General features: G+C 40.8%; 2 protein-coding genes and 1 non-coding gene across 3 annotated transcripts; 2 read left to right on the top strand and 1 right to left on the bottom strand.

Moving 5' to 3' along the window:
• The first annotated feature begins 48,587 nt into the window (after positions 1–48,587).
• LOC143398210 (prolow-density lipoprotein receptor-related protein 1-like) lies at positions 48,588–94,620 on the top strand. Its single transcript, XM_076855269.1, has 33 exons — positions 48,588–48,603; positions 51,250–51,363; positions 54,055–54,174; positions 54,593–54,835; positions 55,656–55,769; positions 57,353–57,472; positions 59,609–59,734; positions 60,272–60,475; positions 61,784–61,952; positions 62,270–62,438; positions 63,790–64,015; positions 64,731–64,856; positions 66,315–66,539; positions 72,423–72,734; positions 73,709–73,921; positions 76,513–76,704; positions 77,199–77,414; positions 79,283–79,521; positions 80,760–80,889; positions 81,129–81,313; positions 82,105–82,291; positions 82,817–83,035; positions 83,418–83,601; positions 84,567–84,768; positions 84,859–85,023; positions 85,499–85,699; positions 86,643–87,192; positions 87,580–87,705; positions 88,925–89,035; positions 90,055–90,291; positions 91,785–92,262; positions 93,798–93,900; positions 94,591–94,620. The coding sequence occupies exons 1-33, from the start codon at positions 48,588–48,590 to the stop codon at positions 94,618–94,620; spliced, it is 6,252 nt and encodes a 2,083-aa protein (XP_076711384.1).
• Trnaa-ggc (transfer RNA alanine (anticodon GGC)) lies at positions 93,173–93,244 on the top strand. The gene has a single exon. It is a non-coding gene; the product is annotated as a tRNA-Ala (tRNA).
• Positions 94,621–100,587: 5,967 nt separating the features above from the next.
• On the bottom strand, positions 100,588–102,639 carry Cldn23 (claudin 23). Its single transcript, XM_076852451.1, has one exon. It carries the CDS (start codon positions 102,250–102,252, stop codon positions 101,368–101,370), a length of 885 nt encoding a protein of 294 aa, XP_076708566.1. The 5' UTR covers positions 102,253–102,639; the 3' UTR covers positions 100,588–101,367.
• Positions 102,640–144,179: the final 41,540 nt, after the last annotated feature.

Genomic DNA, 144,179 nt, shown 5'->3' with positions numbered 1-144,179 from the left:
TGTACCAGAATTTATTAATTATTCACTTATCCATTGGCATAAAATTTTCCATTATCTTTTTTTGAATACTTATTCTATGGAAGTAAACATTTTGTTCTATGAGATCAAATAAGGATATAAGATCTATAAGGATACATAGTAAAGTATGACTTACATTTTCAAAAAATTAGCAGTTGTCTATATGTCCAACAATAAGAGATAATTAGATAATCATAATCATTCTATTCAATAAAATGCAGCATTTAAAAACAAATTTTCAGAGAAGTTTTATCAACAATCATCTTTATGTTAATTTATTTACCTAGCAGTACTGAGGATCAAAATTGGGGCATTAGAGAGGTTAGGCAAACACGCTACCACAGAGCCACATCCCCAGCCTATACTGTTAATTTAAAAAGATAAGATATGAAATTTATAATCAGAATTTTGCAAAAAAGAGACCACAGAAATATGGGCAAATTCTAATATCATGTACATGTAAGGAATGGCTTTTCAGTGACTTAAAAATCAAAAGCAAAACAGAGAAGAAGAAATGATTGATATATATGTCTATACAAAAATTTTTTAAAATTACAAAAAACTAAAATATAACTGTTAAACTGGGAGATGATATTTATAATATTTATCACAGATGAAAGACTAATACTCCTAATGCATAAAGAACTCTTTAAAGTGGAGGGAAACTAGACCAAAAACTAGATAGTTCAAAGGTAAAAGCCACATATAAAATTCACAAAACAAAATAAAAAAAAATTTCAAAACCATGGGAAAAGATACTTATTCCTACTCAGAATTAGGAAAATGCAAATTATAACCTCCCTGAGATGCCATTTCTCACCTATCAGATTTGTGAACATTGAAAGTTGACAACACCGTCTATTAGGGAACAGACAGGCAACCCTTGTATACTATTGACTGGAATGACAATGGAACAGCACCTTGGCAAGGGATGCTCACAACATCTAATAAGTACATGTCTATTTAAAATAACTTTTGACCCAGCGATCCTACTTCTACAAATTTACCCTAATTATACAACTCAAACAAAACTAAATATATGTGCACAAAATTTCCATTGCAGTAATGCTTGTAGCTTCAAAATATTGGAAATAACTTGAGTGTGTGAATATAAGAAAGGGTTAAATCAGCAATGATATATACACACAATGATATATTCACACAATGGAATACTATGCAGCTCTAAAAATGAGGAAGATGTCTGTGAACTGATAAGGAGTAATTTCTGTTAAATTTTAAGAAAGTGAGGTTCAAAGAATATCTCTTGTACCATATTTTTGTGTAGTAAAAAGTGGGGAAATAAGAACGTAGACCTATATTCTTATCTGTGCAAAAACAAGCACAGGAAAGATATTCCAGAAATAAATGAGATTGGTTACCTTCAGGGCAGGTAACAGGGGCCAGAGTAGAATGGATGAAGGAATGAGAAAGATTTTGGGTAGTTCTGAATTTCAATACCATGTTTATGTGTTAAATTCTTAAAGAATAAATACATGTCTTAATAAAAAGAATCAGCATGTGGGGAAAACTGTAAATAAATTATAAACAGAAATAAATATTCCTAACAACATTTACACAACAACCATTACAAATGAACTAACCAAATATTTCAAATTTTTGATTTTACATTCTTGGGAAAAACAAAAACCATAAGCAATTACTATATCCAGTAGGGTTTCTTTTTTCACAGTGGTATGTGTTAGCAATTCTGAAAGTGCATTTTCTAAGACTGAGCAAATAGTGGGATTCAGGCTCTTTACTCTCAGAGAATGGAACTGTAAATAAACAATTGGAGAAAGCTAAAATGCATCCCGTGGTGTTCAACTGAAATTGGAGGTATTGGAATAAACACATGGTTTTAAATATACAGATATAGAAATCAAGATGACTCTCAGGACAGACTATGGAATATGCATATTTTGCATATCCCTGGCTCTGTTTGCTGGGAGTGTTGGAAAGCAATGATACAGTCCTAAGGGTGTATTTAGCACACAAAGCTGATTTTTAAATACCATCCTCCATTAAAAGGAACTAGAACTCCTTGGACAATTGACTCCGGGGTTGGAGGATTATAAGAAAAGTAAGGAACTGTTCAAAGAATTTTTGGGGAGATATATATATATATATAATTTTAAAGACACAGAAGCCAGACTGAAAAAAGGGTCCTATTGATCAACTCAGGATAATATGAGCATCAAAATAAAGAGAGCAACAGATAATATAATTCATAGAAAACAATTAGAATCTGCATAGATACTGATAAAAGCAAAAAATGAATAAATTAATGGAACACACAAAAAGTGCTTTGCTATACTAAAAAAAAAACCTAATAAATGAAATTAGAAAGTCACTTTTTGGTAACTATCATAATAATTGACTCAGGCAAGAATCATCAAGCGACTGAACATAGCAGGTAAAATATTATTAGGATTATTAGGATACTTTGTATCAAATGATACTTTGTATCTAATGATTCCCTGCTAGGTAACTTTTCCTCACAAAGGATAAAATAGTAACCTTTCCAGTAGAGCATGTTGGCAGACACCACCTTCAATGACCAGAGTCAGTACTGTGTCTAACTTAGCCTGTGTCTCCTGGTGGGAGACACCAAGAAAAAGATGACATCATTTCTGTGATATTCGTGCCACCCAGGCAAAACACGAATCCAATCCTGAGAAAATCCCCCAAACTCCACTACAAAATGATTGTTCTATACTCTTCAAAAATTTCAGATTCACTCAAAGAGGGCTGAAAAAAAAAATACATATGATAAAGAATTAGTGAGAGAATTGGTAAAATCAAATCAATTCTGTAGATGCAACAATAGTATCAATGTTAACATTCTGATTTCGATAAATAGGCTACAAATATGTGTAAGCTGGGTCTTTGTTTTAGGAAAGGCACACGAAATATTTAGAGAGATGGAGGCATCAGGGTAGGAATTTACCATCGGTTGATTCCAAAGAAAAACATATGGGTATATGGGGGGTGGGGGGAGGCAGGTAAATGTGATATGACATTGATATTTGAAGAAGCAGGGTGGAGGACTATTAAACTCCTTTTTTTTTTTTTTTTGCCATTTTTGCAACTTTTCTGTAATTTTAGAATTATTTCAAAATAAATGGTAGTGATTTAAAAAAAAGAAAAAATCACTCTACACAAACAGATACACACACATAAATGTGACTGATGATATTCTGCAAAGGTGTTACTAGTACTTTTATCTATTGTGGGCTTGATTACAAATGAATGAAGATATGTTATTTAAAATAAACTTCTTGGGGCTGAGATTGTGGCTCAGCGGTAGAGCGCTCCCCCAGCATGGGTGGGACCTGGGTTTGATCCTCAGCACCACATGCAAATAAAGGCATTGTGTTGTGTCCATCTACACCTAAAAAATAAATGTTTAAAAAATAAATAAATAAAATAAGATAAACTTCTTTACAGTTTTCTACTTTACACCTGCTTAGCCATGAACATCTATCTATCTATATCTATCTATCTATCTATCTATCTATCTATCTAACTATCTATCTATTTAGTACTGGGGATTGAATTGAGAGATGCTTCACCGCTGAGCTACACCCTCAGTTCCTTTTATTTTTTTATTTTAAGATAGGACCTCACTCCGTTGCTGAGGCTGGCCTCAAATTTTTGATCCTCACATCTCAGCCTCCTACTTGCTGGGATTACAGGCACCACCTGTGAACAGGGATCACAGTGCATCTCCAAGCTTGCAAGTATTTTTCTTTATAAACCACATTTATTTAAATGTTAAAAGCCCTCCAGGGTCTGTGACCATTGGTCCCCCTGTCATGGACACCTTTTCAGAGTTAGCTGTCCCATTTCTGCTTGCTCCTGCTGGGATACGCCCATCTGGTTTCACCAGCAGCTGTGGCGGTGCCAAAATAGTTCTGAATGGGATCATGACAGCAGGACAGCTGTAGTCTCAAATGACTTGAGAGTGTCACATGCCCGTCCCCTGCAGTGCTGAGTATACCCTGTGACAGAAGGAATTCTAAAAATGGCAGTATGCGTACTTCTCTGTGCAGGAGCACTCTGTCACTTTCTCTTAGCCTAAGAGTTCCGGATCCTGGAGCACTGAGTCTGCGCTGTCACGCTGTCTTCTTTTGTTTTTTTCTTTAAAAGAGACTTAGTTTTAATTACACATTGATGGAACTTGTCCTCATACATAGTGTCTTGGAAAGCTATTCCTTTCCCTTTAGGTATGGTTCCTGAAAGAAAAAGCGAGTTCCAAGCCAGCCTCAGCAAAAAGAAGGAGGCGCTAAGCAACTCACTGAGACCCTGTCTCTAAAGAAAGTACAAAATAGGTCTGGGATGTGGCTCAGTGGTCGAGTGCCCCTGAGTTCAATCCCCAGTACCAATAAATAAAAAGATAAATAAATAAATAAAATTTCAAACAACACTTCTCGGAGTTTACTAATATTTACAAAAACATTAAAGGAAAGAAGATTAAAGTCATTAGAACTGAACCCTGTAAATTCTTAATTTACTTCCCAAATATTGGAAATGTAAAATATGGTAGCAAACATTTTTTGTTCTGTTAATACAGAATAATAAATCTAGCACCGTCTTTAGTCTTTTTCCAGAAAATAAATTTAAATCATGATGTGAAATTAAATGTAAAAATATAACAAGATTGGCATATGGGTTTAAGGTCTTAGAATTCAAATGTGTCTCTGCTGTTTGCATATTTGTGACTTCTGAATTACTGGTGCTAATAATTCCTTTTCCTTTTAGTAATAATAATAGTTAACATATGTATCTATTTAAGGTGACAAACGTATTAATTCATTTAATCCTTACAATAACCTTATTGTAAGGATTAAATGAGGTAGATACTATATCCTTACAGGTGCAGAAAATTGATTGCCTAAGATATACAGTAATAAATCAGATTATTGATTCAAATTCAAAGTCCTGACTGAAGTCCAAGTTTTTAGCCACCGAATTTTGCTGTGTCTGAATTATTATGAGAGACCTTTTTTTTTTTTTTTTTTTTTGGTATCAGGGATTGAACCCAGAGGTGCTCTATCACTGAGCCACATCCCCAGTCCTTTTTTGGTTTTTATTTTGAGAGATGATCTTGCTAAATTGCTCAGGGCCATGTAAGTTGCTGAAGCTGGCTTTGAACTTGTGATCCTCTGCCTCAGCCTTCCAAACCTCTGGGATTACAGGCGTGCACCACCGTGCCATGCATGAGAAGCAAATTTTAAGTTCCAAACTTTTCCTTTTGTTTCCCAGTATGATTTATTGGTCAGCTTCCTATATTTCTCACTCCGTGATATTCAGGAAATGTTTAATAACCAGCCCTCTTCAGAACTGATTTGTAGTATTTTCCATTTGCTTTGGTGTCGATATTCCTCCCATGGCCAATTCCAAGTTACCAACTCCATGGCACTGAATGTGGAGTTGAGATGTGCAACATTATGTAGTAGTATTTATATCACACACACAGCCTCAAGAGCATAGAAAATAGTAAATGATGAATCTCAAGTATTGATTACCTTTATCTTAAATATAATTTAGTCAATTATTTATCATATAAGTGCAGTTGATAGAATTTCATTCTAATTTAATTTTTTAAAAATTATTTATGGAAATTTAGCAATTGGCTCTTAAGAGCCCGTCCCATCTAATAATTCATTTCCTGGAAGTCTTTTTAAGTGCAAAATTGGAACAAGGTGAAATTAAGTTCCCGGCTTACAGTCTCAATGGTGTGTGACTGAGCCCTCCTCCAGGCAAACTTCTGGGGTTACCAAACATGGGACAAAACAGCCAGATTATGTCCTTGTCTGAGTGCTCTTGAGTCTTGCATTCTACTCTGCCACCTGGTGGTTATAATTTGCAATTGCTATAGTCCCTGCTGCTGTCTTGCATTAGGACTTTAGTTAGGTCTCTTACAGAGATGTTGAGCATTCTTTACCCACTAGTATTTTTAGCTACTAATGAAGCGTCCACTGGATAATTGGACTCTTTTACTTTATAGTCCACAATACAAAGTCCTTTAAATTCTCAGACATTGAACTAAAGGGTACTTGAGTAAAGAATTTCTCCATGGAAATCAGAACCCCAACTCCTCAGTAGTAGGGAGCCTCACCAGGCTTAGCTCAGAAAGGCCAACAAGAGTAGCTATCATCCTAACAAATATCCCAAAGTTCATTTGGTTACTATTTTCTTTTTATTTTTTATTTATTTTTTTAATTTAAATATTTTTTAATTTTTATTTTTCAGTTGTAGTTGGACCCAATACCTTTATTTTTATTTATTTACTTTTATGTGGTGCTGAGGATCGAACCCTCACACTTGCTAGGTGAGCGCTCTACTGCTGAGCCACAACCCCAGCCCCTCTTTTTTTTTTTTTTTTTAAATATTTTATTAGTGGGGATTGAACCCAGAGATGCTTAACCCCTAAACCACATCCCCAGCCCTTTTTTGTATTTAATTTAGAGACAGGGTCTCACTGAGTTGCTTAGGGCCTTGCTAAGTTGCTGAGGCTGGCTTTGAACTTTTGATCTTCCTGTCTCCTGAGCTGCTGTGATTACAAGCATGCATCACCCTGCCCAATTTTCTTATTACTATTCCTAAGAGGCTCTTAGCAGCAGTTCTTCAACTATTCCATGTTGATATGTCATAATTCCAAAAACTGAAGGCATAACCCAGTCCTCCTCTGTCCCCTAATCCTACAATTCCATCACAAAGCCTCCTTCACTGCATAGTTTTAAGGTGGGAGGGAGAGATGTCATTGGAGTTTAATTGTTAATTATGCTAATTCACGTTACTAATGTTCTCTTTAGTGCCTATAATTGAGGATTAATACTGTATTCAAGAGGAGTATTAAACCCATCTTCACATCTTCCTTGTTTGTTTAACACCCACCAAGTACTGATTCATTCACACAATAAATATCTTGGGTACACGCTGGGCTGGTCATTTGGCTGGGGATGCAGACAAGTAGATGGATGAGGCCCAGGTCAAGACCTTGCATTTGAAGGGCTCAGCATGTTTGCAGGAGAGATTAGGAAATATTTTTGGAAGCATCAGACAAAGCAAGATTCTAACCAGAAGATTTGGGAAGGCTTCTTGGAGGGGTGTTAAAGTTTCTTGAAGTGTACATAAACTTTAGACAGTAGAATATAGGAAAACATGAACCAAGGAATAAAATCAAAGAATTTTTAGCAGAACCATTAGAACACTTTGTCTGGAAGGTCCATAAAGAAGATGTAAGGAGAAATGACACTAGAAAGTAGGCTAAGGACAGGTCTTGGATGGTCTTGATTACAATGGCAAGAGGTGTGGCCTTCCTGCTGTTAGTAATAAAAGGTTAGCTCTTCAGAGTTTTTAAGCAAAGGAGTAAGAGAGTTGGGTCCACTTGAAGAAGTTATCCATGAAGGCTTTGTTGGGCCCCTTGTGCCAAACATGGGTTTGTTTTCTACCCAGAGATGTGGAACAATTTGGGATCCGAACAAAATCATAATAAGAAGGTGGGCATTAAAAAAAAAAAAAAAAAGAGAGAGAGGGATAAAGAATGTTGCCGTCTACAGTAACCAGTTCCAAGAAGCTGCAGCTCATGAAATCACTGGTCACTCTTTTTTTTTTTTTTTTTTGGTACTAGGCCTTGAATCCAGTAGCACTAACCTAACCCTGGAAGTTTTTGTATCTTACTTTGAGACAGGGCCTCACTGAATTTCTTAGGGCCTTCCTTGATTACTGAGGCTGACTTTGAACTGGGAGTCTATGTGAATGCCACCATGCCCAGTGTGGCCATTCATTTAAAAGGAGGAAAAAGTCGCATAAGAAATGGAGAAAACAAAAAATATTACAAGAAAAATATCAGCCTAACTAAAGAGGAGGAAGAGGAGAAAAGAGAAGGAGGAGGGGGAGAGAAGAGTCAGTCTGAGGAATTGCAGAACTGGACCTGCGGGCAGGGAGGTCTAAGAACAACCCACCTGGAGGATGACTTTCTTCTAACCAGACCAGCGGGAAAGGAGATTTTTGGAAGTAGAATTGATAGCTTTGGTTGATATGGAGTTTGAGGAGCTGGTGAATTTAAAATGATTCAGAGAGCATTTTTTTCTTTTTTTAAAAAAAATATTTTAAAATTGTAGACAGACAATACCTTGATTTTATTTATTTTTATGTGGTGCTGAGGATCGAATCCAGTGCCCCACACATGCCAGGGGAGCACTCTATCACTGAGCCACAACCCCAGCCCCACCCCCACACAGAAAGGATTTTTGGAAATCCATTAATTTCCAGAATTTGATAAAACATCACCAAAACATCACTTAAATGTTCTTACCAACTGATCTATAATTTTTGTCCTAGAAGTTTATCCAGAAAACAATCTCAGATAAGCAAAAAATCTGTGTATAATATGCTTACTACACAGTATTGTATAGTAGAAAATAAACTAGAAAAATCAATCAATTTTGATTATGTCCAAAAGAAGGGATAGATTAAAAAAATCATGTTTATCAAAAATATTTAATGACATAGTTAACTGCTTTCATAGATACAGTCATATGAAGTTAAAAAAAATACCAGGAGAGGGGAGGGAAAAGGAAAATATTGGCCAAATGATATTGTTATGTTGCATGCCCATCTGAATATGTAACAACAAATCCCACCATTAGGTACTACTACAATGGATGAATAAAAAAAAAAGCTGCCAGGATTCTCAATGAATAGTATGATTTCAAACTAGTATGTTTTATAAAGAAACTTCATATGAGTAGAAAATGAAGAAAAGAAACAAAATATTAAAATTTTAACTGTGGCTGTTTCTGAATGGTAAGATTACAGATTTATTTATTTATTTATTTATTTTAGTTTTCGGCGGACACAACATCTTTGTTTGTATGCAGTGCTGAGGATCAAACCCGGGCCGAACGCATGCAGGGTGAGTGCACTACCACTTGAGCCACATCCCCAGCCCTAGATTTATTCTTTATACTTTATCAAGCATCCTTAAAATTTTATGAAATTAACATATTTTAATATATTATTTATTTATTATCACATTAATATTTTAACATTATTTATAATTAATATATTCTAATAAACAAAATATTAAATGTAATAAAATATGAAAAAGAAGTGACAGACTTCTGGACTAATTTATAGGAATTCTCATCAAAGATTTAGATTTAAATACAGTTAAGGTACAAACAATAAAATTAAAAAATGAAGTAAAAAGTCAGAATTGATAAAAATGAGACTATGCCTCTTTTAATTATAAGGTTTAACATAATTGCTGCGATTAAATTAGCTTAAGAGCTTCTGGCAGTTAGAGAAAAATGGAAAACCAGGATCAGCTCAATTTTAATTACAATGTGTAACTGAGTCTCATAGTAGACTTGCAAAGGAAACACTGTGTTTCTAAGCCTTGCCTTCTAAATCATTTAGCTAGTATTATGATAGGGGAGACTTAGTAATAAAAATAGCGAAATACACTATGACATTTTAATAAGCTGGTGAAATAATGGTGTCATGTATACTTGTGTTTCATAATGACTTTTACAAAATCTTAGTTCATAGGATGAAAACTTAGTAGAGGTAACAGTGGCCAAAAGATATAGAGAAACATTCATCCTTCTGATGGTTCAAGCTAGATCCAGACATTAGAACTAATATCTTCAAGAACAAATATTTCTGAAGTGTGCTTAAGAAATACCCAAGTTGCTGGGCATGGTGGCCCTCCTCAGTGATCTCAGTGACTTTGGAGGCTGAGGCAGGAGGATTGCAAGTTCAAGACCAGCCTCAGCAACTCAGTGAGACCCTAAGAAACTTAGTAAGAAGACCCTGGGTCCAAATAAAACATAAAAAGAACTGGGGATATGGCTGAGTGGTTCAGCAACTCGGGGTTCTATCTCCAGTACAAAACAAACAAATGAACAAACAAAACAAAATCACAAGAGAACTGAAACAAAACAAAAAACCCAAAAGCAAAAAAACCAACACATGGGTTGTGTTTACATCACTCTTTTTGCTGCTTTGACCAAAAGATCTGAAAAGAACAATTTTAAGGAGGAAGAGTTTATTTGGGGCTTATTATTTTAGAGGTCTCAGTTCATAGACAGCTGACTCCATTGATTGAGATATCAATCTCAGCTTGTTTGTATTTTTCTCCCATAATTCTGCTACTGTAACAGTGGTCCCTTCACCTCCTGAATGTAGCCCTCGTTTCCCTAAAGCTTATGTATTTATTTAAATTTTTTTTAGATTTAATGAACCTTTATTTTATTCATTTATTTATATGCAAGGCCTCACACATGCTAGGCAAGTGCTCTATCACTGAGCCACCACCCCAGCCCTCTAAGGCTTATTTAAAAAAACAAACAAAAAAAATTTTTTTTTCCTCTCTTCTCCCCTTTCCCCCTCTCCTAACAAGATTAGGGAGACAGTGTTATTTTTTTCCCCCTAGTTAATTGCCCTTGAATATACCCACTAGGGGAAGGAGATGCCTGCTGAGGATCTGGGGAGTGAATACCTCTCAAATTAACAAGGGAATCCTAACATGCCATCAGGGTGCCCTGGTGCTCTCTACCAGAGCACCCCTGGAATGTAACCCTTGAAGTTCTTTTAAAAGCCCCCTGTCCCTCCTGATCCAGAGAGTCACAGCCTTTGGGACAGGAATCCCCTGTGTTTCTCCTTTGCTAGCAACACAATAAAACTTCTTTTCCCTTTTTTTTCCTCAAAACCATGTCCTTATTATTAAATCGGCATTGATTGGCATTGGGGACAAGGACCAAGCTTTCGGTTACACCAGTTTTAGTACATGCATGCATCAGAGATAGAACTCCATTCTCTGGTGGGGCACCAGGGAGGTAAACAGTGGCTTACACAATAGGAGGCTGCCTAGTCACACAATGGCTATTTGCAGGCTGGAGAGCCCAGAAACCAGTAGCTGCTTAGTCCAAGAAGCTGGAGTCTCAGAATGAGAGGGAACAGTGGTGCAGCCCCAGCTTGAGGCTGAAGACCTGGAAGTTCCCAGGAGAGTTGCTGCATCATGCTGCAGCGCAGCTATACCAGGGCAGTGTGACAGGTTGCCAAGGGACCAAAGAAAATGCCTGGATAGGGAGAAATGCCTGGAGGGAGGGTCTAGTGGTGATAGGCCAAAGAGGTAGCACCTCTGTCCAGTGGTGGCCAGTTGAGTGAGTGGCACATATCCCTTTCACAGTGCCCTCAGTTTTGCACCAGTCCCCACTCAGAGAGGAGCCTATATCTTAGGCTGCAGAAATAGTGACATCATGAGCATTAGCTTGCTTACATGGCCAGCATTCCAAGGTGCAAGTCTCCATGCAAAAGAGCAGTTTTCTACAGGTAACAGTAACTTGTCCTAGTCTCCCGTATGCATAAGAGAAAGCCAGTGTCCTTCAATTAATATGTATCTGGACTTTCTGGCCCAGGCCCGCTTTCAATTTTTCCTTAACTTCTAAGTCTTTAAGAATAGAAAGGGGATATTCAAGGACCTGGTGTTTTACTGTCTCCTTGTTCTTTTTTTTTTTTTTTTGGTACCAGGGATTGATCTCAGGGATTGATCGGAGCCACATCCCCAGCCCTATTTTGGATTTTATTTTGAGACAGGGTCTCACTGAATTGCTTGCTTAGCACCTTACTTTTGCTGAGGCTGGCTTTGAACTCTCAATCCTCCTGCCTCAGCCTCCTGAGCCCTTGCCCCTGTTCTTTAAGGCTAATAGATGCAGGTGTGAGTCCACGTGAAGAGCTGAAGAAGCCGGAGTCTGATATTCACAAGCAAAGGCAGCAGCAAAAAGGGTCCCTGCTCAAGAAGAAAGGCTTGCAGTGCTGCGATTCCTCCTCCCCCTGCTTTTGTTCCATCTGGGCCCCGAGCCTATTGGGTGCTGCTGCTGAAATTCAGGGAGGGCCTTACCCACCTGCCAATCTTCTCTGGAAGCACCCTTGCAGACACATCCAGGAATGTGCTTACCCACTACCTCCACATCTCTCAGTCTAGTCAAGATGCCAACCAAGATTAACCATCACACTGCTCCATTAATATTTATCCTCAGAGATGTGTAAAATTCAGTCATGATATATAAGAAAAAAATCAATAAAATGAATATATTATGGACAACTGCTTAAACACTTGTCAACAGCAATTATTTATAACCAATGAAACTGAAAGTCTCGTGTCAGAAGAAAGACAAAGTGTTTAGAAATCATTTTCAGTGACACAATGTCAAGCACTGGCAAATAAAAGTGACTTGGCATCTTCTGATTATTGAAATTAGAATTGGAAGTGACTCGATCACTTGTGGTCTCGAGTGTGTGTGTGTGTGTGTGTGTGTGTGTGTGTGTGTGTTTCCTGGGGACTGAACACAGGGGCACTCTACCACTGAGCTACCTCCCCAGTTTTTTTTTATTTTTCATTTTGAGAAAAGATTTCACTAAGTTGCCCAGGCTGTCCTCAAACTTACAATCCTCCTGCATCAGCACCCTGTGGATGTACAGGTGTGTACCGTCATTCCTGGCTCTTCAATAACTCTTAAAATGATCGGTTAGGAGAGCTACAATGGACGTTAGAATCTGTGTGGTTTCCTTTCCTCTCCTTTGCAGAGAAGAGAAGTAAGGTTCAGAGTGGTAAAAGTAAGTTGATTTTTCCTCACAATTAAATCTCACATTCTCTTTGACAACACAGGTGTTTTTAAGGGCGTCTCTGCAGTAATCATACCCTGTCTTCTGTGTTTCTAGCCCTGGAGTGCACGGTGTGATATTAGGAAGACGACAGCTAGCCTTGGGTACTTGCCAAAGCTTGCAGTTCATCTGACAGAAGACAGGGCTCTGCATTCCACAGTGGGGGATCAGGCTTCAAGAGCAAATTCCTGAGCTGCTGTCATCACCTTCACTCCCTGTCACTCTTCTGACAAAAGCCCTTCCACAGGCTCCCACCGCCTGCTCCATGGAGCCTGGCCTCACTAATCTTCTGCAATTCGATCCCTACCTTGGGCAAACAATTCAGAGCCAGTGTCCACACCTCTCAGCTCAGCCACCTGTAAGACCCTTTGTCCCCCATTGGACTTCTCCACTAAAGCTGACTGGGTCCTTTTGGTCCCACAGGGACTGCCAGGTCGAGGACTCTTATAGAACCTGGTCCTCTGTGAAGATGATACCAATATGGGATTAGACTTGCAAGAGATTGATGGGGTCGGGAGGATCCCTGTGAAGGATGAAGGAGATGGGCAGGAAATGCAGGCGGACTCCTCTGGGGGAGAGCAGGAAGGAGTGAGGGTGGGGCGGAATTTGAACAGCAGTGCAGCAGGGGCATCCTGGCTGGGCTGGAGGGGCGTTCCTGAGCCAAGGGGCCCACAGAAGAATCCCAGACTGCAGGAATGGGTTGGCATCACTCTATAGGAAGGAGCTGCTGGGACCATCAGCCACCTAGTTCTCTGCAGCAGAGGCTAGGGCGGTGCATCTCTAGGGCTGTCAGGCTTTGCAACCATTCACCACTTGTGACACCCTTACCTCACTGAATTGTACGTATTTAAGCTTGATGGTTATTGACGATAATCATCAATGTTGATGGAAGATTTGCTGTATATCAGGTGCTGTGCTAGGTTCCATGTGTAACAGATATCAATTTCTTAGGTCTCAACATGAACTTAAGAGATTATTTTTTATACCTGAATTTACATTTTGGGCCCATGTTTTCCAGATATTGGAAATGTAATCTTAGCCAATTCAGGTTTTCTCCAGTTAATAGGAGTTCTTATCTCTTTGGCATTGCAAAAAGGACAGAGTTAGTGTCAAAGAATGGAACACAGTATCTGGACTCAGTTCTTGCACCTCCTGCTGAGTCCTGGTTCCCAATGGCCCATCTGCATCTATGCCCACCAGTGCATGGAGGATTCCCCAAGTTGATCTGCTTTTCTATGGTAAGGTCCATAGAACACCCCTGCCCCCATTTGCACCCCGAGGTCTCTGAGACTGCTGGCTTCTTAGCACCTCTGTGCCTGTGTTGATGCCCACCTGTGCCACTGGGTCTGGAGAACCTCTCAAGAGCTGTCCCAGGTGCCCTCTTAGTGACTCTACGCTGCCATTTCTGCCTCACCTCTGTGGCATCTCCCTCACCTAAACTGGGTCCTGCTGCTTTCCCAGGGGACTACCCAGGAGGTAAGGTACAGGCTACTCGTGTTTGCAGAAGCCCAGTTTGTCTGAGTGTTCTATTCTACCAACATACTCTAACAGAATGGGCTGTGGGCTCGGAGTCCCAGGCTCTGGCTCACTCAGTCACATATAATGGTTGATTGTCTTTTGCCTTTTCTCTGTCCAGCCAAGATAATCATCTCTTCTGGGGTAGAAAACTGGATCCACAGTATGTTCCTAAAATCTGTTATTTATGCATATTTTTTTTTGCCAAGTGCTTTGCATGTATTATCTCAATTCTTATAGTAAGAAGTTTATAATATAGATGGAAGTTCAGAGAGTTAACCAGCTTGCCCATCAATGCACAGCCTGCAGGCATAGTGCTGGGATTTGGATGCCCTTGATCAGAATTCAGTTTGCCCCTGGAATCTTCATGACCTTTACAGATTTTAGGAATAGAAGATCTAACCAACATTTGCCCTGTAGAATTTGTTTAAATAGAAGCTAGAGACAGTTTTTAGAATTGAGAAAACATCTTTGGCTGGGTGTGGTGGCTCATGCCTGTAATCACAGCAGCTGGAGAGGCTGAGGCAGGAGAACTGCAAGTTCAAAGCCAGCCTCAGCCACTTAAAGAGACCCTAAGCAACTTAGCAAGAACCTGTCTCAAAATAAAAAGGGCTGGGGATGTGGCTTAGTAGTAGAGCATCTCTGGGTTCAATCTCTGGTACAGAAAGCAAAAATGAACCAACACGGGATCCAACATGGCGGCCGGCGAGGAAGCAGCACTTTCAATATCTCCACATTAACGGGATCAGAAACACCCATTAAAACAGCTACATTCTACCTACTGAGGATCTTCTAGCAAAATTCTGTTGAAAGGAGACCTGCCGAGAATTAGTAAGTTTATTAGACGTGACAGTTTGCCCCAGACAAGTGAAACTTGACCGGCAGCGCGGGCTCAGAGTCCAATCCCGCAGCCACCGGCCGCTTCTGCAAGCGGCAGGCGGCCCAGAGCAGCGCGGCAGAAGGGTCCCCGCCCGGCCAGCAGACAGCTCCCGCCATCCCGGCTACCCTGGCGGCCCTGCTCTCGCTCGGCGAACAGCCACCCCGCCCGCCTGGTTCTTAGCCACGCGGCTGCAGTCACCCGGCTTTACAAGCGCCCCCGGCGGCCCTGCTCGGCGAGAAGGGTCCCCGCCCGGCCGGCAGACAGCTCCCGCCATTCTGCTCTTGTTCTGCAAATAGCCACCCCGCCCGCCTGGTTCTTAGCCACGAGGCTGCAGCCGCCCGGCTTTACAAGCGCCCCCGGCGGCCCTGCTCGGCGAGAAGGGTCCCTGCCCGGCCGACAGACAGCTGCCGCCATCCCGGCTACCCTGGCGGCCCCGCTCTTGCCCTGCAAACAGCCACCCCGCCCGCCTGGGTCTTAGCCACGCGGCTGCAGCCACCCAGCTTTACAAGCGCCCCCGGCGGCCCTGCTCGGCGAGAAGGGTCCCCGCCCAGCCGGCAGACAGCTCCAGCCATCCCGCTCTTGCTCTGCAAACAGCCACCCCGCCCACCTGGTTCTTAGCCACGAGGCTGCAGCCGCCCGGCTTTACAAGCACCCCCGGCGGCCCTGCTCGGTGAGAAGGGTCCCCGCCAGGCCGGCAGACAGCTCCAGCCATCCCGCTCTTGCTCTGCAAACAGCCACCCCGCCCGCCTGGTTCTTAGCCACGAGGCTGCAGCCGCCCGGCTTTACAAGCGCCCCCGGTGGCCCTGGTCATCGAGAAGGGTCCCTGCCCGGCCGGCAGACAGCTCCCACCATCCCGGCACTCCTGGCGGCCCGCCCGCTCTGCGAAGGGTCACCCCGCCCGGCTCTTAGCCACACGGGCGCCGTCTGCCTGGCTCTGTGGGCGCCCCCGGCGGCCCAGCGCAGCCAGAAGGGTCCCCGCCTGGCCCGACAGAAGGCCCGTGCCCTTCCGGCTCTGCTAACGGCCCTGCTCACCCGGGAAAGGGCTCCCCCCCTTGAGAGGACGGGAAGGAAATCTAACCAAGCTTCTATGAATTAGCGAACTGGGATCTAAAACCAGAGATTGTGTCAGACAAGAGACAAGCCAGTTCCACCTCTCCCTTCGGTCACTCCTGCAAGGAGCCAGGGGCCCGCCATAGCAGAGAGGGGAAGTCACCAAAGATCGGCCAAAGAGATTCCTTCGCAGCGGATTCTAAATTAGCAGGAGCGGCGCGGGAGCCGGCCGGAGCTGGCGGGAACCGCGGCAGCAGCACGGGAACCGGCGGGAGCCGAGGCGGCGCTGACGCAGGAGCCGGCTGGAGCCGCGCGGCGCAGGTCTCCCAGCTACCGCTCCCACCAGTGCTGACAACTGAGATCTCTTGCACCAGATACGGGGGCGTGGCTACCAGAAGGTAAGCAAATTTGCTGGGGGTTCTCAGCCCCAAGCTCTACAAACTTAAGGCCTGAGGGAGGCAAACAAGGAGAGTATGCCCAGGCACTAATGAAACAGCTGCTCCACGCGTGTGCAAGGTAGGCGGAACTGTGACCACCGACAAAACAGGCCCAGTGGACCGCCAGACACATCGCTCCAGTTGGGGGAGGGGCAGAGCCGCCGGGCGCCTGCAAGGTAGGCGGACCCACTACCCACCAGCAGAACAGGCACAGCAATACACAGAGCGGCAGAGCCACCCCCCGAGCCTACAAGGTAGGCAGACCTGCGACCCACCGGCAGGTCAGGCCCAAAAACCTGCGGAGGGGCACAGCTGCCCCACGTGCCTGCTAGGTAGGCTGAACTGTGACCACCAACAGAACAGGCCCAACGGCCGGCCAGACACATCGCCCCGCCCCGGTTGGGGGAGGGGCAGAGCCACCGGGCGCCTGCAAGGTAGGCAGACCTGCGACTCACCAGCAGATCAGGCCCAGTGACCCGCGGAACGGCAGAGCCACCCCTGCGCCTGCAAGGTAGGTGCACTTGCCACCCACCGGCAGGTCAGGCCCAGCAACTCTCGGAGGGACACAGCTGCTCCACGCGCGTGCAAGGTAGACGGAACCGTGACCACCGACAAAACAGGCCCAGTGGCCCGCCAGATACATCGCCCCGGTCGGGGGAGGGGCAGAGCCGCCACCAGCGCCCTTTAGGTAGACAGACCTGCAACCGACAGACAGAACAGGCCTAGTGGCCAGCGGAGGGGCAAAGCCGCTGCTCACGCCTGCAAGGTAGGCGGACCTGTGACCACCGAAAGAACAGGCCCATCGAAAGTACAGGTACAGCGGCCTCCTGGCATGGTAGGCACATTGCCTCAATTGGAGGAGGGGCAGAGCCACCGCCAAAGCCTGCGAGGGAGACTTTGCAGCTATACAAGAGCAATATAAATATATAGGGGGAAAAATCAATAACACAACAGTTTCACCAAGCAGAAAAAAACGCGATCAGTATGAAAAGACAAGGAAAGAAAGGACCACAAGCAATGCAGGTCAACTCAACTTTAGAAGAGGTAATATCTGCAGCAGATGGAATGTCAGATAAAGAATTCAGGATATACATGCTTCAGATGATCTGGAGTCTCAAGGAAGACATTAGACAGCAAAATCAGACAATGAAAGACCACTTCGACCACTTTGACAATCAATTACATAAACAAATCCAAGAAGCTAAAGATCAATTATACAGGGAGATAGAGGTTATAAAAAACAAACAAACAGAAATCCTGGAAATGCAGGAAACAATAAACCAACTTAAAAACTCAATTGAGAATACTACCAGCAGAGTAGAACACTTAGAAGATAGAACATCAGACAATGAAGACAAAGTATTTCAACTGGAGAAGAACATAGACAGCTCAGCAAAGCTGTTAAGAAACCATGAGCAGAACATTCAAGAAATATGGGATAACATAAAGAGACCCAACTTAAGAGTCATGGGGATACAGGAAGGTATTGAGGTCCAAACCAAAGGAATGAGCAATCTATTCAACAAAATAATACGAGAAAACTTCCCAGACGTGAAGAATGAGACAGAATCCCAAATCCTAGAAGCCTACAGGACACCGAATGTGCAAAATCATAAGAGATCCACACCTAGACACATTATAATGAAGATGCCCAACATACAGAATAAGGAGAGAATTTTAAAAGCTACAAGAGAAAGGAAGCAGATTACATTTAGGGGTAAACCAATCAGGATAACAGCTGATCTTTCAACACAGACTCTGAAAGCTAGAAGATCCTGGAATAACATATTTCAAACACTGAAAGAAAATGGGTTCCAACCAAGAATTGTGTATCCCACGAAATTAAGCTTCAGGATGGAAGATGAAATTAAAACCTTCCATGATAAACAAAAGTTAAAAGAATTTGCAGCTAGAAAACCATCTCTTCAAAACATCCTCGGCAAAATATTACAGGAAGAGGAAATGGAAAATATCAATGAAAACCAACAGTGGGAGGTAGTACAGTAAAGGTGGGGGGGAATAATCAAAGAGGAAAACAAACCATGTTTAGTAACATAAATAAACAAATATGGCTGGAAGAACAACCCATATCTCAATAATAACTCTGAATGTTAATGGCTTAAACTCACCAATTAAGAGACACAGGCTAGCAGAATGGATCACTAAACAAGACCCAACAATATGCTGCCTTCAGGAGACGCATTTGATAGGAAAAGACATACATAGACTGAAGGTGAAAGGTTGGGAAAAATCATATCACTCATATGGACTTCGGAAACAAGCAGGAGTGTCCATACTCATATCAAATAAAATAGATTTCAAGCCAAAGTTAATCAAAAGGGATGAAGAGGGACACTACATACTTCTCAAGGGAACCATACACCAACAAGACATAACAATCATAAATATATATGCCCCAAACAATGGTGCAGCTATGTTCATCAAACAAACTCTTCTCAAGTTCAAGAGTCTAATAGACCACCATACAATAATCATGGGAGACTTCAACACACCTCTCTCACCACTGGACAGATCTTCCAAACAAAAGTTGAATAAGGAAACTATAGAGCTCAATAACACAATTAATAACCTAGACTTAATTGACATATATAGAATATACCACCCAACATCAAGCAGTTACACTTTTTTCTCAGCAGCACATGGATCCTTCTCAAAAATAGATCATATATTATGTCACAGGGCAACTCTTAGACAATATAAAGGAGTAGAGATAATACCATGCATCTTATCTGATCATAATGGAATGAAATTGAAAATTAACGATAAAAGAAGTAAGGAAAAATCATGCATCACTTGGAGAATGAACAATAGGTTACTGAATGATCAATGGGTTATAGAAGACATCAAGGAGGAAATTAAAAAATTCTTAGAGATAAATGAAAACACAGACACAACATATCGGAATCTATGGGACACATTGAAAGCAGTTCTAAGAGGAAAATTTATTGCTTGGAGTTCATTCCTTAAAAAAAGAAAAAACCAACAAATAAATGATCTAATACTTCAACTCAAAATCCTAGAAAAAGAAGAGCAAAACAACAGCAAAAGAAGTAGAAGACAAGAAATAATTAAAATCAGAGCTGAAATTAATGAAATCGAAACGAAAGAAACAATTGAAAAAATTGACAAAACTAAAAGTTGGTTCTTTGAAAAAATAAATAAAATCGACAGACCCTTAGCCACGCTAACAAAGAGAAGAAGAGAGAGAACTCAAATTACCAGCATACGGGATGAAAAAGGCAATATCACAACAGACACTTCAGAAATACAGAAGATTATCAGAAATTATTTTGAATCCTTATACTCCAGTAAAATAGAAGATAGTGAAGGCATCGATAAATTTCTTAAGTCATATGATTGGCCCAGATTGAGTCAGGAAGATATTGACAACCTAAACAGACCAATATCAATTGAGGAAATAGAAGATACCATCAAAAGACTACCAACTAAGAAAAGCCCAGGACCGGATGGGTATACAGCAGAGTTTTTCAAAACCTTTAAAGAGGAACTAATACCAATACTTTTCAAGCTATTTCAGGAAATAGAAAAAGAGGGAGAACTTCCAAATTCATTCTATGAGGCCAACATCACCCTGATTCCTAAACCAGACAAAGACACTTCAAAGAAAGAAAACTACAGACCAATATCTCTAATGAACCTAGATGCAAAAATCCTCAATAAACTTCTGGCGAACCGGATACAAAAACATATCAAAAAAATTGTGCACCATGATCAGGTAGGATTTATCCCTGGGATGCAAGGTTGGTTCAATATACGGAAATCAATAAATGTTATTCACCACATCAACAGGCTTAAAAATAAGAACCATATGGTCATCTCGATAGATGCGGAAAAAGCATTCGACAAAGTACAGCATCCCTTTATGTTCAAAACTCTAGAAAAACTAGGGATAACAGGAACATACCTCAACATTGTAAAAGCAATCTATGCTAAACCTCAGGCTAGCATCATTCTGAATGGAGAAAAACTGAAGGCATTCCCTCTAAAATCTGGAACAAGACAGGGATGCCCTCTCTCACCACTTCTGTTCAACATAGTTCTTGAATCACTGGCCAGAGCAATTAGACAGACGAAAGAAATTCAAGGCATAAAAATAGGAAAAGAAGAACTCAAATTATCACTATTTGCAGATAACATGATTCTATACCTAGCAGACCCAAAAGGGTCTACAAAGAAACTATTAGAGCTAATAAATGAATTCAGCAAAGTGGCAGGCTATAAAATCAACACGCATAAATCAAAGGCATTCCTGTATATCAGCGACAAATCCTCTGAAATGGAAATGAGGACAACCACCCCATTCACAATATCCTCAAAGAAAATAAAATACTTGGGAATCAACCTAACAGAAGAGGTGAAAGACTTATACAATGAAAACTACAGAACCCTAAAGAGAGAAATAGAAGAAGATCTTAGAAGATGGAAAAATATACCCTGTTCATGGATAGGTAGAAGTAACATCATCAAAATGGCGATATTACCAAAAGTTCTCTATAGGTTTAATGCAATGCCAATCAAAATCCCAACGGCATTTCTTGTAGAAATAGAGAAAGCAATCATGAAATTCATATGGAAAAATAAAAGACCCAGAATAGCAAAAACAATTCTAAGCAGGAAATGTGAATCAGGCGGTATAGCTATACCAGACTTCAAACTATACTACAGAGCAATAGTAACAAAAACAGCATGGTACTGGTACCAAAACAGGCAGGTGGACCAATGGTACAGAATAGAGGACACAGAAACCAATCCACAAAACTACAACTATCTTATATTTGATAAAGGGGCTAAAAGCATGCAATGGAAGAAGGATAGCATCTTCAACAAATGGTGTTGGGAAAACTGGAAATCCATATGCAACAAAATGAAACTGAATCCCTTTCTCTCGCCATGCACAAAAGTTAACTCAAAGTGGATCAAGGAACTTGATATCAAATCAGAGACATGGCGTCTGATAGAAGAAAAAGTTGGCTATGATCTACATACTGTGGGGTCGGGCTCCAAATTCCTCAATAGGACACCCATAGCACAACAGTTAATAACTAGAATCAACAAATGGGACTTACTCAAACTAAAAAGTTTTTTCTCAGCAAAAGAAACAATAAGAGAGGTAAATAGGGAGCCTACGTCCTGGGAACAAATCTTTACTCCTCACACTTCAGACAGAGCCCTAATATCCAGAATATACAAAGAACTAAAAAAATTAGACAATGAGATAACGAATAACCCAATCAACAAATGGGCCAAGGACCTGAACAGAAATTTCTCAGAGGAGGACATACAATCAATCAACAAGTATATGAAAAAATGCTCACCATCTCTAGCAGTCAGAGAAATGCAAATCAAAACCACCCTAAGATACCATCTCACTCCAGTAAGATTGGCAGCCATTAGGAAGTCAAACAGCAACAAGTGCTGGCGAGGATGTGGGGAAAAGGGTACTCTTGTACATTGCTGGTGGGACTGCAAATTGGTGCGGCCAATTTGGAAAGCAGTATGGAGATTTCTTGGAAAGCTCGGAATGGAACCACCATTTGATCCAGCTATTCCACTACTCGGTCTATTCCCCAAAGACCTAAAAAGAGCACACTATAGGGACACTGCTACATCCATGTTCATAGCAGCACAATTCACAATAGCAAGACTGTGGAACCAACCTAGATGCCCTTCAATAGACGAATGGATAAAAAAAATGTGGCATTTATACACAATGGAGTATTACTCTGCATTAAGAAATGACAAAATCATAGAATTTGGAGGGAAATGGATGGCATTAGAGCAGATTATGCTAAGTGAAGCTAGCCAATCCCTTAAAAACAAATGCCAAATGTCTTCTTTGATATAAGGAGAGTAACTAAGAACAGAGTAGGGACGAAGAGCATGAGAAGAAGATTAACATTAAACAGGGATGAGGGGTGGGAGGGAAAGGGAGAGAGAAGGGAAATTGCATGTAAATGGAAGGAGACCCTCAGGGGTATACAAAATTACATACAAGAGGAAGTGAGGGGAAAGGAGGGAAAATATAAGGGGGAGAAATGAATTACAGTAGAGGGGGTAGAGAGAGAAGAGGGGAGGGGAGGGGGGAGGGGGGATAGTAGAGGATAGGAAAGGCACAGAATACAACAGACTCCAGAATGGCAATATGTAAATCAATGGTTGTGCAACTGAAGTGATTCTGCAATCTGTATATGGGGTAAAAATGGGAGCTCATATCCCACTTGAATCAAAGTGTGAAATATGATATATCAAGAACTATGTAATGTTTTGAACAACCTACAATAAAAATTAAAAAAAAAAAATGAACCAACACACACACACACACACACACACACACACACACACACACCCCACCACCACCACCACCACCACCATAGTCTGACTTGGAGGCTTTGTCAGTTTCTTGCCATGAGGCAGAGGTTGAAGCAAGCAAGCTCTGGGTCTTTCCAGCTGAGTCTGTGGATGCTAAGTGGCCAAGAGATAACAATCAAATGACAGTCTTGAAAACTGCATAGGTACACACAGAAAGAGGGGTTTCTTGTGGCTTCCCTCCCCAAATGTGTATATAGTTTATATCCCTGCAAGTCATTGCATAAGCAACATACAACACAAAATAAAATACTTGAAATGTGTATCAAGGAGAAAACGGCACTGAAAATTCCCAGTTATGCATGCAATGATTAGATTAATGCGTAAAGTAATATAATTTAAATGAAAAACAAGAAAACAAACTCTGACAATAAAAGCGTAGAAAGAGAAAAAGCAACAACCAAAAAAAATAAAAGAAAGAAAGATAGAAAACAAATTTTGAAACAAATACAAATAGCAATAAAAAGGTTTGTGTCAACATGGGTATGTACTTTGTCATTTTGGTGAAAAAGGGTTTTGATGAAGAAAAAGAAAAAAAAAAAGAAACCAACTTCAGATTAGCAATGTAGGTGACAACATACATTGCTTGCTAGGTGCACCTCATACTCTACTGATGCAGCCACCACATTTGCATTGTGGTTTGGTTTACATGGTTAGTAGTTCCAAGAGCATGTTGGGAATAATGAATGAATGAACGAACAAATGGACAGATGGAAGTCCCCCAGAAAAAGGCTCACTGAAGCTAGTATGACTATCCTACTAATTTTTCTTCCCAAGAATTTAGCGGTTTCATATGGCCAGTGGCTCTGGAGTTTTTGAGATCGGACACTGATGCCATCAGGAAAATACGATACCGGTAAGTATCGCCATGAAGTAACACATTTTATTCTTCTAGTGGGGAGGCTGTCAAAGTTGCTTTGCTGTTGAATTGATTTTCCCATGTGCTAGTCAGTTGTTCATTTCCATGACCGGAATACTTGACAAGAACAACTAAGAGGGGCAGAAGTTTATTTTGGCTCACAGTTCCTGAAATTTAGTCCATGGTCAGTGGAATCCTTTGCCCTGGGCCCAAGGCAGAACATCATGGTGGAAGGGTGTGGTGGAGAAGGCTGCTGTACTCAAAGTAGCCAGGGAGTGGCTTGGGGACTCAGGGAAGGGGAGGGGTCACAAGGAAGATGCAACCTTCCAGGGCATACAACCCAGTGACCCACCTCCTCTAGCCATACCCCACCTGCCTACAGTTACCACCCAGTCTATTCCAACTAGAATGAACTGATGAGGTTACAGCTGTCACAACCCAGGAACACTCCTGAATTAACACAGGAGCTTCTGGGGGACACCTCATATCCAAACCATAACACATGGACTTAAAGTCAAGCATGCCATACTGCAAAGCACAGTCAACTTTGAACAGATTTAGGTGTAAGCCTAGAACCTACTACTGATTAGTTGCATTCTTTTTTGCAGAAGCTATTTGATTTATCTGAACCTTAGTTTGTTTCTTTGTAAGAAAGGGGATGAGAATCACTCTCCCAGAATATTGTTGTGAAGAGTAAATGAGATGATGCATGGGTAAAGGATTCCTGGGCCATAGGAAGTGTGAAATAGACACTGGCATTTATTGTGATTATCACTATTATTTTTTTTTCACATGGAAATAACATCTTATTCTCCAGTGTGAGCTGTAAGGGTGCATTTTTGGACCTTGAGAATTCAGGAGGGAGGAGCAGAGTTGACTGAGTTTATGTGCTGCACTTCCAGACTCGGAAGATTGTGTGATCCTGAGATTCAGGGCCTGGCCAGAGGTGCTCCTGGAGTGAATTAATCATTTCACTGCTCTCACATGTGTTGATGTGTGTCCACAGTTACTGTATGGAGATGCCTTCGGTGTGGAGACTGTGTGGAAACTGGACCCTCACTTTGCTGCATGTGCAACACACATTGCATACAATATTGAAGGGACCCTTTAGTATATGAGAGAAGTGCTGTGTCAAGAGTCGGCCTGTAGGTGGCAGCAAAAACTCAGTCGTGGAAAAAGCAGCTAACAGGCTGGACAGGTGTTCTCTATCACTCTCTTTGGTGTCTCAACAGGAAAGACCTGGAAGTTTTAAGCAGCTGTGAATTTATTGGATTCAACACACCACTTAAGGCAATCCAATCCTTTCTTTGGTGTGATTGAAGATATCCTAAGTCATTAATACTAACTTCAAATACCATGTATTCATTTCATATATATATATAAAGAACCAGGATTTGGCAATCAATTATTATTAGGCTCAGTTAATGAGGGATAGCCTCCAGATGGCTTATGACAGCCATCATCAGTGTTATTTATGCTGGAACAAATGCATCCTTTTTGACTGGGTTGGTAAGGAAGGAATCATGTCCTTGGGTTTGGGGGAAAAGGGTGGGGTATCACATGGTTCCTTACAACTTATAAACCCATCCTGGCTCACCTATAAACAATATCAAAGTTATTGCTGAATTTCAGTTTATTTAATATATTTGATTTGCCTATTTTTGATTTATTTTTTACCTATCCCTTAAATTCCAAATTTTCTATGAAAATAAGCCTGTCTTCTGTAGAAAGCATAGAGTCTGACATTTCCCTTAACCCAATCTGAGATTCCTTGTTATTTGATACTGGCGTTCCGCCCATTCATACTTCTCACAGTATCCCATAGATTTGATTTCACATCTTTCTCCTTTTTATTTTGCTACTTATTGTATCTGTTGTTGTCTGTGGTTTTCTTGTTTTCAAATTTGTTTTGGCTTAAACAGGGCATTCATTTTAAAGTTCTCCTTGCCCTCTGTTCTATCAAACAATACAAATTTCAGGATATATCTCAGGGGTGTGTGAGTGTGTGCGCGCCACTAGGGATAAAACTCAAAGTTGCTTAACCACTGAGCCATATCCCCAGATCTTTTCATTTTTTATTTTGAGACAGGATCTTGCTAAGTTGTGTAAGCCCTTGCTGAGTGCTGAGGCTGGCTTTGAACTCATGATCCTCTTGCCTCAGCCTCCTGAGTTACTGGAATTACAGGCATAAGCAACCACAACTGTTCCTTCTATATTTTAAGTTGCACTTAAAGCTAGAATCTTCTATGAATATACTAAAATCTAACAGTCACTGTGACTCCCTAAGTTCTTAACCCCTACCACCTTCACCAGCCAAGTCACTTAGAATGCTTTGGTCTTCCTACCTATTTTCCCATTCCTAACCTCTAGATTGTGTTAATAAAATTAATAATTCATCATCATGGATAGTTTTTATAACTTTTTGAAAACAATTTTATAATTAGGGAAAATAAAATAGTTTAAAGAATATGCATAGTACTCTTAGATTTACCAATGATTAACATTTTACTCCATTTGATATAGTCATTTGCTTCTTTCTTACACACACACACACGCACACACACACACACACACACACACAGTTGTATAATTGTTTTCTGAGCCATTTGGGAGTAAACTATATATACCGTGGCTCTTATCCCTAAATGTTTCAGTGTGTATTTCTAAAGAAGAGTGATCTTATCTTACATATCCATAGCACAGTGATGTATTTCATAAATTTATAATGATATAACTTATGATGGTCCCCATATTTGGTCAGATGGCCTAGTAATGTCTATCACAGCATTGGCCACCTCTCTCCAGTGCAGGATTGAGTGCTGGGGTAAGTGTCCTAGTTATCCGCATTAGTTGTCATGTCTCTTTAACTCCTTTAATCTGGAGAGGACAGTCCTCCCTGGTATTTTAAAAAACAGAATGAGTTTCTTCTATGCTTTTCTGATTCCTCCATTGTGATTAGATTCAGGTTCTACATCCCCAGCTCCTTCTCATTGAGAAACTTGTGTCTTCCTCAGGATACCCCATCTTTGGGCATGCAATATCTGCCATCCTTCATTGGTGATGTGACATTTGAGCACCTACGTAAGTTGTTATCTGATTTCTCCACTCTACAATCATGGTTTTATTTTTCTCCTTTGCAAGGAGTTAGCAGTCTGGAGTGATTTGCCTTATACCATGCAAATATCCTGTGTACTATTTTGTTTCTAGATACCAGATATATTGTTTTCAGATAGCCACCTGTTATAAGATTTGTTAATTTAATTCCTGTGTATCGGAGAGAAAACTTGGTATGACTTGAATCCTTTTAAATTTATTATGTTTTGGTTTATTGCCCAGCGGAGACATTAGGGGTTTATTTTAGTCAGTGTCCCAAAGTGCACCTGATAGAATATGTATCCTGCTGCTGTTGAGTGGCATATTCTACAAATGTTAACTTTATAAAGGTGGTTTATAGTACGCTCAAGTTTTCTATACATTAACTGGTTATCTGGCTACCTGTTACAAATTGTTGAGAGAGGGATGTTGGAATCTCCGACTAATTGTGGATTTTTCTTTCTAGTTCTTGCAGGTTTGGGCTCATATATTTAGAAGCTTTGTTAAGTGCATATACATTCAGAACTGTTCATAGGTTAAAAATAAAAGGATTGAAAAAGATAATCATGTGAGGACTAATTAAAGCACAAATGGCTCTATGTTTATTAGATAAGAAAGGTATCAGAACAATGAAAATTATCAGGGATAAACAGAAAGGTTAGCATCAATTTCATTTTATTTAAAGTGGATTTTTTTATGGAGAATATATAACTGGGTATTTTAAAAATCAGATTTCATCAATCTCTGTCTTTTCATTAGTGTGATTGGATCACATCTTAGAGATGCTATGACAAAATACCATGATGTGGCTGGCTTATGAATAACACATTTACCCTCTGGAGGTTGGAAAGGCCAAGATCAAGGTGCCCGCAAGATTCAGTATGTCTGGCTTACATGACTGAAGGGACAAGGCAGCTCCTACAGGCTTCTTTTAAAAGGGCACTAATCCCATTCAGGAAGCTGCACGTTCATGACTGAATCACTTTCTAATGGCCCCACCTCCTAGAACTATATCATTAGTGATAAGGGTACAACCTATGAATTAGGTGGAGATGCAAACATTCAACCCAAAGCAGATCACTGCAATTGAATTTTTATTATTTATATGGTTCCATCTAGATCTACCATTTCATTATTTGTTTTCTCTGAAAAAAAGAAAAAAACCCCGTAGGGGTATGAGTTGATAATTCCTCCACTACACATGCCCCCTGTAATTGAACAGTTACGTAAATGCACAGCAGATGGTGGAAGCCGGTTTTCTCACTGTTGGAGTGGGAGGTTACAGATAAGCAAGGGAAGATGCTAGAATGATGCATAGGGAAATAGACTGAAGTTGGAGGTGTAACATCAGTATGAACTAATTTTAGTTTCATTTAGATACAGAAAGTCATCGACAGAAATATTTATAGCTACTGTGTGTGCACATAGCTGGTGTACACACATACATTTTCTTGCTGTATCGGCTGAGACAGCCTAGAAGCTACAACTCCCAATGGCGATGAGCCCACTTAGCATCCAGATCTTGACCTCTAATTACCATTCTCTGGTAGGAACCAGGGCTCCTTGAGAGAGGGCTCATGTTAGGGCTGGAGCTGCAAGTAGACTAGATGAGCCTAGAGCATCTTGCAGTGCCAGAAATTGAGGAAGCACTCAAAAACCACGACCTCCACACCGATGGAAATACGTCAAGAGATCACAGAAGACAGACAAAAGAGCCCCCAAGGTCAGGGTGGAACAATCCGAGCAACATAAACTTCAAAAAGTACTACTGGGTTATAACAAAAGCATCAAGTAAATAGCTATGAGTTTGTATTGATGTAAGTAAATGCTTTAATAAAACAAATAAACAGATTAGAATGGCTTGGTAGGTACTTTGCCCTCAACAAGGTGAAGCACAAATCTAGTTTTGGATGTTCGTGGGCCCACTTTAAACCTCATCCTGATTCTTCCTGCTGTCCCAATCTGGGCAAGTTTAGAAGAAAATGTTCTTCTCTGGTGGCTGCAGGACGATTGAACCCTCAACCTGGCCCCTAGTCATCATAAATAACTTGCTTTTCAAAGTCCCCAGGTAATGGCTTTGTCGTGTCTGGGGTTTTTAGTTGTGTGGAAATGATAGGGTATTGTGGGTGTCCTTCATTTCATCAGGAACTGGAAACTTCCTTCCTGCTCTTACTGATTTTACGCTTGAACATGTCAACATGCTTTCAAAAGGAAGACCTACAGAAAACAGTTCACTTAGAAGCTGGGCATGGACACCTATGATCCCAGTGACTCAGGAGGCTGAGGCTGGAGGATCTCATGTTCAAGGCTAGCCTGGGCAGTTTAGAGACTCTGTCTCAAAATAAAAATAAATAAGGGCTGGGTATGTGGCTCAGTGGTAGAGTGCCCCTAGGTTTAACTCCCAGTCTCTCTCTCTCTCTCTCTCTCTCTCACACACACACACACACACACATACACACACTCACATACACAATACCCTTAGAATAGTGCTATCTCCTCCCTGGTCCCTTCCCCATTTCCCACTCCATCTACCCCTTGTATATGCTCTTTTTTTTTTTAATAGTGTTGGGATTAAACCGAGGTCCTTAAACTTGAACATGCTAGGCAAGTGCTGTGCTACTGAGCTACATTCCCAGCTGTACCCCCCCACACACAGTTATCACCTACTTCAGGTCATCTTAAGGTTTCTCTTGCAGTTTTTTCCCCTCCTGTTTCAAAAGCACTTATTAACACTTATAGAGTTCTATCAGTTAGGACCCCAATAGGGTACAGATGGAACACTCAACTTTGGATAACCTGTCAGGTTTGATGGCCCACACCTCTAATCCCAGGCATTTGGGAGGCTGAGGCAGGAAGATCTCAAGTTCGAGGCCAGCCTCAGCAACTTAGCAAGATCCTAAGCAACTGAATGAGAGCCTGTCTCAAAATAAAAAAATAAAAAGGGCTGGGATGTAATTCAGTGATTAAGCACCCCTGGGTTCAATCTGTTATCCAAAAAAAGGAAAGAAAAAAAAATCAGATCATCCAAGCAGGGTTTCTTTTCAGAGACTATCAACAATAGTGTGGAAGGCAGGAGAGTTATAAAGAAGAATGCAGAAGTTCAGGTGAGTTACACAGAGCACCCCTCACCCCTACCAGATGGATGGAAGGACGCTGTCTTGCTGTGGGAGGGAGAATAGTGTTAGAATAGTCTGCTTTGAAATAAGTCTCTTCCTTAGAGGGACAGCCAGCCAGAGGACCGTGCCACATGTGGCATAAACACCCTGACCTCACTCTCTTCCCTTCCTCAGGTCTCCTGCCAGTTGAAACCAAATGGTAGCCAGAGGGCAAAGGAGCCCATAAAAGAGACTATGCTTGATCAGTCTTCCAGAGCAGAGAGGACAGAAGGGGGCCTTTGCACTCATTCGCAGCATCTACTTAAATTAGACATTTTATTAGAATATATATTTCTGTCGCGATTTTTTGTATGTATTCTTAACGTGTTTTTCACCTGTCATTAGGTCTCAGCTTTGAACTAATTTTTACTTCTTTTTTTCTTTAGGATATTCTATAATTTCCTTAGGAATGGTACAAACAATGATGATGAGCTTCTTTAGTTCTTGAGTATCCAAAAATTATCCTTCTTTTCCCTCACATTGGAGTATTAGGTGCTCATATAGGATTCCCAGCTCAAAATTCTATCAAAAGTCTGCAAATGAGAAGTTTGCGCTAACTTGGATTCTGTTCAGGTACTTGTTTTCTCCATCCAAAATGTTGTATCTTCTCCATCCATGGTATTCAGAAATTTTCATGATGCATGACCTGGTGTGTGTCCGTTCTCATTAATTTTGCCTGGGAAAAACAGATAATGTCTTTCTTCATCTCAGGCATGTTTTTCTTTATATTTGTGTTAACATTAATTTTCCTTCACATCAGATGCTTTTTCCTCCCTCTGAAACCTCTGACTATTCACAAAATTCTGGGCTGGGGTCTCCTTTCCTGTCTTCTCACTCATGTTTTCTATTTTCTTGCATATTCTTTGGTGTCATCAGCTATTTCTTCCATTTCTTTTCAAATTCCAGTTTGCTTCTCAGCAGTGACTCCTGTATTTCTTGCATCCTCTATCGAATTTCTAAATGCAGAAGTCATGTTTGGAATCCCTGAATTGTCCTTTTGCTCCATGGCATCTCCTAAAAGTTCTTCTGATGCTTTTGATGACAGTTCTCTCCAGTCCCATCAGGGGGTTCTGCTTGGGTAGAAACCCCTTTCCCCTATCCTTTGGGCCAGGCTGCCTGTCCTTCCTCAGTGATTGCCTGTTCATGACAGTGAGGTCCCTCAGCCCCAGAAGTTGGGCACCAAATAACCGCAGCAAGGGACAAACTGGCAGGGAGTGGTGCATGAGGGGGCAAACCAGGTTTATGGTGGATGAGGGGAGGTTTCAATGTTTTGAGGAAGGGAAGAGGAAAAAGTGGGGGAGGGCTCAAGGGAGAGAAGAAAAAGCTCTTATGATGATAAAGCTCGGGAGCAGTTCACTCCTCATGCAGCTCCGATCAGCTCCTTTAGTTTCCCAAAAGACCGCAAATGCAGAGCACAAAATGAGATCCAACAGAGTTTGTTGATTGGGCTTCTTCTGACAGCCTCAGCATCTGCTGTCTGTACCCTGCAGCCTCCATACTGGAGAGGCAGTGGATCCACCAGCCTGGCCCTCTGCTGTCTGCACGGCATGCCAGCAACTTTCTGCATCTGTCCCATCCTCTGGAGAATTCAGAGGGGCTCAAGTACTCCTGAGAAACTTGTGATGCTCACAAAGGGATCCACATACCAGTAACCTCAGCCTTATGTTGGAGTTTTGTTAGAAATACACTCTGAATCTATTGAAGAGGAATGTACACAAAAATAAGATACCTGATAATTTATATACATATTAAAGCATAAAAAAAGCAAGCCCTGGTCACTTTCCTCAGCCATGGACACTTGTGGGCATATCTTTCTTTTCTTGGTTTTTAGGTGGTATAACAAGGAGGTGTGCCTTAGTCTATTTTATGTTGCTATAAAAAATGCTTGATACTAGATAATGTATAAAGAAAAGAGGTTATTTGACTCCGAAATTTCAATGGCTGCTAGGTTCAAATAGTATGGCATTGGTGTCCTAACACACACCGCATCATAATAATGCACAAAAGCATAAAGGTAACTAGTGTAACGCAAAGGGGTGAAAAATGTGGAGTGACCTTGCTTTTTCATGCCAATAGGCCTATGAGAGATAGCACTCCTTCTGGACCACGTAATCCAGTCATAAGGGAGGGGAGGTGTCCCCACGACCTAGTCACCTTCCACTGGTCCCCACCTCTTAAAGATTTCCCCACCTCAACCCTGTATGCTGGGACCAAGCTTCAAGCACAGGACACTTTTGGGAAACACACCACATTTTCTAAACCATAGCAAGGTGGGAAGATGCAAGGTCCGGAAATGTAGGCTGAACCTGATATTTTCTCAGATTCTCTTCCATAGGTTTTCAAGAGTGTTACTAGATGTTTGTAACCACATAGTTTTAGATTTATAGAATGTTAAATTTGAACATAGCTGAAAGAGGACCGACTCCCTCCATTTGGTTTTATACACAAAGGCCAATAGGCTGAGAACCTTCATAAAAGCCAGACAGCCAATCAGCAGCACAGCAAAGGACAGAATTCAGCTCTCTCCAATTCTAGGCCATTCATTTCTTTTCCAATTTCACTTCTTGGATCTTGTTGGGCAGCGATTTTTGTTGTTATTTCATAAACAAATGTGCACCGATCTTCAGATATCAGCAGGATGGACCTACACCAGGTCTACCTTGAAATGGCAACAAAAGCAAGACTCAAAACAAAACAAAAAACAAATAAAAGGAAATTTAAGAGAGAGAGAGAAAGAGAGAGAGAGACTCTGATAAATGCATCAAATCACACATTCAAAACAGGACAATTCTTTCTCTTAGTCATGATCTTGTAGTATTTGATAAAAAGAAGCAGAAAAAAGGAAATTGCTACATAGAGGAAGAGCTCTCTTTAATCTTCAAGAGAATGTGAAACAGCTGTGGCCCTGTCAGAGAGCAGCCTACTGAAGAGAAATAAATATCTCAGAAATACTGACGCTGAGCACAGAAACTGGGCAAAACAGCTGAGAAGGGCATTTGAGAGGCATGGAGGGTTGGACCGGGGTTGATTCCCTAAGGATGGGGCAGATTGAAAGAGGGAAGAGGTAGAATTGGTGGCAATATAGGACCCAGTGGACACCAGGCTGACCAAACAATGCCAGGGTTAGTACAGGACAAAACCCACTAGATACTGGGTTTTGTTGTTAGAAATTTATTATGGAAGAAAAAACCCACTGCCTGAACACTGTCCCCAAACATCTGGATGCAGCTCTAGAGTCATTATCTGTACCTTTTTTCCCCCGAACTTATGATAATTCCATACTGCTATGGTCTAAATATTTATGACCCCCCCAAACCCCCAAATTTTACAATACCTAATTATGAAGTGATTATATTATAAGGAGGGAGGTCTTGGAAGGGAGATAGGTCATGAATAACCCTCATGAATGAGAACAGAGTCCCACTTTAGAAAAGTCTTGTCCTTTCTGTCATGTAAGAACACAGTGACAAGGTGCCATCTGTGAGCCAGGGAGTGAACCCTCACTAGACCCTGAACTTCCAAAGCCTTGATCTTGGACTTTCCAATGTCAGAACTATGAGAAATAAATTCCCGTTCTTCCTCAGTGTCCCAGTTTATGATATTTTGTTGTAACAGTCCAAATGGACCAAGATGTGTGATAAAATCTGCCACAATTGTTCTTTAAATTTTTTATTTGTTCTTTTGAGTTATACATGACAGTGGACTGTATTTTGACACATTATACATACAAGGAGTATAACTTCCCATTCTTATGGTTGTACATGACGTGGAGTTAGTTACACTGGTCGTGTACAGGAACAGGGGAAAGTTTTGTCTGATTCATTCTACTGTCTTTCCCATTGCCATCCTCCCTCCCTTCCCTTCATTCCCCTTTGTCTAATCCAATGATCTGCTATTGTTTCCGCACCCCTTATTGTGTGTTAGTATCCATGTACCTCAGAGAAGATCCAGCCTTTGTTTTTGGGGGGATTGGCTTATTTCACTTAGCAAGATAATCTCCGGTTCCATCCATTTACCAACAAATGCCATACTTTCATTCTTATTTATGACTGAATAATATTACCTCCTGTATATACACCACATTTTCTTTATCCATTCATCTGCAGAAAGGCACCTAGGTTGGTTCCATAGCTAAGCTATTGTGAATTGAGCTGCTATAAATATTGATGTGGCTGCATCACTGTAGTATGCCAATTTTAAGTCCTTTGGGTATATTCTGAGGACTAGAATAACCGGGTCAAATGGTGGTTCCATTCCAAGATTTCTGAGGAATTTCCAAACTGCTTTCCAGAGTGGTTGCACCAATTTTCAGTCCCACCAGCTAACAATAAATATTGATCACTACTGTTCTAAATCAAAAAATAATGATGCTATAAATGAAATGCCAAGGAGGTGCTATTTTTTCCTGTCCTATAACTTCAAGATCTTTAACTCAGAAGAACATGTTGAAACCCAGTTCATGCTCTTTGGAGAAGTGTAGGAACAGGAAAAACACAGCAAAAGAAGTTTAAAAGAGTGAGCCATTATATATATTTTACCAGTGGTAACATTTTAATAACTTGTTAGAAATGGATAGGGCAGCATTTTACATTGAAATAATAAATTACACAATTTTAAGAGGAAAATGAAAATCAAATGGATGATGGCATGCACATCCCAAGTAAATGTGGTCAAAGTCACTGGCAAAGAAGCAGATTGTCACTAAAATGGGAGCAAACAGAAGTTTCCAACTGCTATTATGTTAGCTACCCACTAATTACGTGACACAAATGGACACCACCAGCAAGGGAGGCTCGGGGAAGACAATTCTCTGGTATTTATACTCAAACAGATGGGTTCTTTCAAAGTGACTTAGTTTGCCACATTGCTAAATACATGGCTGAAAAAAAAATCACCCAGATTTGACTTCATAAATGATCTTCTGTGGTATGTTTCCTTTTTCCTTCCAATTGCTGCTAAAGTTTCATCTCTTTCTTTCATGAAATTTTTTTCAGACTATTATTTCCTGGCACATCATCTTTCAACATTTATTCCCTTCAGTTGTGTGATGCACACACGGACACCCACACAGTCCTCAGTTTTGCAGCATGAAAGAAAAAAAATGTGTTTGTGAATCAAATTGTTGATAGAGATTTACTATGCTTATCATACACAAGTTATAAAATTTCAGTTAGAGGATGGAATTCGTATAATGCCAAATAATTTTAGTAACTATCATTTCTGAAAAGTTTTAATAGCAATTTTCCCTATTTTATTCTTAGTTGTGACTTTGGAATTTCTGTCAGTATACTTTGAAGGGTCACATTGCATTTACAATGATCACAGATTCATTGTGATGCTAATGACATGCTCTCATTTTCATGAGTCAATATTTTTTGGGTAATACTCCATGAATGAGACTGAACTTCTTTAGTATAAATTTATGTTTATTATCTAGTGAGATGGATTCATCCCAGGAATGTAAGGTTGGTTTAATACCCGAAAGTAAATCAACATGATATAGCATATTAACAGAAAAGGGATACAAATTTCATGATTATAGATGCAGAAAAATCATTTGACAAAATCTAATGTCCTTTTGTGATAAAAACATTGAACAAAGTAGAAATGGAAGGAACTTTCTCAATCTGGTAAATGGCATCTGTGAGAAAAAAAAATCACAACTAATATCTCACAGGAGGGAGAATTTCAAGACCAGAAATGTCACTGCTTCTGTTATTGCTAAACAGAAGTCCCAGGGGAGGGCCCCCAAACCAAACTTGAGTTACATGCCTGCTCTCTACTATTCCAGAGAGGAGAAAGGCTCTAGCCATGCTCATTTGGCTATAGGCAAGGACCAGTCACAACAGGGAGGATACAACCCTTCCAAAGGAAATTTGGGTGCTCTTAGATAGGGGCTAGGATCCCAAATGGCCAAAAAGTCAACCAAGAACTGCTTTACAGTAACATTTCAATCTTCTCTCTCCAAGTAGCTTGGCTTTTGCCACATCAGAATATTTTAATTTATCTTTGATTGTTCAGATATATTTTTTTAAGATCCTAATTCTTAGGGCTGGGGATGTGGCTCAAGCGATAGCGCGCTTGCCTGGCATGCACGGGCGCTGGGTTCAATCCTCAGCACCCCATAAAAATAAAGATGTTGTGTCCACTGAAAAAACTAAAAAATAATATTAAAAAATTCTCTCTCTCTCTCTCTCTCTCTCTCTCTCTCTCTCTCTCTCCTCTCTTTAAAAAAAAATCCTAATTCTGAACATGAATGTCATTAAAGATCTGTGGTTCATGGATTTGGATGTAAAGGTGTAGCCCCTTCTTGCCCACAAACCATTCCTTTCCCGGTAGATCTCATTTATGGTGGCTCTTCCCTTCTCCTGAGGTCACTGCAAGAAAAGCCGGCTCTATGTGCCCAGCTGATTTGTCTTCATGTGGTAAGTCATGAACCCATTTAGTTAGAACTTCTAGAATAACTGTACTCTACTTTCTACACCTTCTCACCATCTGGATCTTCTTTTTTCTTGTGGATGCTCAGGCTGGACATAGCTTGAATCTTTGTGTAAATGGGCTTCAGAAGGCCAGCCTGTCATCAACCAAGCTATCATCCTCACCATTCTCTCCTTCCTCCTCCTCCCTAGCCTTGATTAGCTCTGTCACCCAATATGCTATGGAGATCGATGGGCAAGACATTATCTTCAAACTGGAGCTGGAAAATCTTGAGGAGGCATCAGAATACTCATTTTGGAAGGCCATTAATTTATTTGAATGATGGTTCCATATCTTAAAACATTTGTGGAATTTAAAATTTTTCTGCAGGGCAAATTATGTCACAAAAGAAAAAAGACGTCTTTATAATTATAACTTGAATATTGTCAAACGGATCCTTTGAAAATGTAAATTTAGCTGGATTTCTTCCCCACTAAAAATTTCTCAAAAATTTGCAGGACTTAGCTTAGCTCATCCACTACTGCCTGGTCCAGGACCTCTATCTGTTCAGCCTCATATTCTGCCACCACCCCTGTGAAAAATCTTTTGTTCCAGGGATTCTACACTAACAGCAGCTTCTTAGGACACACCTGTGTTCCCTCATATTTTCTATTCTGTTTGCTGGAACGTTCTTCACAAGGATGACTATCAAAAATCACCTCAGTGTCATGCCCTGGCTGAAGCTCTTCCCGATTGTGCCTCTCACAGACCCTTTCCTGTCTTCTCATCTTTCCTTCCATGACATGCCCTGAGAATTTTTTGACCAGGTCGATCACACTGTCCTGCAGGATCAGGACAATTATTGGTTTCCACTGCCCTAAATTGTGTGGTACTGTATTAGAGTTCTCCAGAGAAACAAAATGAAGATAAAGACACAGATATAGATATGGACATAGATACAGGTGAACAGAAGAGATTTATAATGAAGGATCGGCTGGTATGATCATGGAGGTTGAGGAGTCCCGTGACCTGTTGTCTACATGTTGGAGGATCAAGGAATCTGGTGATGTGGTTCTAGATTAAACCCAAAGATCAAGCCAAAAGGAAAACTGATGGTATAAGATCTGGGTCAAGTCTGAAGACCCCAAAACTGGGGCTGGTGGTGGTGGGGCTGGTAGTGTCAGTTCCAAACTGAGTCCAAAGATCTGAGAATCAGGAGCACCACGATATCTGAGAGCAGATGATGGATTTCTGAAGCAGAGTGACTTTGCTATTCTGCTGCTATTTTTTCTTTTGTGACATAATTTGCCCTGCAGAAAAATTTTAAATTCCACAAATATTTTAAGATATGGAACCATCAGTCAAATTAATTAATGGCCTTCCAAAATGACTATTCTGATGCCTCCTCAAGATTTTCCAGCTACATTTTGTTCTACGCAGGTCCTCAGTGGGTTGAATGATACCCACCAGCATGGATTTTCATTACTCATTCTACTGATTCAGGTGCTAATGTTTTCCAGAAACATCCTCACAGACACACTTCCAAAACTACTGGGCATCCCATTACCCAGTCAAGTTCACACATCAGAGTAACTATCTCTAGTGCACTTCATAAAGTTACCTAAGTCCCTACTGCCTAGAGAGGAGAATAAATGTCTTAATACTGCTTTTTCTTTAAATCAACCAGAGGTGAAAGTGATTGCAGTTGTATTATTATTGAAGATGATGATAATAACAGTACTTTTTAAGATTTTTAAGATTAGCTTCAGATCAACCAAATCCATTAAGCATCTTTTAGATTTTACAATGAACCTTCTTCTCTAGAGCTTGTCAAAGGCTGAGACATTAAATTAAAAAGAAGAAAAACATACAGAAGAAGCTTTAAACGTAGTTCAACTTGATTTGCTATTTATTGTGTATTTCCTCTCTGCAAGACACTGGTTACCAACATACTGGGTGCCTTTCACAAAATATCAATTTTTTTGAACATGGAAACATTTAGCAGGAAATTTTTTACTGTTACCCCTACCCCTGCATAAATGATTCTAATTGCAAGGGTATGGTTGTAAATGCCAAATATCCTAACTTTTAAGAAAGTATCACTTCTTCAATTTTGGTGTTAGCAATCTACGTTGCTTTCCTAGGAACAACATAACAAAATACCTTAAATTGGGCGGTTTAGGGGCTTAGTGGTAGAGCACTTGCCTAGCATGTATGAGGCACTGGGTTCGATTATCAGTACTGCATATAAATAAATGAATAAAATAAATATCCATCAAAAAAAGAGTCAGGGGGACAGTTTAGAAGAACAGAAATTATTGTCTCACAATTCTGAAATCAAGGTGTCAGCAGGGCCAGGCTCCCTTTGAATCTCTAGGGAAGGATCCTCCTCTTCCAGCTCCTGGTAGCCCCAGACCCTTGGTTCATGGCAGAATAATTCCTACCTTTGCCTCCATCTGTACCTGGCATTTTCCCTATTCTCTTCACATTGTTCAGCCTCCCAACACATATGTCTTTGTTCAAACTTCCCGTTTTTGTAAGATCACCCTAATTGTATTGGCTTTGGGCCCACTCTAATGACCTCATCTGAACTTGTTTAAATCTGTAAATAATCTACTGCCAAATAAGGTCATATTCTGAGATGCCATAAATAGGGATTTCAATGTATTCTTTTGAGAAGACATAATCCAATCCATAATCATAACAAAGAAGAATAAGGACAATTATCCAAAAAGGTAATACTTTTCTCATAGCCAACCATATATCTGAGCAAGGCCAGATTTTCTTCATACACTGAAACCAAAACAACATATCATAACAGATTGAAAGCAAAAGCACATATGAGAACTACAGCTGTCTTCTATTAATGTCATTAAAGAGATTTTGAAAATGTAAAACAGTGCTACTGTTCTCATACATTTTTTTTAGAAAATATGATTGTTTTTGTGAAAATGTTATGCTTACACATAATAGGTTCATCATTGTTCTTTTAATGGAATTAATAAATATTCTTTAAAAATCTTTGTTTTAATTTGTGATATAGCAAATATTGATAGACAAAATCTTTTGAGGAGGAGGGATCCTTAGTAATTTTTAAGCCTTTACTTTAGGACTAGTCTTTTAGGCTATTAAATACTATGGATTGAATAACTGTTTAGAATTCTCTGCACTAAATTTGCACTAGTTTTTCTTTGTCTTCTTCCTGGAATCACACCCTATACATGTATAACTAAGAATTTAGCCAAGGTCTCAAATGAACTCCTACAGATTTGGACATTCCTTTTCCAAAAGAGCTCCCTGCTTTCCAACACTCTTCCCCTTACATTCTAGCCCTCTCAGGCTCCCAGAACTCTGATCTCTGCCTCTACTTCTGAGATCCCTAGTGTGTGTGAACAATGGGTGGTTCCCCATTTGCTGCTAGCCTTAGTAAAGGGCCCAGGTGGAAAGTCCAGAGACTGCAAGGCTCATGTTTGTTTCCTTTCTCTTAGGGATCAATTCCCTTTGCTGTCTTTGGCAGATTTCTGAAAACAAATGTTTCATGTAATTTGATCAATTTTCCAGTTGTATGCAGGTGTAGGGTTCATTTTCCACCGTTCATGTGACTTATGCCTTTTATGAAGTTACAACTTACTTCATCTTTCCAACCTTCTGAATTTCTTAACTGATCTCAGATTATACTTCTGATTAGAAGCAATTACTCTTAACAGCATCAAATAAAACTTATATTTCTTGTATTGAAATGTCCAGTTCAATTTGCTTTTGAAACCAAATCACTTAACCACCTCTGTGCTATAAATAAGATGCCCCAAAGGCACCTCATTCTACAGCAGGAAAGGAAGAACTGAGGACAGTTTCTAAGTCTGTATTTCAGCGAAGCAGATAAATATTTTAGTGGAATAGTTTGATTTGGAATGAGATCCCAGACACTGGTGGGGAAGTAAAGAAATTGAACAGAGAAGGAAAAGAAGCCCTAGTGTAGTCTACCTACCACTGTGGCCAGCTAGAGAACTGAGACTCCAGGTAGAACATGCTCTTCAGAGTTATTCTACTATTGGGTAAAGCAACTGGGGAATTGAGCTTCAGGTTTCTGTCAGTCACTGATTGACAGTATTAACTCCCTGGTGTTTCTGATATTTTACCTGAGCAGGTCCAGTGAGTTACAGAGGCCACAAAACATGTTCAGGCAAAGGGAACCAGGCTTCTGGATTTAGCTGGTGTATACAGAAATGGTACTGGATGAGAATATATGAGTGAGGCAAAAACAGCTTCTACTTCACACAACAGTTTAGTTGGAGAGTGGTGTGTGCCATTTGATGTAATGCACAACAGTAGATCCAAAGATGAAAGCAATCTCCATTATTTTCTAAACGCTTAGGTTGAAAATACTTATGCTAAGTAGTTTGCTGTTATAACACTTTTGAAGTTTAAAACAGTATTTATCTTTTAATATCAAAATATTATTTTCCTAACTCATTGTTGCTTATTTTGGATTTAGCCATAGTTTTTCTTTATCTTTGACATTTCAGATTAAATACAAAAACATGCTATTATTCCTTTTACCCTTGCCCCATGCAGTCTACCTTCAACCCTGGAGCCAAAGTGTCCTGTTAAAATAAAAACCATGCTGTTCATCTCCTCTAAAATCTTCCAGTGATGACCAGTAGAACTTTCTGTGAGGACGGAAGTATTCTATGTCTGTACTATCCAATATGGTAGCCACTCACTACAGAGCTGCTGAGCACACGGGCTGTGGGATGCATGTGGATACGGGCTAACTTATTAGGAGGGACAGTTCCAAAGGCTTCCCAGAGCAATCAGATTAAAAACAAAAGTCTGCAATGCAATGTCAGGCAAGGCCCCAGGTAATCTGTTGACCCCAACCCCTTCCACACCTCTGACCTCCTCTTCTCCACATTCCTCTGGCCCACTCTCCATTGCTGCATGGTCTTCCTCCTGCACCATGAACATGAAGGTCTGCTCCTGAATGGGAGTCCTGTACTTGCTTCCTCTGTCTTTAATGTTCTTTCTTTAAATAGTCTCATGGCTCAGTCCCTTAGTTCCTTTAATTGCAGTGCTCAGAACATTTACATTTCATGTGCTTATTTATTTAAATCTATGCATTTAAGCCTACCATCCTACTGTTTGTTTTATGTTTGTCCCATCTGTTCTTTGCTTCATTTTTTTTTTTCACTTTCTCTTTCTGATTTGGGGTTTATTAAGTGTTTTTTTTTTTTTTTTTTTTTTTTTTTTTAATCTCTACTGTTGGCTTATTAGTTTACTGGCTCATTGACTTTTTTTTTTTTTTGTATACCAGGGATTGAACTCAGTGGCATTCAAGCACTGAGCCACATCCCCAGCCCTATTTTGTATTTTTTATTTTATTTTATTTTTAATTTAGAGACAGGGTTTCACTCAGTTGCTTAGTGCCTCGCCTTTGCTGAGGCTGGCTTTGAATTTGTGATCCTTCTGCCTCAGCCTCCCAAGCTGCTGGGATTATAGGCATGCACCATTGCGCCCGGCTCATTGACCTCTTTGTTTTATATTTTTATTGGAGCTTTAGTATTTACAACATTCATCTTAAATTTATCACAGTCTAACCTCAAATCATATTATACCCCAATCCATATAGTAGTGTACATGCAGTCATTTACAACAGCACATTTCTATTTTTCCTTCCTGTCCTTTGAGTTACTATTGTCATATATTTTATGGCAATGAAATATATATTATGCATCCTAAAGTTCATTCCAATTATTTTTTGCTTTCAACAGTCAACTATTTTAAAAAGAAAATTAGAAATGATAATTAACATTTTTTATTTACCTAAATTTTTGACACTTCTAGTGAGAAAAGGAGCCTAAGTATAGACTATTTGCCAGTTTGGCCAAATGGAAATCAACTAGAAAATGGAGAATCCTTGTAGAATGTGCTCTTTGGAGTTATTCTATTACAGGGTGAAGGACCTGGGATATTTAGCTACTAGTCTCTGTCACTAACTAGTTGAAAGCTGCTTTGTTCTTTATGAAGATTCTAGGTTTCATCTAGTATCATTTTTTGTCCATCATAAAAATTTCTTTAACATTTCTCATAGTACAGGACTGCTGGTGTCAAATTCTCTCTTCAACTTTTGTTCATCTGATAAATTTTTCATTCTGCTTTCATTTTGCTTGTTCACTATTTCTACATTGACATTTGTTACTTAATTTTTTTTCTCTTAGCACTTTAAAAATGTTGTATTGGGACAAATGCTGGAGAGTGATATTGGCCAAATTTTATTGTTATATTACATGCATGTATAAATATGCAACAACAAATCCTGCATGATGTACTATTATAATGCACCAACCAAAAATGTGGGAAGAAAAAGAATGAAACATAAATATCTCCCCTCCCACCAAAAGATGTCGTTTCACAGTCTCCTGGCTTGCATAGTTTCTCACAAAAGTCTGCCATTATTCTTATCTTTGTTCTTTCCACTGCACATGCATCTCTTTGCTCGGCAGCTTTTTAGAATTTTTCTCTTCATCAGTGGTTTTCTGTTATTTGTTTATGAAGAGGCATCATGCAGTATTTTTAATTTATTCTGATTGAGTTGTTGAACTTTTTGGATAATTAAGTTTATACTTTTTACCTAATTTTAAAATTTTTCAGCTATTATTTCTTCAAATGTCCTGCACCCCCCTTTTCTGTGACTAATTGCAGATATGTTGCATAGCTTGATATTGTTCCACAGTCGCTGAGACTCTTCATTTCATTTTTCTTTTCCCTGGTGCTTCATTCTGAATACATTCTATTCTGTGTTCAGATTCAATAACTTTCACTTTTGTATGATCAATTATAAAGCCCATGCAATGAAGTCTGCCATATCTAGAAGTTCCATTTGGTTCTTTTCAACAATTTCTTTTTCTTTACTCATTAAACTGAAGTTTTCTTTTACATCTTTTAGCGTGTCAAACACATTCATAATAACTACTCTAGAATTCTTCTGTTGATTTCATCTTCTGTGTCTTTCTCATTGATTGCTTATCTTATGCCTTTTCTCCTGCTTTTTGATGTCTATCAATTTTTTTACCAACTATCAGATGATTCAAATTTTACATTGTTGAATTCTCAGATTATGTTTATTACTTTAAAAAGCACTGAGCTTTTCTATGACAGGCTGTCACTACAGGTTCATTTCATTATTTTAAGAGTTATTTTAGGGAAGGTCTAGAGTATCATGTATTATAGGGCTATTTCTGCCCCATATGTAAGCCACTGACCTCTGGAGTTGCTACCAATTGATTTTACATTTACTGAAGTCTGTTTACTCTTGTTGGAGGGGACCTAAATGTTTACTAACCTTTTAAAAAATTTGTAGATTAGTTACAACTTCCCAGTACCTTTTCTCCTTCCTATCCTTGCAGTTTCATGGAGTTTCATCCTATGCCTACACAAGCAAGTTCAGCCTTCCTATGCAGATTTCTGAAACTCTTTCTTTATATAGATTCCTTCACTTTGGAACCCTGACCTGAAAATTCTAGCCTCTTCAGCCTCCTTGAACTCTGATTTCTGCCTCCTTAACTTAGTGAGACCCCCAGATCTGTCTGGAGTTCCTCTCCCTGGGATCTAGTCTGGATATTGCCTCCAGGTACTGATAGGGCTCCCCAGCTGCCACGCTGCTCAGCTGGCCCACTGGTCCCTGCGGACAAATGGCAGCAGAGCAGTGGTGGAGTGGTGGAACAACAACTTAGGTCGGCTGGACAACAGCGACAAGCATGGGCCTAGGCTGCACGAACCCCACCATGCCTGCTTGGGCGTAAGAGGAACAGACCAACACTACCAGCGAGCCGAGGCACATTGACCTGCCATCCTAGTGCAGACACCAGCTCCACGTGGCCTTGCAGCTCCAGATCCAGCTCTTCCACCCAAGCATGAGCAATTCATGGACCTCAACCTTCAGCTTCCTGAGAAGTGTAGAGAAAATAGAAGTAAAGCAAATCCACTGGGATTCAAAGCTAACCAATAGCATTAGTACGTTTCTAAATGTTAATTAGCATAATTTTGGACCAATGGCATTAGTATTTTTCCAAAACCTAATTAACATAATTTTGGACCAGTAGTACTTTTTCAAGCCCTGATTAGCATAAGTTTGGACCAGTAGCATTGGACCAAGTGCTAATATAAACCCCTAGACTAACACACTGAAACTATAATCCCTTTGGGTTCACTTTCGTGCTGTTGGAGTTTGGTTTCTGTGCACATCTGAATTGCTCATCCTGGTCTCTCAGGACTTCATATTCTGAATTCGAGAGACAAGAACTCAGAAGAAATTGTAGTGCTGGGGTTTGTTGCAACATTGAAAGACCCAATCCATCATTAAGAGCTGCAACGTGCTCTATGGCTGCAGAGGCTTGCAACTTAGGCAGACCCATGTCATCTGCCGGCAGTAGAGGAGGATGAGTTTGCCTCAAAACTCCGTTTTCAGCAGGAAGCCTGGGCTCGGGTAAGACATCTGTTTCTTTCAGTGATCACAGTTCTGAACTCCCTGTTGTTCAGTGTGTCTGAAAGTAATTGTGTTTTATGTTTTATTTAATTTTCTAGAGGTTTGTGGTGGAAGTGTATATTCAAAGTCTTTAGTTTCTCATGATTGGAGTGAGAAGTTTATCTTGTTTACTTGTTCAAATGACACTTTTTCAGTGAGCGCTCTCATGGCAATGTTCTTTAGACTTCCAACATCCCTCCCCTCAATCAACACTCCATATTCCTTTTACCCAATTCATTTTCTCCATAAGAGTTCTCACGCTATAATGAACTGCAAAATATTTGAACTTACTGTTTCCTCTCTCCTGCCAGCCACTTATACTAGAATGAAGGTAGACTTAAAAAAAAAAAATTGACTTTGCTCATTGGTGCATCCCCAGTATTCAGAATGATGTTTGGAATATACTAGGTGATTGGTAATGTTCAGTGAATTCAAAAATGTGAATTTCCATGCTTATCCACAGGGAACCTGCATTAAAACTTTTAAGGAAGAGAAATCAAGTAACACAAACAAATACAAATCAACAGTCACCGCAATCAAACAATTTCAGGAAAGAAATCAACAGATGAATTTCAAGATCCTCAAGACCAAGTCTAGTTAAGTGCTGAAATGAATAGCGTATTGCCATTGATGAAGTCTCTGTTGCGGGGGTGAGCTTGGAGGAGATATCAGGAGCCAGGTTGTTAAGCACTGTGAGGTTTAGTCATCTGGGGAAAAGCAGGAGGATCATTCTGAACTGGCTCTTCTCTTTTTGCCTCCCCACACTTCCTGATCTCTGAACTGTTGACCATTAGGGAGTGTCTTTGCTATTAGAGGACAGAGACAATCAGGGCAATTAGTGGTGGATACAACGAAGGGACAGTAAAGTTAGGAAAAGAACAAGAACAAGGTCACTGGGAATCTATATTAGTTTGTTGCTGCTATAACAGTCATCTATAGACTTAGGGGCTTAATGCAACACAAATTTATTATCTTAACATTATGGAAGTGAGAAGTCTGAAATGGGTATTAGAATCAAGGCTTCAGTCACCAGGGTGTTATGTGTCTTCTGAAGTCTTATAGGAGAGAACTCATTTCTTTGCCTTTTCTAGCTTCTAGGAATTTGCCACATTCTTTGCCTCATCACATCCAGCCAGCAATTACACCACTCCAATCTCTGCCTCCATTATCACCTTTCCTTCTCTGGCCCTCCTGTGTCCCCTTTCCCATATAAGAATTATTCTGAATAGCTTGAGCTGTGCCCCCCTCCCCACAATAATCCAGTGTAATCTCCCCATTTTAAGATCCTTAATTTAAACATGTTTACAAAGTGCCATTCCCATGTAAAGCAACTTATTCATGGGTTCTGGGTATTAGAATGGATGGAAGTGGGGCAGGGGACATTCTGCTTACCACAGACAGAAATCTGTTTAAAAGACGAAATGTGGAATGTGAAGAGAGACAAGAAGAGGAGAACACATGTGACTCAAATGAATGAGGTCCAAGAATATGGTAATTTAAAGACAAATATAAATATTATTTGTGTTGCATCACTTGTCTGTGACGTTCTGAGCTGGTACAGCTATTAAGAGACAATGCTATTTATAATAATAACAAGGCTGCCATATAGATGGACATAGGTATAGACTGCATGTTCACCTCCTTCCCACACAATTCTGATGTTGAAACACTAACCCATGATGGGATAGTATTAGGAAGTAGGGACTTTGTGATGTAATTATATCATAAGGGTAAAGACTTTACTATGGGACTAGTGCCCTTGGAGGCATGAGAGCAAGCTTGGTTACCTTCCTTCTGCTCCGCTCCCACCACCTGCCATGTGAGAACATGGTAAGATGACAGCCATCTGAGAACCAAGGAGTAAACCCTCAGAACCTGAATCTACCTAAAACCTTAATCTTAGACTTTCCAATGTCCCAAACTGAGGAAATAAACATCTGTTGGTTAAGTCATTTGTTATGGCAGCCCAAACTGACAAAGTCAGTATATAATCTCATTTAGTTAAGATTTGATCCAGGGCTATGGGACGCAGCTAATTACTTCACTAGTTTATGCCTTCATATGAAGAGAACAGGTCTACATTCTTATTATTCTTAATGACTCTTATCATGTTACTGAATGCTATTAGGCATCTACAATAATCTGGCTTCAAAGCATCAACATTTCAGTACAAATCATGCTAGAACCAGAAGGTCTTTTAAATTGGTGTATGCAATTAGAGCATACAATGAATTTAAAGGAAACTTCAGAGCATATGGCATTCTGAAGTCTTCAAGTGCAGTTTGATGGGACCACAGTGAAAATGAAGAGGAGGTATGATTTTAAAGAAAGCTGTTGGGCTACAGTGTTGCAAATAAAATCTAAGGAGGCACTTTGCAATTCAGTTTTCTGTTTCTATTTTTTCCTAGTATTTTATTGCTGCCTCTCATTCCCCAAAAATATAAATGTTCCTTGCCAATTTAACATAATAAATTCTAATTCCATCAGGTTCTTTCCAAGAAACTGACATTCACCTCTCCTGGCATACTGGAAAGATGGAGTGTCACAGCTTAGCTTAGTGAGGGGGACAGGTTGGGCAGTGCCCATGAAAATTATCCCTCATCACATTCCTAAATAGTAGTGTTTGAATAAGATGACCTCAGGGTCCTTCCAGCCCTACAGTCTATGCCCCTATGGGATTATGCCTGACTCTGGTTGAGACTGATCAAATGTGATCTTCCAGTCCACCTTCAAGTGTGTGGAAGCATCCCACTTCTCTCAGCCATACAGACTGAAAGGGGAGTGGTGTTCTCCAGGGCTTTTGTGTTGTTACTCTTGGTTGGCTGACCATTAACCAAAGAGGGTTGCTGCCTCTGGCAGCTGTCATCACAAACCCTGGGTCGCGGAAGTCTGATTCTCCCTAGATGTCCTGGGAAGGGGGTTGGGGTAAGAGGGGATTATTTCCAAGAGAACAGCGCCAGAGACCTGCGACCACAGTGATGTCTCCGGTTTGGAGTTATTAAGCCCTTGCTTTTCCATGAAATGAGAGGACCAGCAACAAAAGACAGCACTTGTGAGGGCGATGGGTTTAGAATCTAAAGTCCTGTTACAGATCTTGCGCACTTGAAGATTCCTGGGTAATTCGTGTGCACCTAAATATCGCTGACCCTCCCTTTCCTCGCCCCTGAGTCTGTCATGAGCCAGGACCTGAATAGGCTTTCCTGTTGCAGGTGGGGGACACGGAGTTCCAGCCGCTTCTCAGCGCTAAAGAGCTACAGAGACCAATGTGAGGGCGCAGCAGTTCTCCCGAGCAGCCCACGTCCTTCCCGGGCAGGTGTTCCCCGGCAGTGCCGCCGATTCCCAGCTCCATCCTTCCGCGGCTCCTCCCCAGTCGTTCCACTGAGCAGCGGGCGCGGGAACCGGAGCCCGCCCCAGGCGCAGCCGCGCGCCTCCCTCCACCTCCTGCCTGTTCTTTTCACCCGCGAGCGCCGCTCCAGCCCGGAGGCGCCCCGTCTCCTGCCCAGCCATGGGGAGCCCTACGCTTCTTTTTCTGCTTTCACTGGTGCTAGTCGCGATGGACAGCGAAGCCGGTGAGTGAGGTTCTCGGGCGGGGATGCCCTCAGAAGGGACCGTCCTCGCAGGGTACAGGTGTCCCGTGCTTTGGGGATGGATGTTGAAGGAATTGGAAGCAGAGAACTTGGGGCACCTAGCGTAGGGTGTTGGGTCCCCCGTTGTGCGGTGGCGGCGAGTTATGGAGGAGGTCCTAGGTGGGCAAGGCTAAGCCTCAGGAGTTGCCGCCTCATGAGATGCAGGGCCCTTTACAAACCTGCAGGTGGGTGAGAGGGGAGGTGGGCTCAGCCAGCGAAATCGGTGTCTTTTTCCAACGGTGTCCTCCAGCAGGTGGGAAAAGGAGCTCTCTCCACCCTGGGGGTGCCGCGGGCACTTTGGCTTCTGGGCTCATCCTTCTCCTCAGTGTTCAGGCTGGGTGGGATTCACTTTCTGGCCCTGATCTCCCGTTTAGCTGCGCCCTAGTGTGACAGGCAGCCAATGGAGCTTTTTGGAGGTCAGGACCTCGTGAAGAGCCGCTTCACGCCAAAAAAAAAAACAGCCCAGGGAAAAAGGGTGATGGGGCCTGAAGTGCCTTAGGAGTGCATTTCTTGCTGTACTTGTTGATGTCTCTTAGGTGTAGGCAGACCCCAACGCTCAGATGAGCTGAGTGGAGGGTCCAGGGTGGCAGAGACGTGCTTTGTTCCCCAAGGGTCCAACTAGTGGCTGATGATGTAGTCAGCTGTAGGAGATGTCCAGCATTTATGAAACCATCTGCCCTGTGGGATTGTTAATGCCATAGGACAGGTGCTCCTGATTGTCCACCATGAATGAAAGGCAGATTTAGTCATTTTAATTTGCAGGGACAAGGTACTGTTGACAGCTTGGAGGAGGTGTCACTTTAGGACAGTTGTTTTTCTCCTAGGAAGGTTCTAACCCTCAGGATTTGTTGTTAACATGGTCCAGTATCTCTGCTGTGGCTTATCTGCTTGCACTCTTCTGAAACAGGATTTAAAGTTATTTGTCATTTTTTTTTAAACAAAACAGTGATTTCCAACATAACCTACTATGAAGGTGTCTTTATTATCAGTTTTAGAACAGCATGTAATCATTGTACTTAATGTATTGACTGAGAAAGCTATGGTGAATTTAATATATAAATAAATGTATTAAGTAAATTTCTTATGCAATTACAGCAAGCCCCCATGTAGATAAAAGTAAGGTTTGAGACCAGTCTGTAGGTAGTATGTAGAATCCTTATGCATTTTTGTTTCCCAGATTGAAAATCACCAGGACAAAATACTGTTCAAGTTCTGACTCCTGTGATGGGTAATTTGGAGGGTTGACTGCAACCCTAATTGAGATCCTTCTGGAAAGAGCTACTGGAAGAGGTAGCAAAAGAATTAATGCTTTTTGAGCACGTGGAAGGTGCTGTGTGCCAAGCAGCTTTGTGCTCATTTAATCCTTAAACCTTCCTCTTAGGATCACTTATTTACTAGCTTTATTGTACTTATTGTATAGATATTAAAACTGAGGTCCAAAGAGAGGAATTAACTCTTCCAAGGTCACATTGAGTAGGTGATCTAACCAAAACTCTAACCCAGGTGACCTGGTGACTTAGCCTGTGTCCCTTTGGCAGCAGTTGCTGACATTGACTGGTCTGGATTTCATAGTTTTGTTCTTGAGTTAAGCCAGATAGCTGGATGAAATGTGAGTAGGTGGTGGAGAAGCTGCTATCCATTGATAAGTGATATTTACTCAGTATTTTATTTTTAGTCTTTTTATACTCCAGACTTTAAAAATCAAATGTGGAATAACTATATGGAAAGCACTACCTCAAAGGGACACCAGTCAGAACTGGGACGTTGTCCCTTCCCAACAAGAGTAATCTGCACAGGAGCCTTTTGGGGTCCACTTCCATGGCATAGCTGTGTACAGTTGTCACCAGAGTAGGACAGGCTGGGCCTTCTCCACATGGTGTAGACACTCATAGTACAGGATTTGGATTATGCTTTATAGGAATCGAGGAATCAATAGATTTTCCTCTCTGAAACTTAGGTCACTGTAGTAAATGAAGTACAGTTAGGCTTCCTATTGCTTGGCCTTGAGGACTCTTAGTATCTGGCTTATTTTTAACATCAATCCTTTGGAAAGGTAAAAAAACACAGGTTCATGGCTTGAATAGAACAATATGAATCATTCTCTTGCAAATAACTGAAAATTATAAATATGTATATCCTGGCTATTAGAGGCATGCTAAAGATATTATGTAGGATCAAAAATTCTAATGTTATTTTAAGATGTGTCTGTACATCTCAAATACTTGGAGCCTAAACTTGTAAGTATTCCTTCTCCAAGGCTTTGGGATTCAACCAGAGCTGAAAGCACCATCCTCATGTCTCTGGGTGCACACATGTGAGTCACTTCTTTCTAACAGGGAAACAAGGAGGCACACAGCAAGCCTCCAGCAACAACTCCATGACCCCAGAAAGAGCTGGTTCCCTGGAAGGTCACTGGTGAACCCACATGGGGCTTTGGGGTACTAAGTTCCCCTGGTGTTTTCCTGAAAATGAGTTGAAGGAAGACCTTCCCAAATGACGCCTGATTGCTTTTTATCATGACAAGGTGCTCTCTTGTACCCAAGGGAGCCAGAAACTCTTGTGGCTCTTTTTCTTGATCATCTAATGCAGACGAAGCAGAGTGTAACAAGACGCGGCAAGCTGCATGCGGTGGAAAGTGCATTCCTGTGGCCTGGCTCTGCAATGGTGAGCAAGAGTGCACGGATGGAACTGACGAACAGTGTGGTAAGTGCTTCTCAAGACTCAGTCGTGAACTTGACCCTGATTGCCAAGTGCAGGTTGTGTATCCCTAATCTGAAAACCCCAAAATGCTCTAGAATCTAGAACTTCTTGAGCACAAACACGACACTGTAAGTGGAAAATTCTACACCTGACTTTGTATTGTGGCTCATAGTCAAAATGCAGAGGCACTAAAAATAACTGTATATAATAATCTTCAGATTATACATATGAAGTGTATATGAAACATAAATGAAGTTTGTGTTTAGATTTGGGTCCCACCTCCAAGATCTGTTATTATGCATATCTATTATTATGTAAATATTCTTAAGATTTTTTTTAAAAATCCAAAATCTGAAACACTTCTAGTTCCAAGCATTTCAGATTTGTACTAGGTTGACAAGTGTCCATTCTCATGGTTTTCAGCATCTTAAATTGTAGGCAGACATGGTAAATTCTTTGGGTTGTTGTAGGCTCTCCCAGGGAGAGCCTGGGATGTGTCTTGAGATTGTCAGAACAAGGTTCACACCTTCAACTTAGACTTAACCATATATAAAAGTTAGAGTAATCCTGTGGTTTATCTTTAGGAAACCCTTGAAGACCCTGGGACACATAATTTGTTTGGAATATAATCAATTAGTTCAACTTTCTAAGTTTAGAGACTTTGTTCAATGAAAAAGCCACTTTGCAAATTGACCATAAAGAAAACTACAAAACCAATAGTCACATCAGCCACTTTGCAAATATCATGCTGAAATGAAGCTCAAGTATTCTGTGTTCAAAGTGCTCAAAGCTCCAGAAGGGTCACCTGAACACCAGTATATGTGGGAAACTTCTTAGTAGGTGACTTATATACATCCTTGTGTTGTGATTGTGGAAGGGAAAAAAGTCCTCAGGAAAAAACCAAAAACCCCAAGGTACTTGGTGAGTACAACATCCCTTTTCTTTACCCTGCCTGCATATTCCTGGTCAGTTACTACAGCTAACTTAACATGAATATTTGATATTAGGAATCTAGCTCAGTGGTACAGTGAGTTTAACATGTGCAAAGCTCTGAGTTGTGTAGAGCTCTGAGTTCAATCCCTAACACCACATGCACAGTAACACAACAACAAAAATATCTCCCTGCAAACAGAACAGCTAACAACCACATACTATTACAGATAGAAAGAAACGTTTTGGCTTACAGAAATGCCTTGTTCTATGCCCCAACATGCTTTTTAATTTTACCTTAACTCTCTAGGTTTACTTGCTGCCAGTAGGCATACTTAGATGGAAACAGTTGAAGGAAACAACAGTTTCTAGATTTTCTTAGATCTTTAGCTACGCTGGCCACTAGCCACCTATGGGGACTTAAATTTATTAAAATATACAAAATTTAAATAAAACTCAATTGTATTATATTAGCCACTTTCTTTTCAGTATTGGGGAGGGAACCCAGGGCCTTGCACATGCTAGGCAAGCGCTCTGCCACTGAGCCATACCCACAGCCCACTTGTGCATTTCAAGTGCCCAGTAGTCACATGTGACTAGTGACATGTGACAGAACAGACACAAAATGTTTCCGTTGTCACAGAAAGATTTGCTGGGCAACTGTGTTCTGGCAGGATGGTGTGAAGGATAAACCTTATTAGTTTGCTGGGCAGTTGTCCCTTGGTAAGGGACAAGCATACCTTGGGAAAAAAGGACAAGCAAATTCAGGGTTGACTCCAGTGGCAAATTGATAATTATTCCTTCACTAATTTAATACATGATATGAACCCCAAATCTGTTTATTTTTCTCAGTAGCAATGCAATGAGATTTTGGGGGGGGGGGGTGCTGTGGTACAGGCTACATGCAAAAAGGGAGTCCCTCACTGTGGGAGTGCTTCAGAGATAGAGGTGTGGAGCCACAGCACAGAAAGAGGAGGAGGCAAGGGAGCTCCTGGGGAGAGGGAACCAGAGGGGGTTGAGTCTCTGGGTCTGAGAACTCAGAAGGGCAGAAGAGGGTTGGGGGTTTTGTTTGGTTGGTTTTTTGGGGACTGGGGATTGAACCCAGGGGCATTTTACCTCTGAGCTACATACCTAGCCCTTTTATTTTTTGAAACAGGGTCTTACTAAGTCCTTGCTAAGTTGCTGAGGCTGACCTTGAACTTGGAATCCTCTTGCCACAGCTTCCCAAGTCCACTGGGATTACAGGCATATGCCACCACATCCCGTGAGGGTTGGGGGTCTTTATATCACTATAGGGGGGTTCCTGGATGAATAGGGTCTTTGGTGTACATGGCAGAAAAAGAATTTCAGCACACACCAGACAGACAACAGGCAGGTTTATTTAGGAAAGCAGAGGCACATTTAAGGGAGAATGCAGGCTATCTCAGAGTAAAGCAATGAGCACACCTTCAATGGAGAATGCTGGCTGTCCCCAGAGGGACAGACAATAGCCCTCTGGTCTGGGGTGTTAATATTTATAGAGGTATGGTAATGTGGGGCTGAACAGGACGTGGAGTCAGGGTAGAATTATACAATTTCAGGCCAGTTTTCCATGTACTTCTATTTTGCTTATGTTATTTTTTTCTGGCAAGGACTGAAGCTAAGGATGTGGGCTAAGGACTTAGGCTGGGCTGCTCACCATGAAACCCCAATTTAAAAACTGCCAGTATCTTGACAAACTCATCTTCCTTTGCACCTCTTCTTGAACACCACCCCTGGTTGCAGAGGAAGCATGCCGTGGACATCCACAAGCCTGGCAGTGTGACGACGGGAGGTGTATTTCTATCAGTTGGCTTTGTGATGGTGCTGGGGACTGCATGGATGGCTCCGATGAGGTTGATTGTGGTAGGTAGAACACATTTTTAATATTCCCTCATCTTCTCTGTTCATTAGCAGTATTTATTGATATAGCATTAAATGAAATAAAGAAGTTGTTAAACATCTGTATGCCATATGTGCTAAATATAGATATTGTCTCTGGTATTATAAGAGAATTTTTAACCTGAGTCTCTCTCTCTCTCTCTCTCTCTCTTTTTTTTTTTTTCAAAATGAAAGTGATTATGTGCTTCATTGACATTTTGAAAACTTCTTTGGGGTGAAACTTCACTTGTACAAAATTGTGACTGTGTCTCCAATGGTTGGCATCTCTTTTAGTTCTCAGAGTTCTGTAGACCAAGTCCCATGAGCAAACCATAGGTACCTATCGAGAAGCAGATCCATAGTACACTGGTTCGGCCTCACCAAGCCAACTCCTGCCTTTCAGACATGAAGGTGACAGCATGTCCAGACCATAAAGTCCAGTGTCCAGGAAAGTCTCGGTGCCTGGATGCTGGGGAACTCTGCGATCTCCATCAGGACTGTGCAGAAGGGTCCGACAGCGCACACTGTCCCCAGAGCCATTGTCTGGCTGGGCAGTGGCAGTGCAGGAACAAGGTGTGTGTGATGGACAGCTGGAGGTGTGATGGCATCGACCAGTGTGGCGACTCCTCGGATGAGCACGTCTGTGGTGAGCCTTGCTTCCCCACGTGTGTCTCAAGGACAGATGTACTATGTGGGTTGCTTTATGCAAATTTTAATCCCTACAACCGAGGCTGCATCCTTTATCTAAAAACAGGATGCTTCTTCCTAGCAGTAACCAACATGTAGTTATCTGCGGAAATGTAAAACAGCGCTTGAATAGAAACTTTTGTGAGGGATGCTCTGAGCATTGCCTAGAATGTTCCCACCATTCAGTTATGGCCCAACCCATGGAAAGCTGACAGATGACTCTCAGCCTTGTGCAGCCAATGTAGAAGGGAAAAAATTCTTCCTTAAAGATGGTAAATCCCCAAAGACGAGTACTACATTTCTCTTCTGGACCTCCCATACACATAGTCGTTGTTCCTGACTTCTTGGTGAACCACAATCCCAGTTAATTTTTTTTCTAGCGTTAAACCTATAGTATCTATATATCTAATATACTCTAATATCTAATATATTCTAACATTTTTATGATAAAGTGTAAATCAATCTCATAAATAGAATACTTCTTTTAGGTCAAGTGTTGACCAACTCTAACACTACTTCATTTGTAACTATTTAAAACTAGGATAATCAGTTTAATGCTAATTCCATCTACTGTCCAGGTATCTTAACATCTTTATGATGAAATCTAAAGTTCTAATTCTATTTAAATAGAAAAAAATTCTATTTGCAAAGATAAAACTTTCTTACCTGGAATTGTCTTAGGTTATAGAAATATTATCCCTTTACCCATGAAAGAATTGTCTGTTTCTACCACTCCCTGTGAGTCTCAATGAAAAAAATATGCTTCACTTCCTACACAGCTTCCTGTCCAGAAGGCCTGGTTGGATGTGATGAAGGGAGATGCATCCCAGAATCTCTGATGTGTGATGGGGAAGCAGACTGTGCAGATGGCACCGATGAACCCACCACATGTGGTAAGAAACCAGTTGCTTAGCTTAAGGTGGGAGGTGGGAAATAGGCTTAAACAGCGGACCTGCGATAGTTACCATGGAGGTCTACTCTTTGAGAGGCTGCTTGGACTAAATCTCACACATATCAAGGATGGATCCTTTTATCAGTTATAGCCCCTGGCTTTGGTCTTTCAAGTGTGAGCATATATTATCTAAGCTATCAAACTTTGAGGGCTAATTCTCATTTTGTAGCTTTAGCTAAACACTTCTAACTGTATTGCTTTTGAAATTCTGGTAGAAAGCCAAGATTATGTCTTTGAATGTCTGTAGCTTTGTTATGAGAACAAGTCCCACACATTCAATTTAGGCTTAAAAATCTATAGTGGTGTTCTCAAACCAGACTGATGCAGAGATTCTGCTACAAGGACCCCTCTCTGGAAGACCCCAGGGCACGCAACTACTTGTATATAATCAACTAGTCCAGTTTTTTTATGCTTAGGGATTTTTTTAAGACTCATATCAACTTTGCAAATTGAGTACAAAGAAAATGACAAACCAGTAGAAGACAAGTTAACCATTTGGCACATGTCATACTGATTGAGAACCAGATTATTTTGTTTAAGACAAAAACATAAAATTCTCTAAGGATTTAATGGAGACTGGACTCCTGTGGCTACTGAGAAGCAGTTTTGACTTGAGAACAAGTCCTGGTTCTCACCACAAGAATCACTGTGGTTCAGGTTCCCAGGGAAAGGAGAATGTGGGAGTCTTTCTCCAAGTCTTTTTGTCATCTGTCTCCTAGTTACTTCCCAAATATGGTCTTACATATATATGACAAAACCTCTTTAGTACTGTAAAATTCTGCCAAATTTTGTACTAAAGGAAAATGGATTAGAGATGTTAAAGACGGGGGAGAAATTCAGTAGATGAGACAATGGGTAATGGAAGAAAAGGCGGGAGAATAGGAACAGGAAAGTGGAATGAATCTGACACGATTTTCCTATACACATGTATGAAAACGTCACAGCGGGTCCCACCAAAATGTACATCTACAAAATGGGGTTCTAACTAGAATAAGATCTAGTCCATGCTTGCATAATTGTATCAAAATGAGTTCTACTATCATGTATAACTAAAAAGAACCAATAAATTTTAAAAGATGCTTAAAGCATAAATAATGGGACAATGGATAGGCTTCTGGTTGTACATGGATGATAATTCAATAGGATTCATAAGCCAGTATATCACTTCCTGAGGGAGGGGTCTCACGGACTCATGCATTCCAAAAAATCATCGATAAGAGGTCTCTGGTTCCCTGAGCAAGGATAATAAATAACACCAGCACTTGAAGTCATTCACATTGTTGGCCTGGAAAGAAATTTTTCTGCTCCCTGGCTCCTGGGATTCCTATCTTTCGCTCTTCCACACTCCTCCCCGGAGGCTCCATGTTCCTAGGCCAGAGGGCAGGGTCAGAGGGCAGGGTCAAAGGTCAGAAGGTTACAACCGGTCATCACTTGCTCACTCAGGCCTAGAAGGGATGTGCACAACACAGTTTATAAATATTGGCTCAGCATCCAACTGTTTGAACTACTTCCTGTATCCACCAGGTAAAAACTGCTCTGTGATGAACGGTGGCTGTGAAGGCCAGTGCAGTGACACACACTGGGGTGTCCGGTGTTCCTGCAGGGCAGGATGGAGGTTGCAGCCTGACGGGCAGAGCTGTGGAGGTCAGAACTGGTTTGACTCAACTTTTTAAAACATTTTTTAATGCAGTAAAATGCATTTAATGTAAATTTTGCCATTTTAACCATTCTTAAATGTACCATGCGATTTTCAAACATATGCCGTTGTATACGTGCACCGTGTTGTGCAACCATTACCATCTTGGATTTCCGGATGGTAGAAACCATCCCCGCTAAACAACAACTCCCCTCCCCCTATTCCCTGGTAACTAACTTGTCCATTCTAGATACCTAATTTGTCCATTCCAGAAACCTCTCGTAGGGAGAATCATACACTAATCCTGCTTTTGTGTTTGTCTTATCCCCTAGAGCATAGTGACTTCAGGGTTTATTCATGTTATAACGTATGTCAATAGCATGCATCAGGATATCTGTCCTTTTTAAGGCTGAATACACATATACTACATATGGTGTCCGACTACTGGTAGATATTCACTAGTTGTTTCTTCCTTTTGACTGTTGCAAAGAATACTGTATGAACGTGATACGCAAATATCTGTGTGATAATTCCATTTGCTGGGTATATTCCAGAAAGTGGACTATAACTGGATCATGTATACTTGTTTGATTTTTTGAGGAGTCATCAAACTGTTTTTCCCGAGTGGATGCACCACTTAATATTTGCACCAGTAGTGCACGGGGTTCCAGTTTCTCCACGGTCTTGCCAGTACTTGTTAACGTCTCTTTTGTGGGAATTGCAGGGCATCTGATGCCAAACGAGAAAGTGTTAAACTTAGTGTTCTTTCCCTGTGGAGCTTAGAGGATTTCTGTCACAGAATAAATATGCTTGTCATTTTACAGCCATGACTAAGGTCCACAGCATGGGTAACAGGACAGAATCTGAAATTAGAGCCCATCGTATGTTTACCCTTGCTTGTTCCTGCTGGCTGACCCTCTCCAAGTCACTGGAGAAGACTCATTTCTCCTCTTTGTAAATGGGATTATGGTGCCACAATGGCTAAAATAAATTTCATATACCTTCATTGTTCAGTAATAATTTAAAAGATTATGACTATTACCCTATAGCACTTGTCTACAAAAATAAAGATAACATTTTAGGATAAAATGTGATTGGAAGGGTAAAGGATCTATTGTTTTGGTGCTCTGGCCTGAGGGGTTAATCAGCCCTTCCATCCTAAACCTGATCCCTACTCAATAGTGCCCTCTCTCCATGACTGTACCTTCCTGTAGCTCTACCCACTTGGGAAGGCTACAAGAGAAAAGACTGGTTTATTAGTATTAAATAGTATTTTTTTAGAGAATACAAAGGCTTTTGTATTAGCAATTCATTAATGATTGTTATCAATCTATTAGATTCTCAATTTATTAATGTTAAAATTTAATCATTAAATTCAATTTACTAATTCAGGAGATAATTTAATGTATTAATTCATCATTAGAAATATGAAATCAGCATCTGGTCATGACTCTTAGAAGTGTCTGGGTTTTGTGCCCCCAGCCCCCAGCCCCTAGAGCACCCTTCTTGGGTTTCCAACCCACTGTAGGACAGGCTGGCCCTTGAGCCTGACTGTTGCTTATTCTTCTGGCATGATGGGAAGGCATTATTCTACTTTAGGACCCTGTGGGTTTGGAGGAATAACGTTTTCGCATCAATTCTGCCAAGGAATCATTTTCCTTCTTGCTTACAAAATAAAGAAATGAATCTCTCCTGATTTTGTGACTTCAGCTCTAATGGGTCCCAGCCATTAGGCGTCGAAATACTATTGTACCATAACTAAATTTCGCCAGTTAGACCTGTGAGGCTTAAGCATTTCCCATGGTGCTAGCAGTGAACTCCAGGATGTAACACTTGTCATTCTCAAATGGTACCTCAGGAACATTGCTAGGATAACAGTATTCTGTACTCAAACGTCTGTGGTCCCAAAGTTGAAATTTCTCCTAAATTGTATTAATGTAGGTGGGAAATCATTGAAATTTCTCCTAAATTGTATTAATGTAGGTGGGAAATCATTGGTGGCCAGCGTGGACTATTTCAGGGCCCGGAACAATGATTTCCACCAAATGCCCATCCAGGTAGCATCTGGAAAGTGGCTCCAAAGGGCAAAAATACTGCAGAGCGTGTTCCTGGATTGCCTCTAACTTATGACCCTCTGTCATCAGATATAGACGAATGCTCTATGGTGTTCAGTCCTTGTGGCCAGCTATGTCACAATACACCAGGCTCTTACTCCTGTGACTGTATTCAAGGTTACCAACTCAACAATGGGACTGAATGTCGAGCTACAGGTGAGTTTCAATACCAGAAGCAAAGCCTAGCTCCTGTGCTATTCTTAGCAGTAATTGCAGAGGAAAGTGACATAGAGAATTCATTTTTAAGTCTAGTACTAGAGATGACTCCATTATTTCTTAAAGGAGCTACCATTGTAACATTCATTCCCCAACCTGAGTGTCAATCGTATTAACTAACTTGGTTAGTAGTTAATAGTCTTGGTTAGTAGTCAATAGTCTTGACTTGCCCTGTTCTTTAGAGATAAAACACTAAATTACATTTGACTACTATGTACCAGACTTGGACAGTACTCCTGCCTAGGTGAGAGAAGAGGAACTGAATCTGAAATCCAATAAGGCAGTGAAGTTCTCAAGGTTAGTTTCAATGTATTAGAGTTCAGAGGAGGGAGGGAGCACCAGGGTGACCCATGAGATCTCTAAATACTTAGTCCAGAGTTTAGGAATAGGTAGGTTTGGGGCATGAGAGATGGGATAAATCTTTAAAGGGAAACGTGTGAGGCAAAAAGCTTCATCTCTATTGTCTTTTGATTGCAGATGATGGTGTTAAAATTCTTATAGCAAGAGATCAAGAGCTTGGTTTCCTGGATCGAAGAACAGGCAACTATGAAACTCTGATACCTATAAAATCAAGGCCCATTTCTATTGCATATGACCTTAAGAGAAGCACATATTTCTGGGTGGATGAAGTCCTAAATGTGTTTGTCCTTGGGAAACCAAACTCTGTTCCCCTTTACCCAGGTATGTATGTATGTATGTGTGTGTGTGTGTATATATATATATATATATTTTTTTTTTTAATTTTTTGTAGTTGTAGATGGACAGAATGCCTTTATTTTATTTGTTTATTTTTTTATATGGTGCTAAGGATTGAACCCAGTGCCTCATACAAAGGAGGCAAGCTCTCTGCCACTGAGCTACAGCTCCAGCCCCCAGGTATACGTTTTGGCATTAAGAGCCTTAACTTCTTAAAGCTACTTGTGTTAGTTAACTTTGCATTATTGTAACAATACCTGAGATAATTAGTTTAAAAAGAGGAAAGGTTTATTATGGTTTTCATTTTTGGAGATTTCAGTCTATGGTTAATTGGTCCCATTGCTTTTGGATCTGAAGTGACTCATCATATAGTGAAAGTATGTGGGTGGTGGGGGAAACTATTTACCTCATGGTACCAGGAAGTAAAGGGAGATGAGAAAATATTAGCATCCCACAATCCCCTCAAGGTTATGCCCCATGACTTAACCTCCCACTAGTGCCCACCTCTTACCTGTTTCCATTGCCTTCCAACAGTGCCACAGGCTGGAGACGAAGCCTTTAACACATGGGCCTTTGAGGGACATCCCAGATCCAAACTGTAGCCCTACCCCCTAGTGTAAGAAGTATGCTATCCATCTGTACCACCACCTGCGAGACACCTGTCGTGAAGCATATAATATATAATAATCTGGTTTCAGATAAGGCTGCTGTGGTTTAAGTCCATAGGAGCATCATAGAAGTAACTTGCAACATGAATTGTTAGTATCAAAGTACAGAGAGTCTTGGAATGTAGCCTCAGGCCACAGTTAGTCTGATGGGGGGTGCCCATCACTAGGTATGTCACCTTGGGCAAGTTCTTAACTCCTTTGATTGTTTTCCATAAGATGAGGGTGCTACTACTTGCCTCACTGGGTAAGTTTGGGAATTAAATTAGACAATGCATGTGAAGAGGGCTTGGTGTAGTGCTAGGGATATAGAAATGGTCTGGGAGCAATTCAGAGGTAGCATTTGTAACAACTTGCCTGACACTTGTGCAAGAACTTTTGCCTAAACTGAGGTCACTTACAGGCTCTCGGATTTCTTAGTTAAGCTTCTGCTCTGGTCCTCCTCCTTCCCTGCCACCCCTGCATGTTGGAAGCACCTTGGCTCATCCCTGGCCCTTGATCCTTGCCATCTATTTGCCTCACTGTATAATTCAAAATCAGAAAACGTAGTAATGTGTGTCCAAGTCTCTGCAAGGTAAGATGGGTGTAAAAGTATGTAGGAACATAAAGCTGTCTCCTCTGTCCCCAGAGCTCACAGCGGTGAATAGCATCTCCTTGGACTGGTCCACAGGACAGTTGTATTGGGCTAGCAGCTTTGCAAGGGTCATCTGTGCTGGCTTAAGTGATGGCAGAGGCTATGTCAAAATTTTGGAAAAGGATCTTGTGCCAGAGCAGCTGGTTGTGTTTCCTGAAAAGAAGTAAGTAGTGTTTCTTTGGAAGTATATCCTAAATCACTGATGACTTAGGATATTTAAGTTAATAAGGGAACATGTCAGTCTTTTTCAACTTGGATTTCATTGGCTCCCCCCAATTCTTAATTTTGAATCCTAAATTGAATTTTATGGAGCTAATGTTTTCAAAGCCTAGTGAGTGTAGGAGCAGAAATCTCTAGCAATCATCAGCAATATAATGATGAGAGATCAGTACAAGAAAGCTATGCGAGCCAGGCTGTACAGAGTTAAGTACGCATGTGTGCAAGTGAAGGGGCCCTAACACCATGCACCCCTGTTCGCAGGTACTTGTATTGGGTGAATCGAGGAGGGACAGGCCTGAGGGCTGTTGAGTCTGCAGGCATGGATGGCTCTGACAGGAAGGTGCTCACTGTCCTAACCACAGAGGAGCCTTTAGGACTGACGCTGGACCATGTGACCGGCAGGCTCTACTGGATCAGTGAACACAAAAAGGTACCACACTTAGGTCCAGAGAGAAAGGTAAACTTTTGATGGGAACTTGGTTTGACTCCACAGGTAAGTACAAAATTCTCTTTAAGTCTTGCATCAACTCTATGAAGTACCTTCTGGCCACAAAAACTGAGAAGAGCCAGATGCACAGCACCTTTGGGTGGAAGAGACTATATCAACATGACTTGGAGGAGAGAGGTGATTTTCTTCAACTCTATAGTCAAATGCTATTGGAATTTTCTGGAAGCACTGGTCCTATTCTGTGTTGTAGCCAGTACACAGGATCTTTTAGGATTGTTGACTACATCCTTGAAAGCATACAGTTCTGGGCTACTTGTGTTTCATACTTAGATTTCTAGGACTTTCTATATTGCAGTTCATGGTTTCCCGGTTTTAGAAATGCCAAACTAAAAGACCAGTCAAATTTTAGGCCTCTTATTTCCTACCTGTGATTCTGATTAATTATGGTGCCTCTTTGTGCTCCCATGGCTCCTGCCCACGTCCCGCATAGGTGGTGGAAATGGGGTTCCCCTCAGTGGAATGGGCTGGCTGAGAAATAAAAGCTAGGAAAAAATAGAATGGCTTAAAAAACCACAGAACACAGAAAGTAGTTTCAAAAGCAGGGGCAGGATGGGCAAGCCAATTAGACAGAACGAGGTTCTGGCAAAATGCAGCCTGCGCCTGCGCTTTATTTATATCGGGAGACATCAAAGGCCTTCCATGGAATGTTCTGCTCCAAAAAAGGTGAAAGTTGGGCTGTTCAGCTCCTAATGGGTCACACCCATCCCGGAGTTACTATGAGAAACCTGCCTAGCAGAGTGGAGGGAAGGTCACGTGCATTGGGCAACCTGTTGCCATGGAAGAGCCACGGAAAGTTCCCAAAGCCAGGCCTCTCTGTCCCTGGCTACCACGCCAAGAGAAGGTCCTCATGTATTTCACGGATGGCTTCCTGCACATGGCCCTTGCTGAAAAGAGAGAGGATCCCTACTCAGAAGACAGCACACAGTGGAATTGAAAGGGTTTGGTACAGTGTCAGTTTGGACAATAAGCTCTGGCTTGGGACAAAATGGAACCCCCTCTCCAACGTCCCTGGGGAACTTCTAGTTCTCTGGAAACTGGGTTAAAATTTCACTGGAGGCCGAAGGGTTTGTTACTGTGGCCCCAGTTTGTACAAAAAGCAATCTAATCTGCTGATTGGCATTAGTCTCCATGAATCCTTCAGTGATCTCTTCTCTGTCAAGCTGATGTTACCTAGACATGTTTAATCAGTGTCCAAAGAACTGGTGACACTAACATTGTCAGCACTGGTAAGGCATGCTACCATGTTCTCAAGAGCTTCTAATGCTTCCTCCAGTCCATAGAGACAGTGAAAGTGGACGGAAGCGGGAGGTACACCTTTCCTGAGATCTTCCTGGAAGATGAAAACCCAGTAGGACTGGCTGTCTTTGAGAACTCTTTCTTCTGGGCAAATAAGACACGGCTGTTTCATACCTCACCCCGCAGCCCAAAGGAGAGAGAGGTGTTACTGGATGCCTCCGTATCTGCTTTCTTGGTCCTCCACAAGTCCCAGCAGCCTAAGGGTAAGTAAGTGGCTTGCTGTAGAAATGCTGAGGAATCAGAATGCATAAGAGTGAAACCACCTAATAGTGCTAGATGGTGGTTGTTGGAACTCAGTATTTGGAGGCAGGGAAATGTTCTGGGTGTCCTTCCAGACTTCCTTACATAGCACTTCAAAGGAAGGTGAACCGAACACCAGTATCTATTGGGGAAGTCGGTCCACGTGTGTGTCCTGTGCCTGTCCAAAGCATTAGCTAGATTTTTTTTAAGCCATGAAATGTAGAAAAAAAGGATAATAAGTTGTTCACAGAGGGGCTGGGATGGCCTGCTCACAGATCTTTGAATAAAACAGAAAATCGAACAGATCCTGGTATCCTGATGATAGGAAAAGTCAACTTAGATAATGCTTCTTAAATGGCTCTGCGAAGCTAACCAAAGTAGAGCCTAGGCCACTCAGGGAGTCTGGCGGTAAGCAAGGCAGACAGTCGTGTTGCCTTGACTCCAAGGGAGGAGATGCTGCTGGTGGAAGCCTAAGGTCCCAGCCTCAGATAGATAAGTGACTGTCACTATCTGAAAGACCATCAAGAGATCAGTGGAGTTCAAAGGTCAGCACACCCAATTGGAAGGTAACTAGTACATCTGAATTCCTCCTAAGACAAAAGTGGCTTAACTGTTCTTTGTTATTAAGTTTTGATCTAGTGTGGATAAGGACATCTCGGGGTTCCTGTTTTACAGCAGGCAGACACCCAGCTTGTACTCCAGGCTCCTGCAGCCACTTATGCCTTCTGTCTCCTGTCCACCCCAAGGGCTATAAGTGTGTTTGTCCTGAAGGAATGTTTCTTTCACCTTCTGGCACATGTAGTGGTAAGTACATCGGGTAAAAATGGGCTCAGCTTAAGGAGGCATCCTCCATGGTAGCCTGGAAATCATGTAGCTTCCATTTCTCAATCAGTTGCTTTTGTTCTTGACAACCTTCTTTGATGACTACTTTGTTATCAAAACAACTTCATTCATTTTTTTTCCTTTCGATTGTGCTAAAAAATATACAGAATAGAGAACTTAGCATTTTAGCCATTTCTAAGTTGCATGAATTACAACCATCACCACTGTCCACCTCCAGAACTACTTCATCTTCCCAGACTGAAAACCCTTAACCCACTAGATGTCCCCCTTCTCCTCTCCCTAACAGTTTCTTTCAACTACCATTCTGTTTTCTGTCTGTATGAATTTGCCTATTTTAGGTATGACATTAAGTGAAATCATGATATATTTATCTTTTGGGTCTGCCATCTTTCACTAGTTACTATAAGTGTTTCATTCACAGTGTAGCAAGTGTACATTCTTTCTAAAAGTTGGATGATATTCCAGTGTGTGTACGTACCATATTTCATTTATTTTTCCATCTGTTGTTGGACAGTTAGATTTGATAAGCTTCAAATCAAGTTTTACATGAAAACTTGCAAAAGAGGTGATCTAAGAAATCCTTGATAATCTTATGACAATTCCATTTCTGACTCATGTTTATAAGTAGTCTCTACCGCATTATTGTTTTACTTAAACATTGTCAACATAAGTTCTCCAGGTTGCTGTTTCCTCTTCAAAATATTAAAGGTGACATAAAATCCATTGAACTTCTCTATCCAACTTATTCTGTGTTTTCCTATAGAATATTGAGGTTTTTAAGGATAAATTACATAAATTACATAAGTTTTATTTTATTTATTTATTCTAAGTTTTTTTTATTATTGGTTGTTCAAAACATTATAAAGCTCTTGACATATCATATTTCATACATCTGATTCAAGTGGGTTATGAACTCCCATTTTTACCCCGTATACAGATTGCAGAATCATATCGGTTACACATCCACGTTTTTACATAGTGCCAAAATGCTGTTACAGGGACAACTCTGAAAGACATCATATGTAATAAGCTGTAGTGCCAAAGTCATCAGCCTGAATTTCATTTGAAGCCTTATATATTATGTACTGTTATACTCAACTACCTGAGTAACACAAGGTTTAAAATCCTTTAGTAGTGAGAGATCACTAAATGAAGCAGAGCAGTACTCCTGCCCTCATTCTCAGAATTTTCCCAAGTTTTCCCACAGAAGACCCAGTGACTTGGGCATACTGAGCAACACTGGTATTTGTCCAAATGACCATCTTCTCTAGAAGCTACAGTACACATGTTGGATGTGCGCTTCAGAAGCAGACATCGGTACTCAGATTGAGTTAGGGGCACTGCTCCAGAAGAGACCCTGGGCTCATCTGACAAATGGTCAAATAGCAAATCTCTTTTTTTTTTTTTTTTTTTTCATAGAATTAAAACTTGTGTTTTCTTCTGGCAAACGTCTGTACTTGTTGAAAGTTGGCTCTATGGGATCTGCCATAGAGAGAACTCTAGTTGAAGAACATTCTGGGAACATCTATTTATTGGATATTGACTGGAAAAGGAACCTCATCTATTGGACGAATGCTCAGGGACATCTGGTCTACTCAACTGGGTATTCTGGACAAAAGCTAGAGATCTGGACACAGCGTACTGGTAAGCTGGGGAGGGCATCTTGTTTTCCTCTCTGCTTTTATTTTTTGTTTCTCAAATAACTAGGACCAAAAAAAATCTGATCAAGTACTGATTTAAATAAATCTTCATGCCAGTGGAAAATCCCCACTTCTTGAGTTTTTTCACCTCTCAATAGCACCAGAAGGTGAAGACCAACTCTTTACTTTTTGAAGTGTTAACTATATCTGATTTATTCTTGCTCTTAGGAGCTATGTGCAGATTGTCAGAAAGCTACTATGACTCAGGGAATCCTAGAGCTGTAGTAATAAGGTTTTAAAATTTTTACATTTCTGGCCTTAAATCAGGGGAGGATAGAAATGGACCTTTCATTCTTCAATTTTTGCATTGCAAATTTTTCTTACACTAATTTAGAAGTAATTTGCAATGCAGATCTCAGAGTGAACTAGCAAGATATTTTCTTAATATGGTATATATGCTTTCTTCCCCCTCCCACACTCCTAAATGCCATACCCCATCCCCAAGTTCCGTGTACTCAGCTTAACTGTAAACATCTACTTTATAAGGGAGAAATGCAACTTGAGTTCTGTGATTAGAACTAGATTTCTGAATATCTGCCCCTTGGGTCTCTGCCAAGTGCTAAGGACAGGCTTTAGGGCAAAAGGTGCTGTATTGAAATACATATCTCAGAGTCATCCTTCCGGGCAGTATACCTTACCAGAGAGCACTGTTGGGTGACCACAATTACTGGCAGCAGCTCCCCAGTGATGTTCAGGGTTTACAAGAGAGTAACAATTTCGTTTGAGGTGTTTCTAATGTCAAGTGTTGAGTCCTTGTGTCTGTAATAGTCTTTTGTTACTGTAAACAACACCTGAGATAATCAACTTACAAAGAAAAAAAATTAAATAAAGAAAAGAGGAAAAATTTCTGTTGGATCATGGATTTAGAAGTCCCATTCAGGCAGATGCGTTGCTTTTAGGCCTCTGGTGGGGATGAGGGATGGCAATGGTGGGAAGTGCATGGTGGAGAAAAACTGTTCTCCTTATGACCAAGCAACAAAAGAGAGCAAAAGAAAGAGGCTGGGGATCCATGATTCACATCCAGGCACACCTTGACCGACCTAAAGTTCTCTCACTAGGACCCACCTCTTAAAGGTTCCACCAACTCTCAATAGTACCACAAACTCAAGACCAAGTCTTTGGGTGACATTCAAGATCCAAACTATATTAGTAAGACCCTGTCTCAAAATTTTTTTTATGTTAGTTGTTCAAAACATTACATAGCTCTTGACATATCATATTTCATACATTTGATTCAAGTGGGTTATGAACTCCCATTTTTTCCCCCGATACAGATTGCAGAATCACATCGGTTACACATGCACGTTTTTACATACTGCCATACTAGTGTCTGTTGTATTCTGCTGCCTTTCCTATCCTCTACTATCCCCCCTCCCCTCCCCTCCCATCTTCTCTCTCTACCCCATCTACTGTAATTCATTTCTCTCCTTTTTTTTCCCCTTTCCCCTCACTTCCTCTTATATGTAATTTTGTATAACGATGAGGGTCTCCTTCCATTTCCATGCAATTTCCCTTCTCTCTTCCTTTCCCTCCCACCTCTCGTCCCTGTTTAATGTTAATCTTCTTCTCATGCTCTTCCTCCCTGCTCTGTTCTTAGTTGCTCTCCTTTGGGATCCTGGTGATGTGGCTCAGTGGCTAAAGCTCCCTTAGGTTTGATCCTTGGTACAAAAAACAAACAAACAAAAAAGCTCGAAGATTCTGTTTTAGAAATACCTGTCTATAGGAGCCAGGGAATAGAGCTTAGTGGCAGATCACTTGCCTACCATTCACAGTGTGCTGGGTTCAATTCCAAGCAACACACACACACACACACACACACACACACTCACACATACACAAAGTAGTGTAGCATGGCTCAAAAGAAATTCACTGACCCTGATAATTGGGCTCTCAACAGAATCTACAGAGGGCCAAGGTTGAGTCTATAATTCCAGAAGAGAAGTCAGTATTCTCTGGATACAACAGAACCCAACAAAGGGAAGACAGCATCTGCATCTAGGATGGCCAGTCTGTTCTTACTAATTTGTCAACCTTAAGTCATTTCTCCTTTTGCAGGCAGAGTAACTTCGTGGTTATGGGGAGAACTCAGATGTGTAAGTTCCTCCCTATGACAATGTGAGGAATAGTAAAGAAATGCTCCCCCACTAAGGCCCAGGACTAGGAATGACCTACAGCCCGTCGGCCCTTTGCATTCTGGCTTCCCTCTTCTGCCCCGTAGCCCACCCTCATGCCTCGCCTGTTGGTCTTCTTCTCTGGTGGTTAACATTGGAGTTCTTCCTGTGATACCCAGGGGTGTGCTGAAAATGATAACCAACCAGCTCGTCAAGGACAAGTGCACATATATACTTACATATGTTTAAAATAAAACTTACTCATGTAAAGGATATCAACCTACAAACGTTAAAAAACACACGATTTCTTTATTGTAAACTTTTTCCATGGTTATTTTGACTGATTTTCACAGAATGCTTTTTTTACAGTAAAGTCTTGGATCAAAAGCAATTCTGTTAGTTACAATTCAACTTAAGTTTTAATAATCTTTGAATACATGCTTGCTTACTATCTGATTAGTCAGTGATATTTTTGAAGGAGTGTAGTTTCAACTTAGAGTTTGATACTTTTGTTTCCTTAGTGAAGTGATAAAAACTTGGAATTAGTTCATCAGTGACATAAATGACTTCTTTGCTGAATTGAATAATAAATTTCAAATACTAGAAAAATGTTTCCTTAACTTTGGGGGGTATTTAAAGTATAATGGCTATAGATATGACACATGCAAGATGAATCTTATAATCATTTACATTTTATTACTTAGATTTAGACTAGGATCTGGCAAATGTTTTGTGTAAGAAGGCCAGATTGTATGTATTTTAGGTTTAATGGGCTGTCTCTTGTTATAGCACTGAAGTAGTCATAGACAGAGTGTGAAGGATCAGCAACATTCCACTAAAGCTTATATCTACAAAACCAAGCAAGGAGGCTGACTTGGCCCAAGGGCAATTGTTTTTATTTTTTTTTTAATTTTTTAATTTTGTTTTGTAGACCAGGGAATGGAAAACAGTCAAGCCCTGGTTTGTAGTATTTACAATTTTCACCATGTAAATACTCCCACGATGGCAGATTTCAAGCTACAGTGTGACACATTATTAAATGTGGAGTTGGGAAGAGATGTGTGAGCAAACCTTTATTTAGTATCTCCACCATATGGGTACAATTGACATAAACATACAAGAGAATAGATACAAGTCGAGTGGCCCCAATCCAAAGATCTAAAATCCAGAATGTGATAAAATTTGAAAGTTTTTGAGTTCTCACAAAATGGAATAAATGGAAACTTCCATGGCTGGTCTGTTTGTTGAAAAAAAATTTTAAATTTATTCTTTTTAAATATACATGATAGTAGAAGGTATTTTGGCATATTATACATACGTGGAGTATAATTTATTCTAATTAGGATCTCATTCTTGTGGTTGTGCTTGATGTGGAGTTTCACTGGTTGTGTATTCATATATGAACACAGGAAAGTTATTTCTGATTCATTATGTTTTTCCTGTTCCCATCCTTTCTTCTTTCCCTTCATTCCCCTTTGTTTAATCCAATGATCTTTTATTCTTCCCTCCCCACCTCTTATTGTGTGTTAACATCCACATACTAGAACATTTGGCCTGTGATTTTGGGGAACTGGCTTATTTCACTTAGCATGACAGTCTTCAGTTCCTGGCTAGTGCCACAATTTTATTCTTCTTTCTGGCTGAGTAATGTTCTATGGTGTATATGTACACATTTTCTTTATCCATTCACCTGTTGAAGGGCACCTAGGTTGGTTCCACAGCTTAGTCATCCTGAATTAGCTGCTATAAAAAGTTGATGTGACTGTGTCACTGTATTATGCTGATTTTAAATCCTTTGGGTTAAACTGAGGAGTGGGATAGCTGGGTCAAAATGATGGTTCCATTCCAAGTTTTCTGAGGAACCTCCATATTGCTTTCCAGCATGGTTGCATCAATTTGCAGCCCCACCAGCAGTGTATGAGTGCACCTTTTCCCCCACATCCTCACCAACATTTTTTTGTTACTTGTATTCTTGATAGCTGCCATTATGATTGGAGTGAGATGAAATCTCAGTGTAGTTTTAATTTGCATTTTTGTTGACCAATCGTATTTCTTCTTCTGTGAGGTGGCTGTTCAGTTCCTTTGCCTGATTATTGATTGGGGTATTTGTTTGTTTGGTGTTCTTTTTTGAGTTCTTTATATATCCTAGAGATTAATGCTCTGGGGTACAGGTGGCAAAGATTTTCTCCTGTTCTGTAGGCTCTCTCTTCATATTCTTGTTTGCTTTGCTGTGAAGAAGTTTTTAGTTTGATATCATACCATTTATTGATTCTTGATTTTACTATGCCTGATATTTGTGGTGAGTTGTCATCAAAATTCAGATGTACCAAAAATACTGGATACGAATTACTTTTAGGCTACATGTGTAAGGCATACATGAAACATCAATGAATTCTGTGTTTGGAGACTAGGGTCCCATCCCCAAAGTACCTCATCAGTGTAAGCAAATATTCCAAAATCCAAAACATTTGGTCCTAAGCATTTTGGATAAAATTTGGATACTCAGCTTGTAATAGTTAACTGTAGGAGAACAGTTAGAAATTGATGAGTAGTCGTTGCTTTTAATAAATTAGTATAATTCATTTAATTGTTAATATTGAATAATCAGCTTAAAGGATTTTTAAAAATTTAATACTTGGCCGTTGTAAGCTTGTGTAAATCAGCTTTGTTAACTTCTGTAAAATGACAGACACCATTCTAACCTTTCGATTTGATTTGTTTTAACCCTAATAATCATAACACCCCTACAAAAACACCCTATTACACATTTAAGGAAACCAAGACATAGAAGTTAATTGACATCATGTGATAGAACAGTATGTTTTTGTTTTTGGTACTAGGGATTGAACCCAGGGGTGCTTTACCATTGAGCTTAGTAGTCTTTTTATTTATTTATTTATATTTTTATTTTAAGATAGGGCCTCACTAACTTGCTGAGGCTGGCTTTAAATTTGGCAGTCCTCCTGTCTCAGCCTCCTGAATCTTTGGGATTAAGGTGCACACCACCAGCTGGAACAGGGTTTTGAATGAGGTGATCTGACTTGCTAGCCTGATATTGCTCTCACACTGTATGCTAGAGGGCATCCCAGCATTGCTAACATACCTAGCTGAGACCCAGTTGGATAACACTATGGTGGGTGTGGGTAGGAGTAGTGAGAGTACTTTGCAGGCTAATGCCCAACTCAGCTATTCACATCTAAAAGCAGACATTTTGTGGCTTTTGTAGATTTGGTCCCTAGCATAACTGCGCCTTCTAGTTGTGAATTTCCTCATTGTCCATGCACCCCATCAGTGACCTTCCATACCACTGTAGGGGTGTCACAATCTCTGCTTTCCTCTAGCAGTTTCAGTTCTGTTGACTTGACATGCGATGGACTGATTTTCATATTAACCTGTGAGGAGGAAAGAATATGAATCTCAAGTTGCAGACCTGCATTTAAATGTAGGCTTTGCCACTTGGACATCAAACCTACAAAAATATAATGAATGCCTCCCTTGCCAGGTGGCTGCAGGGATCAAAGGAGCTCATGTGACAAGGTGCTGGAACCAGAGCATGTGTGATAAGGCTCATCATGGAAATGAGAGCTGTCAGTTTGTGAGGGACTCTCATATCCTTGCCCCACCTCTTGTCTCCTTTCTTTCCTTGACCCAGAGTTTGAATCAGCACATGAATGGGTTAAAAGCCCTGTGTAATAGAGTTCCTTTTCCTCCTGCAGTCTGCTCAGCAAATGTGGACATATCAACAGGGCACCTGTTCTGGCTGCCTTGCGACAGAGGTGCTATCCAGAAGACCAGCATTCCTGGAGCCAACACACATACCCTCTACAGCACCAGCAGCATCATACTGCAGCTGCTTCTCGACTGGCCCAGGAGGGTGCTCTATTGGGTGGAAAGCGGGAAACACTTGCAGAGTCTAACCCTGGATGGCAGAATCAGACAGGAGGTCTGGAGAGGCACCTGGACAGCGGACACCCAGATGGCCTTAGACCTGGGCTCCGCTAGCATTCTCTGGACTACCAAAGGGTCAGGTAAGCCCTTGTACTGCCAATGCACGTGAGGAAGCACCACGGGACAGTGAGCTCTAGACAGTCCTATCTTTAGTATAATGCTTCTAGTCATTCTTTCACATTTGTTTTCAATTTTTTTTAATTAATTTTTTTTGGTCTGTTCTGGGGAAATTCTTTTTTGTTTTTAATTGACACACAATAATTGTACATATTTATGGAGTGCAGTGTGACGTTTTGACACATGGGTACAATGTGCAGTGATCAAATCAGGGTGCATCTGTCACTTGGAACATTTATCATTTCTTTGTGGGGAGAACACTTGAAGTCCTCTCTCCTAGCCATCCTAGTTATTTCAAGAACTAGGTAGACACAGAATTTGACTAGAAGTTTGATAGTTAAAGCATGGATAGTCACCTCAAATTTGCCTCTGTGTAGTTTGGGGATTTAGAAGGTGGAAAACCTCAGAAAAGACATACTTAATAACTTTTAGAAGATACTCTTAGTAGCTTTTAAAATATACTTTGAATAGCCATTTGTTGTGTCCAGGATTCACTTCTACTTCATTAAGTAGAAGTAATGAAACCAAAGTCCCATGGCCAATGAGGGCCAAGGGTTGCAGCTGTAACTTGGAAACAAGTACAGGTTATATCTCTGTAGCTGAGTTTGCTTATTTTCTTCCCCCAGAGTCTGTCCATGAGGTCAGCTACGTGCTGATGACCAGGAGTTTTTAGTATACGTGGAAGCAGCAAAGTCACATCTGACGTTCCCTCATGGCAGGACAAAGCCCCTCGCTTTCCTGGAGCTTAAAGCACCTCATTAGGCTATCTTTACATATAAAATTAAAATCTAGAAAAGGCGATAGGAAGAGTATGTGCTTCTTTATGTTTGGAGTCTTTGAACCTCAATCTGACAGCCCAGGTGCACCCCACCGAAGCATTCTGTGGTGACAGGTCACTTGTTCAGCATCCGCTTCTAAGACCTTGGCTCTTCCTTAGGGTTGCAAAGTCTGAGTCTCCTAAAAAATAGAACGTACTCTTTGAACAAGTCCTGGAGTGACGGGCTTATCGCGGCCCATGAGCCCTACCTGGTGACGGTGGACCAGGCAGCTCTTGTGCTGTGGAACAGAAAGACGCTGGAGCCCTTCTCAGTGCTGAGGGAATCATACGTAAAGAAAATGATCATCTTGGCAGAGAACCAGGAGGTGCCGGGTGAGTCCTTCTTTGGTCGGGTTATTCTTTGACTCCGCTTCACTGGACCCTTCTTGTTGTTGTGCTTTCCTAGGATCCGATCCTGGGTGCCTGTACATGTGCACTGGGAGTTGTCTCCAGCCACAGTTCAGCAGGCTGTCTCCCTAAGGTCTCTGTGTGTTGGAAACACAAGAATCCAACCCATTTCTTCAAGTTCCTTAATGACATAAGTCTCTTAGCAATATTCAAAGAAGGGTGCAGGCCATCACCCCTTTTGGAAGTCATCTTGCACATCAGCATATTCAAGCCTTTTTGGTAGTTAAAAAAAAAAAAAAAACATTTAATTTGCTCTAAACCAGTTTCCCAAACTGATTTATCATAGAAACCATTTTTCCCCGCCACGGAACTGAACCAGGCACCCTTAATCACTGAGTCACATCCCCAGCCCTTTTTTAAGTTTATTTATTTATTTTTTGACACCGTAACTCACTAAGTTGCTTAGTACCTTGCTAGGTTGCTGAGGCTGGCTTTAAACTGGCAATCCTCCTGCCTCAGCTTCCAGAGCTGCTGGGATTACAGGAGTGTGCCACCATGCCTGGCTAAGTAGTATCTCAAAGGGGACCCTCTGTGATACTCCTTTAAGGCTGTGGATGCAAATTAAGTTTCCCTTGTCTGAAATACTTGAGATATGTTTCAGATTTTGAATTTTTTTTGAGTTTTATAATGTTTGCGTATACCTAATTTTGGGGGGAAGGTACCCAAGTCTAAACACAAAACCCACGTATGTTTTCTATACACCTTATGCACATAGCCTGAAGGTAATTTTATACAATATGTTTAGTGCTCCTGCATTATGACTATGACTATGACCTGTCACATGAGGACAGGTAGAGAATTTTCTACTTGTGACATCCTGTTGGCACTTAGAGGGTTGTAGATTTTGAAACACTTTGGACTTCAGATTTTTAAATTTAGCATGTTCAACTTGTACCAGGAAAAACAGTGCTCTTGCTTTTATTAAAGTTGTGTCAGGGTTATTTGGGATGAATCTGCTTAAGGCTGGCTTTCCTTTCTTTTTCTTTTCATATATGTTGTTGGCACAGAGCCTCCCCGACCCCCACCCCCGCCACAAAAAAAAAATCTGATCTTGAATCACAAGGCAGGAAAAGAGGGAATTCATATCATAGGTGTCATTGTCATTGTTAGCAGATGTAGCTGGATGTCTCTAAGTGGAAACACAAAGGACAGATGCATTCCTTCTGTATACCCGATCTCATTCTGTCCTCCCATTTCCCTCCTCTGAACAAAGTACCTTACTTTTTATTTTTTTAAGATGTTGATGGACCTTTATTTTATTCATTTATTTATTTGCGGTGCTCAGAATTGAACCCAGTGCCTCATACATGCTAGGCAAGTGCTCTACCCTCGAGCCACAACCCACCAAACTACCTTACTTTTTGACTCACTGGTTGGTTACGCCTGATCTTAAGAGTTAGAAGCATTAGGCATAGGGACAGATTTCTTAGGTGGTGAAGTGTGCCAGTAAAGTTGATTTTCTGTAACAAATCCAATCTTGATTATTCTAACAAATCTGTTCAGTTGCTACAATGGTTGCTGAAGAGCACTAATGATAACTTTTAGGATTGTAATTAATGCTTTTCAGCAAATGAGGACCCATTATATGCTGGCCCTTGTTCAAGACCACAGGATGCTATAGCAGGAAAGCATAAGGACAGTTATGCCTCACTTAATGATAGGGATATCTTCTGAGAATGTGTAATGTTAGTGATGTCGTCATTGTATTAACACCATATAATGTACCTACGCAAGCCCACGAGCCCAGATGGAATAGACTATATACACCTACTGTACATATTTGTATGTGCTAGACTTTGGTTTTTTTTTTTTAACCCAAGGCGCTTAACCAATGAGCCCACATCCACAGCCCATTTTTATTTAGAGACGGGGTGTCACTGAGTTGCTTAGGATCTCACTAATTGCTGAGGCTGGCTTTGAACTTGCCATCCTCCTGCCTCAGCCTCCAGAACCACTGGGATTCTAGGCATGTACCACAGTGCCCAGCTGTGCTAGACTTTTATATGACTGGCAGCATAGTAGATTTTTTTAATACCAGTATCGTTACAAACACATGAGTAATTCGTTGTGCTTGACATGAGAACAGCCTCAACTTTATATGATGTTAGTGACATCACTGAGTGCTAGGACTTTTCAGCTTCATTTTAATCTTATGAGATTATTGTCATAAGTCAGACTGTTGTTGACTGAAATGTCAATCATACTACGCATAACTGTACTTTTTATTCCTCAGACTGGAATAGAGTAGCAGATAGTGAAAAAAATTAAGGTTACAGTTTGTAGACTGGCAAGAAGAAAACAATTTGCCCAAATTCAAAGCCAGTAGATAATGATCTAACGTACCACTCTTAATCTAAGGATGTAAGATGGAGGCAGTTTCACTTTTTATTCTTATGAAGTAGAAAAATGTTGGTAGTCAGCCGTGACATGTCTTTCTGGAAGAGGGGGACAATAGGAGCACACCCCCATTGATGAGCCATATCGGCCTGACTTGCTGAAGCAGTGGTTTGCTCTAGATCCTGAGATTGAAGAAGCCACAATGGTCCCTCCTACTCTTCCTCCTCCACCGCCTCTACTTTGCACCCGGTCCTCTGTCCTCTGTCGGGATGGGAAGGAATGCATTTCTCGGGAGTCCCTCTGTGATAGCCAGCGTGACTGTCAGGATGGCTCCGATGAAGAGAACTGCTCCCAGCTCTGCCACAAACCAGGTCTGTCACCCTCTCCTGTCCTCAGTGTTTTGTGCCAGGTACTGTGAGTTGGCTTTGAGCGTGCCATGAATTGTCAAGAGTGTTGATCAGAGTCATGCTAACTTTCCCAAGGCAGATTTGTGTAGATGAAAGCCACAGCCTGTCAGGATTCTGATTCTTTGAATGCCCATTTTACTACATTTAAGCCACATGCTAGACTATTACTTCCTTGCTGCTTCAAATTTGCTAAGTGTTCCAATCTGACCTAAATGGCCCACTTGTAACAGAGGTGGTCTTACAAGTCATCAGAGTAACCAAACACGAGGCTTTAGTCAAATGACCTAGCTTAGCTGGCTGGTTTAGTTGACCTGAGCACGTTATGAATCAATTAGATATTAGAACTCAGATTAAACAAGATGCAGTCTGTTTACACCTCAGATTCCAGAATGAGAGTGAGTTCATCTCAGTTTGGACCTTCTGTCTGACTGTGCTAGCTCTGGCATTTTCCATTTAAGGAGTCTTCCAGTGTCTGGATGGAAGAAGGTGCATAGAGGAGAAATACCACTGCGATGGGGCTCAGCACTGCTTGGATGGGTCTGATGAGCTCAGCTGCTGGAAGCCTGTCGAAGAGTGTTCTCTGCGCTGTGACAACAAGACTCGCTGCATCCCTAAGAGCTGGCTATGTGATGGGAACCCAGACTGTTCTGACAAGAGAGATGAACAAGGATGTGGTAGGTTTCAAGGGGCTTCCTGAAAGTATTTTAAACAGTATTAGAGTTGCTGCTGCTTTTTCATAGTAGGTAGATTCTAAATGAGCAGATATGGAACCACCGTCACTCCTGACAGTAATGCCAGGTTGGGTACCTATGGAGCCTCTGGTTACAATGTTTTTATCAACCGACTGATACTTGGCCTTGTTGTATATGCATTTCTGTTGAAAGGTGTCACGATATCTATCGTTGATTCATCAGCGTTGAGCTCACAGCACTGCCATTCAGCCCTTAACGCAGCTTACCTAACACAGGTATTTCCCCTTAAGGCACGTCACAGCTATCTTGTGCTCAGGAACATTAGACAGCATTTCAGCATTAAATAGAAAAATCACCAAAATGAGACTAAGTAGACTGCAAAAAGTACACTTATAGTTTAAGAGCCAACATGAGAATGCCCCAGTGCATCTGTTTGACCTCGGCTGGGAACCTGCACATTGAGTGACTCAAATTTCTTGCCACTATGTATGTGTCTGCAGATGACATGAGAGTATGGAAGTACTGACCTGAGGTTCCAAAAAAAGTAAGTAGATGAATGAATGTGTAAATACTGAATCCAAAAATGAGGATCATTGACTCTCTTTTCTGCTGATGTAACAGACTAAGGTAAAAGAAAGTCTTGAGGTAGAGGGATCTTGGAGATCAGCCCAAATGCTCCCCTCTATTACAAGAGCACTTAGTGGGAAATCCATCTATGCTCCAAAGTTCCTTTATGTTGAGTTAGACTCTACCTCCTTGAAGATTTAAATTTTGGTCTCAGCTTCCGCCTTGTGGGATCAGTGTAGCAGAGAAAATTGGGAGAATCTAAGTGGGAGGAGGGGAAGCTGGGTAAGCTACGACGTTAGTCAGCCTTCTGTCCTTGTGACCAAGCTACTGGACAAAGAACAACTTAGAGAAGAAATGTTTATTGGGGGCTCATGATTTCAGAGATCGCAGTACATGGTTGGCTGGCTCCATTGCTCTGAGCACAAGGGAAGGCAGACATCATGGCAGAAGGATGTGGTGGAGAAAAGCCGCTCAGCTTGTGGCAGTCAGGAGGCAGAGAGAGAAAGAGGATGGGGCCAGGTCACACCTCCAACCACACCCCACCCACCTTTAGTCGTCACCCAGTCGTCCATTCAGCTGTCAGTGAGTTAATCTACAGATGGATTAACCCACTGAAGAGGTCAGAGACCTAATCATTTCTGAAAGCTCCACCTCTGCACCTTGCTATGCTTCCAATACGTGAACTTTTCAGAGGAAGTTCCAGATCCCCACCATAACAGGTACCATGATAGATTTGGATGTGGAGGTGACTGCATAGCCAGAGGCTATGACTGCAATGTCAGGAGGTAAGAGATACAGGAAGGAAGGTAAATCATACTCAAGGTATGACTTACTTTTTAACACCTATTATAGTTTTCCCTAGGCTTGATTCTTTCTCTTAGATGTTTATCGAGTAACATCTATGTATACGTATTGAGTTTAAGAATGTAAATTATAGAATATTTTGAATGTTGTGGAAGGGTTTTTTTTTTTTGATAAATAAAGGGCCCAGAGGGGTGTCCTTACTCTGCCTATCCCAGTGCCCTACACATCCTCCCACCCCTGTCTCTCAGCCCTTGATTTCTAGGACAAATAGCAGATTTTCAGGGCTAGCTTCTGGTTGGGGCTTGAGCCCTTTCTAACCCAACTTTGGACCAGAACCACCTTCCTGCTCTAACCCTTGCTTGGGCTAGTTCCTAAAATGAAGTGATAGCACTAAACTGAGGGACCTTCTAGCCATTTTATTTGTCATTGAATTGCTTCATATGTGGTTTAGTTCTCACCTAAAGCTTGTATTTTTTCAGTTCATGAGAAATGCAGCCCATCTGAATTTAGATGTGAGAATGGCCAGTGCATCACTTTCTCTCTACATTGTGATGGGAACCAAGACTGCCTGGACCACTCAGATGAAGAAGACTGCCCTGTTGCCTGGCCCCTGCGGTGCCCACCAGGGGAGGTGAAGTGCAGGAGGAGTGGAGAATGTGTGCTGGCAGAGTGGATATGTGACCATGACCTGGACTGCAAAGATGGAAGTGATGAGAAGGTAGGACACTCTTCTTTCAGGAAAAGGGGAGTTTAGTCACCCATCAGAATCTGTGGGGGATTGGCTCCAGGACCGCCTCATAGACATTCAAATATTCACAGAGGCTCAAGTTCCTTATATAAAATGCTATAGTATTTGCTTATAACCTGAGCACATCCTGCAAGATTCTTTAGATCATTTCTAGATTAATTATAATACCTAATGCAAAGTTAAATGTTATATAAATAGTTGTTATAGTTTATTGTGTAAGGAATAATATCAAGGAAAACTGTATATATTTAGTACAAACACTATTTCTTTTGCAAATATTTTGGGTCTGGGTTAGTGGAATCCATGGACAAAGAACCCGTAGATACGGAGGGCCAACTGTGGATTTCTAATCACAGCATAGTACATGATTTTTGTAGAAAATTTGGGAAAATGCAAGACCAGAGAAGTCACCATAATCACTCCCCAGAAAGCCACTCCTAGCTACATCAAGGTGTCCCAAATGTTAACAGGAGGCTGTTGAAATTCATACTTTCAAGAGGCATATTTTTGTTGTAGGAGATTTGCAAGTGGTAGAATGTGATAATCCTGACATAGATGTCCTACCTAGATATGTGGTCTGAAGGACTGAGCAACCCTGTCACTAGCTCTCCTTAATTGTCACTGTGAACTTTACTAAAGCTCCAGCATGGTATAGATGCAACTTGGACTCAAATTCTACTGCTTGCATGTGACCTCAAGCAAGGACTTATTCCTAAGTGTTCGATTTCCTCTTCAGAAACTGTGGATTTAGGATACATCTTGGCCTGCAGAGGGGCTGAGAATGTATCTAAAGGCTCCAGGGACTAGCAGGTGCATAGATGTCCCTCTCCCTTCAAGTACCCAAGTCAGAGTAGGTGCAAAATATGCTCAGTGTTAATTTGCTGGGGTATGTGTTACCCAGGGCAGGCAGAATTCTACACCAGTGTTTCTAGAACAAATTCCTTTGCTTTTGTTTCCTAAATTAAGTTAAGGCTTCCCAATCAGTCAGTGTGTCAAAAATAAGACGTTGCTTCCCACAACTTGACATCCTAAACTCCAGTTACAGAAAGACTTTCTCATAATTCATGTCACTTCTGAGATTTTGGACTCCATCTGGCCTCCTTAAAGTGCGGGCTTGAGAGCAGTCTCCTAACCCAGGCCTCCTTCCCCCAAGCTCCCTTCCTGGGCTCTGGATGCCAGAGCTGCTGACTACATCGCTGTCTCCTCAGGACTGTGACCCTGAGGTGCTTCAGTGTGGCCCGACCCAGTGGAGCTGTGCCAGTAGAGACCAGTGTGTGCCTGACTCCTGGCACTGTGATGGGCACAGTGACTGCAGGGACGGCAGTGACGAGGCTGGTTGTAAGTACAGGGAGCCCTTTATGTGGGTGGGACAGGGGTGCAGAGGTCATTGGCTTTCAAGGGCCCCGTCGCTGGTGGCTCACTGTGGGAGTGAGCAACCAGTTCACAAGCAAATGCTACAGAACCAGAAATCTGTTCCCCAAACAGAGACATCTTGATTATACACAGGGAGACCATGCTGAGGGAGGGATCCCTGGGGGCCAGCAAACAACTCTTAAGTAAGAAGCCATCCCTTGCAGGCCCCCCCCAGAAGTGCCTGGGTTCTGAGTTCCAGTGTGGCACCAAGGCCTGCCTGAGCCGCAGCGAGGTGTGTGATGGGAAGGAAGACTGTTCTGACGGCTCTGATGAAGGTGGAGCGTGCTCGCTGGCAGCCTGCAGCCCAGGACAGTGCTCCCACACCTGCTACCCATCCCCAGCCGGGCCCGTGAGTTGCTTCTGTTCTTGAGCAGCTATAAACTTGGTCTAGGGAAAGTAGGCAGGGATCTCGTTCAGGTTGTCCCTGGGTGCTCCTTGACCTCTTAGGTCTTACATAGCAGAGCTGTCTTGACCTCCACTGATCTGCCTGAGTCTTCTGGCTCCTGGTGAGACCATTTTTTGGCTCCTTTCCTACCTTGAATCTCCTGGAACCTTGCCACTCAGCTTGCAGAAAACTATGACCATCTGAGCTCTAAATGACAGGCAGGGCTAAGTGAGAACTGTTGTGGGTTGTCCTAAGAGCCAAACAGTCCCCTCATGCTGCAGGAAGTTGTCTGCCTGCTTCTAAACAGTCACATCCATGTGAGTATTTGGAATCTGACCTGCCCTTAAATGGTGAACTGTCTGGGCTCTAGCTAGTATCGTGGGTTGGCTGAACACAGTGAACTTGATTGTAATGGACAAGTCGGGGAAAACTGTTCTGGTATCGGGTTGTACTGGCATCTCTGTTGGTAGACAGCCAGCTAGATAAGTCTGCAGCCTCACCTTGCAGTAATCCTGCTTAGGCTCTGGGTGTCCTGGGCTGAACTTGGACCCGTGATGGTGAAAAGGGTGTAAGAGATGTGGCATGGTTGATAAGGCAAAGAGAATTGACTATATTAAATATAAAGTTGGTTCTGAGAACAGTTTGAGATGTCAGAATTCAACACAGCCCCGTACACATTTCATACCAAGGTTGGTGCCATTTTGTCAATGTTGTTCTGTCTTCAGAAATTTTTAATGTCTTCTTGTCTCTTTCAGATATGTGCTTGTGAGCAAGGCTTTCAGCTGGAGAGCCGTGGTCAGATCTGCCGGGATGTGAATGAGTGCCAGGAGTCGGGTAGTAGGCCTTGTAGTCAGACCTGTGTCAATACCCAGGGCTCCTACTTCTGTACCTGTCGTCCTGGCTACTTGCTGGAGCCTGATGGCCATACCTGCAAAGCGACAGGTATACTGGAGCTGCACATATCTTCAGAGCCCTGGATTGTGAGCTTTGAGTTCCTAAATCTTCAGGAATCCCAATGTAAATCTGTCTTTCTTAGATCCTAAATGCTCCTGCTTGTTTTTCTTCAGAAAAAGCCAAGTACCTCCCCACAGTTATCCCTTCAAACCTTGCATTTCACACTGAATTAATCTGAAACTATCTGCTAATAAGATGTCACTGTAACAGAACCATAATTCTGGCATTTGTAACCATGGCTCAACCTTACCTATACAGTTGAGCATTTTTTCTGGTCCACCTGCTCCTAAATACTTAGTTGGAAGAGAATTAAAATGGAAAAAAAGTTCTAAGTATCTTTCACTATGGTTATTATTCTAACCATTACATCATGAAGAACTACTCATCTTGTTGGCATCTTAGCCCTGTCAGTGAGAAGGCAAGAGACTACTTTGTCCTTTAATTCATTAGTCAGTGCTGGCTTTTACTGTTCAAATTCCTTTATGACTGTTGAAAGCAATTCTTATTTGACAGGTGCTGAACCAGTCCTGCTTGTTGCAATTCAGTTTAACCTATTCCTCTATGGGTTGAGAAGCTTGAAAGAAGATATTCTAGCAACCACAGACAAGAACCTGATTATTTTCTCTGTTGACTATGATTTAGTGGATCAAAAGGTCTTCTGGGCAGACCTCAATGCAGAAAGTATAAAGTGGATAAGTATGGACACTAAAAAGAAAGGGACCGTGGTAAAAGGTATTGCACCCTTTAAGGCTTCCATTCCATGCTTATCAAATACACATTGCATAAAAAATAAAACGAGTGGCTGTTTACATTCTAAACATGAGTTTGATCATATTTCCTTTGCTAAAAGAGGCCAAGGCTTGCTGGTTGGTAGGAAATGGAAAGGTGCATGGTGTTCTCAGTAGTAATGGGGGTCTGCCAAAATATCTGCTGGTGACCATTATCTCTAATGGTCATCTACTATAGGAGGGGGGAGAATTTTAAAGATGTGCTGCGTTGGAGATGCTTATAGGAGATGGAAAATTAATGAACAATTCCAGAACCCTTGAACTCAAACCTAGTAAAAGTTACTATTCAGCATGTGTACTCATGTTAAATTATTTCTTCTCTTCAGGGATAAAGTCAAACTGTGTAACGGTCGACTGGATTGGGAGGAATATCTACTGGACTGATGGGACAGCTGGTCAGATTTTGGCCATTCAGTTGACTGCCATTTGGAGAGGGAAATCTGAGTATACAGTTGTCCTGGATGATGACTTGAATCAGCCCCAATCTTTGGCGTTGGATCCCCTAAATGGGTGAGTCCAGGTTTCAGAATGACTGGTCAAGACCTAGAGGTTGGTTATTCCTCCTTAGTTCTAGGTTGTTTGTGTTTATGATTTATGTTATGATTTAGTGAATCAAAAGGTCTTCTGGGAAGATCTCAATGCAGAATGAATAGAAAACTTACTAAACTTTAGATCTATAGTGATATGGGCCAACTATACAAAAGTAATCTTAGGAACTCTGGAAAAAAGATCTGATTTCAGTAAAATGAGATGAAAGTATTGTTCACTCAGTGGCTCACTTATAGTTTCTTCTGCTCAGATAAACATATATACCTATGGACCTTTATGACTTTAAAATGATGAATAAGTATGGAACATAGGACTAATGTGGCAAGCTTGGTTTATTCCATCTAGAGTCTTTTTTTCCTCCTGCAAAAGCAAAGAATTTAAAGTTAACATTCCCATCTCCTCACTGGGATGGCCTTATGGATAGCAAATATAAGAAAAAGATACAAAAATATAAGATCCAAAGGTAACCCAGATTGGGTACCCTCTCTCTTCCTTCTTACCTTTTTAATACTTTTAACCGGGAATCTATCAACATGGCCCTTCAGAAATGGGCAGTAGTTTTCAATGCATCTAATAGCCTATGGTTAAGAATGAAGTCTAAGGCATGCATATGCCCATGAAACTATCCTACTTTTTAGCCAAGGAATAATTGGCATATTGGATATTTCCAGGCTAGGCACTAATGTACTCTCAGAATTCATGTATCACTGTTGTGATAGATACTTTACCTTCCAATGATGTCTAAACAATCACCATGAAATGTCAAGGAAAAGTGTACTTTAATATTTCACAAGTGCACTTAGACCCAATTAACGCTGAAGGAAAAAATAACTGAGCTGTAAAACAGTGTTTTAAGGAATGCATTGACATTATATTCTATAAGGCAAGGCAATACATTATCTTAAAGTTGACTTTTATTTGCACAGATTAATGTACTGGTCTGAAATTGGAGAAGAACCTCAAATAGAGCGAGCCGGAATGGATGGCAGCAACAGGAAAATACTCATCAGTCAAGGTCTTGGACGGCCAACTAGCATAGCCCTTGACCAGTTAAGTTGGAAGATATTCTGGTCCGATGACAAATTTCACTGTATTGGCTCTGCCAGCCTAGATGGTACTGGCATTAGTGTAAGTGTTCTTTTGACATTAGGCTTGTTTGAAATGTCATGTGTCTTGTATGTCAAACTCACCCTAGAAAGGTCACCTTCACCATTTTAGATGTTGCAGCTAACCCAAATCAAGAACCCCTTTTCAGTTGCTGTGTTTGAAGATGAAGTCTTCTGGTCGGAGATGAAGACAAGAACAGTGCAGCGTGTGCAGAAGATGACAGGCAAGAACAGGGCTGTCCTCATCAAGCGTTCTGGACAGCCCTATGGACTCAAGGTATATAGTATGCTCTTTAAGTTATCCCCCTAGTTCTCCCCGGAAAGGCTCATATGAGTTATATGAGCTGCCTAAATACCAAACTTAGTGACATACATCTATAATGATTAAAAAGCAAAATTTAGGGGCTGGGACTGTAGCTCAGTGGCAAAGTGCTTGCTTATCATGTGTGAGGCACTGGGTTCAAGTCTCAGCACCACATAAAATAAATAAATAAAGGTATTGTGTCCATCTACAAAAATACAAAAATAAAAAAACTTGGTGGTAGAGGGTGTACTTAGCATCCATGAAGCTCTGGGGATTGAACCTAGATTTATTTTCCCAGGCTAGGAAAAAAAATTATTTATTTAAAATAAGTAGATAAATATTTATTTATAAAAATAAATAAACAAGTGAAAGAAGAATTTACTCACGTTGTTTTTTCTGTTTTTAAGAATTCAGTAATACATAGCAGCAACTGGCTATTTTCTTCCAGATAATGCATGAGGTGCTACAGCCCAGGTCTTCTAATCCTTGTCTGGACACTGGATGTTCTCACTTGTGCCTTCTGAGTCCACGATCCAAGGGAAGCTGTCATTGTCCAGTGGGGCTCCTGCTTGCAGATGATGGAACCACCTGTGTCCCACTCAAGGAGTCTGCGTTTGTGTTTCTTGTGCTACCCACAGTTATCATGCAGGTACTGTTCCCAAGCTTTTCCTTAGATATCTGAAACAGACTGTTTCAGTCTGTGGGTGTTTGAATTCTCCACATACAGGTGTCAATGGGAGGGGCCCTTTCCCTTGGAATATTCTTCACCTACAACTTAAATTTCAGTACTTAAATTTCAGTAAATTTCATGCCTACTTAAACTTCCTGAAGAAGTTCTTAGTACACCAGAGGGTAGGGATCTGACAGCAGGCTTACCTTTGTTTACCTTTGTCCAAGGACCTAGTTGATGATGCAGAGACACTCCACATACAAGCAGCTCAGCAGGTTCTAGCCTGGGGAGGAAGCTCATCTAATGAAGAAACTTGTTTTAAGTTACAGGAGGAGAGCCTGGTGGTGGTGCCTGCCTGTAATCCCAATAGCTCAAGAGGCTGAGACAGGAGAATCTGAGTTCAAAGCCAGCCTCAGCAAAAGCAAGGCCCAAAACAATTCTTTGAGATCCTGTCTCTAAGTAAAATACAAAATTGGACTGGGGATGTGGTTCAGTAGTGGAGTGCCCCTGAGTTCAATCCCTGATGCAAAACAAACAAACAAAAAATTATTACAGGAGTGGACAGTCATATCAAACAAGTCACCCCTAACCTCTACCATCAGAGGACTTGTCAACTTTGGTATTTTAAAATTAGAAAAGAAATTTTGGGGTGGAAGATTGGTTTCAGCAGTAAGGAATTCATTAGTAGAATCTCATTTAAAGAGGAAGGCTTTCAAGAGATGTACAAATCTTCAAAACACATAGATTCTAGGAAGTTTCAGTCCTTGAAGCTCCAGGAAGGGAACAAAAGACCTTCTCTCTGCTTTCAGAAGGTAGAATATCTGAAAATCTGAAACTTAGGAATCCTAATGTTAATGCAAAATCAATGAAGAATGAGACTAGACGGATTCGGTTCTACCGTCCTAATTTTTTTCCCCCATAGGTCTATCTGAAAAATCTAAAAGCTTTCCCAGGACAAGGAACTTTACCAGAACATAGAATGCTTCCTTTTACCAATGTGGACCAGCTTGCATCAATGGATTATATCGTCCAGGAAAAAACTCTCTACCTCTCAGAGTTGAATCATGGTGATATCAGGCTGCTGAGGCTTAAAGATCCTGGCACACTTGCATGGAGGAAAATCACTTCTGTGAAGGGGACTGTGGTTGACCTTGCTGTGGACTGGCTGAGTGGAAACGTGTATTGGATTGACAGTGAACAGCCCCGTATCAATGTAGGTTCCTTAAAAGCCCAGTATCCCATTGTCTTGCTCAGTGAAAATCTTTACCGCCCAGTGTCTGTTGTGCTCCACCCGCCTACTGCAGTCATGTGCTTCGTGGACCTGGGTTCCCTAGATGATAGGAAGCGTGGTTCCAGCATTGAATGTGCCTCAATGGACGGCAGCAGGAGGAAGATGCTATGGCGGAAATCCCAGATGCCTGTGGGATTGGCCTTTTCGGATTCAGGGACCCGCCTGTACTGGGCTGATACTGGTAAGCAGTTGCTAACGGCACCCTAAACCTTGAAGCCAGGGTGAAATAATGCAATTCTGGCTCTCTTGTCTTCAGCCACAATTTCAATCAGCTTTTTTGTTCTGCATGAACATTTTCTACCATCACATCCTAAACAATCTTCTCCCGTCCTAAGTGACATGGCATAGCCCACAGAGTCATGCAGTTCCTCTCGTGGAATAAAATTGAGAACTTAAGAAATCTGCATGTGTAACTATTTGTCTCACTGTTGAAGAGGAATGAATGAGGCAGACCTGACTTTAGAGAAGGCATGGCGGACAGGAGGGGAGGCAGGACATGGCAGATAGAGCTACAGGATGTAGGACGGGTGTTTGGGCCAAATGAAATTAACTGAACCTCTCTTCCTAGGAAGAGGACTCATAGAAAGTATTCAACAAGATGGCTCTAGACACAGAGTAGACCGTCAAGGAATTCAGGGCCTTAACCTCTTTACGTTTGGTCAAGGCATGATGTTCTGGACAACAACTGATGATGGTAGGTCTTGATTCTCCATCCAATTATCTTTGTGGTCTGAATTTACTCCTGGATATCCAGAGAGTATCTGCTACTAGGGCTTAGCACCAGTCTTTGGCAGTATCTGTCCTTTGGAAGGAAAACCAATCTGGAAAAGGATACTGTAACAGTGATTCCGTGACTTGGGGAGAACTTCTACTTATTTGGTTATTGTTCCTATGAATAAGCTTAGTTCCTTTCTTCCTGAAATTCCTGACTTTCATATGAGGCTCTCTGCTTTTGATGATACCATGGTTATGTTCATTTTCTAACATCTCTCAATAGAGCTACAGGCTAGGGATCCCACCTCAACACGTGGACCTTTGGATAACATTTATCCAAGCTATAGCTGTGGTATAGTACACAGAGAACTGGGCCAGGAATTAGAACTAGATAGTATGCCTGCGATCAGTCGTTCTAATATCTTACCTATAAAATGAAGACAGTACTTCTCTTGGTTGATTAAGTACTCTTGAAAGTACTAATAAATTAACAAGCATTCTAACATGGAATTTCTCATATTTCAAAGGGATTATACTAAATCAGTGTTCTAGTGTATTGTTTTTATATATATTAGATTTTGGTGTATAAATTTCTGACTCATGTCTAAAGAAACTATAAAATTCTGTTTATGATAAATCTTTATCTCTTTATATTTTCAAATGCCAGCCCATTGGCTAGTTGGGCTAGTCACATCAGAATTGGAAGGAAAAAAACAAGTTTTCAGCTCCTACCTGAGAGATGCTAATTTATTAGGTACATTGTGAGATCTTCGCTATCTAATTAGGTACATCATGAGACCTTTGCCATCTTATTTTAGGATCCCATGGTAACTCTTGTTGCAGATAAGCCATTTCTGGAAATGTTGTTCTAGAATAGTATTTAAAATCATTACTCATTAATTGCATGGATCCAGCATTGAATGTGCCTCCACATATCCTCACTTTCTCTTGGGACACATATGGATATTCTGGTCATGCTTACAAACATTCATTAGGAGGAAAGTATGTAATGGTTTTTATTCTCTTCCAGAAATAAGGTTCAGAAAAATACGTGTCTATTTTGTAAAATCGTCGTTACTCAACTGGAATTTAGGCCAATGAATGAAAGTATTCATGCTGAACCATGTTCTTTGCCCAGGAAGTTGCCTTAAGATAAAATTTTGTTTTTGTTAATGATCATTCATTGGATTTTGTTTCAGCCCAAATCACTAAAGTTTGGTACAGCAAAACAGAAGTTTCAGAAAATCGGTGGTTCCAAGTAGACCAGAAGATTGTGGACTTAAAAGTTTACAGTAAATTTAGTCAACAAGGTAGGTGAACTTGCAGTGACTATGACGGTGCTGTAATCTACTGAACTTTGGAATACTCCATCATCCCATATCTCTCGGAAATATCTTTGTGTTTCCCATTAAATGTTAATATGTTTCTATGGAAAATTCCTGTAGATCTGTGTAAATCTCTTATCTTTATGCACTTCTGTACAAACTGGTTAAGGTACATAATTAGTCCCATTACTTATGTAGCATTCACAATCAAGTAGTAAACTCACTAGCCTGAGCACTGGTAGACTTAGTGTGTTAGTCAGCTTTTCATTGCTATAACAAATCCCTGAGATAATCAACTTATAAAGATAAAAGGTTTATTTTGGCTTACAGTTTTAGAGGTTTCAGTCCATGGTTGGTTTGGTCTCATTACTTCGGGGCCTGTGGCAAGGCAATAAATACATCATGGCAGGAACATGTGGCAAGGCAACACTGTTCATTTTATGGCCTGGAGGCAACAGAGAAGAAGAAGAAATCAGGATCCCACAGTCTCCTTAAAAGGCATGTCTCCAGAAAGTTAAATAACTCCCCTGAAAGTTTCCACCATCTCTTTCAATAGTGTCACACTGTGCATTTTGGCCTTTACCAGGCCTTTACCTTAGAAACATTTAGGGGACACTTGTGACCCAAATGATAGTACTTGGGTTCTATTTTCAATTTTATTATTGTGCACTGGGTTACAACAACAACAGGATAATTGAAATACCACTTTAACCCAAACATGGAGCTAGTCTTCATTCCATTCATTGACACTAGTATCTATTTTTCATGTTAACTAATACATGAAATTTCAAAATGGGAATAATCATGTGTTTTTTTCTACCTATCTCATAGACACAATTGGAATACCTAACTGAATACTTTGGGAGAGTGATCATGGGTTTAATAAAGTAAGAAGAGATAAAATTAAGAGATTAATGTCAACAATGTGGGCTCAATTCATTAACCACAGATTCTTCTGAAACCTAATCTAACTCAATATGTTTGGGGGTGGGGTGGATCCACAGGTAGTAACGGCTGCTCAAAGGACAACGGAGGATGTAGCCATATCTGTCTACCAAACCCTGAGGGACAGACTTGCAAGTGTCCCAGTGGGTACTACTTGGCTGATGCAAACAAATGCTTTGAGACTGCCGGGTGCTCGGAGTCATCAAAATCTTGTAAGGATGGTGAGAAATGCATTTCCACGGAGCAAGTTTGTGATGGTCACGCTGATTGTCTGGATGGATCCGATGAAATGAACTGTGAGTTAACTACAGACCAAGACCTATTATGCATCAGCCTACGTGACTTTCAGTTACATCTCATTCTGTAGGACTCCTCAAGTTTTTATCCTCTACATTGTTACCTTCTTATCACCTGATTCTTGAAACTTGAACAATATGAAATTTCTACATATGGGCAATTGCATATAGATTATTCTGTATTCCTTGGGTAAATCTGATTTGACAACAGGACAGCAACATGATAGGGAACTTCAAAGGGCTGAACAAGTTATGTCATCTGAAAGGGCCCTTATTTAACCTAGATTTGATTCAGTCGATTTAAATTGATGACATGGTAACCATAGCCTAGTGGAGGGAGGTGGGAAACTATTTGACCTGTCTTTGGTTTCCCTTTTTAAAAGTGGCAACAACTTTATTTTCAGCTCATAGGTTTATTAAGAAATGCAAGAGAGCTTACATAAATCTGTCTTGCTGGTGCTCAGTACTGTCATGTTGGTACTTAAATGCTAACTGTAGATGGGTCTCAAAGAGTGTCTTCATGGAAAGGCCATGGCCAGTTAGCTGACCATCCTGACATTCCAGAGCTACTGTTTCAGTGGTATCCAACCCTCATAATCTACAGAATTGAAGGGAAGTGAGTGCAATACTGAAACTGGTCATAACCACTATCGAAAAAGATTTGGAAATGGAATCAGGAATCTTACAGTGAAGAGTTCTCATTCACTTCTCAATCTAAGTTCACTTCTTAAAACCTGACTATCTGGAAGAACCAATAGCTATTTTAAACCCTAGTCACTTTCTCTTAAATAGGAAAGAAAATGAATTTTGATTCGCAGAGTTGATTCTACCATTAGCTTTTTGTCAGCTTTCATCAAAATACCTGACAAGAATAACTTAGAGGAGGAAAATTTTATTTGAGGTCTGAGTCTACAGACAGCTGACCTCATAGCTTTGGGCCCAAAGTAAGGAAGAACATCATGCTCAAAGGACGTGGTAGAAGAAACCTCTTTCCTCGTGACAGCTAGGAAGCAGAGGGAGAGGAAGGGGAAGGGGCTACAAGGAAGATGAACCCTTCCACAGCATGTCCCCTTGTGGTCACTTCCTCTAGCCGTGCCCTACCCTGCCTACGATCACCACCCAGTTAGTCCATTCAAACTAGGATGGGCTGCTCAGGTTAAAGTTCTCACCGTCAAATCATTTTACCTCCAAATATTTCTGCATTAACATAGGAGCTTTTGGGGGGACACCTCATTTCTCTATATCTGTATGACTTTACAGTGTTTTGTTTAATCAAAAGCAATGGTAGGCCCGATGCCATGGCACATATCTGTAATCCCAGTGGCTCAGGAGGCTGAGGCAGGAGGATAGCAAGTTCAAAGCCAGCCTCAACAAATTTGTGAGGCCCTAAGCAATGTAATGAGTCCCTGCCACAAGAAATAAAAGGGCACTTATGTGTGTGTGTGTGTGTGTGTGTAAACTCTACCCATATCACATACCTCTTGTGTTTACAGGTACTGAACTAGGTAAAGCTCATTCAACATCAACACCTACAAAGTCAGAAGCAGGCAAAAAGTTGACTCCAAAAGCTTCCCGACCTCCCCAGGCTACCAAGTCCACCACACCTGGATATCCAGGCCCAGAAAGAATGAGAGATCCTGTCACAAACCCACTAACCACTCTGATGCCTGCCAGAGAGAGCAAGACCCCAGAAACTAAGGAAAGAGGGGCTTCTGTTCAGCCCAAGGACTCTCAGAAGGCAAAACATGTGCCCTGCAGCCGTGATTTCTGTAATGGGAGGGGAATCTGTACAACAGAAGGAAAGTTGAGAAAATGCAGCTGTCTGAGGGAATATGGTGGAGAGTTCTGCGAGGAGGCAGTACACGGACCCACCCCTGGCTACATAGCATTCAGTGTAACCACTGCCTTATCAGTCGTTCTGGTAGCGCTGGGAGTTTTTCTACATTTCAGAAGAGAGCACAAATTAAAACGGTAAGTATCAACTCGTGTTTCCATGGGAGAATTGTATTAGCTTCTGATATTAATGGAGTTGAAGACGTAAGTCCACACTAGAAATTTGTCTTTTGAGGAAGGACTTAGGGTGGGAAAGCAGCCTTACCTATTAGATACCCTGGAGAAACAATAATTGGGACCATGTCTTTGAGACCTGAGGTAAGCACTACTGTATGAGATCTGAGGTATTTATGCAGCTAAAAATCTGTCTTAACCATGGTCAGTGGCAGAGTCTGAGAAATTCAGTGAGAAAATTCCCCTTCAGTGAGGCAGTAAGGTCAGTGCCAGTGATTAGAGGTAATATTTGTTAGGAGGTGTACTAGTTTGCTAGGGCTGCCATAACACAATACCAGAGACTGGGTATCTTAAACAGCAGAAATTTAATTTCTCATCATTCTGGAGGCTGGAAGTCCCAAGTTTAAGGTGTCAGCAGGATTGGTTTCTTCTGTGGCTTTTCTTCTGGCAGATGGATGACCAGTTCCTCTCTGTGTCTTCTCATGTCTTCCCCTCTGTGTGTTAGTGTCCTAATCTCTTTTTCTTATAAAGACATCTGTCATAGTGGATTAGGGTTCACCCTCATTGTCTTATTTAACTAAATTACCTCCTTAAAGACCCCACAGTCATATTCTGGGTTATTTGGAGTTAGGACTTCAACATATGGATGCTAGGCACTTGGGGATCACCATTTAGTCCATAACTAGAGGTGAAATAAACTCAGGAATTATTTAAAGCACAAATGCTAAGTTTGGGCCCAAAGCAAGAAAGACATTGAAGATACAGCAGGAATAAAAAATGAGGTTTCAGAAAAAGTAAGAGTAGAAAAGGTGTGATGGAAGACACTGACTAAACACATTGAGAAAGGGACACTAAAGAACATACAGAGTGGGGCTGGGGTGTGGCTCAGCGGTAGAGCGCTCACCTGGCACGTGCGAGGCCCTGGGTTCAATCCTCAGCACCACATAAAAATAAATAAATTAAATAAAGGTCTTGTGGCCAACTACAACTAAAAAAATAAATATTAAAAAAAAAAAGACCTACAGATGAAGAAATGTGAAGATGACAGAAGCTTTAAAAGCTACCTCTCTGTCCTGCCTTCCTTGTGCAGACTGAGAAGGCCATTGCCCAAAGCATCTCTGGTTAATGGCTAACTGGTTAACATGATTGTCACCTCAGGTCTTTCTGCTACGTTCCCCCGCTTTCTCATTCACCGTTGTCCACCTACCATGTGCCTGTCCTTGGATCCAGTTCTGGTTGACTTCAATCACCTGGCTTCTCTCGGTTGAGCAGAGATGCCATTTTTGAAGCTAAGTGCATGCCTGTAACAAAGAATAATTGAAGTGTTGCGCATTCCTGATCATTTACTTTTAAGTGGGCATTCGATTAAAATGAGGCAAGTTTCTATAGCAACGATCTTTGATAGGGGATAGGCTGGCCTTTTCTAATCATACCCCAATCTTAGCTTCTATCTCAAGGAACAGCTCTTTCAACTTTGCTTCTTTGATTTCTAGAACGAGCACGGCATCATCAAGAAATTTGACCTATAATAAAGAAAATGACCAGGAAGAAGAAAATCTAATGAATAGTGAGATTTTCGTCAACGAAGCCTACGATGAACAGGTATGCTGAGGAAGGCTAGGAAGTCTCTTTCTAATGGATTGTGAAATGTGGTTAAAGAAATGTCCTTTTGAAAAAATTCCTGTTCAGTAAAAGTAGTTAATGTCCATTTAAAGGGATTCTTGTTTTTGGTGAATGTTGCTGTTATGTTTCAAGCTATTGTCTGTTGACTCTATTGTCCTTAGACTCTGGTTTAAAGAATTTCAGGTTGGGCTGGGCACAGTGACGCACAGCTGTAATCCCAGCAGCTTGGGAGGTTGAGGCAGGAGGTTTCGAGAGTTCAAAGCCGGCTTCAGCAAGTTATGAGGCCCTAAGCAACTCAGCAAGACCTTGTCTCTAAGAAAATTAAAAAAAAAAAAAAAAAAACCACTGGGAAAGTGGCTCAGTGTTTGAGTGCCCCCAGGTTCAATCCCTGAAAAATGAAAAAAAAAAATTTAATGAAATAATATTTTTTTAAAAAAAGAACTACAGCTTGAACAAGGTGAAACATGCATGTAATAACAATCAAAAAAATTAGCTTTTAGTGGACTTCCACATGGTGGGGTGGGGTAAGATGTTACGAGGGTTTGCATTACCCTTAAAACTTAGGTCCCCTTGTAATCTCTGTTGACTTCTGCCTAGTTTAACCTTCTCGATTTTTGCTTTGGGCTCATGCGATGTATATTATCTAACTCCAACTCTCCTTTCCCCTAGGAATTGCTCACCTCTTTACAAACTGACTGACCTTATAAAAATGGAACTGAAACATTGCAGTGAAAATCGTTTATACATTTCGTTATGTACTGTTTTAACCTCCTTAACAGTTTGTGGTAAATCATAATGACTTATTAAAATAACTGCTTCTTAAATTAGAAAAGTTGTCTGGTTTTGTTAATATGTTTTAGAAACACAGAGCCTTTTGAATCCCACAGCATCTGGCCCAGTACTAGTCAGAAGTTCTGCATTGGAATCTTGGCTCTAACACTGATTTAAAGGATTTTACTAGTTAATCCTCTGGCCTGTTTCCGGTTTTATCGGAGATAGTGATCTCTTTGCCTTTTAGGATAAAGGCCAAGTTTCTGCAGAGTAGCAAATGCTCAAGTGATAGTTCACTACTACTTCTTCTTTCAGATAAATTTTGTTGTTAAGTGAGTACTCATTTTTGTTTAAGATTTATAAAGTTGTTTTCATTGTGCTTTTATTCAATTCTGAAACTAATACTAGAACAGGTTAATATACTTTACAGATGTAGCAGCTCAGACACATGATTTGTCCAAGGATTATTTAAAATAAAGTGGATGGAGACTGTAGTCAGCAACAGAATATAGCTGTGCCCCAATTCATCTCAACTAGGTCTTACCTGCTGGGGTAACATGCAGGTACTTGGACTGCTAACACCCCTGTTTGTCTTCTTGGGTTATTACTGACTTCACACCCATCTGAGGAATCCAAGGGTACTGAATCCATGATGGGAGATGGGGTATTGTCTAAAATTGGATAGTAGCAGCCTTGGACAAATCATTTAGTCCTGAACGTGTTGCCAGTGCTAAAATTGGGATTATAAGAACCTGTATCAATAGGCTAATAGAACATGGAGTGAAAATGAAAAGGTCTGTATACAGCATAGTACCTTTACACAATAACACAAGTCTAAATTGTAATAAACAGCTTTATTTGGCAGATTTTTCTTGTTTGGATCTAGATTTTTCATATTTAGTGTCTTGGTGAATAAATTCATGTAGATCCCCAAATATAATTTTATATATTACTCTGGGTAATATATAAACTGTGTTCTCAATGAAACATAAAAAAAATTGAAGTAAAAATCAATTTGACCTGAACAACAAATGCCCAGGAACCCCCTTTCCTGCTGAGACTAGGCTGAGTCTCTGGCTGGTGCTCAGCTGTGCCTGAGAAAGACTTTCAGCACCATAGCACTCTCAGCCCTTCTCAGAAATGGAGAGAATTAGATTTTTCTTACTATCCCTGTTCCAAAAGCCAGTCTCGCCGTCAGTTTTGTTGTTGGCAAGTCTTTGCCTTTTCCCTGTATGTAAAAAATGACATGGAAGGATCAAACTCAATAGCATGTACAACAGTATTACCTCTTTCTCTGCACAGGTTTGAGTTGCTGTCTTGGTCTCCTTTGGACCTTTAGTCCTACATTAATTGGTGTGTGTTCCACCTGGCTCAGCCTGCTTCTGTAGGCTCTGAGCTGGAATGCAACCTCAGCCCCACTCTTCAGGCTCCCTTTCCAGTTTGGGACCCAGAAACACCTGCCATTTCCTCCTCTTGGGAAAAATAGAGCTGACTGCAGGCAGCCAGATCTTCCAAGTATAGCAGGTATCACCTTTCCTCCCTGCCCCACCCTGGTCTATTTATAACTATTCTTATCTTTGATCTCCTGTGAGTGTATTATCTCACCTGAATCTAGTTTAACATTCTGTTTCCCCATTCAAGAATTTACAGAACATTCTCAATAGTTCATGAAAAGATTTAATCTTATAAACCAATACTCCAGATTTTATATTTAATAATTCCTAGCCATTCCTATTCCCTGAACTGGTTTTAGCATGCCCCTTCATCACTTCATATTCTGTTTGTAGAAATGGCATACTATCAACTACAAGAACCTTCTCTTATGATGATCTCTTAATTTCTTAATTTATCTACACCTAATAGATGGAGCAGTAAGCCTGTGGCAGATGTAAAAATCCAAATTTCCTTCTAGAAACTCAACTTGTCTAACACAGTGATAGGTTTGGGTTTTCTTCTGGAAAAAAATAAGAATTTTTTAGAATTATAAATGCTAATTGGTTCAAAGAACCCTACACAAAACTTTTTATGTCTGCTACTAGTAATTAAGAGTTAAACCAAGAACTTATACTAATTCTTCTTAGGACACAAGGGGGAAGAGGTCATGGTGGGAGGATGTATATTAAGTCTCTACTATTTTTAACTCCTGGTGGGGCTTATGGAATTCAGAGAAATCAAGAATTAGAATATGGAGTTTGTTGCTTTCAGACCAACAGCAGAATTATATAGGTCAATCAGCTTCCCCAGCCTCCACTGTTCAAATTTCATTTCTCTTCTGGCCTCATCTAATTTTTAATGGTCATCTTCAGAGTATTGAAGTTAGAGAAGCCCTCTGATGAAATCTAATTCAGTCCAGTACTACATATGAAGGAAAAATCCAGAAAGAGCAAGGTTTACATAAAAGGCATATGTCATTTAAACTCTGGGAACATCTAAGTCATCTCCTTTAGCCTCCTTCAGCCTAATGATGTGATGCAGCCGCTGGCATGAGTGGTGCTCATAGTGGTTTAAGAAGGGAGGTGACAGGGAAATTTGCCATAGGAATTCCAAAAATGCTTAGTGTGTGAAATGTACACATGTACCCTTGTGGGCTTTCTCTCCTTCTTAGAGTCACCCTGGTTTCTAAGTGAGACTGCCTGCTGGCTCACCTCCTTGTCAGTCTGTGTAACTTGGGCAGACCAGTTGGACAAGAATTGTAAAGACGTAATTAAGTCTGAAGCCATTCTCCCCATGTGCCCCACTGAAGAATCAAGTCCCCTACTCATCACTAGCCCCATGCCGAGTCTTGTGTACATTTTCCTTGATTTGAGCAAATTCAACCTTGTTTCCGTGTCTTTGGTCCTTAATGAAGAATGGCGGGAAGAGGTCATTCTACTGTGCCTGGGACCAGATAGAGGAATGTGGGTGGAGGTTGTTGGGACATCTGGGTGAGAATTTCAAACAAGGTTTTACAAGAAGTAATAATTGAGTCCCTTATTTTCCTTCTTTCCCACACGGGGAGATCGACCTCATCGGTAGTGACTCCACCCTTAGGTTTTGGGGCCAGTGGCCTTGGGCTATATATCACTTTGCACATGTGTGGCAAGGTGTGTACAAGAGGAGGAAGCTCTTGTGTACAGAAAACGCTTTAAGAGGTAACCCTCATACATTGCTCATAGACACTGAGATAAACGGGAACTATTCATGCTTTTACCTTCAATTTAGAGGTAAAACCCAAAAAAAGCACCAAAGATAAATGATATGTTCAAATATGACACCTCTAAGCTGATGGGGGAAGGGAGTCATTTTGAATGTGAACTGATTCAGGAAGGTAACCAGGGTGAAAACTCAGACCTCAGCCAAGTCAAGTAGTTTGAGCTAAGTGGATGACACTGAAGGGAGATCCCGAAGGCTTTTTAAAAGAGATGTATGACAAAGACTGCACTTTAGGAAGGTCATACTGAAGATGGGTGGGTTTTTGAGAGAGACCCTGGTTGAAAAACTTTTCCAGCACCCCTGAGAATGTGATTGAGGCTCTCAGGTTCTAATTACTTACCTGTCTACTGGATTGTGGGGCTGTCTATTCCCTGATGAACAGAGGGTTCCATCAGCTACTCTCACATCGAATTGTTTATATTTGATTCTGGAGCATTTTCAGAAATTGTTCAGACTGTATTTACTTCTACAGAAACTAATCTGGTAAGGGGTAAATTTTGGATTTATTCAGTCTTACTCAATTGAAGCACTAGGTTTTTTCTGTTTTTACCACACTATTATAGAATGAAGTATGAGTGTTTTACTCATACTTTATTGGGAACTTGGGGTTTGCTGCTCTTTCCGCCTAGAACGCTCCCCATTCTCTTCTCAACAGTTTTCTGCTCCCATTTCCCATCTCACCTCCTCCCTCACCACTTTTCCTAACCTATCATCCTTTCTCTTCCATCTCTGAACCCTGCTTTTCCATTTTCCTCTCACTTGTACAATACCTCTCATGCTAGAATACCACAGGACCTGAAATAGTTGTTTTCCATGGTGCCCACAAATGTGCTGGCAAAATGTCAGGTGTCCCCAAAACTTACTGGGTGAGTGATCTATGCAACGAAGAGGAGGGTGGTTGCTGAAGCACCCTGACAAGCACCACCCACAGCCCCCGCAGTGGATAAACAGCTCACATGCTAAAACCCACAACCCTTCTTAATGAGGATGTGGGCATTCACAGGAGAGCAGACTGGAGGATGGGAAGAACAGGAGCTGGCTTAAAGCAGTTTCTGCTCCACTTGCCCAGATCCCTTGATCCTCTAGGCATAATGTAAGTAATCCTGGAGAGCCTATAGGCATTAAGTGGGGACACGTACTTGGTATACTGATTGAGGGGGTTAAAAATGAGCTGTGATGGCACATCACAAACAGGTGTGAAGAGCTTGGGTGGGGGACAGTGCTACTTTACACTAGTGGGTCTCTGCCATGCAGTTGCTAGGTCAGCCAGTACCAAGTTCAAGTTCTAGTCTCACCCACAGCAGGACTCCTGAGACCACCTCCTCCTACACCTTGTCTCAAGCCCCTGCCAAGTGTGTGTTGCTCTGGCAGAGAATGGCCTTCAGTCCAAAAACAGATCCCAGCGGGATGCAGGAGTCTCTCTCCGTGCCGTCCTGAACACTTTTATAACAATATCCAAAAGTTTGCATTTTTTAAAATGGAGTTTTGGACTTGTTTCTGTTGATAGGGCAAACATAGAATTTTAACTCTTCAGTAATCAAATCCTAATCATCAGAGAAAGGATGTTTCACATATAAGCCAGTGGGGAATAATTGAGAGAGGAGGGAAAGTGGAACGTACAAAGCACCAGTTTTGCTTTTACCAAGGTTTCCTTGGAAATATTTGGAATTAGGATGCAGGTGAGATTCAGTACTTGCCAGAAATCCGGGCTCTCTATGCTGTATGCAAGGTCCTGATTTCCCAGAGGCAATAATGACTGCCTTTTGAAGTGTTCGCTGAAAAGAGCAGCTGCCTTTGCTCCATTTTGATTCAGCTCCCACAGCAAGTCCCCAAATGCACCTGGGCAGGTGCTCAAAGGTCTATGAACAGCCAGCAGTCACTGAAACTTAATTTGAGGCAAAGTCCTAACTAAAACCTGGCAACTCCAAGTGGGTCCATGAACCATCAGCCTTGACATCTCCTAGAAGCCACTTGGGAAATCAGTTTCAGAGTCCCCAGACCTGTAGTATCAGAATCTGTATTTAAGGATCCCAAAGTGATAGGGCTGCCCATCCTTCAAGTTGGGTCTCAAACAAACAAAAACCCAGGTGATTCCACTACAGAATCACAAGGGATGTGAAAGCATGTCATTGTGTCCACTGCACAAGCGGCTATGTTTTTATTGGTTCCATCATAGCTCTCATATAGTCAGTACTTACTGAACTGATGGTTCTCACTTTTAGACTGCATGTTTTAAAAAAGAGATTCAGTTCAGTGAAAGGTACCTTTAAATTAACCACTTGGAATGAAAGCCAGCCCTCCTGGAGATTTAGTCCCCTTAGTGGAACACAGAGCTTCCTACCTGTGACTTTAAGCACCACTTCAAGAAGAGGAAAAGATTTCTCTCACTTCAAGTGGAAACCTGTGCTTCTAGTTTTTTCAATAGCAGCCTTGGCTTGGTACAGAATGCTGCACAAACCTGGAAACAAAAGCAATCAGGGATTGAGGAGGGGGGGGGGGTGTTCTTTTTGTAATCTAATGCAGAGAGGTGCAAAGGTCTGACTGCTAGATTTCAGAAGCAGTGCCTAGGTAGCCAGGAAATGGTTAGTCAAGAATGCTGCAACTATCGAAAGTGGTACTGGAGATAGAGAAAGCTTTCATGGCCTACTGAAACTGATGTTTAAATTTTTTATTTATAAATAAAAGATATATACATGTCTACTTTACCAAATGTGGCTATGAGGTTCCATTTTGTAAAAAAAAAAATATTAAATCTAGAATCTTCTGTGTCCAGGGTGAGGTATTCAAGGAAGAAAACAGTATTGTGTGCATGCCTTCATTTACCTTGCTTCTGGAAGAGAAGCTCTTGAATGACCTTTCACACCAAAACAAGTGATAAAAACGATAAATCCTATCTACCCAAGAAGAGATGTACACAGAGTTAACCAGATTATTTTGTTCAATAAAAGCCACTAAAGCTGCTGGCATTTTCATGACTCTTAAAGAGCCTGGGTTCATACACAACCAGAAATACAAGGGCCTTTCCAGAGTTGGCATGACAAGAAGTTAAAAAGCAAAGGAAAAATAAAATGCAATGTTTATACTGATCCAAGATTCATTAGTGTTAGAATACTATAGTTTCAAGTTATACTTAAACCAGTTTTGAGCCTCTTTTTTTGTTGATTTCAACTTTTTCTTGTTGTTTACTGTCCCTGGTTGTTAATACAATGCAAATACCTTTCTCTCCTTCAGTAAAGAAAAATGAAATTCTAAAAACGAACAAACAAACAAAAAACTGTCCTAACCTGAACTAAACGTCCAAAGAGCCAAAGAGCCTAGTTTGGTCACAGTAAAGGAAGATTGCCCTTCCAACCAGTTTCAGGAAGGTGAGGGGGTTCCAATCCCCAGTCAGACTGCTTCTCAGCTGGCAAGTTCAAGGTAGAACCATGCAGGCATTCCCAAGCCCAGGGTCTCCGCCTTGCAGGTAGAAGGAGGAGGTGAGGTCTATAGATCAGAATCGCAGGGCAGGGAGCTGTGACAGGGCCGAGTGCTGCGCGAGGATGCCCCCTGGGAGGTGGCTGCCTTTCCCTCCTCCCCGTCGAGCACGTCCACCGGGTTGGTGTAAGCCTTGGGCGGCGGTTGCGGCATGGGAAAACCGACCTTGGGCTTGCGAGTGGCCCCGTATTCGGTGGGTGGCGGCCGGTGCTGGCCCTCGCTGTAGTACTTGATGGCCGGTGTAAGTGTGGGCTCTGGCCAGTCCACGTAGACTGTGCTGATGCTGCTGCGGCGCGGCCCGGCTGGGGGCGACTTCCGACAGCGGTGACAATGCTCCTCGCACCAAGGCGCGAAGCTGAGCGCTAACGAGAAGCCTCCCAACAGCAAAAGGCAGCTGCCCAGGTAGCCCAGCACCAGGCTATAGCTAACCTCTACGGTGACCGGTTGGGCCGGGGCGGGCAGGACTTCGCGGTCCCCCAAGAAGTGATTGTACCAGGAGACCGGGATGAGGCTGAAGAGGCCCGCGGCAAAGAGCACAACGCCCGAGAGGCCCGCCAGCAGGAACTGGGGCTCCTCCTGCCAGCAGCGCACGCCGAGCGACGCCAGCAGCAGCCCGACGGCGGTGGTGGCCAGCGACGTGATCATGAGTCCCCGCGCCACCAGCACCGGCTGGGCCTCGAAGTAGCTCCACTGGTCCGGCTGGCCACACTCGCGCTCACGGCTGCTCTGCTCACGGCATATGTCCCACAGGCCCTGGTACAGCACTACGTCCACCGGCTGGTCGAGGAAGCCCTTCACCAGTCGCCAGCCGGGGGCCAGTGTGCTGATCAGGTTGAGCAGCAGCCCGCAGGGCGTGAGCACCATGCCCAGCGTCATCACCACCGGCGTCCGCATCTCGGGGAGCTCCCGCCGCACGACGGCTCTCTGCTGCCTTCAGTATTGAAGCTCCTCCGGCTTCAGACCCCCGAAGTCAGCTCGGGCGCTTCCTTGGGTCGCGGCGCTGCGCCCTGCTCTGTCCGGCCGCTCTTTGTCTCCCGCACGGGTCTGTTCCCACTCCGTGGCTCGCCCTAATCCCCTCCTCGCATCCTGGCCGCTCCGCCTCCCGCCCGGCTCCTGTCCCTAATCGAAACCAGTTCGCAGGCGGGTCTGACCGAAACCGCGGATCCAGGTGCGGGACTGGGTGGCCAAACCCAGTCTGGGTGGGAGGGGCAGGAGGTGAGCGCGAGAAGCTCCGGAGCCACCTGGCACTCTGAGACCTCGGACTCGGGGAGATTCGGACACCCCGCCCTCAGCCCGACCGCTTGACCCCGCCCGGCTGCGATGGCTCCTGGACTGAGCAAAGGTCGCCCCGCCCCTGGCTCCTGGCTAGGGCCTGGCAGGCCGTGGGCGGGGAAGGAAAGAGGCGGTGACGCCGCGGTAGCCACGCGGGTCTTTGTTGCTGCGCAGTTTCCCGGGTTTTCAGCGGATCTCAGTTCTGAAAGTTTTCTTTGGTCACTGCTTGGCCCCTGCAGATTGGCTTCTCCCTGCACTCTCAGCTGCTATCCGATGATCCCCTAGTTGTGCGCAGTCGACTTGCTGCCACTTGCTGCTGACTGAGTGCGCGGCACCGTACGCGCCCAGCTGCCTGGGATGCGCGGGACAGGTGTGCACCAAAGAAGCCCTGGGCGAGAAGCGCGCCCCAAAATGTTGCAATCAAGTAAATGCTCCGCCTTCCCGACTAAGTTTAACTCAAAAGGATCAAAGCCAGGGTGTTTCTGAATTGAGGAGTTACAAAGGATTTTGGGTTTTTGTTTGTCTGTTTTTAGCATCGTGGAAGACTTCGAGGTGGGAAAAAGCAGCGGGGCGGGGCGGGGAGGATTATTGAGTGTCCTTTAGGGCGCATTTTGCAGGTTTATCTAACCCTATAGGGTCCTGTGGCCTTTCCTTGGCTTTTGGCTATTTCACACCTCTGTAAATTGTAGAAAACCTGTAATAGTTCAAATTATTTTTGTCCATAGTATGCAAATATGTTTGTCCAGATGGAATATAATTGATCATTGCCCGATGAATACTGACTAATTAACATTGGTTTGTAAATTCATGTTAGCATTGCTGTTTGCCTTACGTATGTGTTCTTTGAGTTGTCCTTTTGAACTGCTTTTAACATCATAGTATTTTTCTCCTTAAATATTGAATTAAAATATTTGACACATGCATATTTTGAGTGAAACTCATGATTTTTACTTTATAAATTATTCTCTAACAAATTTTTTTCTGTACTTCCCATATTATGGCCCATGGAAATTTGTTAGAATTATAAAACTGTTTCTAGGCGCTGGGATTGTGGTTCAGTGGTAGAGTGCTTGCCTACCATGCATGAGGTTCGATCCTCAGCACCACTGATGTAAATGTAAAATAAAGATATTGTGTCCACTTAAAACTAAGAAATAAATATTTTTTAAAAAACTTGGTAGAGTACCCCTGGATTCAATCCCAATATTATAAAAATAAACAAAACATACACACACAAAAACAAAAAGGAATATTGATGTCCACATAATGGTTCCCACCTCACACTGCACACTTCACTATCCAAGTCTCATAAGGGTGGGTCTGATAGGTGGAAACTAGTTTACACGCCTTCATCCTAGAAAGGAAGGAAGTGTGGGAATTGTATTTTGGTCAAGTGGCACGCGAAATGTAGGAAATTATATTAAAAGGTTTGGCAATCATGTACGGTATGTGTCTATTATATAGAGGTCAAGTTCAAAGTTTAAAATATTTGGAATTTTTGTTTCAAAAGTAATTGAAATAATTGATATTTTAAAAGTAAAAAAAAAAAAACAATTTCTAAAAGTAAAAATTAATTCAGAGGTGCTTTGAAATAATTTTGGATATTCTGAAGGGAACAATCCCAGGGATGGGAATTACAAGTTTTGCAGTTTCTTTTTTAACTTAAAAAAATTGTGGTAAGTACAGATATTATAAAATTTACCATCTTAACAATTTTAAAGTGTATTTAAGTTGGTGTGTAACCACCACTACCATCCATCTCCAGAATCTTTTCATCTTCCTTGTTATGATTTACATATGAGGTGTTCCCCAAAAGCTCATGCGTGAGAGAATGCAAGAAAGTTTAGAGGTGAAATGTTCAGTTATGAGAGCCTTAACCTAATCAGGGTATTAATCCCCTGATGGGAATTAGCTAGGTGGTAACTGTAGGCAGGTAGGGTGTGACTGGAGGAAGTGGTCATTTGGGGGTGTGCCTTTGGGGTTTATATTTTGTCCCTGCCCAGGGCAACAGTCTCTTTGCTTCCTGATGCTACTTCCTGATGTCATGTCCTGAGCTACTTTCCTCCACCACACCCTTCTGCCATGATACTCTGTCTCAAACAATGGGGTCGACCTTCTATGGACTGAGATCTTTGAAACTTTGAACCCCAAAATAAACTTTTCTTCATCTAAAATTGTTCTTTTCAGGTATTTTGTTCACAGTGGTTAAAACAAAAAATTGACTAAAACACTTCCCAATCTCAGTGATCAAAATTGAGTGTGACCGAAAAACCACTTTTTTCAGCTGGGAGTGTGAAAGGAATCCATAAGCAGACACTTGCCACGAGAATATTGTAAGGAAATGGAAGGTTATGACCAGACCAAGTAAAGTTGGTTGCAGCAGCAGAAAAAAGCCAATTAAAACATTCCCAAACGGAAACTCTATCAATTAAATGTGAACTTTACATTCTTCTCCATCCCTGCAGTCCTTCTCAACCATGATTCTTCTTTATCTCCATGAATTTGACTACTCTAAGTACTTATCTAACTGGAATCATACAGTATTTATTTCAGCTTATTAACTTAGCATAATGTCCTCATCAGTGCTATTGCATGTCTCAGTGTTTCCTTGTTTCTTAACCATATAATATTTTACACTATGTGTATATTACTTGTGTTTCTTCAGTCACATCTCAAGGTTGGGTTGTTTCCAACTTTGGGCTCTTATGAATAATGCTGCTATGAACATAATTGCACTAAAATCTTTTTGATGCCGTACATTTAATCTTTTTTTGTTATATGCCTAGAAGTGGAGTTGTTGGATCATGTGGTAATTCTATTTTAATTTTTTTTTGAGGGACCACTATACTGCTTCCCATAGCAGCTGAATCATTTTTCATTGCCACAACAGTACACAAGTTTTCCAATTCCTCTGACTACCTTTGTTTTAAATGGATATTCACTGAATTCGTATTTCTGTTTTGTAAAGTACTTTTCAAAATGTCTTTTGATCTTTATTTTGATGCAAAGGATGAGGACTGTAATGGTGATGTTTTCCTTAGTTTTATCCAGACGTTTTCAGAAAGAATGGAGAAAACAGAGGTAAACTTTTACTGGTTATGATGGATGTCTGAAGTTTACTTCAAGACACAGCAACATGGTAGTGTGATACGATTCGCTGTGTTTTCATCTATGCCCAGCTAGGAGTTGTGTGCCCAGATATCTAGCTGCTCCGAGGGTAATTAGTTGATATTTCAAAAATTCTAACCCCAAAGTCATACTCTAGAGGCACCATCTATAGGGCTTAACCACCTTAATTTCCAATGAGTACCAGAGGCCTTGGACTTTTACATAATACTCGTAATTTTAATGCTTTTTCACTGAAAGTGAAGTCATGCTGGCTGAGATTTGTGGATTGCTGCCTAGAAATACAAGCAAGGCTCTTGCTTTACTATAGTTTGTATCATAAATGACCCTCAAGGTTTGTGTGTTGAAGACTTCGTCCCCAGTGTGTGATGATATTGGGAGGTGATGGAACCTTTAGGAAGTGGAGCTTAGTGAAAGGAAGTTAGATCACTGTGTATGTGCCCTTGAAGAGAATATTGGGACCCCAGTCCCTCATTCTATTTGCTTCCCAGTCATCATGAGGTAAACAGATTTGCTCTACCATCTGCTCTCTGACATGATATTCTTCCTTATCACAAGTCTAAAAGCAACATAGTTGCTAACCATGGACTGAAACCTCTGAAAATGCAAGCCAAAATAAGCCTTTCTTTCTCATCAGTTGTTTATCTCAGGTATTTCATTATAGTAACAGAAAGCTGACTTTGTCATCCTCCTTGTCTCTCCAGGAATAGGATGTTAGAATCTAGGCTGCCTAGTAAAAATACCTGCAAAACTGTTGCCTCAGCCTTGACTTATAAATTCTTCCTGTTTAGAAGCCAACTCAGAGGATTCTCTCCCTCCTGACCTCATCTAGTGGGCTAGGTAATCCTCCTGTGAGAAAATTACCTCCAGTGAACTCTCCTGGTAGGTGTTGTTGGAGCATCTAATGGATAAAGGCCATTTTTATCAGGTTTACAGACAGACTGAAGGACTGTATTTGTGTCTGCTTGCTACTAAATGAATAAATATGTTGTAAAATTTAGCCCCAACCTGCATTCAGCCTGGTCTCACCCTCTCCTCCCACCACCTCCTCACACTCTAATCCTGAATGGGTTATGCCCTGCCTGCCACTCCCAGCCTCAAGGAACACTTCAGATCTCTGCTTGCATGCCATTTTCTCTGGAAGTGTTTCCTCATTCCTTAAGGTAACGTTTCGTTTCCTGTTTTGTAGTTCTATAACCCCTCTTCTCGCAGACTACCTGCCACAATTCCTTAGTGCTTGATTCGTTTTGTGTTCTAGCCAGTCTGAGGCCAGGGATCAGGTTCATCCTATTCTGTTTTCTTCCCAAAATGTGTTCTAGTGTCTGGGCCCCTCAAGAAGTCAATTGTATCCCTTTCTGTCCTGTGCTCCTGGAAGATTGTTACATGCACCTCCATGAGCATGTTTGTTTTCTCAGCATACTAGATAAATGAAGTATGGTTTAAGTCCAGAAATTAATGATAAAGAAGTGCAGGCTGTGCAGAGATCTCCTTCTATGGCAACTAAGAAAGGCAGCTGATTTTAGAACTGGCCTCTTCTTTCCAGGACTCCAAGTTCATGATTAGACTGATTGAGAAACAGAGCATGAGTCCTAATGGGGCAAAGACAAGTGATTGCTGAGATCCGTGCCTTTGTAAGTAGATCCTGAGATCCCAGAACAGCTTTCTTTTATGAATAGGGAAATGGAGGTAGTGCAAGAATCAGTTGGCCTTGCTGTAGTTGGATTCAGGGCCTCCAGCAACTAATTTTAAAGAGACAAATGGAGTCCTGTTAACCTGCAAAGACTGGGCCCCAGGTACTGCTGTGCACAGAGCTGCAATCATTGGCAACAGTTTCATCTTAAAAAGTCACACTATAACCTTTGGCAAGTCAACAGGGGGGACCCACCAGAGTCCCTATCCCAGGCCTTTGTATTTTACTCTCTCCAGAGAATAAGGCCCTGAACATTACTACTACTCTTCCAATGATAAATCTAGTTCAATAAGTTTTAAAAGTTAGACCATGAAAAAAAATTAAACTATGGTTGTTGTCTATTTTTAAATCGCACGGAAGCAGCCTGAATTGAAGAGTGTTTCAAAATAGCTTTTACTTTCTTGTTGGCATATGGCTAGTCGGCTGCTTTCTCAGTCACACGTGCCTAATAACCTTTGACACCCAATTAAAAGTTGCTTCCAATTAGCTCAGTGTCACATCCTTTCTAATTTGTTTTCTTCATAATACTTGTCATTACAAAATATTTATTTTGTTTCCTCCTGTGCATTGTATGTCCTAAGGACTAGGGACCTTGCTGGTTCTGTTTGTGGCCATATCTCAGCCCTCAGACTAGTACCTAGCTTTTAGCAGATACTCAAGAAATAGTTGTCAAGTAAATGAAAGAAGTTCTGTAAAATTCCTACATAATAACACAAAAGGAGGAGCTACACATTATTTTTAAATGTACTAAAATACATGTAATTTAAAATGCATCATCTTAGTCATTTTAAGCGTACAGTAATGCTAAGTTCATTCAGATTGTTATTCTAATGTCCAAAACTCTTGTTTTTCTTTTTTTAAAAAATTTGTTCTTCTTAGATATACATGACAATAGAGTGTATTTTGACATATTATAAATACATAGAATGTAACTTATTTTGATTAGGATCCCATTCTTGCAGTTGTACATGATGTGGAGTTTCATTGGTCATGTATTTATACATGAATATAGGAAAGTTATGTCTGATTTATTCTACTGTCCAAAACTCTTTCTATCCTGTAAAACTGAAAGTCTATCTACACTTTATTTAACTCCCCTCTCCACCCTCCTCCAAACCCTGACAACCACCTCTTTACTTTCCATTGCTATGAAAGTGACTACTCTAGACACCTTATATAAGCAAAATTATGCAATATTGATCTCTTTGTGACTGGTTTACTTCACTTAAAATAATGTCTTCAAGTATCATCTATGTTGCAGCATACTTCAGAATTTCTTTTCCTTTTAGGGATGAATAATTCCATTCTCTCTATGTACCACACTTGGTTTATCTAGTCATTCATCAATGAATACTGGTTGTTTCTGTCTTTTGGCTACTGTGGATAATGCTGCTATGATAGCATATGTCATTTTTTTTTTTTTTTACCTTTTGTATTTCATTTTCTGTGAGGTGGTTGGCTATCTAAAGCAAGAATCAATTTGCCATCCCTCTCATACATGCCACCTTAAAACATATGCTCAAGTCTTAATTTCTGGAGACTTCCACCTTTTCTTAGCTTTGACATCACAGTTGTCTCCTTGGCAAAGGTGGGGATATAAGGTGGGATGGGGCTGCTGTCAGGGACCAGTTACTGTTACTGACTCACCTTGCCTGCTTATCTTCAACTCCATCAATCCTGTCTACTGAGGGACAAAAATATTTATCATGCCATAGATCAACTCCTTTAGGTCTTTGAGATACTTTTCATCTACAATATGATATATTTTTAAAAAACACAAGCACATCTGTTTGTCACAATTTATCTTTTTTAAAAAAGTTCATGGTCAAGCTGGGCACAGTGGTGCACACGGCCTATAATCCCAGAGGTTTGGGAGGCTGAGGCAGGAGGATTGTGAGTTCAAAGCCAGCCTCAGCAATCTAGTGAGACACTAAGCAACTCAGTGAAACTCTGTCACTAAATAAAATATAAAAAGGGCTGGGAATGTTGCTCGGTGGTTAAGCGTCCTTGGGTTCAATCTCTGGTATGAACAAACAAACAAACTACTCAGTCAACCACTGGGTAAAATCCTAAATGGAAAAACTAATGCTTTCCAAATAAATGTATAGATTCAATCCCATAAAAATAAAAATTGAAACTAGGATTGTGGAGGTGATTTCAAAGTTCAGCAGGATAAATGAACGAGTGAAACAAATCAAGAAACTTTTTTAAAAATACAGTCCTGAGAGAGTATGCATATTTCAGCTGCTATAATCATTTAAATGGCATGATATTAGCACTATACTAGAAAGGTAAAGAAATGAACTCTGCTTATGTACAAAGTTATGATAAGAATGAGATTTTGAATCATGGAGAAAAGCATGAAAATCCAGTAGTGTTGTGGCAATTGTTAGCTTGGGGAGAAGCAGAAATGTCAGTCCATACATCATGAAATGTGTCAGTCCCAGGTCTAAGTGAATTGCTCTAGTTTGGATCTTGGATGTCAAAGGCCCATGTATTACATAGACTTGGTCCCCAGAGTGGTGCTAATGGCAGATGGTGGAAACTTTAGGAGATAGGGTCTTATGGCAGGTCCTGAGGTCACTGGGGGCATACCCTTGAAGGAGATCACGGGACCCTGGCCCCTTTCTCATCCTCTCTTTGGCTTCCTGGCCATTAGGTGGATGGTTTATCTCTTTCACACGCTCCCACACTGTCTACTCTTGTTTTCATGTGTGACCTCTCCACAGGCCCAAAGCAACAGGGTTGATAGTTCATGGAGTTGAACTTCTAAAACCATAAGCTGAAATAAATCTTTCTGAAATAAGATAAGATATAAATTTATATATAAATTTTATAAGATATTTTGTTATAGCAACAGAAATCTGATTAACACAATTGTATAGTGACATAAGAAACAAGTTACTGAAAGAATTAGAAGAGGAAGTGAAGATGAATCAATAGAATATGGAAGAGTTTTCTGAGCAAAATATCAAAGATGACAATTATAGAGAAAAAAATAGTTGATTAACGTATAAATACATGTAAGTTTAAAATCTTTTGGTTTCAAAATGCCTTAAACAGAATTAGGGAAAATCTTCTTAGTTTATGTGTCAGAAAAGAGTTAATATTTCTTATTCATTCATTTGGCAAATCAGAAAATTTAGCATCACAGTGAAAAATAGAGAATAAAATAAATATCTAATAAACATGCTTAAAGGCAGTATGTTAAATGACTGTTTTATTCACCTAAGTACAAAATAAAACTGAGAATACTTTTTTTACTCTTAAGTTGGAATATTTAAAGGGAAAAAAAAATACCTCTTTTGAACAGACATGGGGGGAGACAAGGGGATATTGTAATGTCCTTGCTTAGCATCTGGGTGACCATCTTAAGTGACGGCCACCATTTTCCCGCCCAAGGACCTTTCCAGGAAAGGCTCACCACTCCCTCATACCATCCCCACCCTTAAACCGGCCCATTAGGACCCACCTGGCTCTAATCCCTGAGCCACCCCCATAAAAGTCTCCAACCCCAAGTCTGTATTGCCTCTCTTGGTCTATGGAGAGACGTGCCTTTATTTGTCAGCTCTGACAAATAAACTCTCTCATGTGTATCTCTGCCTGGTCTCCGTCTTTCATTTCTTGCTCTCTCATCTCCCAGTTCCCTGCTTTCCTTTCATATATTATTGCTGGAAGTAGAATAAATAGTGCATTATTTCAGAGGTGATTATATAAATAAAAAAAAGAAACTCTTAACTGTGACTTCCCTTTAATTTCTCAATTTACTTGTAAGATATTTTGTTTCAATAAAATAAACAGAATATATGGAAAGATTTATGAAGGTCTTGTTCACAATACCCTTTATAAAAAAAAAACAGTATTGTAGTATGAAGTGAATTAGGTTAAAAGAATATATATGTATAGAAAAATATTAAAAAGAAATATACCAAAATGTTAGCTCTGTTTCTTTTGGAGCGATAGGATTTATAGTCAATTTTTATTTGCATTATACACATTTTCTTTCTCTAAAACTTAAAATAGGAAAAATATTATTTTTAAGTGAAGCTTCTCCATTGCTTTGAAGTAAAAATCTCACATTCTTATGACACAAATTTTTCTTCCATAATTGTGGATATTCAATTTTTATGTTCATAACTAGGCCAGATATTGTGAAAAAATTGTAAGGGCTAAATTCTATTTTGATGTAACATCAAGGCAGTCACAGAAATGCATATATTCTAGGAAAAAATAAGGTGTCATTTTCTATAATTCTAAATTTTGTCATGTGTATGGATGAAATGGAAACAGCAATTGTGAGATTCAACATATAAATCAGTCATGAAACACAAAACTCAGATTTGGCATTTATTTTAAACTTTAAGGATATATTCGGCAATTGTACTGTAGACTGGTAAGTAGAATAGCCACATGTTCTGATTTTTCATTTTTTATTATTTTTTGTTCTATGGGTTATTTTTTATATTATTATTATTGTAATTCTGGTGAGGACAGTATACTGAGAAATATTAGGAAACATATTTTCTCATTTTCTTCCTGGAACTCTGGATACCCTTTCCTATGGTTGCTATGCAGATAAGACAATCCTATGAATGACCTAATGTTATGTTTACAATGTCATGCTATGTGAATTCTGAATATGTGTGAGAAAGAGATGCATTGAGCCTAGTAACACAGGCAAAAGGGGTATATGGCTAGTCCATAATTTTTAGTAAGCAGCTTAAAGTAGATTAAAGGTGCAAATTTTAGCCTAAAGGAATAGAGCTATAGTGGCTTTGAAAGGAACTATTGCTTCATCCTGTGAAATCTAGTTATTTTGGATGAAGTGAAAATTCATAAAATTAATAAGCAGCTTTGATGGATGAATTCTTCAGATTGGGAACGAAAAAGGAGTACAAAAGCAAGTGTCTATGTCCTTATTTTTAGGTCACGATAATACTCCCTTCCTGGACAATAGTACCCTTGTTGTACCCATGAGTAGCACAACAGGCTTATTTGGTGTCGCCCATTGATAAGAGTGGGAAACAGTGTGGATCTGTGCTGGAAAGCTCTTTTCCTGTCTTGCTGCTATTCTCACTTAAGTTTCTCCCAGACAGAAATGGGGGCGAACTGCCCTGAATAGAGAAGGTACCCATCATTAACACTTACATAGAGATTTTAAAACCACATCATACTGATACATGCAGAAATGTCTATTGCTCACTTTATGGTTGGCATGAGAATTGTTTAAAATGTAATAGGTGAAAAGTAAATCTTGTAAAATAGAGAAATTTCCAAGCAAAAGTTTCTGAGAAAGCCCATTTTCTCATCGGTGCAGCCTTCTCTGCCCCCTCCACATTGCCGAAGCCATTTGAAAAGGAACCTGTTAAACTTGCACAGCTTGTCCCTTGTTTGTGAAACCTGATGCCATCGGCAAGGCATTTTATCAGTTTTTTGGTTCACTTGGAGCCATAGCAACCCACAGTGTTAACAATTGGCCAGGTATCCTCAGGCTCCTGACTGTTCCACATCAGAAAAACTAGGATAAACCACAAATACCCAATAATAGAGAATGGGAAGGTTCAGATAAACAAATGGTGGAGGTGGAAGAAGCTCAGAGAAGTTGTCAGCTCACCTTCTTATTTTCCTGATGTGAGTTCTGAGATATGGAGAGGGAAAGCAATTTTCAGACTGATAAAGTGGATGTGATTAGCGCCAGCTCTGGCATGGAGCAGACCTGGGCATGAACAGGGCTCTGCCACTTGCTGTTTACCTTTGGGCAAATCAAACTCTTGGAATCTTTTTTCTTCAAGCGTAAAATGGAGCAGTTTCTCTTCAGTAGGATTGCTATAGGGACAGGTGAGATAACTCTTATAAAATATGTAAAGCAGAGTAGGCCCTTCCAATTGCTCTTTTATTAATATTTTAAAAACTGGATTAATCTATATTTAAGCAATCTTGAATTTCAACCTCATTGAACTCTTCAGCTACTGTTTCTAAAACTTACAATAAAATAACTGTAGGTTATAAATGGCAGCCTACAATTCTCAAGAGTGTAGTTGAGAATAATGTGTTCATATTGATGATGTGGTTAGTGATTTGCAATTATAGGCAGTATTCATATCTATCTAGTTTTGTGTTGCTGTAGGAGATAAGATAAAGAGCCAACATACGATTTGGCTTTAAAACCAGTGTTTCCAGTTCACTAACTAATATGGAGCAGGGATCATTATCAATTACCTGGATTTTAGCTCTCGTTCCATTTGTGTCTAGACCTGAGTTATTTATTCTTCAAAATCAAGTTCAAGTGTTGAAAGCCTGGGCACTTTTTAAATTGAGCTAGTTTTATAGAAGGATTTATATTAACCTTGGAAGTTGGTACTGGCCAACTTTGATACAGAAGTCTAAAACTAATTTAAATTTTTTTTCTCAGTCATTCAAAATAGAATTCAAAATTCCTGAATTCCAGTATTTGTATTTAATTGAAAAACATGAATACATAATGTCAAATTGGGGTAATAAAATGATACTGTTAAGGGCATACAAAGTTCAGTGAGTAGAAGGAGGAAGACAGAAAATCATAAGTGAATATATTAGAATTTGGAATCTCTCCTAAAGGGTGGCCCAGTCGACACTCTGTGCCAAATGTTGTTTGTGTTTTGATTTAAATATTTAAAATCTCTTGGACAATTGCTTTTATTGGAATACAGTTCATGACCAATTATGGTCACAGTGCTTCTTGACTACTGACTCCCTAAGTAACAGCTTTAAATAATTGGAAGATGTGGTTCCCTCTTTTGCTCAGAGAACACCTGCTGATCCCACAGGGAGGAGGTTGGCTGGATTTAGAGGGTTAGTTAGCTGGAAAACTCTCAGGAGAAGGAATGACGTCAGTCACATTACCTGTGAAAAGTTACCGATTGTACAGGCAATAAAACCTACCTCAGGAGGCAAGAGTCCTTATCTATAAATGGTTAGGGGAGGAGGAAGTTTCTTGAGAGAAACCTAGCATATGTGAATTTTGAACTGTATGATAAGCAGGTGAGAGTAAGGGTGACATGCAGGTGACAGTTGTAGCTAGTTAAACATCCTATTGCAAGGGACAATAGAGAATACAGAATGGTTTTACTAATTAAACTGAGTTTAGCCAATCTTCATTTTATATATATATGTCATAATTTCTATTAAAGGTAAAAAGTTGGGGCTGGGGTTGTGGCTCAGCGGTAGAGGCCCTGGGTTCGATCCTCAGCACCACATAAAAATAAATAAATAAAAATATTGTGACCAACTAAAAAATAAATATTAAAAAAAGGCAAAAAGTATTCAATCAGTTGGCTTTTTTTCTACCAGTTTTCCAGGTAACCAACCCTCTAAATAAAAGTTAGATCAAAATTTTATCACTTAAAATGATAATTATCACTTTTGATCTTGTGGCTTGGCTGGGTAGGGCTTCTGTGGGTCTTGCTTAGGCTTGGTCTTGTGGCTGAGACCAAGTGGCAATTGAGCTGCGATGTGTCAGATGGCACAGCCTCTCTTTCCTTGTGTCCTCTCATCCTCTAGGGGTCTGGCCTGGCAGTTTGCTTGTGTTTCAGGGTCCCAGCAGCAAGAGAGGGCTGCTGCATAGGCACTTTTAAATCCTCTGGACATATTTGCTAAATCCAGAACGAGTGGGGATTGGGGGACTATCCAGGGCATGACAGAAAGAGATGAGAACAAATTTGGGCTGTTATTGTTACTATTCATCAAAAGGATGTTTAACTATCTTTGAATAGAAATACCAATATTTCTTAGGAGTGTATACAACCTGAGGGTAGAATTCATGTAGATCAGTGCTGCTGAATGGAGGTTTGTGTCATTATCTATGTGCTGTGGTTTGAGTGAGTCCCCCTAACCTTCATGTGCTGGAAGCTTGGTCCCAGTGTGGTGGTGTTGAGATGGTGGACTCTTTAAGAGGTGGGGCCTAGTGCAAAATGATTAGATCTTTGAGAGCATTGTCCTGAGGAGGGATTATTAATGCTGATCTCACAGAGTGGGCTGTTCTCATGAGAGAGTGGTTAGACTGGGGCAGGTGTAGCTCAGTGGTAAGAGTTCTTGCCTAGTATGTATGAGGTCCTGGGTTCAAACCCTAGGCCTCCTTTCTCCAAAGGCCATTTGAAAAAATGAGAGTGAGTTTATATATATATATGAAGTGAACCTAGTCAGGTATGGTGGGGTGAGCTTGCAGTCCTAGCACTTGGGAAGCTGCAGCAGGAAGATTGATTAACTGACACCTTTGAGACAATCTGGGCAATATCTACAAAGGAAGGGAAGGGAAGGGAGATTCTGGCTCCTCCCTGATCTCTTGCTTCCTGACTCATTATGTAATATTTTTTCTCTTCCGCTCCTGCTCATGTTCCAGCATGAGGTCATCCCATGCTGTGATGTAGCCCAGGTCCTCACCAGGGCTGAGCAGGTGCTGGTGTGAAGGCTGTGGACCACCAAATCTGGAAGCTAAAAAAACTTTTCTGTACAAGTATCCAGCCTCAGGTATTTTGTTATAGAAACACAAGATGGACAACAGTATATAGTATAGTATATAGTATAGATGGTATATAACTCTAATGTAAAATTTTTTTGTAGCCACATTTAAAAAAGGTGAAAAGAAACATGTGAATTTAATTGTAGTACTGTATTTTATTTAATCCAATATATCCCAAGGAGTATCTTCTCAACATATATTCAATATAAAAATTATTGATGAGAGATTTTGCATATTTTTTATACTCAGTCTTAAAAATATAATGTATTTTACACTTCATGCACACATCAATTCAGAATTGCCACATTCTGGATGTGAGTAGCTTCATGTGACTAGTCGCCATTTGAGTAACACAAATCAAGATGCTAGCAGATTAGGAAGACAGAGAAATGGAACTCATTGACAAACTATGCAGAACAGTCACTCCCTCCCCCCTGGGACTATCCACCTGACAGTAGAGAATGGGAAGTGGAGGAGGGTACTTTGTATAAGAAATAGAATGAACACTCAGTAGTAGGAAATTGATAAATAGAAACCACTATATTAATAAATCAAATGAAAGCAAATACTCATTCTAAAATATCCCTTTTTTTGGTTGGCATTCAACATGAATTACTGATTGAAACAAACAACAACCACCACCCAAACCTGTAGTGAAATAAAATGCAGTCATTCAATGTTAATGCTGGGGACAAGATCTGAGGGATATATCATTAGATAATTTCATCATTGTGTCAACTTCACAGAGTATACTCACACCAAACAAAACACCTATGATGTCACTAGGCTACATAATCTAATGTGATCATTGTCGTATATGTGGTTTGTCTCTGACACAAATGCCATTATGTGGCTCATGACTATTGAAGGATATTTCCTCAGTGGTAAAGAATATCTGCTTAAATCAATACTCAACATTTGAAGTGGTGAAACAGCAAAACCATTCCTAGTAAGTTCAGAACTATGCTTTAATATTCACCAAGAAGGGCCAAGCCATGCAATTAGATGAGAACATACATTTAAGTGTAAACATATTGGCAGAAAGAGGCAAAACCAAAATAATAATAATAAAAAAGAAGTTCCATTCACAGGAGCAGCGACAACAAAATTAAATTTCTAGAATGAACATGAAGTTGTGGCAGATTAAAAACGACTACAAGTTCTTTACTCCTTTGTTTGCAAGAGGTAGAGTCTAATTTCCTCCCTCATTAACTAACTGTGGCCAATGGGAATCTAGCACGTGTGACATAAGCAGAAACTTGATAGTTGCCTGTCTACAGGAGTTTGTCCAAGTAAGTAAGCTTGTCTTGTGTCCGAAGGAAGAGAGGACTCTTGGAAGAGAACCAAAGTACCCAGCTGACAGCTGGTGCCAAGTCCTCTGGCAGGTGCCAAGTTCATCCTGAACCTTCCGGGGCATTGGCGGCAGTTTCAAAAATAAAGTTTGTTCCTGCTTGAGTGGCTCATGATTTGTGCCCAGCCAGACTGCGGCACTTCCATCCCAGCCAACTGAGTATAATCACACCAAAGTACCCAGACAAGACTAGCGGGGGCATGCTAGTCTTTTCTATGAAGAAAAAATATCAGTCAGCTACCCATTCTTGGGAGTTGTCATGCAGCAATAATTAACTGATACACAAGTAAACTGCTTTAGAATCCTAGAGTTGTCGTCAACCTTTTAGAAATCATCCAATCGTGATTTCTTGTAACGGATACTGGAAACTTGGAGCAGAGAGGGTAAGCGAGGGCTGACCTATCCAGGATGTCCAGAGTTGGCCTCCATCTGTGCAATGATGTATTAGTTCTTTCACTGAGCATAACTTCAGCACTCACTGAGCTTAGGGCAGGTGACAGAAAGGAAACTGGCTCAGTTTAGAGGGAGAGACAGACATTTTAAATACAGTCATGATACCAAGAGATAAACACTACAATAAAAGTATGTGCAGGGTGCTATTTCCAGGGACACAGGACCAAAATGAGAAGGTCATAGAAGTGATATTTATACTGGGTCATAAAGGATTAGCAAGATTTTTTTTTTGAGTCAGAGAAGGTTGAGAAGATTTATACTGGGTCATAAAGGATGAGTAAGATTTTTGAGGCAGAGACGAAGGGGCTCAGGAATGCTTGCATGTAAGTCAAGTCTGGGAAATTGTTGGAGCTCTGGAGCAGCCAGGCTCTGGGAGGAATTGATTTGATTTGACTTTTGTCTTTTGTGGACTTTGTTCTGAAAATCCACTCAGGAATGCCTTCCCCTACAGAATCCTGATTTCAGCTACCTCTTTACCATCCTTTTTTACCCCAGAAATTCCAACTAGGAACTATTAAGTGAAAATGACAAATTCAGGATTTACCCTTGGTCTCCTTTCTGCTGTTCTCTCTGTAATATGTCCTTAGTGTCACTGCAGATTAGTTTTATCCTAATAGGTTCCCATAACTCCCCAGGTGATATCTGGGTGAAGGGGCCTATACTAGTGACATGAACTGAAGGATTTCCCTTCCTGGCAGAAGATGCAATAAGAAAATCCTACTAGTTTATAACTGGTTTCCTTCACCACATACCCTTTGCCCTTGAAATAGACCATTTCACTTCCTTATGGCACATGGGAAAATCATTTATTACAATTTGGCTCAGAATTGAGTGCTCTTCATTATCTGTCTATGTAACCAAAAAAAGGTGGGTTTTTTGGTGGTTTTTTTTTTTTAGAGTTTTAAAATTCCAATCCATCATCTGGCTATTTTTTTATCCTTGGAGGTAAATAGAAAAAAAGGTATCAAATATTGCTTTTATTTTTACTAGCTCACATCCTCATTCAGAAGTTGCACTGTTGACAATATTAAGAAAATCCAGTTCTTTTCAAAACATCTGACACTTTGCTCTTGGTGAATGTGGATATAAATATCTCTTAAAAAAATAAAAAAGAATGGACTGTAGTGTTTTTGGTGCTCAAGGCAAAATTGAATGGAATGTCAGGTCAAGTCACTTGAAAGTAAAACAGGACCTAAAAACCATCTTATCTCCTTGTTTTGTGACATGCTTCGTTCTTCTCAAGTCGATGATTATTTTCATACTTCTTTTTAGTTCAGTTTCATTTGTATTCCTTTAAAATTATAGCCCTGGTCTCTTTGATTTTTGAGTTGCATAACCCGCCCTCCCCTTCAGACACACATAGTTATGCTGCCCGGTATCTGCTGGACCCTTGGGCGGAATACGGCTAGCCACAGTGAGGAAGCCCTTTTCCTGGAAAGAAGGGAGCACAGGAGATGCCAGTTAATGAGCCTCTACCAAGTAGGTAGAGAAAGGATCCAGGTGGAGGACAGTAGGAGAAAAATCATGGAGGGTCAGTGGTTTAATCCTCAATGGACCCAAACCATTGGGGACCCTCAAGTGTAGTCTTGGAGAAGAGCAAAGTTGACGTGGTGAGGGAAGGGGTGGATCAGCCTGGTGACTGGGTGAACGGCAGAAACCACAGCTCAGAGCGAGAGGGTGAGAAGAGGGGTGTTGGTGGATGGGAGTGAATGACCTTGACTTTGATGGTTTGGAGGGATCAGAGAGAAGCACTCCATGGATGACTCTGAGATCTGGAAGATCTGATGTCTGTTGCTGGGTTGCTTCTTGGGTCTGCTCATATTCACAGACTCTCCGCCACCCACCTGGGTGCTCTTTCCTCCCCTTGATTCAGTGTCGCTTTCCACCTACAACAATGACAATTTCACGTTGCTTTTTTCCTCTTACTTCTTCTTTTGGTTGGAATGTACTCATCCCCTGTTTAAAGTGAAAGTGAACAGGATGTCAGGTCAACCCACTTGAAAATAAAACAGACCATCTGTCATAGAATATTTTTACCAAGAAAGTATGGCTGTCATTCCCCCTATTTGCCTATCTCTCTTGCTCTGTTTTTATCTCTATAACTATATGTCATAGTTTATGCACTCCCATCTTCTGTTCCCATATTCTTTTCCCATTTAGAGTGAAGCAGTGAATATTCTGACCTTTTCCCTGGTCATCTTCAAAGCATTGGTTGTGTATTTAGCATGGTCGATTACCTACCAACTACCTAGGAGGCAGTGATGGAGGAAATTAACTCTGCCTCTCCCCAACAACTCCTTGAAACCCTTGGGCACTCCAATTAACGACAGTCCCACCCCAGAGTTTGAACCAGAGAGATACATGAAAATATCCCAGGAATACCTTAGCCAAAGATGTCAGAAAACACCTTCTGAGTAAAAAAATTCTGCTTCCTATTGCAGCACTTACCTGTGGGTACATAATAGGTCTCCATGAATTCGTGTTGAATGAATTATATCTAAATTATTAAAAAGTATTTCTCAATTCCATGACTCCTCCTTTTCATTACAAACCACTGTTGCAACAAAATAATCATGTCAGTCTTGATTTCCAAACTAATTTGTACCATGATGAAAGTTCATGATGACTCACAGATATTTTGAGTATCACAGCCAAAAATAAAGAAGTCCTCACAGAGAGTACCTCAAGCCAGAAAACACATGCTCATTAAAATAGATGCTAATAATATGCCATCTACGTTCAGTGGATAGGACTGTCGATGTACTTTTTTTTTGTGATTAGTGTGTATTACTTACATAGAATACAAAGATTTGAATTTCTACATAATGACATGATTGTTAGCTATTTCTTACAATGCTGTGATGATGTTTTTTTATTGTGTTTTGTTTGTTTGTTTGCCAGTTCTGGGGATGGAACCCAGGGCCTTGAGCATGCTTGATGTTAAGCAATTGCTCTAACCACTAAGCTGCACTCCTGCCCCTCAATGTTATTTTAATGGGAGTCATGTGAATCAGGTTACCTGTCTGTGGTTAGGCATCAGATCAGTACACCTGAGGCAGATTCAAAGCTTGTCTACATTATTTCCCCTTGATGAACTTTCCAGATTTCCACTACCCAATGACGGGGACCTGACAACTGTTTCTTTCTGAGTTAAGATCCTGTCAAATGAAAAAGGCATTTGGATAGAAAACCACTGCAGGAGCACAACCCAATGGATGCTCCTGGGACTGGGGCTGAACTGGAGTTTCTTATTCACTATTTATTTTTGTTTCCATAATGAAAAACCACCATGTTAAAGTCAATTTTATGGTTGAGAGTGGAATTTTGGGTTGTAGGTACAGTTAAAGATTTGGGTGGATTTTAGCCATCATTCTGCCCATGATGGAATGGGGCTGCTGCATCTTTCAGGAGGAAACAGTAGTTGCTACCATCTCCTGGGCACCTATGAGGTGCCAGCCATTGTGCAACATACCTAGCTCACATTTGCTTCTGTTCTTTTGTACCAGGATGTGAAATGTGACTTTTCCTGTACCGTCTGTGTTTGGCACAGGCTTCATCTCTTGAGAACAGCAGGAGCCAGACCATCTATGCAGAACCAGTTCTTCCACCACCATCCTGGCCCATCACTCACCTCCAGGTAAGAAGTGGGGGGCAGAGCAGATTCCTTCCTATGTATCTGCTCCTCCTCCACTGGTGAGTCCCCCTTCCCAAGGCCCTGCATGCAAGTTGGACTTTAAGGGACTCTCTCGAGTAGAATGCAGTTTGATTCTTTATCAACTCTGCCTCATCTACTTTTCTATAGAATTGTTCTTCTATGTCCTTGCATATAGTTCTGATTGAGTTCATAGCATTTCTTGTCCCTTCCAGGTACCAGAAAGGCCCAGATGGTCCAATATCACAAGGCCAACATACTGGTCTTACGACATTCTTTCTTAGGTTCTTCCTGCCCTCAGCTAGGGGCCCAACAGTGAGGCTAGGCCACAGTGACATCTTGCTTCTCTATTTTTTTTTTTTTCCTACTCCCATGTTTCTTTGGGACTCAAGAATAAGATGGGGAGAAGAGTTGAGGGGTTGAAAGGATTTATCCAATTGAGACATTTATAATTTACCGGCTTAAGCACAAGAGGTGGCTAATTCTTTGTCTTTTGGGGCCCTCTTGTGGGAATGGTGGAGACAGCCAGTAGGCATAGCCAATGGTGGCCCCTTCTGACTCCTACCCACTGGGACTCCCTGAGCTCAGGATTGCTGCAGCCACTTGTCCTTTCCTCCCTAGATGGTCTTCTTGGGTGTAGTCTCATTCTTTCTTTCAGCTGAAACCAAGGTTGGTGCCCTTCCACTGGGTGCCCTCTGAGCCTTGGGAGCCACCACCCCTGTGAGGCCTTCCATGCAGTGCCCCCCGGCTTCCACTGTAGGCCCTTCCCTCTGCCTTCAGGAAGCTCAACCACAGGCTCAGACTTTTAGTCCTTTGATAAAATAAGCAGGGGTGGGTGCCAGTCTTTGTGCTTCGGGTTTTCTAATAGTGTCTTGGATCTCTCTCTCCCATTTGGTCTGAAGCTGGTGAGTTGTAGAGGAGGAAGCCCTTTTCCCCTTCCGGCTGAAGGGAATTGCATAACACCCCATAACTCTCTACCAGGCTCTCTAGTGAACGTCTGACTTCCTCTTCTGAATTTTGAGGAGCGTGGCGAGGTAATAGGGTAACATTGGCAACTGGGTTTGGGAATGACTCTTCAGGTCTTGCAGAAACGGCCGACAGCCTGATTGGGAACGTGAGGTGCTTGATACTTCTGGTTCTCAGTTTTGGGGTCCTTGGCTTCTCCTTAAGTTAACCTGTGGATTGAGGAGTTACTATTGTCTTTCTACAAATATTGAAACTGACACTCAGAAAGATTCAATAGGCTGTCCAAGTTTGTATGGCCAACCCATAATGAAAGGGAATCCTGCCTAATTGCCTTCTCATCATTTCAGACTCCAGTGAGTTTACGGAGCGTTGAGGGAGAGGGACGGGAGAGATGACTTGGGCTCAGTCAGCAGTTTTATTGCTGTAATGGGAAACCATGTTCCAGAACACAGCTTCACGCCCACTTCACACCCGGTCTGTCCTGTGATTCACGGTTAAGGTTGAAGTTCTGTTTCTTATAAAAACCCAAGGTTATATGGACCTTTCTGATTCCCAGAATTTGGAACAAAGATTCAGGATAACCCACACTCTCCAAAATCTATTTTCCCATCTGAATAGATAAATAGGGCCAGTGCAGAAAGTTGGGAATTACCCTACTATTAAGATCTCTGGAGAATAAGAAATACAAGGGTAGTGTGACGCTTATAACTTTTGTTACCCTTTCTTCTTGCATGGATCTTGTGTAATGTTGGCCTTTGGAGCTAGTTGATATTTTGGTTGACACTCATATTAATTTACTAGGGCTGCTGTCCAACAGAGTGACACAAACTGAGTAGCTTAATGCAACAGATATCGGTTCTCTGACAGTTGTGGAGGCCAGAAGTCAGAAACCCAGCTGTCATCAGAGCCTGCTTTCTCCAAAGGCTCAAGGGAAGGGTCCTTCCTTGACTCTACAGCTCCTTGTGACCTCAGGCATTTTCTGGCTTGTGGCAATTTCATTCTAATCTCTCTTTGGTTATATCACCTTTCCCCTGTCTGTTCTGAATTCCTATTTTTAGAAGAAGAGTGGTCATACTGGATTAAGGAACCACCCTACTCCAATATAACATTATCTTAACTTAGCTAATTATATCTGCAAGGAACCTATTTCCAAATAAGTTCACATTCTGAGGTCCTGGGAATTAGCATTTCATATGTGTTTTTAGAAGGGGACATAATTCAACTCTTAACAACAATTGTATTTCCATCCACCTGGAAGCAGAAGCCCCACACCTCCAAAAGGCACTTTCATAAAGAAAGCTAAGATTATCTTTGAAGTCTGTCTTCTTTTTTCAATGGGATTTGGGACCATTGCCACCACTCAACACCCTGGTATTCTCAAATCTCTCCACTGGGACGTGGAGGAATTTCACACATCCATACATACAAGATAGGTCAAATATTGCTAGCCCTGAGTTGTTTGACAGTTCCCTCTCCTAGAACCTTTACTTTTTAAATGTTGACAATTTCACGTGAGTGGAAAGAATTTCAGGATAGGGCACATAGAGAAAGAGAGAAAGGAGCAGAAATGATTGAGAGGAAGTTGTCCAGGATGCTACTACTTTGGGAATATGTTAGAAACATGTCGCTGATCACCTTGGCTCTCTCTGCATTGCTTCTTAGAGAAATAGCAAAGTGGTCCTGACCATTCTTTAAGTTTGAGCTGCATAAAAGTACTCCTGACTATCTGCACACCAGAAAGCTATACAAAGCAATTAGAACTGTGTTCTCAATCCCAGCGGCTCGGGAGGCTGAGGCAGGAGAACCATGACTTCAAAGCCAACCTCAGCAATTTAGCGAGTCTCTAAGCAGTTCAGTGAGACCCTGACTCTAAATAAAATACAAAAAAGGGCTGGGGATGTGGCTCAGTGGTTAAGTGCCCCTGAGTTCAATTCCCAGTACCAAAAACAAACAAAATGAAACTGTGTTCTCATCCAGAAACCAGCCAAGGGAGATTTGGCGTTCACAACCAACTGCAATTCTAGCACCAAGAATTTGTGGCAGAGTGCATTCTCCAAGAATAACTGACTAGGTTCGTTATCTAAAACTTAAACTAATTAACATGTTGTTTTTATATGTTGTATATTTACATATTATACATAATTTAACATATTTTATCTAAATTTAAAACTAATATAGCTATAGTATGTGATATGTACATTGTGTTCTAAATGGTACATATAATAATACATGTAGTATTTAATATAAAAGAATTATAAAAACTTTCAATAAGTTTTTTTAAAAAAAACTATAATTCTAGAATAATTCCAAATGAATGAGAATTGCCATTGCCCTCCGTGTATGGAATGAACTGATTGCTTTGTAAATAGATTCAAGAAGAGTCTTCTCAGTCCCTGATAAGTAGGTTACAGTTGGTGCCACTGCTGCCTTGGCAGGGTTTCTCTGGGCTCATTCTCATAGGTTCTCCATGGGACCAACACAGCAAGAGCCTTGGGGACTTGGTGCCCACCATTCTGCCTCTATAAGAGTAATTCCTGGCACAGAGAGATTGCTTAATAAACATCTATCTTAATGGATCTGAGTATTTCCCTGTCAAAGGGCAATCTGTCACAGTTAAAGACAAATTTTGACTTTTTATTAGACTGTGCCAGCCTTGCTAGGTCTTGAAATCTTGTGTAGCAGTAAGGTGAACAATTCTAAGAGTTAAATCAGGGCAGAGCAGGGATATAACTCAACATAGAGAGTATGGACAGCATGTGTGAGGCCCTGGGTTTGATGTATAGAACCACAAAACAAAACAAAACTTAGAGCAGCAATAGCAACCTAAAATAGTCATTTTGTAAGATTTGAGAGGTACAGCTAGTAGGAGGTATGCTCACTGAATAATGACTAAAAGTGACGAAAAGCTTCCTGGGTTTAATTAAAGATTCTAAGTCATCAAGTAACATGAAGATAAAAATAAGGCCAATTATACTGCTTGGCATACAAATGTGTCATTTCCTTAAGCAGGAAAACAAAAGTACTTAGCCTCTACTTTTGTGTTTTAGTTGAAAGCGGAAACAGAAGGAGTCTAGTGGAAATCATTCAGATCTTGTATGATATTTGCATTTGCTGTTGGTTAATTTTAAAACATTTTGATGTGTGAGAAATGAACTCTTCTGTTTTTAATTTTCTCACATGTTAAAGACAACCATAGCATTGTGTGATACTATAAGAATGAAATTATCATCCTTGCGTAGCTCCCCCAGCCTTTATCCCACTCCACCTCTTGACCAATCTTCTTTTTCCTCCCTGGGCCCATCTTCCATGAGTTGTCCAGACAAAAATCCAGAAATCATCCTTGACTCCTTTCTTTTCCTTTCCATAAACAATCCATCAGATTATTTCTGCGAAGCTTCCTAAATGTATCTTGAATCCAACCACTTTTACCATCTGCATGGCACTAATATTATTGGCAGTCCACACCACCACCATCATTCGCCCGGATTCCTATTGGTCTCTTGTACCCTAATGGCCCATTATCCAAAGAGAAGCTAGATTATCTTCCAAAAACATAAATCGGATCATGCTTGAAAACCCTTAGATACTCTTAATGCCTTTAGAATACAACTTCCTTGGCCTGGCTTCAATTCCAGTGGGATCTGCCCCAACTTGCTGTCCAACAGTATGTTTCTATCTTGCTTCTTGTGCATCATGGTCCATTCTCAGTGTCCATTTTTCCTGTCTCCAACATGTGCTCCTTCCATAACATCTTGGTGCTTGCTCCTCCCTCTTCCAGGTGTTTGTTCTCTGAGATTGTTATACTCTGGTTCCTTCTCATTATCCAGGGCTCAGATGCTAGCTTCCTGGAGACTTTCCTTGGTGGAGTGTTCCGCCCCATCCAACACTTTCCCATTGCCCCATAGAACCCAGCTCCATCTCACCCAGATATCATCTCTTCATGTGTCAGTGGTATGCCTCACATCTGTAGACAGAGACTTTGACTTCTTCACTGATATAAGTTTCCAGTGCCTTACAGAGAGGACATGCTCATTAGCAATGTGTAGATTGAGTTTTTAAAATGCTAACAGCAAAGCATCCAACAGATTTGGTTTCTGTATATGTGTGTGTATGTAATTTAAAATCTACTATTTCTCTTTGTAAGTTTTTTTTTTTTGTTTGTTTGTTTTGTTACCATGGATTGAACCCAGGAAAACTTAACCACTGAGCCACATCCCCAGACCTTTTTTGCATTTTTATTTTGAGTCAGGGTCTCACTGAGTTGCTTAAGGCCTTGCTGAGTTGCTGAGGGTGGCTTTGAACTTGCAATCCTCCTGCCTCAGCTTCTCAAGCCACAGGGATTATAGGTGTGCACCACTATGCCTGGCTCTTTGTATGTTCTTAATATGATACCCTTTATCATGGTGTGTTAGGTTCTGTACTTAAAGTTGAGAATACCAAAACGAATAAGATCTGGTTCTTTGGAAGTTGTAATCTAGTGACTAAAATAGACAAATAGATTTTTTAAAAAACAGTGATCAAATATATATATTCTTTATCATTTTAACTATTTGTAAATGTACAATTCAGTGGCATTAAGTACATTAAGATCATTGCACAACCATCATTATTTTCTTCACACAAAAATTTTTTCAACATCAACATAAACTCTGTTTTTCCTCTCCCCACAGTCCCTGGTGACCTCTATTCTACTTTCTGTCTCTATGTATTTGCCTCATATAAGTGGAATCATATAATATTTATTCTTCTGTATCTGGCTTATTTTACTAAGCATAGTATTTTTAAGGTTCAACTGTGTTGTAACATATGCCAAAATTTCATTCATTTTTATGGCTGAGTAATATTGCATTATTTTTATATATATATATATATATATATATATATATATATATATATATATATATATATCTCACATTTTGTTTATCTGTTTACCTGTTGGTGGACACTTGGATTGTTTCCATCTTTTGGCTCTTGTGAATAATGCTTCTGTATTATTCAGGAAAAAAATGGGTATGCAGTTATCTAACAAAGACCTTGCTTTCAATTCTCCTGGATGCATGAAAAGGAGTAGAATTCCTGGGTAGTTTAATGACTAACTTTTTGAGGAGCCAACTGTTTTCTTCAATAGAGGAGATACTATTTTATAGTCCAACCAGCAATGAAAAAGAATCCCAGTTTCTCCACATTGTAACCAGCACTGGCTTCTTTTCATGTTTGTTGCAATAGCCATTCTAGTAGTTGTGGAGGGGACAAGAAAAGGCTGATAATTCATATTGTGCTGTGAATGAAATAAGAGAGAAGTGAATTGGCTGTTATGGAACGTCGAGGATCTAGAATGTGAAGAGATTCTATTGATCCATCACAATGGGGTACACATTTTCAGCTATTCGGTAGTGACAGATATTATTTATTCTACTAGTTTTCCAAGAACTAATGACATTGACTGGTTTACATAGACCAAGTCCCTGTGGCACCACATCTAATCTTATTCTGTTTATTGCCCAAAGTGCCATCTACCTATACACATATCCATCACCCATCCATCCATCCATCAATCCATCCATCCGTATATCTATCTACCCATTCGTCCATCTACCTACCTACCATCCATTTAAGGTCTTTTTTTTTTTTTTTTTTGTATTGTGGGGGATTGAACCTAGGACCTTGTGCATGCAAGGTAAGCACTCTACCAACTGAGCTAACAGAAAATAATTGCATACTCTCTTCTCATACTTCGAGCATTATGTGGTCTATAATTTGGCAATCTAAAAAGTTAAAACACTTTTACACAAAGCTCAACAATGTTTTTCTATTAAATAGTATTATAGATGAAGATTAGTTTCTGGTATAGTTGAGAAATACTATTTAACCTATAGAGTAATTGAATAATATTATCAGCAGGATTCTAGCCTCCAACAAACAAAAAATGAACAAAGAAAAAAACCTGTTGTTATGCGTACAGTTTTAAGCAGTAGATCAGGGGCCCCTGAACATTTCGGCCCTAATAGGGGAAGGAGTTACAATCTTCTTTTCTCTCTCTTTTCCTTTACCACCAACTTCCCTCACATCTACATTCCCAGAGAATTGATTCTTAGTGTCTTACTTTTGTGGTTCCAGAAGCTGAACCCTGATACAGGTGAGAGACTGGATAGGGGCACAGGTGAGATGGAGGGACTTATGAAATGTAAGGGAATCCTGATGTGCCTTCCAGGTGGGATTTTTAAAAATATTTTTATTAGTTGTTGATGAACCTTTATTTATTTTCATGTGGTGCTGAGACTCAAACCCAGTGCCTCCTACATGCTAGGCAAGCACTCTACCACCAAGTCACATCCCAGTCAGCTGGGCTACCTTATGCTTACTAACCTCTCTGAATTTCAGGTTCCAGAGTTATGAAGTGGGAATAAAGACATAATTTCACAGTGATTTTTTTTTAAAAAAATACTATTTTAATTACACAGAATACTGGGTTTCATTATGGTGCTTTTGAACGTGCATATAACATAATTTGAACATATCTGCCCTTCCATTACCCTTGCTTTCCCTTCTTCTTCTCTAATAGCCCCCCAACAGTGATCTTTGAAATTAAATGAGCACTCAGTCTAGCACTTGACCTATGTAATTGCTCTACTAACAGTAACAATATTATTACCACTGTAACTAGAATCAAGTGACATGCAAAAATGCCTGAAATATACCAGGTAGTCAATAGATAGTTTCTTTCCCTTTTTGTTAGCTGGCTCTGTGAGGTGGAGCATTTTTGGCATTTTGATGCCCACTTATAGGCCTGAGATTGGAGAGAGATTAGAGACAGGCAACCAGGAAGCAGAGGAGGTGTTGGAAGTCAGAGTCTCATCTACACACAACACGGTGATTGTGGCGGAAGGATGCATTGGGAATAAAGGAATAGAGGATGGAAAACGTGTGCGACATAGAAAGAGGCCCTACTACCTTGCACACTAATCCCAACCAATTTAAAGCTTAAGGACTACCAGCAAGGGCGGGGGCGGGTGGAGGGGTTCCGCAGAAAGACTGGCAGCCCCCGCCCCCAGCCCGGCGGAGCAGCACTATGATCCAGGCCTGATCCTTTGGCGCCACCTAATGGACCCAGGTGGTAGGTACTTCATCCTTTTAAATCCCCCCCAAATCTCGATTGCCTTTCTAAGATCCAATTGTTTTCAGTAAAAGGGATCATGGATTTTTATGTTTATTTTTATTAACTTAAACATACGTTGCATTAATAAGAATATGTCCCAGATGAATACTACAAGGAAGTTGGAGCAGGAGGATTACCGACTGATAATTTTATTGTTTGCATTGTTAGGTGCAAATTAATCATCCATTACATGCTTGCTGCGCAGAACACAGGTCGTCGAAGGTCTTGCTCAGGTCACAGAGGTCTGTGTGGCATAACCGGGAGTCCTGAGCATCTAGCTGCGTGGTCTCGGACCGCGATGTGCTCAGATCTGCTCTAACGCTCCCTGTCTTCCTCTTCATCCTCATCTTTAGCGAAGTTCCTATTGGCCTCTGAGAGCTGCCGCTGCCCAGGAGCAGCACAAAAGCCTTTTATGGAACCGGCTTCGGTGCTGTCCTTACATGTGTCAGCAGGTGTCAGCACATGCCAGAGAGTAAAATACACCCCCCACGAGATGCAGGCTTCTGTCACTACATTGGGGCTGGGGTGAGCAAGAGAACGGGACCAAGAACGTCCACAGTGATTTACAAGTGATGCCTACATCAGAGTTTTCTTGGGCTTCCTTAAAAGAGGCAGTGTCACCCTGAGAAATCCCTTGAACTCGGGTCTGAATACCAATGCCCGTCTTTTGGGTACTTTGTCACTTTTGCTACTGAAATGGCTTACACTCTGAACCACAGATGAGTCACCTGCAAAAACAAGAACAATACTGCACCAACTTCGCAGGATGAAGTATGAGAGAATATGTTACCTTTCCTTATGAACTTCTCTGGTGCTCTTTGGAAGTATAGAGCATTAGTGAATAATTTTTGATGAGAGACATCACTGAATACTGCCTCTTCTTGCTTCTTCAGTTGACACCAGCCTAATTTATGTTAAAAAGTTGATGGACAGCCTCTGTGTAAATAGACCCAATAATTTCGGGTAAATAAGGTTTTCAGGAAGGTTCCTGGTGCTTCTGAGTATATGGTCTTTTGGAGCATCCTCCGACTGTCACTTTGGTGCAGTGACCTGAGATACAGCTCATCCCTAGAAACTCTCTTCTCAGGTGGTAAAAGCAGGGGAACTGAGCAAAGATTTGTTCCTTCCAATTTGCATCTTGTCTTGCCTTGGGTAGTTCTTGAGAAGGTGTCTGACCCTATTGGATTTGGAATGAAAAGAAGGGCTATTAGTTTTCTATATTTTACTGAAAATTCAGTGGCTAAAAACAACAGAAATATATTCTTTCACAGTTGTGGAGGCTGGAAGTCTGAAATCTATAGAACTGTTCTCTCTTTGAGGCTCTGGTGAACCTCTGTTGACTGGTTCTTCCAACTACTGGAGCCTGCTGGCATTCCTTGGCTGGTGGCTCTCTTATCTCCGTCCTGTGCCCTCTCCCCTTCTGTGTTGGAGCTCTTATGTTGTATGTTGATGACACTCGGGGCACATCTAGGGAACCCAGGATCATCTCCACATCTCAAGATCCTTAACTTAATCACATCTGTGAAAGGCGTTGTCATGTAAAGGAACACAGATCTCACAGATTAGGACCTGATATCTTTGGGGGACTATTTTTCACCTACTAAAAAGGAAATCAGAGAATTTGTTGCCAGACATGTGGGGGGAAGTCAGGTTACTTGAGCAGAGGTTCTGACATCATCTCTCCTAGACCCCCAAACAGGTAGAGGATGTGTTCAGAGTTTTGAGGACCTTCCTGGACAGCAGATGCAGGTGGCAGAAGTGTAGGGCATGGGATGTTGCTGTAATGAAACAGAAAGGCCTCCAGAGAGATCACCAAGATCTGCAACTCGGGAAGGAGTATGCAATGGAAGAGGGTTTGACAGACATTTCTTCCGACTACTCAACTCTGCCAATAGCAGTGAAGCCGCTTCAGATGACAGCAAAGAGATGGACATGCCTGCACTCCAATAACTTTCCTGTGATTATATGTGAAACAGATTTATTGGAGGAAAGAGATGGGGAGGAAGCAGGGAGGGCAGAGAACTTCAGAGCCTAGAGCAAGTCTAACACCCAGGAGAGGAGAGAAGGAAAGTGGGGTGGGGAATACGATTCACTCTGTGCTGTAGCTCTGAGAAAGTCTTGGCCAGGATGCTGGGGAGCCCCAGAGTAAAGACCAATCATCAGAGGATTTGCACTTTAGCCTAACTCCACACCGACTGGGAGCAATGCGTTTTTGTTGTTGTTGTTGTTGTAGGTGGACACAATACTTTATTTTATTTATTTATATGTGGTACTGAGGATGCAACCCAGTGCCTCACACATGCTAGGCGAGCGCTCTACCCCAGAGCCCCCTGGCAATGCAGTTTTGACATGAAATCTGCATTGGAGCCAAGCTGTGACAGGGGTACACTGTCTGCTGGCTACACTCCTCACATGGAGTCTTATGGGGAGCCCCATGGGTGGTTCACCTCCCTGGTCACCCTCATTATTTTCACATAATCTGTATGCTCTTTAATAAAGTAAACATAATCATTAAATCATTTATTTGAAAGCTGTGCCAGCTTAAAGCCCTTCAAACCATTAATAGCTCTGTAAATTTTTACCAAGGAGTTGGGAGTCAAAGAAAGAACAGTGAATTCATGCCGGGATAACTGGCTTATAGCATAACCCCAATTTGGACAGTTTTGAGTTTTCTGAGCCTCCGTTTTTGCTTGCATAAAATGCTGCCAATGATACCTGCCTGCCTACTTAGAACTTCAGCATGCAGCCAGCAGTTGGGGTTCCAATCCTGATTCTGCCGTCTACTGCCGATACTGGTGGGCACATTTTCCTCATCTCTATAGAAGAAATGACATCACCCAAACTTGAGCCATCAGTTCATGCTGCTTCTCCCTGGGGTTTGTTGTGAGTCTCAATGGTTCGGGGCTAAAACCTAATAGTTATTAAGGAAAAGAATCCAAAGTAATGGCTGTGAAAATTATTGGAGGGCTGGGAGTATCACTCAGTGGCGGAATGCTTGCATAGCATGCATGAGGTCATGGGTTCATTCCCCAGCAATGCAAAAAAATTGAGAAAAATAAGAAATTGAGTTATTATTATTTGGGGGCTCCCGTGTAACCATACAACCCTCAGCTATAGCAGTATCCAGCCACGATGGACCACAATCAGTAACACCTCTGGAACCTCAGGCTCCTCTCTGTCCCTCCCTTGCCCTGGCCACTTCTTTTTATCCTTGGTTTTCCCATTTATACTGCAGTGACCTCATCTCTGTTCTGCCCCCCTCACTGAAGGAGATGCTTTATTTTTATTTCTTATGATACCCCATATTTAATTGAATCTAAAATGTCCCTCATTTTTAAGTCTCATCATTAGACACAAAGATAGGAAGAGCCTCTGCCAGTGAGACTGTGGCACAGTGTCTTAATGACAGCCCTGCCTGATGCGTGGATTGGTCACACCAGCCTCTCATTGCAGTGTGATTTCTTTCATCTGCTCTGAAGGTCTTCACAACTCACCCTCCCTTCACCTGCACTGTTGGCGTCTGATGAGCGTCTCCTTCAGATACCTCAATCATTCGACATGACTGGCCTCCACTATATATTCTCTAAGGTCCTGCTCGTCACCTTTAACATACATAGGAATCACCTGGGGATTTTGCACAAAATCCAAATCTTGAATCCTTAGGCTCAGGGCTATATCTGAGATTCTGCATTACTAACAATCTTCCAGGTGACATTATGTCTCCTGGACCTCGTACCCTTCAAGTAGCAAGGCTGTAAAGCAGTTGATTTGTTTTGAAAGAAAATACAGAATTATAATCACTTCTCATCCAATGAATATTCACTACACCAATAACAAATGTGGGCCCCCCTGCTTTGTCTCCTCGCCTCTCCCGAGGAGTGTGCTGTGAGTTTTCCTTTCAGTGCTGAATCGCCGCATAATCTTTCTGAAGACATTTTACATGGCAATTAAGCCCAGCACACGGAGTACTAACGACGCACATAATTTTGTTGAAGTGATGACAACAGCAACAGCTGTGAGCTTCGCACATGCAAGCAATGACAAGGATGTCACGTGGATGCCCGAAGGACGGCAGTTGCAAGACGCTTTGATCACAAGATATATTGCAGTTTTAGAGAGTTCAGAGATGTTGAGGTGGGGAAAAAAATGTGCATCTTAGAATCAATGCAAAATGAAAAGTAATTTATTCTTTCAGTTCCTTGTATTTCTCCCTTTCCTACTTTCGGCTTTGTTCTCAGCGTGAAGAGATTTCCTGCAGGGACTGATTAAACTGAATAGCTGCTGCAATTTGGATGGGTGTTTTTGGAGGATGAATTCTCTGCCCATCGGGTCCCACCCAGATCCTGGGACTCTAGAAATCAGGGCAGCTCTTATCCCCAGTGATCTTGTTGTTTAAGGGTCTCTCTCCTGGAGCTGCCTGTCCCCTCCCCCCCACCCCCCAGACCTGGGCACTCATCTTTCTCAGAAGCCCAAGAGTTATAATTCTTCCTGGATCCCTCTATGGCATGACTACACCTTCTGGGAGCTTGTAAAACCATCCTGGCTGGGATGCCTGCTAGTTAGTAATGAATTGAGATAGAAGTACAAGATAGAAGCATTAAAAATATCTGTTGAACATTTTGGAGAGATAAGCCACAACTGATCAGTAAGGCCTGAAATGACTGAGTTACTGAGAATGTATTTTATCTGAAGTGGCTGTGTGAGGCATTAGTGCCTCACATCAGCTGGGGTAAGGTTGGGGTGGCAATTTCCATTAGTTATGCTGGGAGTTTTTCTTACTGCTGGACATATTGTCAACTCTTGACCTAGAGTGCAATAGCATCAGAAAGAAGGGACAAGATAAATAAACATGTAGGAATTTAAATCACTAGCGCCACATTTCCTAAAATATTTTCCATGTAGAGGTTTTTTCCCATTGTTTTAAGGGCTGGGGCTGGGGCTCAGCAGTTGCACACTTGCCTGGCATGTGTAAGGCACTGTGTTCAATTCTCAGACCATATATAAATAAGTAAATAAATAAAATAAAAGCCTATCAGCAACTAAAAAAAATTTTTAAAAATAAAATATATATATATATATACATAAAATTTACCATTGTAGCCATTTTTAAATACACAGTTCAGTAGTATTAAATAAATTTATAACATAATGCAACCATCAACTCCATCCACCTCCATAAATTTTCTCCTCTCCTAAAACTGAAATTATACTCACTAAACAACAGCTCTTTGTTTGTCCTTCCCTCCAGTCCCTGGCAACCATTTTACTTTCAGATATAACATTTTCTTTTCCAAAACGAAAACAGTTTGATTAAAAAGAGTAGTATCCTTTCACATTTTTATTTATTGTATTAGTCAACTTTTCATCACTGTGACAAAACACCCGGAAAAATCAACTTAGTGGAGGAAAGATTTATTTCAGCTCATGGTTGCAGAAGTTTCAGGACATGATCCGCTGACTCCATTGTTTCTGGGCCTGTGGTGAGGCAGAACATCATGGCAGAATGGTGTAGAGGAGAAAGGCTGCTCAGATAAAAATCTTCCAGGTGAGGGTCTGGGGATACAGCTCAGCTGGCAGAGTGCTTGCCAGTCATGCACAAGGCCCTGGGTTCAATCCCCAGCACCACCAAAAAACAAAACAAAACAAACAAAAAAACCCACCACCAAAAATCTTCCAGGTGATATTACTAGCCAAGAAGCAGAGAGAAAAAGCAAGAAAGGGGCTGGGTACAAAATGTACCCTTCAAGGACATGTCCCATGACCCCCTTTCTCCAATAGGCCCCACCTCCTGCAGTTTCTAGCACCTCCTGATAATGCCATCAAATTATGAATTTGTCAATGGATTAATCCACTGATGAGGTTAAAGCCCTCATAATCTAACTACTTTCCAGAAGCTCCACCCCTAGATTGGGGATCCAGTCTTCGACAATGAGACTTTGGGGACCTTCCAGAAATAAATCATAACACATGACTTCTAAAATTTTTATTAACATGGAATAATTGTACATATTAGTGGGGTGCAGTATTGAGAGCATGCTAATCAAATCAAATCAGGGCAATGAGTGTTTCTGTCTCCTTATTATGTATTTCTTTATTTTTTTGAGTCTGAGCTCTTTTTTTCCAAGAATTTTAACAGGTGTATCCCCAAAGTGATTCTACCTATCATGTAAAGTAAGTAAACACACACCTTCTTTTACCTCACTGAACTCAACTATAAAATTTGGACAGAAGACATACCAAATAAATTTCAGAAACTCTGAGATGAACTAAGTTAAATTCTTGTTTTTTTTTTTTTTAATTGCACAAACTTGGGTCACATTCCAGCACTATGAATCTCTAAGAGAGGTCCATTTATATTTAATATTGCTCAAACAGTCTGATTACAGCTAGTTTTTCCCTTAAGGATTATCTCCAGAGATATGCTGCTTTGTTTCAATGTGTCCTGTGTCCCTACATGTGGATTAGATGGATATAATTCCTTGTATGTCTCACATGGGGATCACACTTTCTTTGACAACTGTCACATTTGGGGGGGAAACAACCTGTCATTACATGGTGACTTTAATTTGGCCTCTCTGATGGGTGGCTATAAATGAATACTTCTTCTAGTTTACTAATTAGACCAGGCTTGCTTTTCGTTCCTGTTGAGTGATTCACATGGCGATAACTAATGCAATAACATAGCAAGATTAACTCTTCCTCCATAAAAAGGTTGAGCTTGATGAACCAAGAGGGACAAAGGACAAAGAAGTGATCGAGTAGCTTATAATTGCAGAGATGAGTCATGGGATTCAATACTGCTGGGGAGTTGATGCTAACCAATTTGAAACTTTGAGATCTTTTCCCAATACTATATTGGGAATTCAGAGGGAAAAAAATTAACAAAGTTCTATGTTAGATGACACTGGATTTGTTTCATTCTCTCTTTATAGTTCTTTATGTTTTTATTTCCTGTGGTTTGTGCCATTCTGCTATTAATATTGCCACTGCAGTATTCTTTTGATTAGAATTAGATTGAGGTTAATTTAAAACCTCAGGGAGGGAAAAAAAATCTTGTCATTTTTGGGACCACATTTACTCAAAAATAGAGTGCTTAGGCTTGTTTGCTTTCCCTCCCTCCCTCCTTCCCTCCCTCCTTTCCTTCCTTCCTTCCTTCCTTCCTTCCTTCCTTCCTTCCTTCCTTCCTTCCTTCCTTCCTTCCTTCTTTCAACAGGCTCCAGATAAGATAAAGGATAGTAGATTTTTGCAGTATAGCAAATTTCTGCTAACATAGAAACTTACACAACATGATTGAATGGGCCAGTTGCCCATTCAAAGTCGGAAGTCCAGGCAGAGCCCAGCAACCTCTTCTGCTAAGATTCTCATAAGACTTTGGTCAAGGGATTAGCTCAGGCTGGGATCTCACATGAGACTCAGTCTTCTTCCTCAATCACGAGACCATCGGCAGAATCCCTTCCTGCGCACTGCAGAGCTCACAGAGACTGCATCTTCAAGGATGACCAGAGTCTATCTGGCTTTGAATTTCTCAGACTTCTTTTAAGCACTCATCAGATTAGATTAGTTCTATCTCAGATAACCTTTTATTATTATTATTAATTTAAAGTCAACTGATTAGGGTTCTTAATCTTATCTGCAAGATCTCTTCTGCCTTATAAAGTAACAAAATCATGGGAGTGACATTCCACTAGATTTACAAATCCTGCAGAGGATTATAAAGGGCACCTAAACAAGAGGGCAGGAATCTTGGGACGTATCTTAAAATTCTGTCTGCCATATGACGTAAATCCACACTTCTGTTCGGCACTCACTAAACTCAACTATGAATCTGGGACAGAGCTGGGGATGTAGCTCAGTGGTGGAGTAAGTTACTTGCCCAGTGCAAGTGAATTCAGTCCCCACCCAGCACCACAAAAGTAAAGCAAAACAAAATGGACAAATAAAAAAAAAAAAAACAAAATCTAGACAGAACATAAGGATGGCTCTTTGAGATCTCTGCAAAAGAAACATCAGCATGGAAGTCAAGGAGGAGCACCAAAATTCAAGTACTGTAAACCAGTAATCTAAAGAAGACCCAGTCTCACGGCACACTATTCAAATTGTCCAAGATACAAAACTAAAATCACTTGTTACACGAAGAGACAAGCACCTCTACTTACATGGGAAAAGACAATCAATAGACAACAAAATTAGATGATACACATACTAGAATGTTCCATAAAGAGTTAAAGCAGCTATTTAAAAAGTACTTAAATGAGCAGGTTCAAAAACTCTTGTAGCTTTGGATTTAATTTGGTATTTTTTTCCCCCCACTAGCATTTTAGGGTGGAAGTTGAGGAAACTGATTTAAGAACTTTCTTTTTTCCAGTCTAGGCATTTAGTGCTATAAATTTCTTCTAAGTTCTGCTTTAACAGCATCCTGCAGATTTGATATGCTCATTTTCATTCATTTGAAAATGTTTCTAATTTTTCATTAATCTATTTGGTATTTACAAGCATTTTATTTAGTTTCCATCACTCAAACATTAGGATTCCCAGGGATATTTTCATAGATGAGTTTTAGTTTAATGGCACATTATTTAGATTATATACTTTGAATGACTTGAATGCTTTTAGATTTATTGTATACCTTATTTTACAGTTCAGAATATGATCTATTTTGGTAAATGCTTCGGGTACATTTGACCATAATGTGTACTTTACTATAATTGAGTATTTTATAAATGTCAATCATGTCAGTTGGATAGCAGTGATTTTCAAATCTTTGACAAACTTGCTGATTTTCTTTTCACAGGTTCAAGCACTTATTAGAGACAATTATGAAACAGCAAAGTGTGATTTTGGATTTGTTGGTGCTCTTTGTAGTTCTGTAGATTTTTTTCTTCCTGTGGTTGGAGGTTCTATTATGTGCCCCTTTGTTGTTACAATTGCCACTGCAGTTTTCTTTTGATTAGTATTAGTATTATCTATTAATTTTACCCCTTTAATTTTTTTTTTTTTTGGTACTGGGACTTTTACCCAGGGGTGCTTAACCACTGAGACACATCCCCAGCCCTTTTTAACATTTTATTTAGAGATAGGGTCCCATTGAGTTGCGAGTGCCTCACTACATTGCTGAGGCAGGCTTTGAATTCTCGATCCTCCTACCTCAGCCTCCAGAGTCTCTGGGATTACAGGCCTGTACCACCACACCTGGCTTCTTTTGTTTTAATTTTTGAAGAGCATTTCTGATAGTGTACATTTGGGTCTTGATTTTTTTTTTATCCACTCTTCTAATCTCTGCTTGTTAGTCAAGAGTATTTAGATTATTTATAGTTAATGTGATAATTGATGTGAGCTCATTATCTTGCTACAGTAGAACCCTTTTATGTGGGGTTTCACTTGCTGAGTTTTCAGTTGTCTGTAGTCAATAGCAATCCAAAAGTGTTATATGGAAAATTCTAGAAGTAAACAGTTTTTAAATTTTAAAGTTTACACTGTCTACATAGCTTGAGGAATCCTCATGCTGCACTGTATCTGCTATCTGCCTTTTCGTTTCTTAGTAGCCATCCAGGTTATCAGATCGAGATGGTCATGGTATCGAAGTATGTGGGTTCAGGTAACCCTTAATAGACTTAATCATGGCCCTAGAAGGAAAGACTGGTGATGTTGGCAGTGTTATCATGGCATATTGTCATAATTGTTTTATTTTATTATTAATTATTATTTATCTCTTATTTTGCTTATCTTACAAATTAAACTTTATCATAAGTAGATAAGTATAGGAAAAAACAGATTTGTTTTGGTTCTCTCTGCAGTTTCGGGCATCCTCTGGGGATGTACCTGCCATGGATATGGGGGAATTACTGTATTTGATTTTTAAATGCTGTTCTTTTTTCATTTTTTTCTATTCTTTTTCATCGTGTTTTGGATTAAATGACTTTAAAAATTATTTCATTTATTCTCTATTGTTTGTTGACTTATTACCTATACATCTTAATTTTGATATTTTAGAGGAGAGCTGTAGTGTCTATTGTGTATAACATGCAGGATATAACTCAAATTTGTCATTGCCCTCTTTAAGTGATAATCTATCACCTTATAGATAGCATAAAAATCTTAAAATATTTCCTTAATTATGCTGGTTGTTTGTGCTATTCTCATATACTTTACTTAGACATGTATTATAAATTCCACAATATTGTTATTACTTTTATTTAAATAGATTATCTTATAAAAATATCTAGTAAGGAAAAAATCACATGTATTCACTCTTTTTTGTGTTCTTTATTCATTTGCATGGATTTGAATTTCCATCTGGTTTTATTTTTATTTCTGCTTTAAAACATCTTCTAATAGGGGTTTGCTGGTGAATAAATTCAGTTTTTGTATGTTTAGAAACATCTGCATTTTATCTTTGTTTTTGAAAGATAGTCTTGCTTAATATAAACTTCTGTTTGACAGTTTTTGCCTTTAAGTATTTTAAAGATGTCTTCTCAGTTCCTTTGTTTCCTATAAAAAAATCCATTCTCCTCTTTGTCTTTGTTTTTCTTTATGTAACATCTTTTTCTACCCCCTCTAGCTATTGTAAGATTTTGTACATATTCTTCAGCAATTTGATTATGATAAGCCTGGTGTCATTTGCTTCATGATTCTTTTGCTTAGAGGCTTACTGAGCTTTTGGGATTGTGGGTTTACGGATTTAATGAAGTTTAAAGTATTTTCAACCATTATTTCTAAAATATTCATCCTGTCATCTCTGTCCTCTTCTTTGGCAAAACCATTGTACATATGTTAGGCCACTTGAAGTTATCTCAAAATTCGCTTATACTTTTTAAATTAAAAAAAAATTGTGTTTTAGGAGAGTTTTTATTATTAAATCCTCAGATTTACAGATCTATTCTTATGCAGTGTTTAATCTACTATTAATCCCATTCATTTAGTTTTTCATTTCAGATGTTGTTTTTCATCTGTAGAAGTTCAATTTGGGTGTTTTTATAAAAACATTTTTTTTTATTTCTCTACTTAGCCTTTTAAATATTTGAATACAGTTATAACAACTATGTTAATGTGCCTTTTATTAATTCTAACATCTGTGTCAATATCAATTCTGAGTAAATTTTGATTAGTTGATTAAATTCTCCCCATGTGGATTTTATATATATAACATATATATAAAATACTATATATATATGTACATATATATATAATATATATAAAATACTATATATATATATATACATATATACGTGTATATATATAGTTCTTTTTTTTTTTTTGTATTTTGGTTGGCTGGTGATCTTGATTGGACTCAAGCCATGGTGATTGTTGTCCTCTTTGAATGCTGGCTACTTTGTTTTTCTATAGACATTCTTGAGCTTTGTTCTAGGATGCAATTAAGTTACTTAAAATTAGTTTGAGCCCTTCAAGGTGAGATTTTCTGACTTGTGAGGTAAATCAGAAGCAGTGACTGGTCTGGGGTTAACTATTTCCCACTGACTTTCATCAATATTCCTCCCAGTGTTCCCCAGATTTTGACTTTTTTCAGGCAGGCTGCTGAGAGGGGACAAGGTATCTTCATGGCCCCGGTGAACAATGGGTATTATCTAATCTAATTCTTTGAGATACCTTCCCCCACCTCTGGCACTGAGTAGCATCTTCACAGACGGGTAATAGCAGCCCCCTGATGAAGAGCTGAGAAAACCCTTCCTGACTCCAGGGTTCTCTTTGTGCAGTGGTCTCTGTTCTGTAAACTCTAGATGCCTTGTTCTTCTGGGATTTCTATTTCCATTTTTGCCTCAGGGATTCTCCTGCTCTCTGCCTGGGTACCCCCTTCCTGGATAAGAGTAAGGCTCCCCTAATTTGTTTCTCACCTACCAAACATTTGCTGTCTTCCATGGTCTGGAAAATTGTTGTTTCATACACTTTTTTTTTTTTTTTTTTTTGGTACCAGGGATTGAACTCAGGGGCACTCGACCACTGAGCCACATCTCCAGCCCTATTTTGTATTTTATTTAGAGACAGGGTCTCACTGAGTTGCTTAGTGCTTCTCTTTTGCTGAGGCTGGCTTTGAACTCAGGATCCTCCTGTCTCAGCCTCCTGAGCCGCTGGGATTACAGGTGTGAGCCACCACACCCGGCTTGTTTCATACACATTGCTGGGTGCATGTGTGTGTATGTTTCAGACAGAAGGAAAAAAACCTGTCCCTATTACCCCACCTTTTCCAATGGGAAAGTGAGACACTGAGACCCGGGGCCTCTCCTCCGTGCCAGTCCAGCTTCTGCTTTTGATGATATCTCCTAGTGGAAAGACACACACTTCTCATGTTCTCAAGAGAGAAATTTCAGTAGTCTTTCCAGCATGCACATTACTTGAATATAATTACATTATAAGTGCTAATAGCAGTTATGATCATAATTATGCTCATCTCTGTGCTTTGTGCTCAAAATCGCAAGCAATTATGGTCAAAGACTTCAATTTGTAAGTTAGAATTTATTAAACGTGGCCACTTAAATATACATCTCCCTCTGTTTTAGGAAGACTGCCTCTAACACCTATGACTAAAGCTATTTACTTTAAAAATTTCCTAATAAGTCATAAGTACTTATAAAAGGCTTTTCATCTTTATTTTCCTTTGATAGAATAAAAAAAGGAAATATGCCTGCATTCTGTTTTGGTATATATATATCAGATAAAGACTCTGTGAAGCTCTTGAAAGTCTTTCAGAGAATGTTGTCTGAAGAAATTGCTCCATCTGGCTCAGAGCTCTGATAGGAATTGTTTATATCCCGATGGCAGCAAATAAGTTAGCAGCATTGGGTATGCAGTGGAGAGTAATTGGGACAGGAAATTAAACTTAAACAAGGTCTCATGATTTATATTTCATGCATTGACTTGGGCAACCATCAAAAGAAAATAAGTTATGAGGATGTAGAACTAGACATAGACAAGATTCTAAAGTGGAAATTATTCTCATGGTAAAATGAGAGCTATAACTAAGATGGGCATGAAGGCATTTGCTTTTCCTAAGAGTTCATACTTCTCTGATCCCAGCCTCTAGGACTTTGAAGTTCCAGGGCCCCTTGCTGGCCTGAGCTTCCCAGGACCCACCTCATGGTGCTCAACACAACCCACCATATTGGAAAATGGCTTCTCCTTCAGTTGTCCTTATTGATCCTTCTGCAGCTCATTTCCTTCAGACCGCATGTCTCCTGGTTCCTCTGATCAATGAATATAAGGAAATTATCACTTGTACTGTGGGTGTACTTTGGTGGAGCAAGCAGAAGGCATGCCAGATATGCACTGGGGTGACAGAAGAATATTCTAGAGCTTTTATTAATATTTCTTTTTATGCATCTTTTCCTTATGTATATTTTAATGTTTGGACTATGCAAAATACATTAGTCATAATAGTATACAATACAATTAACATATATACACACACAATCACACGGTGTCCATAATCATGCTCCTCATAATGATGTTTTGGTCAATGATGGACCATACAAGCAATGGTATATACCACAGAGCCTAGGAATGTCACAGGCTATTCCTGCTAGGTTTGTGTAAATCATTCTATGAGGTTCACACAATGACAAAATCACCTCATATTGCAGTTCTCACCATGTATCCCCATTTTTAAGTCATGCATGACTGTATATAATATCCAATCCTAAATGTGCCCCAATGGTATAAATCTGCTGTCTATCAGTTCATATTCTTGAAGTCTCTCCCCTCAGAGCCTTCCAACCTGTGCCAATCTGGGTTTCCAACCCTCGAGGTTTTCCACCTACCTGTCACCTAGTACTCTCTCCTGACCATCATGTTGGGCTTGTCATTGCTTCTCTCTTCTCTTGGTTCCTCTAAGGCCTGGGCCTCATGTCTACCCTTTTCTGGGTATATTTCTGTTGTATCTACCTTTCAAGAGCTCTCAGTAGCTTCCCAAGAAAGATAAAAGGAGGGTAAACCTTAATGATCTTGTATGTCTGAGAATATTTTGAGTGCATTTTCACAATTAATAATTTGACTGGATATGGAAATCACTTTCCCTCAGAAATTTGAAGCCTTTGCTCCATTATCTTCTGGCTCCCAGTTGTTGAGAGATTTTGTGCCAATCCAATTCTTAATCTCTCCAGAGGGTAACCACCTCCCTTGTTGACTTCTTTCTAGCACATGGCTTTGTTAACATATGTAGGAGTAGCATATTCAGTTATTTGAAATTATTCCAAGGTACAAATATTATTTACTGAATTATTTGGGTGGGTCCTTAGGAGTCTTTTGTGGTTGGGGCAAATGTGGCAGAATATTTTTTAATGCTACTGCAAACTCTACTCAACAGATTGGATTGAACTACAGAAAGGAACTGAATCCTCACTTCTAAGGGGAAGTTAAGGAATTCATAAGCTAAGTAGTCATTATTGCTTTTATTTAAGAGTGATGATTTGGACCCAGAAAAGCATGGCACCAAATCTCAGGCCTGCTACTTCTTAATGGTGACCTTATAATCAGGTATATATTTGTTTTGTTTTTTAACTTTTAGAGATGCCTTCCTTATTTGTAAAATGAGAATAGTAATAATACCTAACTGGCAAGATGGATTAAACACATTAAACAATAATGATACATTCTAGTAAATTTAAGAGAGCCTAGTTTTTGGCAAATAGCAAGTGTCCCGGGCTAGCC

Source organism: Callospermophilus lateralis, chromosome 4 (genome assembly GCF_048772815.1).
Source record: "Callospermophilus lateralis isolate mCalLat2 chromosome 4, mCalLat2.hap1, whole genome shotgun sequence".
Lineage (NCBI taxonomy): Eukaryota > Metazoa > Chordata > Mammalia > Rodentia > Sciuridae > Callospermophilus > Callospermophilus lateralis.
This window is presented reverse-complemented; position numbering and strand designations above follow the sequence as displayed.

What these genes read in the sequence shown, in the direction of transcription:
- LOC143398210 (XM_076855269.1), top strand. An exon ending in CTCGGATGAGCACGTCTGTG is followed by an intron (nt 54,836 to 55,655) that starts GTGAGCCTTGCT and finishes CTTCCTACACAG; the next exon opens with CTTCCTGTCCAGAAGGCCTG. An exon ending in GCGTTGGATCCCCTAAATGG is followed by an intron (nt 83,602 to 84,566) that starts GTGAGTCCAGGT and finishes TTATTTGCACAG; the next exon opens with ATTAATGTACTGGTCTGAAA.
- Cldn23 (XM_076852451.1), bottom strand. Translation starts at nt 102,252, where the DNA reads ATGCGGACGCCGGTGGTGATGACGCTGGGCATGGTGCTCACGCCCTGC.